Raw genomic sequence first — 132,352 nt, 5'->3', positions numbered from 1 at the left:
AAAGCGGATATACATTCGTTTTTGAATGTTTTTTGTTTTCTAATGCATTTAGTATAGCCATGATGTGATGTGAGCATTTGTAGGCCTAGCCTACACTTTGAGTTAAATCAACACTGGCTTTTGGCCATGTAGACTGCGGTCCCCCAGGAGGAAGTCACTAATGTTGCTCTGGAGAGGGAAGTCTGGAACACTCTGGTGGAGCTGTTGCCCCCGCGACCCGACTACGGATAAGCGGTTGAAGATGGATGGATGGATGAATGGAGACTGGGGTCCCAGTCCAGAGATGAAAATCATAATAAAATGGCCTAGGCTACTTTCTATCAATTTAATTTGGGGGTCCTTGAAATTAAAATAGCTGAGAAGCAATGGGTTAAACTGTAGACTATAGTTAATTGAAATTCACAAAATACAATAATGGCACATAAGCATTTTTGGAAACAGGGCTTGGTTTAGAAAAGCCTATATTTTGCGCTTAAGTAATTATTGAATAACATATAAATGTAGGTTTTAAGGCTAGAATAGCATTGTAGTGGACTGTAGTGAGAGGCGAGATTGTCTCTCCTTCATTGCGGGACTGCAGGACTAGTCTGGAGATAGTTAGTCGTGAATCAGCTTCAGTCAGTGTTTTGGTTCGTACCTGGATTTGTGTATTATCTCCGCTGTGCACAGTAGCACAGGGGAACTGTCTTTAATATATCCATGGTCGTTTTCAGTTGCTTTCCATGTGCGACACAAAAGTACCATGTGTTTGTTTTGGTAATAGCCTACTGCAGGCGCAGCCATGCTGATTCACGTAATCGCGTAGGACAAAACAGCCGGACAAACATTAATGGCATTTTCAAAATGTCCACAAGTTGCGACGGACCCGAGTGATTCTTGCAGCGCGCTGATAGCTAACACTAGTAGTGTGTGTGTGTGTGTGTGTGTGTGTGTGTGTGTGTGTGTGTGTGTGTGTGTGTGTGTGTGTGTGTGTGTGTGTGCGCGCGCAGTGTAGCCTAATGGGGCTTTGCTAGGCAGACAAAGTAACGCAACAGAGTTACAGAATCAAACCACTTTGCAACCAAACTACAATACACAAGCTATCTCTCTGGTGTTGTTCAATCATGACTGTGTGCTACACAGTGACAGATTTGTTATGCTCTGGACGTTCCTGAGCCGCGCGCACGGGCGCATGTTAGGGGGAACACTAACATGCATTAATTGCGTTAAATATTTTAACGCAATTAATTAACGCAATTGATTAATGCCATTAACGCGTTATTTTTGACAGCCTTAATATTAAGACCTAATAATTAAGGCATATAAGGCTTAGTATCCTTTAAAAATATATATGGAATCGTTCAAGTAAATGCTACACTACAGTACATGAATAAATGTACTTAGTTATTTTTCCACCACTGCCTTCAACCACACGCTGTGGGGTTTTGACTCTCTCTCTCTTCATTTCCTCATTAAATCCTCCTCGCTGTGGGCTTTTGACTCCTCTCTCTTTTTGGGGGGGCCAACTCGGAGCTGACCTCTTCCACTTGCGTCAGCGTGCTAATCGCAGACTCCTCCCCCTTGACGCCGCCTACCTGATGATGATGTAATCATCAGCGGGGGCACCTGGGGTTCAGGCGGACGAGAGTCGATGATGTAACGAGCTCAAAGAGCAGGGAGACGCTGAGATTGCTCTAGAAGAATCAGTCAAAACAAAACGGCTGCAGGAGACGTGACAGAGTTGCAAAGCGTCATGACGATGCACAAAAATCGAAGATGACAATAAAAACAAACCGACAGTCACACAGAATAGAATATGCACACAGAATGGAGACCAGTGGTGGAAGGAGCACTCACATTTCTACTCGAGTAAAAGTATCAATAGGGGGTATTCAGTGGTGAGCAGTGGTACAAAGGTATTGGCGTCAAAATATACTATAAGTAGGCCACTAAAAGTAAAAGTACTCATTATGCACAATATCCCATTTCACATTCTAAATGTACTCAGTGTAATTTCGAGAATAAATAAAACTTGATTGAATGAATGTACAAAAGTCCTTTGAAAATAGCAGATCTACAAGATCTTCAGATGGGGGTCGGTGGACAAATACATATTCATTTGGATGGCCCTTGACATGAACATGTTTGCTTTTGGTTAGACATACCATTGGTCCGATGTCTCAAACCCTCACCCTAACCTCCCACGGGGCAGCACACCTAAACCTAACCTTAACCCTCTTCCAATGCTATGTCTAAGTATGCCTCCCGATAGATAGATAGATAGATAGATAGATAGATAGATAGATAGATAGATAGATAGATAGATAGATAGATAGATAGATAGATAGATAGATAGATAGATAGATAGATAGATAGATAGATAGATAGATAGATAGATAGATACCTTTGTCAAATATGACCTAAGAAAGGTAATATATTTACATGCTCTGCAGAAAATATAAACAATCTTGTACACTGCGTCAAAAATGTATCTCTCCTCTCTCTCTCTCTCTCTCTCTCTCTCTGCACACATGAACACACAAAGGCAAAATGCTAAATCATCTGCTAAGGTATTTTAAGCACTAGCCTACAGTATAAGCAGGTGAAATCTCTGACAGAGGGGTGAACGTGAATTTATATGGAGGACATGATCTTACTGACTGGCATAAATCACAGCCAGACAATGTGACCTTGAGGAAGATTACACTGACTGGATATCGTAACACACTCTCATAGAGAACACCAAACCATTTTCAAGACATCTGTGGTTTCATATAAGAGAGCCGAGCACGTTTTCGCTTATGTTTACACATTAAGACCTGAGGCCAATTCTACAAATGCCTTCTAAATCAGTAGTTCGCTCTCTCTCTCTCACACACACACACACACACACACACACACACACACACACACACACACACACACACACACACACACACACACACACACACACACACACACACACACACACACACACACACACACACACACACACACACACACACACACACACACACACACACACACACACCTTTTTGGGAAAAAAAGTTTATAGTTATAGGGGCATTTATAGTTAGAATATGGAGATAAGATGTTTCTGCCTGACAACAACAAAAAGGAACACACTTTGTATTCCCCCAGTCTCTCCAACTGCATGTCTGAAATATTCAGATTGCCTTCTAATGACACATGCACTCCACTGATTAGCCCCACAAGCCATTAGGTCTCAACTGTTCCATTTGCATTAAAGAAATTAATGAAATAACCTGGGAACGCATCAATAAGATTTGTGAATAATTTAACTGTAATTGTCGGGGAGGCAATTCCATATGCGGGTGAAACATACCATGAATACCAAATAAAGGTGATTAAAATTGCTGATAGGGGAGTGATGTTTCCATAGAAAGTGCGGAGCTATCCAAAGCATCTGCTGGCATCAAGGACACATGCATATGCATCGCTCTTCCTGTTTCAAAGCTGTGTTGTTGTAAGTGACATATACTCGATTACTATAGTTAAGTGCAATTTTCAGGTACTTTTACTTTACTGGAGTACTTCCGGTATTTGTATATACTTCTACTCCACCACATCTCAGAGGCAATTATTGTACTGTTTAACTCCATTATAGTTATTTGAAAAATGTAGTTAGGCCTACATGTTAATTTGTAGATTGTGATTATTATTACAAAACATAAATCAACCACTACAGCCCTACTGTATATAAACTTTAGCTATTTGAAAATAGCAGACACAATATACTTTTATTTCAATTATGTGTTTATGTGTTGTCAAATATATTGCTTATTGTCTTTCACATTTCTTTTACGTTAATTGTAATTTCCCCTCAGGCGTCACTAAAGTAGGCCTATTTCTATTCTATTCCATTTCTATTCTACCCAGTGAGTCAACAAAGTGCAATAGCAGTACCCTGTCCCTGACTCTGGCCCAAGTAGAACACAATCTTATTAACACATTCTGATTTGAGATCAGATTCTAAAAATAGCAGACCTACAAGCTCATAGTGCGCCACTCGGTGAGCTTGTAGATCTGATATTTTTCAATAGCTAAAGCATAACGTAATGCTAACACCAAAACTGGGTTAACCGTTTCCGTCCGTAGGACGTGGACACCAGAGCATGTGAGCGGAGCGGAGCGGCCGATAATTCCGCTCTTCGCTCTCGACGGCTTTTGTTACGCTCGCTCCGCGCTCACGTTCATCTCCCCCCACGCCGCTCCTCGCTCGCTCAGCGCTCACCTTCATTTACGCATGGAGCGCTCCCCGCTCCGTGCTCGCTCCGAGGATACACTCAGATGCCCGCTCCGCTCAGCAGAAAGAAATGACGGGGGAAAAATAAAATGCTGTTTTCCTGAAATTGGCTAATTAAACCTGAAGGCCTTCGTGTTGCAGCAACATGCAGTCTTTTTTGGAGCATGATGTAAATTAGCCGTGCCGTGTGCATTGAGCGGCTCGGAGCGGAGGACAGTTCTCGCTCCGGAAGTCAATCTGACACATTTAAAAACCTGCTCCGCGCTCACGTCAAAATCCCTCCGCTCCACTCCTCGCTCGCTCCGTGCTCCGCTCACATGCTCTGGTGGCCACACGTCCTAGGGAATCCAATCGAGGGATGCATTGGACATGTGTACACGTCCTAGCACATCCTCAATGATATCAGGCGAGGGGAGAATATTCAGATTATTTTTTTTCAGTCCGACACGCGGGCACCGTCCTTCACGCTCTGCGGCCATATTAGCTTCCCGTTGACTTAGCTGTTAGCGCGGCAGAAAGAATGCCTCGTCTCTCCTAATCCAGGGCGCTCTCCGTGGTTTTGATCGGATGAATATACTAGCGCTTCATTTCTGCTCCTCATCCGCCTCTCGTTCAAAATATGAACGCTTTTTGGATCATATATCGTATTAATTAAAACGATAGCAATGTAAGCTAGGAAAGTAAAGCAAACTATTTATCTTTTTTTTTTACGGATTGTGTGGGTTTCAGAGTAAAACGGACATGTCTTTCCGGCACCCCAGAGCTCCTATTTTGAAGGAATCCCAGCGCTGATTGTGTCATTAACACCTGTATTAACCATTTCATGTCAAACATGGCTATAATACAATGATTACAAATTCCTTCTAAATCAGTAGTTACTTCTCACACACACACTACATTTTTTGAACAAAAATGTTTATAGTTATAACATGGAGATAAGAGGTTTCTGCCTGACAACGACAAAAAGGAACAGTTTGCATTCCCCCAGTCTCCAACTGGTGAGTCAACAAAGTACAATAGCAGTACCTGTCCCTGACTCTGGCCCAAGTGGAACACAATCTTATTAATATTAATCAGTGTCATTGTCTCCACCAGGCCGAAGGCATGTGGGGAGAGTATGTTTTGCACTCCGTCCGTCCGTGTGTCCGTCCGTCCGTGTGTGTGTCCGTCCGTGCGTCCGTGTGTCCGTGAGCAGCTAATCTCGGCCACCGTTAATCCGGTCGATGCCAAATTTTGCACACACACTCCCTGGATGCCAACGATGAACCTCTGCCCCAAACTTTCCAGAACTGCCTGTTATAGCGCCACCAGGAGGCCGCTTTGTGCAAAAAAAGTTTTTGCACAGTACACCTACAGATTTTGTCCAAACATCACGCAAATTGGTACACAGTCTCTCTAGAGCCATTCAACGAAACCGGTCTTTCAGATTTCTCAGACTCCATCCTGATTGGTTAAGATTGGCTTCCAAAGTTCACAGGAGTGCTCAGTTTCAAACAAAATGCTGCAAATCATGAACACATCGCGTGATTTCCGTGAAATTGTGCACCCACATTCCCACTAGGCCGAGGACAAAATTCCACATGAACAATTACAACTCAGACTCAAGGTGGCGCTATAACTGGCCGAAAAGTGTTTTTACCTCTAACTGCACGGATCTGTGGATAACTTTGTATGCCAACTCCCTAGAGGCCAAGGAAAAACCTTTGCCTGGAATTGCTCTTTATAGCGCCAGGAGGCCGACATATGTAAAACACATTTTCTATTATTACTCCTTCAGATTTTATCCAAATTTCACGCAAATCGGTATACACTATCTCCATAGTCATGTGATCAACACGGAGCGGCACCATTTCCCATCTTCCATCCTGATTGGCTAAGATTGGCTTCCAAAGCTCACACGATTCGTCCATTTCGAAAAAAGCCCACAAATCACAAACACAGTGTGCAATTTCCCTTAAATTATACACGCACATTTTCACTAGGCCGAGGACGACATGCCACAATTTATTCCTCAAAATCAGCCTCACGGTGTATAACAGGCCAATTCCTGTTTTTAGCTATAACTGCATCGATCTGTATACAACTTATGTATGCACACATGGAAAAACATTGTACCTGCATCCCTCCAACACGAACCTCCGGCCCAAATCTTCCTCAACAGCCTGTTATAGCGCCACCATGAGGCCACAACCTGACCTGCCCTGGTGGAGACCTGTGCCGATTGGCACTTTGTCTAGTTAATACCTGTGTTAAAAAACCATTTCATGTCAAACATGGCTATAATACAATTACAAGTTGTAACAGTGGAACACCCATATCATCTCCAGTGAGCAGAGTGCGGCGTGGAGCCGGGGAGTGGCCAGATGAATGAATAGTAAGGGGGCCGTGTTTTTTCATTTACTGATTTCATTTTTTTATCCATTTTTTTTGTCTACTCTGCCCTCCTCCTGGAGGAGGACAGAGTAGACTACATATTAGAAGGACAATATCAGTCACCACTCACCAGAAAAAAGTATGGGTGTTTACGATGAATCTATAATGGTTAAAATGGCGTTGGGTTTGTATAGGAAGGGGGCTGGAGAGCAAAAATGTATCAAATAACAAAATAAAAACTAACCATCCACTTATTGTATCGACTTCCATCTTACAACCCCAGAATACACACACACACACACACACACACACACACACACACACACACACACACACACACACACACACACACACACACACACACACACACACACACACACACACACACACACACACACACACACACACACACACACACACACACACACACACACACACGGGGCTGATAGCCGCCCACCACCTCCAGCTGCCTGAGAAATGAAGCAATTTAAAAAGTACTCTCTCTCCCTCTCTCGGAATGTGATATTCATGATTCAGGATTCCAACAGCGACGACCAGGGGTCGAACCGGTGCTCTAGTCACGAAGACGTCCGGGCGGGACGTGATTTACCTTCACACTGAGGGAGTGGAGGACACGAGTGGTGGAAAAACTACACACATTAATATTACTTCAATAAAAGTATCAATACTGCAATGTAGTAATAATCCGCTAATCGAAATTAGGAAAAATAAATAAATATAAATTGAGCAAAAGTACTGGTATGTAAAGCACTATAGGCATTTCACAACATTTCAAAAACCACTAGTAACTAAAGTTCTCAAATAATTGTAGTGGAGTAAAACTACAATATTTTCCTCTGAGATGTATAGTGAAGTAGAAGTAGAATGATTGAAAATTAGAAATACTCCAGACAGTAAGTAAAAGCTACCTCAAAATGTAACTTACGTAGGCTGCAGCACTTGAGTAAAAGTACTTAGTTACTTCTAAGGACAAGAAGATGGTATAGTCTAGACTCTAGTCAAGATTACCTTCTCTGGAGCTAAAAGGATAAGAATCTTGAGAGAGAGAGAGAGAGAGAGAGAGAGAGAGAGAGAGAGAGAGAGAGAGAGAGCAAAGTCATGAGATTGATGAACAGTGAAAGTGAAAGAGACAGAGCAGAGGTGCTTCTAGGACTTGACAGGGTCTGGGGTTTAAAGCCCAGAGCATTTGGGACTGCGGCCCTAAACCTATTTCTTTATATACCTCACAGCAAAAGGAAATAGCCCTGGATGGATGGTCTACAAAAGAAAAAGAATGTTACGAAGGGCACTAGGCTAGGTGTCAAATGGAACAGACCACATCAGAAACTTGGTCTTCTACTACGGGGACCTACCGTGGGTGACAGACAAGGTGAGGGAGAGGAGGCAGGGCAGGGCACTGTGGCAGGGCAATGTGTCACAGGCACCCGGAACTGGTGGCAAGCAAACCGACACCATGGGAGCCAATCCAGGGCATAGCCAGGAAAGGCAAGAAGTGCAGCACCTACGTAGATGCACTGCGGTGCGACAGCTTATAGCTTACATCACTGGAGAGAAGACACTGATGCTACAGGGTAGGAGAGTGTGGAGAGCAGCGATTCAGGACTCCCGAGTTGGTGCAGGCTAGACTCGCATCGCATTTGATTTCTTTCTTTATTTTTTATTTTTTGGGGGGCGGATGTCTTGTGTGTGCCGGAATTTATTTTGGGTGGTCCCTGCTGTTCTAGCCTGGAACACTAGGACCTACATTTGATATGTTTTTTTTTTATTATACATGCATAGATTTGTATGACTAATTAAATATAACACTGCCTCTACTTACATGTGAGGAGTTGAAGTTCCACTCTTAATAAAATAAATTCACTCAGCAGTTGTGTTGAAATCATTGATATGAAGTAGTCCTTCTATGATCAAGAAAACATTAGACCCAGGCCAATATATACCATATTATTGGTTTGGCTCGGCCATTATTCCTTTTTGGAAATACTGGTTTCGGCAGTTGTGCTAGCCTACCAGTGTGTAGTTTTTAAAAATGATGTTAGTACATGTAACTGTCAAATAAATTACTAAGAGCAGCTATAGAGAAAGGCTAGCGTTGTTAGATTAGCATACTGTAGAGTTAACTTTAAGCATAGAGTCAAGTTTAGAATAGCTGTAAAATACTATACATTGTGGGATTGATTGTACATTGAATGTACATAGGCCTACTCATTCAATTTGACAACAATAGGGTATTTGGATACAGGTTAGCAGTAGCACATTTAGTTACTTTTCAGGATTTTTTTGTTTTGTTCTTGCAAAAGCAGCAGATCCACAAGCTCAAACGTGTCGCTTCTACTTTTGATGCTTTTATTGTGGCGCTGTAGTATTAGTGGGCAGTTAATTTACGAAAACAAAATACACAAAAAGTTAAAATATGAAGATGAGAGGTTTCTGCCCGACAACAACGATATGTTTACAACAGTGCCACACTGCTGTGAGTTCAAGGCTAGCGTAGCAGGGCTATAGGGTTAGCAATGCTGGGGCTGATGGCAGAGCTCCAAGCCCATTGATCTGAGCGCTTCAGAGAAACGCTAGGCAAGCAGACACTGCAGCATCCTGTGTGTGTGTGTGTGTGTGTGTGTGTGTGTGTGTGTGTGTGTGTGTGTGTGTGTGTGTGTGTGTGTGTGTGTGTGTGGAGGGGGGTCTCTCTGAGGACTGTCCTCAAATCCCACTTTATTCTGAGGGAGGTTGGCGCCGGCTTAAAGATGCCATACAAGATGGCATCCGTTCAGCCCCCCAGGTTGGTGCGAGGCCAACAGTCGGAGAATGAGGGCACTGAGGGTGGTGGGGGGCAAGAGAGAAAGACAGAGAGAGAGAGAGAGAGAGAGAGAGAGGAGTTAAAGCCAATGCAAAAAAAACATGTTGGCTGCCAGGTGGCGTGTGTGCGGACTGTGCGCGTGTTAATAAGCAGAAGCACCAGGGGCGATATGAGGCACCCTGTAGTTTTCTCTGCAGGCAATATCAAAACAAAACACGCACACGCACACGAACATGCACACACATACACACGCACACACACACACAGGGCTATGGGCAGAGGGCTATGGGCAGTTCAGAAACTCATCGTTAGGCAGGTTTTTATTTCAACAAGATTAATTGATTTGTAGTAATGTAATAATGGCTTCCATTATAGCATGCCAATTTATCAGGAATAGAATTAGAAAGCCTGTCGTTTCTATTAGCTTGCCTTGGATCCCCAGCGATGAGTGACACAGAGTGATTAGACAACGATTTTGCCATATTATCATGGGCATTAGTGAGGACCAATTAAGATAGGTTGAAAATGGGAGTCACTGTCTGATGTATCAGCATGATCTGACAGAAATATGTACATGTACGGAATTGTATTTCCGTACATACCCAACTAGAAAACTAAAAAATCCGTACATATGACACTACTACTGTTTTGACCACGACGGAGGAGTGGCTTTCACTAGTATGGAAGTGCTATTTCACCGTGGCTGGTTCGGGCTGGGTGAGTTCGGGTTTGACATTATTTACTATTCTGTCCATATCGGGTTACAACTCAGACAGGGCTGAGTCGGCTCTAACGAACTTCGCAACGCTCGACACAGCAGTATGTCATACAGTATGTACGGATTTTGGGGTTTTCTAGTCGAGTATGTACGGAATTACAATTCCGTACATATCTCACTATTTCTGTGAGATCAAGTTGGACGTATTTACTAAGTCACTCACTCACTAGCTCAATGACCTTCCCGCAAAACATAAACACAAATACAGTATATATATACACAATTACACACAAAGTCCACAGACACGGTAGCTATTAATTAAATGTGTCGAATAGAAAATGCATCAGGAGTCCTGCAGCACTGCAGGATATACTATAGTCTTATTTGACCAGAATCATTGCACTAAGTGGAAATTAACATGCAGCGTGTCCTCTGCCTTTGTCATTCAAGGAGAGATGGCTAAAAGCCCAATACGTACTTTGTTGTAAGATAGTCGTAGTGTACAAGCTCACAACATGCTGCGGATGTGACGCATCGTACAAATTAGGCAATACCGTTCCACTTAAAGGACCACTTTTCATCCTCTCTTTATATACCGAATATGTTAAAATAGCAGCCGGGCGTTTAATATGCAAAATCGATTTGGACCCTGGCTATTTGATGTAAGGCTACTATTTGGAAATAATGGTTTTTCTACTCTGCGTCTGCGTTTCAGAGGAGGGTCAGAAAGCCTCCTACCAGTGACATCATCGATGGGAAATCAATATAGAAAGTGCAAGGTTTTGGACATATGAGGTTTCCACCCGACAGATACTAGTCGTATGTTTCTTTTCCAGAAATCTTAGGTTGGGATTTAGAAGGCATTTTTTAAATTGGCCTCAGGTCTAAATGGGTTCAATCGTACTCCATCGCACAGTGATGTGATGCGTTGTTAACTTGTGGCTCAGATGTCACCAAGCGACACGTCGTGCTGCACAGATTAGTCTTTACTGTCTTGTTGGAATGCATGTTCCTGTCTCTCTCAATGCTGATTAATATTCTGCATTTCAACAAAAGCTGTTAACAGAGTTATCATCAACTCACTGAACGTCCCGACATTTATCAGTGTCCTCTTCGTAATCAGCGATTACACAATACACACCATACTTGAATACCGTAAGTGCATTTACTGAAGTACTGTACTTAGTACCATTTTGATGTATTTTTACTATACTGGAGTATGTCCAATTGTCAATACTTTTATTTCTACTCCACTGCATCTCAGAGGCAAATATTGTACTTTTACTCCACTACAATTCTTTGAAAATGTTGATTACTAGTTAGTTACATACACTACACTAGCCCTATATGCTTTGGCTATTTGAAAATAGCACACAGAGCATTGTGAGCTTGTAGATCTGCCATTTTCAAAGGATGTTATACATTTGGAAACTTGTGAAATGGGACATTCTGCCCAATGAGTACTTTTACTTTTGGTATACTGCCCCCCCCAACCCCCCCAATCTCTCTCTCTCCCCATTTCCTGTCAGCCTACCGTTTCATCTTCTCTAAATTTTCATCCCACGGTTTTGTAACCCATTTTCAATGATCTAATCCTGGGCGCTTCTGCCAACCTGTGGAGAGCAACGGACTGACCTCATGCTTGCTTCAATGCATGAGGAGTTAAGCTGATTCTTTTCTCCTGACACAGAGGGAGTTTCCCTGGTTGGACGTAGCGCGTGGAAGGAACACGTTATTCCAGCCAGTTCCTTTCCCCTCCATCAGGCTGGCCACGGGGAGGCAATTTAGAGACCAGGATTTCTGCAGGATACCTACCCAAGGAGACACGGGGAAACTCCACACAGAAAGGCCCTTTCGCCAACCCCCGCCTCTGGTATGTGCACTGATGACGCGGGGGTGAGAACACGCCTCCAGCGCTCACAGCGTCCCCAGTGGGAATCGAACCCAGGACCTTCTAGGCGACAGCACTACCGACTGTGCTAACCGTGCCTCTCCTACTGTTTTATCAATAAAGGCACTGGGTGTGTGTGTTTGTGTCCGTGTGTGGTTGCGCGAGTTTGAAACGTTGGCTTTTTTCTGCATGAAATACGCAACCCGTGCTCTTTAGAAATTAGGTTTTAATGGCACGGTAAATCAATCTGGATTTGTGGACAGTCACAGTACACAATGCAAATGCAGCCGAACAGATGTGGCGCACAGCGCTGTGTGTGTGTGTGTGTGTGTGTGTGTGTGTGTGTGTGTGTGTGTGTGTGTGTGTGTGTGTGTGTGTGTGTGTGTGTGTGTGTGTGTGTGTGTGTGTGTGTGTGTGTACGTGCGTGTGCGTGTGCGTTCATGCATCCGTGTATTGCTCTAACTGAAGCCCTTCATATGACCTTGATATGGTGACCAGCAAAAGGACATAATCGCGCACCACGGAGCAATTCCCACATATTATTTTAAGATTAACACCATTACCGAAGCTCCACTTTACCCTGAAAAACTGTTGCACTATTATTTGCTTTTCCCTTTCATTTAATATGTTAGGAATTAATTTTAAAGACGGGGCAGGAGATACTGTTCCAATAAGTGCACTGTGGGCTTTAATACCAAAGTGTGGTTTCAGCACAAAGACCCTTTCTGGAATCCACTCGATGACCCAAAACGCTCTGGACAGATACACAACAGCTATGTGTGTACGAATACATGACATGTGCAGATCAGAGTATAGGCCTACTGTATACTATATTGCAGTGGTATAGGAAACCTTAAGACATGGGTGCCTGCATTGCCACAGGGGAGGGAGGGAGATCACTGACACACTGGCATACGTACGTGTGAGACAGAGGATTGTTTTTGTTTTAAATAAAATATTTAAAATGTTGTAAATTAAATTAAGTCCCCTCACATCTGTGTGCAAATTCCGTCCTGCACATAATTCTACATTCATTCAAACTCTCTGGGGAGTGGGGAGGGAGTCAGGGAGATATGTAGGCTATTGCTATGAGTCTAATGATCATTCGTTTAAAAACAGGTGGCTAGCGCACATCCAGTCCCCTCGCTGGTGCTGGACAAAACATAGAGAAGAAAAAGAAGTCCGCGCACAGCCTCAGCTCCACAGTGTTTATTATATTAAAACACCGACATTCTGAGACACAACATTTCGGCCATAGCTGGCCTTCATCAGGTGACAAAGAATAAACATGGCACCGAACCCTAGTACAGTATATTATGATATGAGAGAACCAACTGAAGGTCACATGGGACAGCTAGGCAAATTAATAATCAGGCCTCAAACAATACAATCACCACACCTGCTGCTGCACCACCGGTATGGGTGGTGAGTTGAGTGACCAAAATGACGACAAAAGACTCCCATATCTACTGGGAGAACACAACAATGAGCGAACACAGCCGCAAGATTTGTGAAATGCTGTGATAAAAGAAGGTTAGCCAATGGAATACAACCACCCTAAGGACTACTAACCATTGAGTGTGTGTATGTGACATAGCTCTGCTTAACATAATGCTGTAGCACCTCCAACTGTACATAATTTCCCCTATTGTTTCTTAATTATTGTTTATATTGTGTTTTGACACTTGCTTTAAAGTAAACATATGTTTTATCACGCCAGTAAAGCTCCTTTGAATTGAATTGAGTGACAAAAACATACTGTAGATACCTTCTTTTTAGTTATCAGAGCATTTATTCATCTCTGATTTGAAACATTATTTATCTCTCTCTCATTTATTTATCTATAATTAAAATTACATGAATCTCTATCTGTCTTACAGCATTTATCCTCCACTTCAAATCTGCTCTTCCTTTTATATAGTTTCTATGATCTTGCTCATAAAATAGCACGTACAAAAAAAAAGATTGTCTCAACACCTAGAATAGCTATGACCTTTAATGGATGAAATTAGAGCAGGGGTCTTCAATGTTTTTCAGCCCAAGAACCCCAGAGAAGGATGAAGCATGGACCTCTAGGCCCAGGCCGTAGCGTAACGGTCTGGGCACCGGACTGGTAATCCAGTCGCAGTGTGCCGCGGGTTCGACTCCCGGACCCGACACGGCCTTTACTGCATGTCATCCCCCCATCTCTCTCCCGTTTCCTGTCAGCCTACTGTCTGTCCCTTCAAAAATCAATAAAAGGCGTAAGCCGCAAAAAAAATATCTTAAAAAAAAAAAAAAAAGCATGGACCTCTACTACATATTTTATACAGTTTATATTGCAGATTAAACTTTTTTTAAATTTCTATAGCTTCAGACTTGCACTGTCATCATCAGTATGTTGGATTCATGTAAACCGACACTACATGGTCGGCTCTTTTATTCCTCTACCCCAAACCCCTTTGCCGAAAATAGCCGATCAAGCTCACGCTTGTAATGCTCCACTCAGATGCTAGGGTTCAATTGCTTAGTGTAGAAACAATAAAACACAAAGATGGGTCTCTGACCCCCTGTTGAAGACCACTGAATTAGAGGCTACATGTCCATCCATAACCATTTCCACAATGTTACCAGAATTATTTCAGCCCAGAATGAAGCCTTTATTTCAAATGTTTACACCCATCATCCAAGAGTAAAAGTAACTAACAATAACAAGTAAGACGGCCTGAAGGCGAGAAGCGACCTCGCCCTGAAGGGTGAGGTCACGTGCACACATCCGCCTCATTGACGGCAGACTGCTGGGCGAGCGCTGGCGCTTTGGCATGGGGGGTCAGATCAACATGGAATGAATTCTGTACTTCCCATATAAGGAGCATGTCTTGAGTGTACAGGGTTTGATGAGGTCAGATCAACAGTATATGGAAATCTAAGGGTTTGATGAGGGCCCAGGTAGGGCCGGGCCTGTTGAGAACTGGTTTTCGCCGGCTGCCGGGTGCGACTGCACTAATAACTTTGGGGCTGGCCTGTCTAGAGTTTGAATGGACAGGAATAAGTCAAAAGGGAGACACCGAAGAGGAATGATGGATGGGGAAGGATCAACATATGGAATGTCAGAACAGGTTCTGACATATGGAGATCTAAGGGTTTGAGGTCAGATGAGTTGCTGGCCAATATTGATGACATCAGGGATCTCCATATATGGGCTTAACTGTGACAGCAGGTCGCATTTACAGTACTATATACCATCTCTGATGATGTCACATGATGTCACAATGACCTGGGCACGTAGGAGCTTGCCTGGAGTGACCAGGGGGCTGATGTCACAATGACCTGGGGGCTTGCTGGGGTGAGTGAATTGACACACACGCACGCACGCACGCACACATGCACACACACACTTCACAAGTGTAAATAATGTATTTCTTGTTGTTTTTGTTTTTGTTATTTTACATACCTATGTTTGATTACTTTGTCTTACTATTTGTATATTATATTATGTTGTATTATATTATATAATATTATATTATGTTATATTGTATTATATTATATATTTAATATTGTTAAATTGTATATTAACTTTGGTGAGAACCTCATATAAGCCCTCCCTGGGTTTCTTTTCTCACCTGCACACACCTCACATTTCTATTGATGTTACCTTTTTGTACTGTTTTTATTGTGCAAATAAACTAAACTAAAACTAAAACTAAACTAAGTGACGGGGAGTTAGGTGTCGTGACAGAGTGACATGCAGGGATTGTGGGTCAGGTGTCAAATATTCACCAAAAACAATCATAGTTTCATAGTTAACTGCGACCTTCTGTGAAGTTCGGTCGCAAAAAAAAACAGGAAGAAAAAGAAACAAGCTACCAAGCATGGCATCCATGCTACGCTCAATTGATTCAAACTGCAACAAAATTTGCATTGGGAGTATACTGGCCTAAAAGGCCCTTTCCACAGCAGCCATTTTGATATGAAACAGCAGGCTAAACACAGGTGTTATTACCAACGATAGGCTACTAATTAAGGCTGTGTTCCATTCCAGGTCAGACAGTGTCAGGTGCTGCTGTTTGAGCAACATTGGGGTCACTGTGCTGAAAGACAAGCTGCTAATTGAACAGAGGCTTAATTAGTATAATTGCTAACACCTGTGTTTTTGTACCCTATTATTTCACGCCAATATGGTCTATTTATCAGATTACAGGAAAATAAATACATGGTTGCAGCAGATGGTGAATGTAAAGGAAAATATAAAGCGTGAATGAGGCATGAGCCTCATGCACTGAGCTTTCCAATCCAGTCAGGTCGCCAAGCTTATGTGAAGCAAACACTTCATCACACAATTTACTAGCCCCTCTCGGAACCCTCCATAAAGCTTTTCTGAAATGTTGATGTCGCTTTGTGTAGGGTCACTGTTCATATTTATATTTTCGTATGGGAATTTTGGAACGCGGACATAAATATGCTCACTAACATCGTATCTGCGCCGTTTGACGGCCTGTTTTCCTTTGAGGGCTTCTGAAATCGTGACCTATAAGTACCTATACAAACCGCTTTGTTTGTTTGACCGATTTGGTCGCTTTATTTCTTCTTGTTTGTTTACCGTTTATTGTACCGCCTCCCGGTGTGCGGTTGGCTTGTGCGGCTACGTCCCTGCCTCTGATCTGCTCTGTCATAGCTATAGCGCCACTAGCTAGCCAGATAGGCGGTACAATGAGGTGTCAATAAACAAGGAAGGAAGCGAAGAATCAAAGCGACCAAATCGGTCAAACAAAGATTAAAAATACTTAACGGCTTCCGCGCCACAGGAGATATTCGCAGCGGCATGTATAGGTACTTATAGTTCACAGATTCAGAAGCCCTCACACGAAAAAAAGTCGTCAAAGAGCGCATACAGGCCGTAAACACGGTGTTTATGTTTTATTATGTCCGCGTACCAGGTGGCAGGATACTGCTGGAACAGGACCCCATGGTCTGTGTCGTCAAAAATGTCAGAAACTTCAGTAGCCTACCATTGGGTTCTGCTTGGAGGGCTAACAATTTACATACATACGTCATCATAACAAGCATGATACAATAGCTAAGCATTAAAGGCATATCTGACGACATGACAAGGCCTATTGTGGGACATGTGCAGCTATCACAAGCTCACACACAGCTAAAGCTATATTCTTTTAACTCCCAAGTGTAGGCTACAAACACACATTGCTATGCTACACTCTTCTATCAAGGCTACCTTGGATGTAATTTGATCGAGTCGAGAAAAAAATAATATCTATCTGATAGCCTTTCTTGATCCTAGAGTAAAAGGTCAAAGTAAAATGAAAGGTATAGCCTAGCCTACTCACTCTGTCTTCCTGGCCAGTCCCACGGAGCGGCAGAGGGTCGTGGTGGGGGTCTGCTGCTGTGGGACCAGGGACTTGCAGCCCTGGCCGGGGCTGGCGACGATCCTCTTGTCCTCGGCGGCAATAGAAGAGAAGGAGTCGTCGTTGGGGGGGCTGACGACGAGGGACTTGGCTTTGGGAGTCGGAGACTGCGGGGAGGAGGACGAAGAGGACGAGGAGGTGGTGGTTGTCGCGGCGGCGGCGGGGACAAGCTGCAGCTGCTGCGGGTGATGCTGATGAGCTGCTGCTGCTGCTGCCACCGGAGGAGGAGGATTGGTGGTCGGGGTCAGTTGCTGCTGCTGCTGAGAGGTTGCCGAGAGAGCGATGCTCTGCTGGCCGACGGAGGGGTGATGAGGAGCTGCCGCGGGTTTGGGAGGCTGCTGCTGCTGGTGGTGTTGTTGGTGGAGGTGGAGGTGGGTTGGCGGCGCTGCCGGCTGATGAGTGCTCTGGTGGTGGGTGGTGGTGGTGGTGGTGGGAGCACTAGCAGCAGGAGGGAGGTGGTGGTGGTGCTGTTGTTGTTGTTGTTGCTGTTGGTGGTGGTGGAGGTGTTGGTGGTGGTGCGCCGGGATGACGGAGTGATGCTGTCCGTGCACGACGCTGTACTGGTGGTGGTGGTCCTGCTGCTGATGGACGACGCTGGTGTACTGGTGGGGGTCCCGCAGCGTGCGGTTCTCGCCGATCAGGTCCTCCACCTTGCGCTCGAGCTCGTCGATGCGCTGCCGCTGCGTCTGGATGAGCGACTGTTGGTTCTGCACGATGCTGGTGAGCTCCTTCAGGTAGAGAACCGCTTTCATGGGGTTGTCCAGCAGGCTCTCCATAGCACTCGCTGTCTCCGCTGACACTGTCTGGGACTATATATAGGGATACGAGCGAAGGCGTTATTCGTTGTTGTTGGTGGTGTTTCGTCGTTCGGTCCGTTTTATTTGTTCCCTATACGGATGTGTCGACGCTCCTTTCGGCCGGTTTGTGTGTGTGGGGGAGATGCGGGCCTCGACCAATAAACAGCGCCGTGTGTGTGTGCGGTAAGGATGCTCTCTTCTGGCGGCCGAATGACGCGTCTGTGTGTGCACGGAACCTCCGGCGGAAGGAGGCTCTCTCTCTCTCTCTCTCTCTCTCTCTCTCTCTCTCTCTCTCTCTCTCTCAGAGGGTGTGTGCAGTGAGGATGCTTAGCCTATACTCTATCTCTCTCTCAGAGAGGATGCTGATAGAGAGCAGTGGTGCTGATGCAGGGGATCACAGCATAGGGGGAAGGAGGAGGCTGTGCATGCCGTAGTGGATGATGTAAACACGCACAAAGCCAGCATCCAGCAAAGCCACGGTCCACGTAAATGACTCCCATTAGCCTATATCGCAGCACGGCTGTTGATCAGTCAAGTTCAAGCAATATCCTGCAGTAATATTAAAATGCTGGATTTCAACCAATTTCAGCCTATATATATAGAGTCCCTATTTTGATATAACTGTAACCATTATGATCTCACTGCCCATAGCACAACATATTCATTGATTTGAGTTTGTTTATTGTCCGGGTATAGCTCAGTCGGTATAGAGCCCTCGCCTTTGGACCACAACGTCATGGGTTCGATCCCAGGCACCGCCAACTCAGCGTATGAGTAGCACAGCTTTATGCGGCAAGTCGTGCGGGAAGTACTGGGAGCTGATGGTAGGTATGCTGCTCAGCAATCCATCTCCCAGGGGTCTATAGCGCATTTGAACAGGGACAGACTCCTGCATGTTACCGGCCGATACAGACAATAAGCCACTCCCGACCTATACTTGTTGTCACTGCATAAAACACAACATATGTCTCTCTCACTGTCAATATACAGCACATCTCTGACTGCAATGCGTTCCAGCTCCTATAGGCACTTCATAAATACAGCTGTTATCACATCTGGTTATATATAGAAGTCATCCCTGGAATAATGGTGGTGCTACTGTGTGTGTGTGTGTGTGTGTGTGTGTGTGTGTGTGTGTGTGTGTGTGTGTGTGTGTGTGTGTGTGTGTGTGTGTGTGTGTGTGTGTGGTGTGTGTGTTTGTGTGTTTGTTCGTGTGTGTGTGTGTGTGTGTGTGTGTGTGTGTGTGTGTGTGTGTGTGTGTGTGTGTGTGATCATATAGCCATAATAGTCATTACAAAGTGACTGAAGATTAGGCGGTTGGGTGGCGCAGTTGTAAAGTACCTGCCCACCACGCAGAGGTTGTATATGTTCAAATCCACAATGGTGCAACCGGCTTCGTTGAGCGTCTACAACACAAACACATCAGCCCATGTTCGAGAGAGGGAAGCCGAGCGGGAGGATGATAATTGCCAGCACCTATGGGGTTATTGGGGTGGGAGGGCACCTGGCAGCAGACCAGTGTTGGACGGAGGATCTATGTCCTCACCGTGAGGGCTCCTCAATGGCAGGTGAGTCAGTATAGGATCCAACAGCAGTGACAACACAGAAATGTGTGGCAAGGAATTAATTAAAAGTAAAAACCGAGTGAAGTTTTGCACCCAGGTGCCCTCCAAAGGGGCAGGCAAATTAGACGAGCCAACACTTTTCACAGGGATCAATATCTTATAAGGTATATAAGGTGCCTTTTTAAGTTGACTTTGTGTGAATTAAAGAAGCTATGTTCTTTAAAAAACAGTGCATTAGGTGCATCAGTTTTGGTCTCTGAGTCTATAGGCTGGGGGGCTAAGAAATCACACTAGCCCTCCTTGTGTGGTGATTGTGCAAATTATTATACTGTATGATCAATTCCTGATTGTATAAGAATTATTTCTTTGAGGATAATATGTTCTGAAGAGCATCAGGAGGATACATTGGAGTTTAGGCATTTCGATTTGCTGGAGGCTTTATAACAGGTTCGGTCTTTGTGTGCGTGCGTGCACGTGTGTGTGTGTGTGTGTGTGTATGTGTGTGTGTGTGTGTGTGTGTGTGTGTGTGTGTTCACGTGCATGCATGCGTGCGGCGGTACGTTAGTGCGGGTGTCCAGAGCTAATCCCTAAAACTGCTGGACGAATCAGTGCTAAATCTCCTGTGCACACTACAGTATATGTCCAAAGGAGTACCTCCTCTCACAAGAGTGAACTGCCTTATGTGCTTTCAGATCCATGACGTATTGAAGTGAATGGATGCTGGATTGACTGGAGGCTCTCTCTCTACGCAGAACTGAACTGAACTGAACTGTTTAACCTAATGCACTTTGCACACTTTTGTATGGACGATTTTAAGGATTTATTGGTTGTTTTGTTATTGTTTCTTTTGTAGTTTAGTTTAGATTTTAGGAGTATTTTAGATTAGTAATTGTATTTTTACGGCCATTTTAGAGTGCCATGTATAGGATAATAAACATATGTTATATTTTTCATCCATTATTCAGTGTCTCTCTCCGCCTTTTTATGGTTTTTGCTCTCTTACCTGATAAAACGTGAACCTGTGTGTGTCCTTGAACAAACTGAAGCTAAGAATAACCTAGCTGATGCATCCCCCCACATGGAAATATAAATTGCATAGAGACATAATTTCCTTTTTATCCTTTTTATTCCTTTTTATTTATGCATATGAACCTGAATATGGCATAATATGCATAGGCTATATTCTGCATTACTTGCCATATATTGGCATAATATGTTAATATATTTCAAATTAAACCATAGCACCACCATTAGTCTTTTCATGTCGCGCACCCCCTAGAAGGCGCTCGCGCACCACAAGGGGTGCACGCACCACAGTTTGGGAACCACTGGGCTAACGCTATAGTCAGTCTGGCCAGCAAACTGGTGAGTGACTGGGTCCTGGACCTAGTATACCCAACCACAGATGGCCATGGTGGGCAGTAAAAGCTCATTCATAGTCTGGATTTTCGGTGGTGAGGTGACCACCGGAGCTGAAATAACGTTGAAACAGAGAGAAGGGCTGGGGCGGTGGTTTGCTCTTCACCGCGGCTCGTGACGTCATGTTGTAGTTCGGTGGTCACCTCACCACCGAAAATCCAGACTATGAATGAGCCTTAACACCTTTGCCACCCTCACCATAAATATTGGAGCCCTCGAGCGTTGCGTACTGAGTCCCCTGCCGTTTGACTTCACTGTGACAGGGTAGGGGAATGCAATGTTGATGTTCCCCCTGGCACCAAGCTGAATGCAGAATGTACCAGACTAGAATGTAATAGCTTCACCCGCAGAATGAAAAATACAATACTCAAATTGCAGGAAATATGGTTTTGTTTTCTTTTGTTTAGTCTGATAGCTCTCTGGAGCACACCAAGAAAGATTCACAATTCGCCATCTTCACAAACTTTGTTTTGGATTGAAATCAAATCACAAAGTTTAAGAAAGTGGAAGATAGATTTTCATTTTCCAGCGGCTGTGTTCCGTGTGAGATCAAGATCCCCCATTTACAGAATATCAACAAATATAATGCTGATACAGTCTGTGACCCTGTATGAGTGTATCTCACTGAAGGGAAAGAAACAAATCAACCGGACAGATTGCAGACAGGCGGAGCAAGGAGAGGAAATGGGTTTTGGGGGCGGTTGTGAACTTGTGATGCTCCGGTCCTGATGCAGGGAAAAGGGATACCACAATGAGAACAGTTCCTTTAATGTACTCTACTGTAGTTCTCCACAAAACAGACTACTACAGATTACTATACAGACTGGCAGTCGAATGAAGTTAGGAGATGAGTCGGTGTTGGAAGGTGTGAAAAAAGGTTTCTGAATGCACCTGAGACTGAGAGCCGACACCAACAGACGTGCTAAAATAGCCTATGGCTTGATACATTTTTCAACAACAAACCTGTTGCTACAAGTTCTACAACTTATGACCCAACACAAGATATGCTATTTTTGAATAGCCAACATGTAAATGGATAAAGTGGTTGAAATGATTATGATGCTGTCGTAACTACTTTTGTTGGGGACCCCCTGGAAACCCCCAAGAACCCCTGGGGTTCCCGGGTCACCGGACCCCACCTTGAGAAGCAAAGGTTTCAATGGAAGTGCAACCACTGCAGATGTATACAGTTCTAGTTACAGTATATTGCATTAATAGATTGATTACAATAACGTTTGATTCATTCAAATATAAGGTCCAGATTGTAGCTTTCACAATAAACTGTCTTCCTCACCAGAATGAAGAGAAAAATGGTTCTGGAGGATAGCTTTATGGTTTGGGTTTTTTGTCTTCTCTTTTCTTTTCGTTTCCCAGAGGCCTCTCAAAACACCCATGGTGAATTCTAAATATCGTCTGACCTTGAAAGAGTCAGTGACTTATGAGGAAGGTGGTGGTGAGCCAATGAGAACGCAGCCAGCCAGGTTCAGAATAGGCCTCCATATGGCCGCCTTTCCTCTCTCTCTGCTTCACGAGGTGAGAAATGGCTCCCACACCCGACTGCTGACACCGGTCGTGAAGCAACGCCGTGCCAGGCAGGCAGCGGTGACTCTGGTAGACTGGGTGGGACAAAAACTAAAGTTGTCAAATAATTATAGTGGCGTAAAAGTACAATATTTGCGTGTGTGCATGTTTGCATGCATGTGCGTGTCGTGTGGGGGATGATAAGAGCAGATTAAAAGATAAATCAATGAATAGCAGGTGATTACTTAGTGTGCAGCGCCAGTGTGCCACGCTCCATTAGTTGGAAGCACAATGTTAAGTCATTAATGACGCCAGCGTCAGAGAACATCTCTTTGTTTTTATATGTTCAGCTATTCGTAGATTAAGCCTTCATAAGACTAGTAAATTACCTTCACCAGTATAAATGACCTTCACCAGTATAGATGACCTTGACCAGTAAAAATGACCTCCAAAATGGTGAAAAACTACATACTATAGTATGCCCTCCAAGATACTTTCCGTGATTTTCACCTTTCTTTCAAATGCTCAACAATGATGAAGAACCGCGCACTAAAGTGCGCCGCTAAATAACCTTGACCAGTAAAAATGACCTTCATAAGACAAGTACAAATGACCTTGACCAGTAAAAATGACCTTCATAAGACTAGTAAATGACCTTGACCAATATAGATGACCTTCATAAGACTAGTAACTGACCTTGACCAGTAAAGATGACCTTCATAAAACTCGTAAATGACCTTCACCAGTATAAATTTCCTCCAAAATGGTGAAAAACGACATACTATAGTATGCCCTCCAAGAGACTTTCCTCTCCTTTTTCATTTCTAGCTCATCTGGTTCAGAAGTTAGAGCCAATATCATGGCGGCCATATTGTGGTGGCCAAATTGGATTTCGTGGAAACTTGCAATACAAACAATGTTCGTATATATAATTGATAATATTATTACTATTATTATTATTATTATTATTATTATTATTATTATTATTATTATTATTATTATTATTATTATTATTATTATCAATTGTATAAGTTATATTGTCTTAACAAAATCTGGATCAACATCGGAACCAAAAAAATCCGACATTGGTCTACAGAACAGTCTAAACCAAGTTTTGCCAAACCAGAGAACACAGCTTAATTTGTCTAGAAGTCTTGGACACGGTTTCCATAGAGATTATAATGTGTTGGTTGTGTAGGGCTCCCTTGGAGGCCTAATTTCTTGCATTTCATAACCTTGGAGGTAGTTAAATTCCAACAGCCTTTATTAATAATTTATCCAGACAGGTTCTTCACACGACCGCTCCAGGGAGACCGGAGGCATGGCGAGCTCAGCTGAGCACGCTCCTCTCTTTGGCTGTGATGGAGTGGCTCTTTAATTCCAATGGCTAAAACATCAGCACTATGGCCGACTTGTTCCACAGACTTCCATTAGTCTTATATATTGTGTCGTCATTGGACTTCACGCTGTATTATCCTGGAGGAAGACATACATGTTTTGTCATTGATAAAATGCCACATTGATGGTGGTAGAAGAAGTACTCGGATATTTCACTTAATTAAATGTAGCAATAACACAATTTGAAAACATTCTGTTACAAGTAAAAGGCGTGTGTTAAAAAGCATATGTACAAAAAAGATCTACAAGCTCACAATGCTGCCAAAAAATTAAAAAAATTGTCAAATCAAGCCTCATGCACAATTGCACATTAACAAATCAATGAAGCCAACCTCCAAAGCGATGTCTCCATGAATTAACCTACAAATACTGTTGACTTGTGTCTCTGAACGGTTGAATACACCATGGACGGTTTTGTGGTCTACAAAACTCTCTTTATCCTGCCTTGGTGAATGGCTCCACCTGATTAAAGCCAGCACAATATTTAATTCAATGTCATTGACGTTGTCCAGAACCAATAGCCTACCCATCAGCATGCCTCCCCACTGGCAGTGGTGGAAAGTAACTAAGTACATTTACTCATTTACTGTAGCCTACTTAAGTACGTTGAGGTTTATTTTTTCACTATTAATAATGTATTTACATTTGTTTTTGTATTTACAATTTACATTTACTTCTCTGATCCATACATAATTATGATACCTTGTGAAACGGGACATTCTGCACGAGTACTTTTACTTGATACTTGATGCCATTACTTTTGTACTTTTACTCAAGCATATTTTGAGTGTTTATATATTGTAGTATTGATACTTTTACTTAAGTAGTTGTTCCACTACTATACCACTGGCTAACGGCAGGTCAATGATGAGTGCCAACCAGAGACTATACCATATTGTCAGCGATGGATAAAGGGAAACAGGAACAGTGGGCACTAAGGAAGAGCGGTTGTAAAAATATATTTTTGGTCCAGGATAAAATATTTTTAAAACTGTGAAGTGTAATATGAAGTATACATGAATCTAACATGATTGAGCATTTCACAATTGTCTACAATTTGCTACAAAACCTGTATCCAATCATTTTGGGCATAAACAAGAAGTTGTTTTAAGTCTAATAATGATGCACTATTCATGTTCACATCATGTAAACTTTATATGTCTTAAGACCACTTTTTCAAACATTTAATCTTTTAGCATCAATGTGCCCAATCTTCCTTAGTGCCCACACTTCCCAAACTGCCCATGCACTCTTCTTGTATCCAGACAAATACTAAACCCCAGTACTAGAATCAAAGTACTCATATTACCCGACTACAAGTGAACGTTGCTCTGTCAGGTTTGTATTTCAGTTAACCACCTTTCAACCCCTGAATTTACCATAATCCACTAATTATTTCATTGACAATTTTTATATAATGTAAATTATTTGGATCATAAAAAACCTTGAACCTATTGCAATTTGTTGTGGTTCAAACCTTAGATTGACTGGCCTATACTAGCCTAAAGTAGTTTGAGACTCATGTTTTTTCCCCTTTGTGACTCTCTGCTCTCTCCAAAACAACTCACACAGACTCTAGGCCTATACTTCTCACAATGTGGATGGACTTGTGCAGTTGCAGTGTGAACAACAATATAACATAATGCTGTTCAATTAAAGTGGTGTTAATGAAGTCTACTAAATAGCCTAATTAGACAGTGTTTTTCTCAGGGGCCGGGGCAGCGGGTGCCATGGAAATCCTGCAGGGTTTTCACTCCAACCCCACAACAGCTGAATTAGCTAATTGGAGCACCTTCAATCACATTACACAAGCTGAATTCACTAAGAACACCTGAAACTTTGCGAACAATGATCAGACCATGAATTATTGTGTCGGAACGCAGAACACAAACCTGAATACAATACAGTGTGTTTTTCCGTAAATAAATAAGGCCTTATTACTTGATCATACTATACAGCGTCACCAAATAGTGTCAAAAGTAGCAGATCCACAAGTTCGAAACGCGGTTCAAAGCGTGTAGATCTGCTACTTTTGCTGTTTTTGAATTTGAATGCTGAAAAGTAACAGTTTTGGACCTGAGGTTTTCAACGACATTATGAACATTATGCAAAATGGATAAATTAACACTGAAGATTTTACTGTGTATATGGCGACAATGTCCTTCGCCTTATATTGCATGGTCAGTAGGTTTAAATTGTATTGAAGTGAGCTGATATTGATTAACCCCTTGACCTGTGAATTGTGGAACAAATGGATTAGGCATGATCATCAGTATTTAATTTATTATTTGTATCCATTCATTTCCAGGGCACTGGTGATGAATGCTTCATTGACGTCTACATGACATCCTCCTCACCTGCACACTATTCACTACAGTAGCACTCAATGCGTGTTTTGTAGTGGTAGTTGATAGTCTAGCTCTTGGCTGCCATCAAGTGGCATTGAAAATGCACTGCATGCTATTGGACTACTGGTAGTTGGCCTAGGAAGTTGGCATCTCTCAATTCATCTCCATCATTGTCTTTGTAGGGTAGGTGATGGCTGATTTAAACCAGTGTATCTGAAACTTTTTCATGTCAATGACGCCCAAATTGATACGTATTTGGCCGCGGACCCCCATCAGAACATTTTGCTGCGCCTGGGACCCCCAGAAGAGAAGATAATGTGTGAAAAGATGTAAAATATGTATCATGTTTTTGCCACATTTTTTGTGTAAAATGGGGTTACTGATTTTGATGCTATATTATTATCTAATTTTACTGGGGACTCCCCGGAACCTCCTCAAGGCCCCTATATGTTTTGCCAATACTGTATCAGCTCTTCACGACTAGGTACAATTTTGTACCTGCTGACTGTAGCCCCCTGGGTGCCACATGGCTATACTGATGGCAGATCCCTGACCAGTGTGTCAAGTTTGGTGCAGGTCGGAGAAACGCAGGTCCCCATGTTACGTTTGTGACGCCCACAGTCCACTGTCGACTCACCCTCTAGACCAGTCAGTGGTTCTCAAAGTGGGGTCAAGGGACCCTCAGGGTTCCTCGAGAGGGTGTGTGTGTGTGTGTGTGTGTGTGTGTGTGTGTGTGTGTGTGTGTCAGTGTGTGTGTGTGCGTTTCCTCTTCTTTTGTTCTAGAATGAGCCAGCTTCTAAAAACCTATCAACGCAACAAGAGTTATTTTCTACTTAAATTACAGGAACCCCAAAAGGCAGGTTTTGTTCATAAGAGTCAAGATGTTTCTATACATTATGTCATGAACTGTACACCTTGTTAAAACACCTTGTTAAATATAGGACAGATTCATTGTTCATTTATGTAGAAGTGACTGGGAAAAGGAACAGACCCAGATAGACTCAAATTCAAATACACAGATCCACAAGCTTGAAACGCGTCGTTTTGTTGATTGCATGCTGCTTTTGATGCTTTTGTCTGACATTGTAGTGTGATCAACTAGAGCGTTAATTTACGGGGGGGAAAAAGGTAGAATATGGTAGCTGTTTCTGCCCAACACCGACCTCTCCTGTCTGCATCATTTATTTTAATGTCATGAATTAGAAGTTCTGTGCAAGCAGCATCTGCATCGGCTTAGTTTCATCGATCAAAACCCAAGATGTTTTTTCATCCGTCAGACTCATTGTGCATTCCTCTCATACATAAATGATAAAGACCACGACGACCAAAATGAACAACTGTCCATTTATTTCTCGTCTAAATTCTACACATGTCATCATAACAAAACAGAACAGAACATTTCTTTCTTAATAAAAATCAACAATGAGCTTTACACTCACTGTCATTTTGTGGTTCCACATATACAGTAGAAAGCCCATCCATTTTCCCCATAGAGATATTTATTATATAAGTTATTTTAAGCCCGGAACCAAGCTGTGCAGGATCCTGATGGTGAATTGTGACCATAAAACCTTTTTTTTTACACAGAATCAAATGTCTTATGGTAATGATTCACCAGGACCCTGGATGGCTTGGGTCCAGGCTTAAAATAATTAATATAAATATTTTTGGCAATCTCTATGGGAAAACAATAATGGACTTTCAATCGGTGGAGTTCAGAAGCACAACATGGCTGCCACTGCTATGCTCCATAGCAGACCTATAACAAAGACATTGCGCGTGTGCAGCTGACCCATGACGACGCAACCTTCATCTTCATCACTGGCCGTAGGCATCATCAAACATCACGCATCAAACATCTTCTTACGACCTTCCATTCCTGACATGGCCTCCACGTTCTTACGCCAGTCGCCCACCTCAGGATCCTGGGAGAGAGTTCAGAGTTTACAGTTATTTTTTTTACAATTCCGGTTCCTTACCGATTCCCTCTTAATGATGTCTGATTCCTTGGCGGTTCCCTTTCTATATTTCTTTCATGTGTGTGTGTTTATTTTTTATTTTTATCTACATCATTCTGGCTCAAATATCTATCAAATTAGCCATTGTTTACCTTGTCTTGTTTGACATCTTCCTTCTTCACAGACTTGAGGTTGGATCGGAGGTCCATGGAGCCTTTGTGTTTGGACCCTAGCAGAGCTCTCATCATCTCATCTGCAGACACCCTCACCTTTCGCAGGGCGGGCTTCTTGAACTTGCCTCCCAGGTCCTGTATCTTTAGCTTCAGTTCGTGGATCTGGCAAATAGATGCAAGTGTGACAATTGTGAGAAGACACAATTATTAATGCCTTCAACAGTTTCATGAAAAACGTATGTTGCTACAGTATATCAGTGGATACCTATTCCGCATCTCAACAGTGGGTGCAGGGCCAATAAGGCAATCATGGAAAAAGGTATAGGGCCCGGCCTGCACACCATTCTTAGGGAAAGGAATTACTTTATTATCTAAAGACCTAACTAACTATATTAAAGTAATTCCTTTGCCTAAGAATGGTGTGCCTCTTTCCACTATATCAGTGGTGCTCAAACATTTTCATGTCAAGGACCCCCAAAATGATGTATTTGGCCGCAGACCTCCAACTCAAAATATTGTGTTCCAGGGACCCCCAGAAGAAAAGATTTTTGTTAAAAAATGTTCGCTTAAAACACAAATCTTGTATGGGGGTCCCTAGGTGGCACAACATGTTTTCATGGCCAAATATAATTTGGGGGTACGCGGTATACGAAAAAGTTGGGAACCATTGCTCTATTGAACCACATTTGTGTCAACAAAAATCAGAACCACAAATGGTCTGATTTCGACTAACTAACCAAGCATTCTGTGAGTCGGAGTCCACATGGGCAGTTAATATCCCATCAGATCCAGGTTGGCTGTTTAGTGACGTTTAAAAGCTATAAACGTTCATGTTTTGAAGCTTACAAAGAAAGTTAAGTTGACTGATCTGATCGGTGTGAGATCAGATATAAATACACATCAGGCCTTCATGGTTCTTACATCTTTGTTGTGTTTAGTGACTTTGTGTTCACAGTCGTATCTCTCTTCATCCACCGTGTCGATCTTAGCATGAAGCTCCTTGCAAAGAGTCTGTTGGGAGAAACACGGTGAGTGTTTGTTGACATCGTACAAAGTTTCCCAAAACGGTTGTTTCATTCACTTATCTTATTTTCTATTGCTTAGAATACATGGAAATTAATATTATATGCAATTTTAAAAGCGGAATTATGTGATTTTCTTTAGTTAAAATAAGTGTTAAAAGGCTATTGTGATAGTACTCGTTGCTATATAGTGTTTGTTGCAGTGCCAGTAACAGGAGTCTCTCCAGCTCTTTATTAAACAGAAAATGCCTTTTCATTAACTGAAACTGGATAAAGTCCGGATACAGATTAAAGAAGTGGAATTGCTTGTGATAACTCAAAGACATAGGCAGACAAACACTATAAACATTAAGCTCATAAATAGCTCTCTCCTGATTGATTTTTTTTCTTCTGTTTATTTAAGAGCAACACTAGGCTATAGCTATAGCAATTATTACAAATAAGAACATCGTGGTTTAACCTTTTTACAAAAAATCTTTTTTGTTTCAACCAAAAAATATCACTTACACTACCTTTAATGAATGGTAGTAGGCCTATAGTACGTTAATACAATATAATTTATACATTTGGGGGTGGCTGTATTTAGTCTCCCTGCTCTTCTATTGAAACATTTAGATTGTGTCAAAGGTCATGTCTCAACTAGACACATGGAATTTTGACCTGATGGTCAAGATGTATCCCCTGCTGAGGAACTTAACAACTTAGGAAGAAACCTGCGGTATTCTATAAGATATGGGAGAAGTTCTTGGACTTCATTAAGCGAGGTGATATTGAAGAGGCTTTGGATGTATAGTGGTTAATTGGAGTAGTCAGCTGTGGGGTGGGGGTAGGGAACTGTGCATTTGTTTGTTTAACTGTATGTAATGTGTTTTGTTTAACTGTATGTAATGTGTTTTATTTTCGTTTTATTTTTCGTTTTGTCATTATTTCTGTTCTGTATTTATTGTCAAATCATTTTGTGATAAGATTTTGTTTGTATTTGTGCTGCCATGGGGATGTGGGGGGGGGGAAATATATGTAAATTGTTTTGAAAATACTTTAAAGAAAATCAATAAACATATGTTTAAAAAAAAAAGATGTATCCCCTGAGCAATGGTAAAATGTCAGTAGGCCTACTTAAGCAGGAAACCGGGTTCAAATCCATGTAGAAGAGGAAAGGTACATAGTTCAGCTTTAATGGGCAACATTGTTTGCTCACTAAACAGTAAACAAACCAACATATGCCTATGTGTACACAGGGTATATACTCCAAGTGCTTGTCAGGTTGGGGGGTCCCCAGTTAAACTTTGATTAATAATTTGGGGGTCACGGCTTGAAAAGTTTGGGAACCCTTGACCTATAGTGTACCATCAGCTCATCATGGGACAGTCCAGACATCTGTAGGGCTGGTAGCTTCTCTCCCAGGTATTGGACCTTCTCATCGTCCCTCTCCTGCTTCTCTTGTTCCAGATCCTCACATGCTTTGGTGAGGAGTAGGATCTGGTGGGAATGAAAAAACATGGAATCTTTCAGCTCAACTTCACTAACACTTTCCGCCTTTTCCATATCTTTTCAATGAGGTAAAGGGTATGGTACTTTCTTTGATATCACCTTATACCAATACAGTGGTTATCCAAGTGATTCCTCCCCTTTAGTAAAGCCCTATACTGACTATGAACACAGATGTGACTGTACTGGCTTTTGACTTGCCCCTTGGTGTGGTCTGGGGGACAAAACTAGGGCTGCACGATATGGTCAAAATGTCATATCTCGGTATCTCAAATATTGCGATATCAATACGATATTTCCGTTAAAACACACACACACACGGCCTGGGCCGTGGCTCAGAGTTGGCTGGTAATCCAGTCTGGGGGTTCGACTTCCAATCAGAACGGCCTTTACTGCATGTCACCCCCCCATCTCTCTCCCCATTTCCTGTCAGCCTACTGTCTATCCCTCTATAAAACATATAAAATAAAGGCGAAAGCCACAAAAAAAAAACCATTTAAAACACACACTCATCTGTACCAGATACACATTCAGGTCAATATCAATCCCTATAATTAAATGTGTTACGCCCCTTTCAAATCAATTCATAGATATATTTCAACCTCAAATAGATGGAATTGAATCAGCATAGCGCTGAGTGTCTCACACACACACACACACACATACACATACACACACACACACACGATACTGATATTGCACATGTTCATACCTCGATAACGATGTATATATCGATAACGATATATTGTGCAGCCTTAAACAAAACATTTGAAAACTACTGTTCTCCAGACCAATGGTTCTGTAGGGCCTTCACAGGCGGTTATTAGATATTATTAGAAATACCCACAAGTTACAGATAAATGCACTGCAGAATACAGAATGTCAGTCCTAGAATTCATGAGAACGTACTGTACGTGACTCACTTTGAGGGAGAGCTTGCGTGAAGCTGAGATCTTTGACTTTGGCTGTGGGGGGGAAAAAAGTGGATTAAATAGATTATAATTATACTGTATTATATTCAGCAATACTTTAGTACTTTATCATCTAAATGGCTGCATGCCAGTTGCCAGCTGTGCATGTTTTCTTATGGTGTGGTGTAGCTCCTCAGAGGTGAGCTGTCTAGAAGGCCTGTCTCTGTCTGTCTGTCTCACAAACTTTAATTATGTAAGATACATAGTACATAGTTTATGGTATACATGACCGATATCATAGATCAGTCCCCCATTATGTTTTGGGGGGTCCCCAGATGACAGTGAAGTGACAATTTAAGGAATTTTAAGACCTTTTTAATTCCTCAGAAAGACAGAAAGAAAGAAAGACCCGAGCACCAAAGTTTATTGACTCAGTATAGTATGAACATGTATGGAGAACTATGCGAGAAAACTCTCGAGTGGTTCAAGCCATATATGCTCTAGCTCTTTCTCCCAGGCCAGCAAAACTAGAGATAAGGTTTTATTAATAGGATGAAGTCAAAAGGGAACCACTCCATGGCACAGGCCCTCCAGTTGATAACATCCCCGGTCTGATAAGCAACAAGTGGCAGTCAGTCAGCTCAGCATGCCAGGCGCTCAGCGCACACTGATGCCATGATGTGTGTGAGGGATTATCCCTGGAACATAGTTGGCTCACCTTGTCATTTCCCTTGGTATTCATTGGTCTGGATGGGGATGTCACTCACCTACAATAATAGCAAATGAGGAGAAATTAGGATGCCTGATGCAAACAATGATGGTGTTTTTTTAATACGAAGAAAACCAGACAGAGACGTTTCATGTAAATAACCTATAGGCTACTTCTAAGTGGTCAAATAAATCACACATCTCCTATCTAGCATCAGGGTCTTTAGCTCTACAGTGTTGTTAGCACCTCTTGCATTTCCTGGCTGTTTCCTGGATTGGCTCCCACAGTGTCAGTTTGCTTGCCACTAGTTTACGGCCGTTTTACACAGTGCCATGCAGGCCTCATCCTTCTCTGTCTGACTTTGTCTGTGACCCGTGGTAGGTCCCTGTAGAGAAGACTTTGTCTGTGACCCGTGGTAGGTCCCTGTAGAGAAGACTTTGTCTGTGACCCGTGGTAGGTCCCTGTAGAGAAGACTTTGTCTGTGACCCGTGGTAGGTCCCTGTAGAGAAGCACGTTTCTGATGTGGTCCGTCCATGTGACACCTATAGCCTAGGTCCAATCACACAAATACTACATTGCAATTTGCAAACCCCAATTTTATACTCCATCACAGTCGTATGCATTTCCCTCCTTTTTCCCCAAAAACATTTTGAATGCTCAATGGGACAGCAGGTTGAAAATGATAAGTGGCAAGATATAAATGCTCATCTCATGTAATCAATAGCACTCAAACACTAAATCAAATCAAACTGTATTTATAGAGCACCTGATTAAGCACCACCATGAGGCTAATTTGAAAATGTTTAAGTGGCATTTCTTCCTCTGCCTAGTGGGAATTTGTGTGCATAATTGCACGGAAATCCCACGCTGTGTATTTTGTTCAAAACGGACCAATTCTGCCAACTTTGGAAGGCAATCTTAGCCAATGGGGATGGAATATGGGGAAGCGGACAGATCTGTGTTGATCACATGACTATAGAGATTGTGTATACCGATTTGCGTGATGTATGGATAAAATGTGTAGTAATCTACAGAAATGTGTTTTGCAAAAGTCTGCCTCATGGTGGCGGCGGCGCTATAACAGCCCGTTTTGGGGCAGAGGTTCGTCGTTGACATCCAGGGAGTGTGTGTAAAGTTTGGCATCGGCCCGGCCAACGGTACCGGAGATTAGCTGTACACGGATGGACGGACACGCACATGGAAGGACGGACGGACTACGGAGTGCAAAACATACTCTCTCCCCATGCCCTTCGGCCTGGTGGAGACAATAAACTTTACCGTACATTCATAAATATGTAAATCTTCCCCCCTAAGATAGAGTAATAAGTCACAAGGAAAATGTGAAAAAATCAGTTACCATTAGGACATAATTGAGAATTGGCATTTAACCACTTGCATTCCTATTCTGGGGGAATTGGATTTGCAGAAAATGACCTAATATATCTATAAAATAAATTTCCAAGGAACTCGTTTTACTACAGGGTTTAAGTGGATAAACTGAATGTACAGTATGATATTGATGAATTCAAAATATTATCCAAGTATTTTGCAGCAACCCTCCACTGCACCCACTTTGAGAAAGACCGGGCCAAAAGGCAGCATGTGTGCAGTATGTTACAACACAAAGGTGAACAACATGAAAGAGGCTTTGTTTGGGTCCTCTTTAACATGACTTCTACTGAGGTCTACTGTAATGTGATCCATCCATCCACACAGGAGCCTGGGCTGCTGTGTGTAGCCTGCCCTTCACCATCCTCTGACACCCAGGGATTAATACAGGGATGACTCCACTACATTTCTAGGAATGGACCCCCATGACCTGTCCTAGACATACAGAAACATATTTATTAACATAAATTGTATATTTATGTTATATATAATTCATATATTTATTTATAATTTATGTATGTATCATTTATAATTGTAATTTTTAAATATTAGTGAAAGTAGCTGTTCCCTTGAATTATAAGAATGACGTTTTCTAATGAAACTTGAACTTGACGTATTATACAAGCGAAAGAGAGGTCAGCCAGGTGCACACTCACAGTGGAGATACAAGTTGAGTTAAAAACATGGGTTGGTGCTTCTATCTAGGATCAACGGGAACCAAAACTTGCAAATTTAGATTTTAGTTTTCATTTAGTTTGTCACATTTTATTCACCTGAAAAGTTTTAGCATTATAGTTTTAGTCGACTAAATCAACTGTAGAAATTGGTTTGGCAGGCCATGATTCCATGCGTCATAATGACTGATTTTACAGCCACACTTGCTTGTATCTGCTATTTTCAGCATGCAACCACGTGTAAAATGTCTTGTCCACAGTCCACTAGTCCCTTCCTAACATTTTAGTCTAGTTTTTATTTGTTGATGAAATTGTCAATATATTTAGTCTTAGTTTTAGTCATCATAGCTTAGTTTTCATTTAGTTTCCATTTAGTTTTCGCCAGTGAAAAAAGGTAGTCGACGAACATTTTTTTGTCATAGTATTAGTCGATTAAATCAACACTGGTATTGTTGCCATCATTTAGACCAGTTGCTTGTCGAAGCATGTCGGCTTTTTAAACTTTTTGTCGGCTGTCTCCTCCGTCATTTGTCAAGTGCTCGGATTGCTCTTTTATATTTGACCATGCATGCAGTGGTGGAAAGAGTATTCACTTTTACTTCACTAAAAGTATCAATACTGCAATATGCAGTAATGCAAATGCTCTGTTACAAGTAAAAGTCCGGAAATAAGTATTGGTATGGTAATCAAAATATACTTAAAGTATCAAAAGTAAAAGTACTCAGTGTGCAGAATGTCCCATTTCTCATGCAGGTTATGCAAAATGCATACAAAATCTTTTGATTTACAAGCTCACATCGCAACACATTGTGAGTTTGTAGGTCTGCAATTTTCAAATGGCCGAATATAGGGCCGATTGTAATTGTAATTATTTGAAATTGGATTTACTCAAGCAAAGTACAAATACCTCAACATTTTAATTAAGTAGGCTACAGTAAAAGAGTAAATGTATTCAGTTACTTTCCACCATTGCCAACAGTGTCTATACTTTGACTCAACTGGGGTTGAGCGCTTCTTCTGCCACTGCCGTTAGCTCAGAATGACTAATGAAAACCCTCAACTGCTAGCAGACCGCCACCATCCTGAAAACGTGACTAATGATTAATGAACACCCTCAACTGCTAGCAGACCGCCACCATCCTGACAACGTGACTAATGAACACCCTCAACTGCTAGCAGACCGCCAACATCCTGACAACGTGTGTCAGCCCCGAAGAATGAACAATGTCTAAATATAACACCAGTTGTTGTATACTTGCTTGCTTGACATCACAATAAAGCAGTGGTTCTCAACCAGTGGTCCGGAGACCACCAGTGGTCCTTGAGGTGGTTCCAGGTGGTCCCCAGCTAAATGATGGGAGAGTTGGTAACCAAATGGACCCTTATAGAGCGTCGCAGTCCCGCCCACGACGACTAGCCCAGGAAATAATTCCCCATTCATTTTTCTCATTTCAAAAGTATTTATTAAAGACCTTTAAAGCCGCAAACAAAGCCAACTCGGATCGTGAAAACACAATTAATAATTACAAAGAAGAAAAACAACAAAAAAAGTGTGTTTCTTTCTTCTTTCTAATTAATTGTTCGGCCAAAATATTGTGTTGTCATGATTTGTCACGATCCGAATTGGCTTTGTTCGAGGCTTACAGATCTTTAAATAAATACTTTTAAAAATATCTATGGGAAAAATGCATGGAGAATTATTTCCTGGGCCAGTCGTCGTCATGAAAGGGGGCGGGACTGTGACGCTCTATAGATCTTAAACTCTTGACTTGAGTGTAAAATTAAACCAAATGGACCCTTAAAAATATTTAACTCTTGAGAGTGTTAATGAAACCAAATGGACCCTTATGGGACCCTTATGGGTCCATTTAGTTTACTTTTATGCTCCCAAGAGTTAAACATCGGCATTAGAGAATGTAGAAGAATTACCTGACGAAGGCTTAATGGCCGAAGCGTTGGTTTCCTGTACTCTGCGTCCTAATTCAAATATTTGCACTTATATATATGGCTATCAGTGTGTGCGGCTACTTTTTTGTTCCTCCAATAATTCTATTCAATACAGCATGAAATTGTGGACAAAATCCTATCCTAGGCTACGACAACAAAATGTCTTGGGTCTGAGAGGCTAAATCTCATCAAATCTGTCGCTCAAATGCAGAATTAATAATGGACCTCGATAGGAAAAGGTTTGAAAACCACTGCAATAAAGAAATAAATATGACCTTTCATTATTATACTGAAACATTTTAGAATAATTTACACACACACACACACACACACACACACACACACACACACACACACACACACAGTCTTTAATCAAACTATTAAATTGATATGCAAATGTATAGTGAAGTAGCACAGCCATTGGCTCTGATTAATTACAGTAATGAATTAATCATCACACTAATTTCAAACCTTAATTGACAGAGACATTTGTCAGGATTTGTAGTAGATCTGTCCCTAGAAATAAGCTAAGTCTCCACATACTTTGACATACAACACTGTTGCAACAGTGTTTAAATATTAATATACATTTTCAAACAAAATATAAAAAATACATGAAAAAAATCAAATTGAAAAAGCACGGGCCCCTCACATATTAGAAGGATAATATCAGTCACCAGAACCAAGGATGGGTGTTTTAGATGAATCTATCATGGTTTAAATGGTTTGAAGTTGTATAGGAATAGGGCATGTCTGATAAAATGAATAACAAATATCTAAATACTGAATCAAGCAACTTAAAAAATGTCGGTGGTGCTCACAGAAGCCAGAGTAGACGTTAAAATTACCCCATAACATGTTAGTGAAATATGCCTTTAAGCCTATGTGTGTTTGAACACACTGGCTAATCCAACTTAAAATCATTCAAATACAACAAAAAGTACAACAAAAGAAGATAAATAATGGATTGATTAGTGAAACTGACAAAGCTAAAGGTCTCATTGTGTTACCTGGTTCCTGGGGTGTGTGCAGAGCGAGTCAAACGAGGCAGGCCGGACACGGAGAGGGGTTTATATAAGGAGTGGTACTGGACAGCAGATAGTGTCAGGGCCCCAAGAATGTGCTGGCAGGAGGCCAAGCACCAAATACCACCTCCTCTGCTGTCTTTGTGATAACACACTGTGTAGAAAGAAACAGTGGTGGAAAGTCAAACATTTTCCCAAGTCACTTTTGTACTTGATTTTGTCCTCAAGTACAAAATCTCAGTCAGTCCCATCCGAAAATTAGGAATAGTTGCAACTTTAGAATGGTTGGTGCGGTGAGTGTGGTACTATAAATAAAAGGTAATTATGGTTCAACCATATCTTCATGTCACTATGTGTAATGAGCAAGTTTGTGTGTCCAAAACGTTTATGTCACACTGTAGGCCTACATCGACTAAGCATCCACATATTCGACTGTGGAACATTGCCTGTACAGAGTTTTAGATTTTCCTTTCTGTTTCTGACAGGCATATTTCAAACGGAGTGGAGGAAAGCAGACAGGTGGTGAGGAGGATGAGATGGAAGAACCAATTCCACAAAGTACAGTATAGGCACTTCTGCAGGAAAACACCACTAAGGATTCATTCCCAAAACGACACAAGGCCGATTCTACAAATGCCTTCTAAATCACGAGTTCTCACACTTCCAAGATTCCAAGGACTGCTGGGCGGTAGGAGCAGGAGGAAGGCTCTACATCCTCGCGGTGGGCGCTCCTCACTGGTAGGTGAGTCAGGATACAACAGCAGTGACAACGCAGTAAAGTTCTTCTCAGAATAGGGATGCTTCAAGAGGTTAATGTAATGTAAAGAAAATATCCTATCACACAAAGATTCCCCTGCCCCGCCGCCCCCTGTAGTAACTCTGAGGACCCCTGTTAAGGGACAATTGCTTGTGAAAGACATTGGAGACACATTAAATGTCCTGTTGTTGTGCTTTCTTCACTGCATGATCCTTAGCAGGTGGGTGTCTATTTCTGCTGCAACCCAGCCTCCGAACGCAAGCTGATGGTATCTGAGACCTGCTCGTTATGCACTTTCTGCTGTCATTTACATTGGCCGACAGCTCAATCCTTTAATGCCATAGGCACCTTGACAGGATGGTCAGTGTTGCCATGTCTACTCATTATAACTTATAAGCGATTTGGGGCTTGTTTTCCTGTAAAGTGACTTGTTGATTGGTTGGTGTAAAGGTTGCAGGTTTTTGGTCATTTCTGTGGCTTGTTTCCAAATGCTGTTTATAAACCAATGGTTCTCAAACATGTTTATGTCCAGGACCCCACAATGTATATGTAGGCCTATGTGACCCCATAAAAAAATATTTGTGTTAAAATGTTTAAAATGAAATAAAATACATTAATTCAAAATAAAATAAAAAATGTTTAAAGTGCTCGTGGCCTGGCTTATTTTGGGCTTAATTGTTTTCATAGTGTTGCTCTCACTAAATCTGGCAACACTGGTGCTTGTCAACCGGAGCAATTGTACACGCCCTGGGATGGAATTAAGGAGAGAGAGAGAGAGGGCAACGTCAGTCATCGTGCACAAGTCGAAGTTGGTTCACACCTGGCCTGGGTCAATCATCTGGGGCCATAGGGCTTGGTTTTAAGGTGGTGACCCTACAATCCAAGCCATTGGAGGTGTTCACACTTTCAGACATACAGTAAGTAAGTATAGGTCAGGGAGGTGTATACAGCCGAGAACGCGGGAGTCTGTCCCCGTTACAATGTGTTAGACCTCTGGGAGATGGAATGCTGGGCTGAAGTGCAACACCTACCATCAGCTCCCAGTACTTAGCCTATACCACACGGCATGCCACACAAAATCCTTGGCACAACATATTTTCAGATGGGTGTCCGCGGCCAAATAGACATACATTTTGGGGTTCTTGACGTGAAAACATGAGAACCACTGGTCAACAAATGACAGGGAAATGGTCACTTAACCACTTTTTTTTCCCAATAATATTTGTATTGATTTTTACATTGTATGACAATGACAAAGACACAAACAAACAAACAAAAACAGACAGCTCAGCTCAGACACGTTGTGGAACAAAGGACACAGTTATACACATATACCCATTACCTACATTGAACCAAAAAAGAAAATAAAAAAATTATATACAAATATGGACACATTCAGTTTGGTGTCACTTAACCACTTAAACCCTCTACAAACTATATACTGAGTTGATCTGGGGTCCCTCAGGGTTGCCTGTGTATGTCATGCAAATATGGAGTGCAATGTAACACAACTGCAACAGAGTAACTGGGACACAGGTTAACATGACACCTAGCAGCATCTAGCTGTCTAAACATTTGTGGTCGAGCAACTATATGCAACAAGAAGTCTATAAGGAAAGCGTATGCCTCTATAGGGGTTGAGGTACAAAAATGGCCAAATAATCACATTTGACTAGCTCTTGGACTTGTAGGAGTTGAGGCATAAGGCATTTATAAGGCATTATATCTAGAAATATAAGAATACACCAACTTGTTCAGACAAGATACTGTAGTAAACGTATTGTCTCTCGCAACATATAGCCATATACTGTATGTTATATCACCACCTCATATCTTTCCGCAAATGAAGTGTCACTCACTGCCGTCGTCTTTCCTTTTTCTCCTTTGTACATATGTCAGTGATTTGCATTTGTCGATGACATGTATTATTTTGATGAATTGAACGAATACATATAGGACCACAATGGAAACAAGTCCCAATGCAGGACTTTTTTCTAGCCCCTCCTACATCCAGCTTTTGGTTACCGTCCATAACTTCATCTTAAACAAACATCAAATTCCCATTGACAATGAATGGAGAATTTTACATCATAGTGTCTGAGCAAATAGGCATTTTTTATGTCATGATGATGTACGATGATAAGAGCCATCACTTCACACAGGGGTGATTTTTTTGTTATCATTTTAGCCATATAGGCCTACTGTCTGACTGTACCACATATTTATTTAATCAATCAATCAATGCACTTTTCTACTAACTTTACACCCCATAAACAAACCACAACACTCCCCTCCTACAAATGTTGGCTTAGATATAGATTTTCACACATGCAGGCACCTCTCTGTGTGTATTGTTGATGGTTCTCATATGCACACAGAGCAGCTGGCGTTTGTCTTCAGTCCTCCTGTGGGGGACACTGTTACTGTCTGTCTATGTTTTGACCTTGACCCCTTCTAAGCTGGACCCAAGAGAATGACATGCACATACCATGTGCTCATGACCTTCTACATACCGCAGTCACTCAACACATTCCTAACCACAACCATTTGCATCATGTCCAACTGTAACACTAATTCTTTAAAATAGCTCATTGGAGAGGGGATTGGCCATGTCCCCATGTTGTCCCCAGTTGCCTTTTAAACGGAATACAATTTAATTAAACACTTGAGTCATATAGGTTTTGTTGTAGCCCACAACAAATATCAAAAACATGCTCACAATGTCGCAATGTTCCTTAAAGTTTACGTTTGTAGCAGAATGGAAATGTCCTAGCGGATTTGAATGAATGTACAGTGATTGTTGACAGACAGACAGACAGACAGACAGACAGACAGACAGACAGACAGACAGACAGACAGACCTCTTCCAAACTCAGCCTACAGTGAGGTGGCTCTACAAATCAACTATCCAATCACGACTCACAACCCGACCATGATCCCTACAGACCATGGGATCCACACTCTTAATTGAAATGTAGGCATACCACCACCAGAGGGTAGCAGAGCGATGACTTTGTGGCAAATTCCGAGCTAATCTATCTGATTTATCTGCTGGTCTAGACACTGTAGACAGCAGACAATATTTCCTGTTTCTGAGTGGAGACAGACAGACAGCACCTGGCCTTGAGTTCACCTCCATTCAGTGTACAAAACTACAAACACACACACACACACACACACACACACACGCGCACGCACACATGCACGCACGCTCGTGCACACATGCACGCACGCACTCTCTAGTGATGGATTCCAGAACTGTATATAGGCTATAGTGGCCAGGCCGTACTGGTCTGGGTTTTGATTTAGGGATGTTAATTCACTCCATTCACGACCATTTAAATATTCACATCAACCTAAAACTCAACAGATTCTCAATACAAGTTTGACAATAAATGGACTGCGACAATAACTCCCCCCAAGATTACAATGTTCTATTCAACAACTGAATAGTCAATTAAAACAACACTGAATGTATGTAATAAATGTATTATTAGACAGTGCCCCCCCCCCCCCCCCCCCCCTGACAGTGTCCCCCCAGACAGTGTCCCCCCTTTGAAGGCCCTTAAATAAATACTTTTTGAAACGTCTATGGGAAACAGGAATGGGGAATTATTTGCTGGTGCCTTCATCGTTCTGAAAGGGGGTGGTACTGCAATGCTCTATTATTACACGGCTTGGTTGGATGCTTGATTCTGATTGGTCAATCACTGAATTCAGCAGTGTGTTATTTATTTCTGAATAGTGACCCCTGAACTCAATAGCAGACCGCTGTCTAATCAAAGACCCTGCTCGCACACAATGTCATTTACAATTACAAGTTACTAAACATTGCTCTCAAGAATGTTTGTGAAAACATTTGAAGTGAGAAATAGACAATGCAGTAACAGAACATCAACTCTATTTCATCAACATTCCTGTTGTTTTTATAGGAGACACATTGCACTCGACACACCGTGGCCTGCCATAAAGTAATGGAATAGCGGCCTATACTTTACTTACGGTAAGCAAGGAAATCATTCGTTTTGTTACTTTTGGGTCAATTTATTAATTTCTTAATTTAAGTAGCTGTGAAATGAGCAGGCTACTTAATCTAATCTAATCATCCTGTAAGGGTTCATTCATTTTCTCAATACTTGCCCCAAAACACAATCGCCCGGGCGCAAATCCGGCGATCTCGGAGCGGTCTCTACCGGGTATTCCTAAAAGGCAAACTATGCCTAACCCTAACCTTATTCCTAAACTTAACCTCAGTAAACTATCACTTAACCTAACCTTATTCCTATCCTTAAACATCAGTAAAATAGATATACCAGAATACAAGAACCGCCCCAGTGTGTGGTACAGATTCTGAAAGTCCCAACAAAATCCCTCTGAGAACAGAACCATTTACAAAGAACAATATGGGGACTTGTTATAAGAAGAACCGTATGGTGGAATTGACTGTAGCTACATATTGATACGGCAAGAGTAATAACAATATACACAAGTAATAGTATCTATTCTACAAGGACACTTGCAGGTATTGTGTAATTTAAGATTATATGTGCGTGTGTGTGTGTGTGTGTGTGTGTGTGTGTGTGAGAGTGAGAGTGAGAGAGAGCTATAATCATGGGAGCTGGGCACAGTTCAAGTTTCCTCTGCAGTGCAGTGGCTCTGCAGAGAGAGGGAAGAGAGAGAGAGAGAGCTCAGCATGACCAGCTGTAAGTCATGTCCCAGTCCAGCCACACACACAAACATACATACACGCTGCCTCAAGCACACACACACACACACACACACACACACAGACAAACATACATACACGCTCAAGCACACACACACACACACACACACACACACACACACACACAGTCAGTGAAATCAGTCGCCCAGAGGCGGCACAGCAGTTAAGGTTACAAGTTACAACATACACATAAGAACAATAAAAAGTACTGTAGCCTACAGTAGAAACAAGGCAAGGTGCATCAAGAAACAACAATTATAATAATACAAATATTAATAATAAAATACTGCAGGGCAAACAAAGGTAAAGAAATTAGGTGTCTACAATACAGTCAATCAATCAGTGCGTCATCATAAAGTGTATCACTATACCCTCATAAACCTCAATTTCTGGGTTGCCAAATGACCACGGACAGGTCTGATCGCCCAAGTGACACACGCCCAGGTCTGATCAGCCTGTTGTGGGCCAACCTCAGTACAGCAGCAGAGGATGTCTTGTGATAAATGGCCGAAGCATCCAATGAGGTTGGGGCAGTGTGGGGCACACAACTGAATGTGTCCATGGTGGCACGAAATCCCACCCCATCCAAGAGGACTTCTCCAACCCCATTTTTCTGTTTTGCTGAATCAACAACCAATCATATTAAGCAAATGCTGCCTAATTGCCTTCTCATAAATATACGGGTATATGTTGTTGTGTGGAGGCGTTGTTGTGCGGACAACGCCCTGGTGTGCGGACTACGAAAACTGCAACATGCAAAAGGTCAATTTCTGTTTTCAGGCAATGCAAGTTGCTTTTACCAAAATGTGTCCTGTGAACTTGCCAAATGCAACGAGGAGAAAAAAAAAGAAAGACTTGTTACAATGTTATCATGATAGGATGGTGTTCTGTTGCAAGGTGGATAATGTCCTCATGCAAATCCTGTGCTTTGCAATGCAAATGTGCTGCAACCTGTGTGTGTGTGTGTGTGTGTGTGTGTGTGTGTGTGTGTGTGTGTGTGTGTGTGTGCGTGTTATTCTTTAGATAGGAGACAGGAAGCCAAGGGCAGAGAGGAGAGACATACGAGACAACATGGGGGTCGGATTCAGGAGTAATTGTCGCTGTCAGGAGGCAGCCTTGTATGTCCAAAACATTTACAGGAAGTGTTAAAGTCGACATGTTTCCAATGGATAAAATGTCGTTATTTACTTTTCGTTGGTTAAATATTACCACAGACAGACATAACCACTTTCAAAGTAGAATCCCTATTTTGGTCTGTCATTAAAACATTTAAAATATAAAAAAATAGGCGATCTACACGATCACAAAGAGCCGTATGGTGACGCCTTGCTTAACTTGTACACCAACCGTATATTGTTGTTGCTTTTGCGCAACACTGATATAGTGAAGCTATAATTTACAAAGAAAAGGAAAACATAAAATGATTAAATACCTTATGGAGATACACATTATTTTGTCCGGGTGACCATGTCACTGACGTGAGCGTTTGGCTTGTGTGCATAATGCATATAGTTTGCACATCCAAGCATAGGTGTGTGTTTATGTGTGTCATGTACTGTAGGCCTGGTGTGTGTGTGTGTGTGTGTGTGTGTGTGTGTGTGTGTGTGTGTGTGTGTGTGTGTGTGTGTGTAACTGCGTATGTGTGTGTGTCCCTGGTCTCATGAGCCGGTTGGTTCCAGGATATTTATAGTTCCCATTAGACACGACCTGCTAGAGCCAGGTCACACACACACACACACACACACACACACACACACACACACACACACACACACACACACACACACACACACACACACACACACACACACACACACACACACACGATATGTGTGGTTGTCACAGGGCCCGGATCTACCATATGGGCACGTGCCCAGGGGCCCTGGGCACCAGGGGGAACCTTCGTGCTTCGGTGCCCAGGGGCCCTCAGAGGTGTTAATCCGGCCCTGTGCACGCTATCTTGATTTTCCATCCGCCTGTTTAAAAACCCGGAAGATACGCCTGGAGGACGCGTTTTGTGCGGCAAAGGTGTGCTCACGCCCAGACACACCTTCCTTGGCCTTGGCCCATTTTGGGCCAAGGACCCGCTTTCCTGGGTTTTTCCCTTTCATTTTTCTTTCTCCCAAATCATTAAAATCTTTTTTCGTTTACTAGCCAATCCGCATCGGGGCCCTGAGCACCGCAGACACATAATGTGAATTCACACGGCCCAGGAGCCAGGATGGTTTCAGCAGGCTATACTTCTAGCAGCCCCATCAGCACCACTCCCTGCTCTTTGTGAGGTGATGGAGTGGATGTGGAGTGTTGGTGGTTAGGTCCCTCAGCCTGCAGTTTGCCAATCCTGATAATACTATACAGTCACCATGGCAACAGCAACTGAAACTTGATAGAGAACTTGATCGAGTGCTTGTTCGTGTACTAACTCTTCATCTTAGGCTCTGCTTCAGGGGGAGTTTAGTGATCTCAGATTCTGCCGTGCCAGTGCCGATAACCTGTAGCATTGCGTGAGCAGAGCCCTGCATGCAGCCAAATTGGATGTAGTATTGTTGCAATAATTGCTTTATCTTGACATAAGTGTCTGACTAAATTATAATTGTGAAATGGGGAAATTACAAATCTTCTCTGAAGTATAATTATTTTGGATTCTTTTGGAGGAAGGCCAATGAGTCGATGTACTCCCTCCATCTGCGCCTTGGTCTGCCCAGAGGTCTCCTCCCAGTGGAACGTGCCTCAAGGACATCCCTAGGGAGACGCTCGAGAGGTATCCTAACCAGATGCCCGAACCACCTAAGCTGGCTCCTTTCCAGGCGAAGAAGCAGCGGCTCTACTCTTAAGGCTCATACATAGTCTGTATTTACGGTGGTCAAGTGACCACCGAACTACAACATGACGTCACGAGCCACGGTGAAGAGCAAACCACCGCCACCGCTCCAGCCCATCTCTCTGTTTTTACTCACCACCGCTCAACGTTATTTCAGCTCCGGTGGTCAGCTCACCACCGGAGCGGTGGTCACCTTACCACCGAAAATCCAGACTATGAATAGGCCTTTAGTCTCCCCCGCGGCCCGCGTGACTGAACTTCTCACTCTATCTCTAAGGGAGATGCCAGCCAGGAGAAAACTCATTTCGGCCGCTTGTATTCGTGACCTTATTCTTTCGATAGGTGAGAGTAGGAATGAAGATTGCTCGGTAGACAGAGAGCTTTGCCTTCTGGTTCAACTCCCTTTTCGTCACAACAGTGCGGTACAGTGACTGCAATACCGCCCCTGCCGCCCCGATTCTCCAGCTGATCTCCTTCTCCGTCCTCCCTTCACTGGTGAACAAAACCCCAAGACTGGGTTAATGGCTCATTCCCTACCCGGACTGCACAATCCACCTCTTGCTGAGAACCATGGCCTCAGATTTGGAGACGCTGAACCTCATCCCAGCCGCTGCGAACCGGTTCAGTGAGAGCTGAAGGTCTTGGACCGATGGTGCCATCAGGACCACATCATCTGCAAAAAGCAGTGATGCAACCCTTAGCTCACGAGTCTTCAAGTTTGCAAGGGATTGAATCCATGCGTAACATTGGATTATATAAAGTGAAAGCTTCTATATAACGTAGCTTGCAGTACATTTCAAAAGTATGAGTGTATGTGTGTGTGTGTGTGTGTGTGGGGGGGGGGTGGTCGCCTGGTCGGGTATTCAGATTCAGTCTGTCACGCTCTGTTGCGTTTCCATGTCGCCGGGCAGTTTGCGGTAATTCAGCCGTAGGCTACATCTCTGCCCGACGCGTGTCGGTGAATGTATCACTCTCTGCCTCACCATTACACGCCTCAACCATTACATGTTCTTCATTAAACAGTGCTGCATGGTCAAGAAGTGACCCATGCACAGGGCTGACTGGTGACTCAGCCAATTACTGCACAGACCATATGCTCCTTGTGAACTGCATAGACCCATATTTGAGCACGCACACACGCTCGCACTATGCATCATGCGGGAAATGCACACACACACACACACACACACACACACACACACACACACACACACACACACACACAATTTCTTAGATTATTACAGAAATAGGAGAGAAAAACGAATTATGTCAGCTGCTCTCTCTCTCTCTCTCTCTCTCTCTCTAGTCTCGAAAAAGTTGATTGACTTATTTTTTACCCAGAGGTGGTTTCCATCCAATGATGACTGGGGGGACCTCCACCCCAGGCAGGTAACGTGCTGTCGACTATGAAGGTTTAGGTCTGTAATGCCAAGGAATCAGAGGTACCTATTCACACCGCTGCCACCAATGTAGCCACCTGGGACCTATATTCCTTATGGCACGTATGTTACCAGTCGGCTAAAGAGCCATGGCCCAATGGGCGAGTAGCAACGCAGCACTGTATAGCCTACACTATGTGTAAATGTATTTGTGGTAAATAAGATAAGAGAAACCCAACAGCTGCACTGTTTGTGAAACAAGCTTCTAAATGATCTGAGGCCCTTTACTTGTACTTTTAGTGGTATAAAAGCGCTCAAACCTTTTTCTTTCCTGCCTTATCTTCTTCCCTTTCTGTATTTCTTGGAAAAAATGACACGATGGGAACTATGCACAAGAACTTCACCCACTTTTTTACTTGTAAAACTGTGATGTCACAATAAAGATAAAGATACAGATTCTGATTCTCTTATAACGTGTTTCCTTTCCACCTCTCTGGCGCTGCGTTCATATTACGTGTTATATTTAGGTCCAAGTTCAACCTCCCAATAGGGCGTATTATAGGCCTAGTTTGATTCTCAATATCGCCTCACTTAAAAGATGAAATTCCTCGTGATGATTGCACAATGTCTGGCAATGTAACACGACTCGTCCAAATGACAGAGTCCCGTTCTAACTAGTGATCCGTTTCAAAACCACACTTTGTGTCGCTGTCCTACAATTGGACCTTATAATCAAAGTCAAACTGCTCTTTGTTGATTCTAGCTGACCATTGTCCATTGGCTACTCCCTTCACACACATACAGTATGTGGGACTGTGACCCTTGCTTAATGCTTGTCGTTGCGTGTGTGTCGCGTTGCATCTAATCAGTGTTTCATGTCAGACAGTGCTCCCCCTGCAGGTGAGTGCATCTCTTTTTCTGTTCCAACCAGGTGGCATTAGCATTCACGTTGGAAGATGACCAGCGCTGCATTTTGATGACCGTACATTAATCTTGCGTCCTTTCTCTGGAAAGTGCTCTGCATTGATTTTAACAGTGGATACCATACTCATGTTACATTGTTGGCTGTGCATTACTCTATAGATTACTAGCTCCATCTATTCTCTCTCTCTCTCTCTCTCTCTCTCTCGCTCTCTCTCTCTCTCTCGCTCTCTCTCTCTCTCACATCGTGAATGAATGGCCTCTTCCTGCAGTGAAACTGAGATATACATTGTGTACTTTTATCAGTACACTGCCATAATAAAAAGTCCCACTTTTTCTTGCATGCTTCGCTTGCTATCCCGAGCCATTAAGGGTGTGGGAGCTGTACCAGATACACATTCAGGTCAACATCAATCCCTATAATTAAATGCGTTACGTCCCTTTCAAATCAATTCATAGATATATTTCCACACACACACACACACACACACACACACACAGTCTCATCTCTGTTCAATCCGTCCAAATGGACACTAGCTGCTGCAGGCCATCTCCAAATTGCCCTTCACTTCTTGGAACGCGTGCCAGGGGTATTCATCAGGCTCCCCGCCCCCTTTAGATTTGTTCCACATAATGGATTGGATGCAGAGAATGGCATCAGGGAGAAAAGCCCAGCAAAGAGAGACACACAGAGCCAGTGGAGTTACGTAACCAAGTACATTTACTCAAGTACTGTACTTGTCCTTGTGAAATACCTCAAAATTGTAACATTTTGAGGTATTTCGTTACTGGAGTATTGGTAAAGCATTTTGTAACTAACGTAGTAATTTTAGTGGAGTAAAACGTACAATATTTGCCTCTCTATAGAAGGCCATAGGCACTCTTACAATTGTGATGACTCATCATTTTGTGACGATTGCTATGGCCGTTTTTCGTGTTTTTCGTGCAAAACAAATACTTGCAGTGGAATCGGAATCATGACAAACCCCTAATTTGACTTGCATATACTGGTATAATAATGGGTTTATGGTAGGCCTACCCTAACTTTCAGCAGCTAGCTGTCCCAAAGTTTCCCAAGGGAGTTGGGTTACTTGGAACAAATTGAGAGGTGATAGTGGACACCTTTTATGGACACATTTGTAAAGAAAGCTATTGTTAAGCATTTTTCTTTGCAGATTGATCAGAAATCTTCCTTTCCCTAACATTATTTATAATCACATCTGAGCAGTGTTGTTTTTGGCAGCAAATTTTGATTTATAGTTTTTAGTCACATTATAGGTACCTGGAATGTTTTAGTGCTATTTTATGATTTATATGATTTTAGTAGACTAAATCTACAGTTGATTTAATAGACTAAAAATGTATTTATGCAGCCCTTGATGCTGTCGTAATGACTGATTTTACACCTGCTAAAAATAGCCGATCTACAAGCTGAAATGCGGGCTTGTAGATCTGCAAAAAAAGTGTAAAATTACTTATACTGGATCTCTTGTCCACTAGTCCCTTCCTAACATTTTAGTCTAGTTTTTATTTGTTGACGAAATTGTCAATATATTTATTCTTAGTTTCGTAGCTTAGTTTTCATTTAATTTCCATTTGGTTTTTGTCAGTGAAAAAAAGGTAGTCGACGAACATTTTTCATCATAGTTTCAGTCGACGAAATCAACAAAGTGCAATTGCATTCTGAGCCTTGGTTATTATATCCAATAACAACAAGTGGTACAGGTGAAAAATGACATACTCCATCCAGAGCAGCATGCGAGCTGGGTTTTACGCTTTTACGCCTTTTGCGGCAGCCCCATTTGGGACAAAACACTGTGGAGCATGATGTCTGGTCATTACGAAGGACAGATGTGTATAAAACGTATTGTTCAACGTAGTGTTGACCTAGCAAAATTAGCAGTTTAGCGTAAGACCCAGCACGGGATATTTCTCCATATAAATAATGGATCGTTTCAGTAGCAAAACCTTCAAAATGTCTTCTAAATCTAGTCAACCAAGGCCTGCAGTAGGTTATATGCACTGGGCAAATATATTTCAATAAACTGGAAATACGAGGTGACAGGAGAAACAGTATCCAACAATCAACTTTAACGACCGTCCGATGGGAGTTTTCATGTTGCACAGTAAGACTATGGTCATTAGTATTATTGCCATCACCTGGGTAGCTCAGTCGTGTAACTTTCCCGATGTTAAGCTGTGTATGTGTTCAACAACACAGCCATCCAAAATATAATTGAGAGGTGACGAAAGCTTGCCCTACATAGCAATGGTTGCTAAACTATTTGGAGTGGAGTTTATCGAAGGAAAATTCTCCTTTAAATGCTATTTTCACCCTGGTTTAAAACCAGAATAATGTCTCCTCCAGAAAAGTGAAAGGTTCCGGTGTGCTGCTCACCTCCCACCGACCTCTCTTATTATCCCTCCTTCATGTCAGCAGCAGGGGAGGGGCAGCACAGGAACGGGCAATCACTGGCTGTGCAAGAGTACAGCCTCCCTGCCCTAATTGGCCCAGGGGTCCCCACGCTGCTAGATGTAATGGGAGCTGACATTGGGCGCCAGTGGAGAAGCTTGTTTGTGTTCGCCTCTCCCAAAAGCCCCTTGCCTGGACACCCCGGCCGCCACTCCCCTCCCCCCTGTGCTTTTTCAGTCAACCGGCAGTGTGAGAGAGGGACGCAGAGAGCCAGGGGGGTGCCTGGGAGAAGCCTGAAGGACTGTGTTGATTTTGACAGCAAGTTTTGATTTTAGTTTTAGTCACATTTCAGCCACCTGTGTCAGTCTATTGTTTTAGTCGACAAAATACCATAATATTTTAGTCGACTAAATCTACAGTTGATTTAGTTGCCGATCTATTTTGTCAGTGAGAAAAGGTAGTCGATGAACATTTTTTTGTCAAAGTATTAGTCGACGAAATCAACACTCGCCTGAAGGACATGTGGAGGTGGACTATTAGTATTAGGTCAACAACCAAGAAGAGAACAATAAACAGTATGCCGTGGAGCACAAAGCGATGCGATGTGAGCTTGTAGATCTATTTTTGCATAGCCAACACTAAAATCTAAAATGACACAGATGCCAAAGGAAACAAATATATATACAGTATATCATGTAACTTTTGTCATCGCGCAAGAAATAACAGACTTCACATTGGAGTGGGCTACTACATGACACACACACACACACACACACATATCTTCTATCGCCATATTCAAACTTCTTGGGTTTCTTTTTTTTAAACATAAATGAATGCCCTACTTGGTCATACTAGTGTCACACAAAAGCATCAGAATTTAGCAGATCTACAAGCTCGAAGCATGATGCAAATTGAATTTGAATCCTGAAAAGTAATAGTTTTGGACATGCTGTACAGTGTGAGGTTCTACCCGACAGATGATAATTCACGCCTATGGCATAAGACACGATTACAGCTCTTGACAAAGCTGGTTTACCTCATACTTTAGTACTTTGGTGTCCCTTTTCACAAGGAAATGACATTTGAGAAATCCCAGTGGCCACGAGGGGAAACAGTAAACTCGGAAACAGGAACACTCATTTAATTTTCGGGATTACATCACCTCTCTCATCCTCCATAAATATCCCCATGTTATAGTGTGTGTGTGTGTGTGTGTGTGTGTGTGTGTGCGCGCCTGCTATTGTGTCATAATTATACACAATATGAACCCTCAGGCTGCCCGGACATTAATACCAGGCCTGATCTATTGCGCAAATGCAATACAGATGAAATATAATCCAGTGAAGTGAAACATAATTTAATTCGAATACAAGAACGCTCACCCCAAAACATGTTCGCCCTGGGTCAAATCGGGCACCCGGCAACCTAACCTTATTCCTAAACCTATAACCTTAGTCCTAAACGTAACCTCAGTAAAACTATATCTAACCCTAAACTAATTCCTAAACGTAAGCTCAGAACTATGTCTGAACCTAACCTTATGCCTAAACTATATACCTAACCTACTTCCTAAATATAACCTCAGTAAAACAAAATAAATGCAAAGACTGGTCATAAGTACAATGACGTTTATTTTCAATTAAAAATAACACATCATCCATCTGTATTTTCAGTGCAAACAACAAAATACTGAGAGAGACACTATTACCCAACTAAAATCCTACACAAACAAAAGAAGAAGTTTGGATGGCCAAACTCAAAAGACAGACAACACACACGCACTATTTGCCCATCGCACTCACCAGACTCCCATAAACTACCAAAACAACAGAAAAAACTAAACTAAACAAAAAAAGAAAATACACCAATTATTAAGCCCATCATACAAAAACGTAACTAAGGAATTACATCATCAAGGTGTTCTCTTCTGGGATGCTGGGGAGATAATGAGAGCCGGCAAAAGCCTCTCTTTATAGTCTTGGCCCCAATCATGAATGTAACCTTGCGTCACTAGGCTTTCCACCTCGGAGGAAAGCCTGGTCTGTGTTACTAAATCGCAGTGTGATTCAGTCGGGAGCGGATGGTAACTAGTCTCAGTGATTTGTAGTCATCAGGCAGGAAACCACAACCGGAATAAGAGCTACTAAAAAAAAATCCCTGCGATCATAATCTTTTTTTTTTAATGGTTTTTGTTGCTGTGTTGTGAATTATCTCATGCTGTCTGACTGGCAGCCTCTGGTGGACATTACCCATCCCTTGCATCCACAATGACACACGAGTCTGCCATCACACCACTCAACTCAATGACCAATCACAGTTTAGGTGTGCCCTATATAACCAGCAACTCACCCCACACTCCTCACTCAGTCTCCAGCCTTCACACAGGCAACATGCAGCACCTGCAGATCTCATAGTCTACCCACTACTCCAGCCATGAGTACTTGACCAAAGTAAGCCTTGTTCCCCTGTAGGCCTACTGTATTGACTTCAAATGTATTCTGTTGACTTTGCCTAATACAACTGTGTATGCTTTGGTGCCTAAAGTTATACCGCTCATTTGCTACTATGTTGATGAAAGCTACATAATTGCCTGCAGCCTAATCGTCATTCATTGTTGTTCACTTTATTTTTTGCATACTAGTTCCCAATGCATTCCATTTGTTCTGTTTGTAGAAACCATGGTGAACGGAGAATAAACACATTGTTGATAAGCTTCTTTGGTGTCACAATCTCTCTGACCGGGGATACTTGGGTGGTCAGCTCATAGCCCACAAACACAACCAGCAGAATATTTATTAGCTGCTTTTGCCTTTTTTATATTTTTATAGAGAAACAGACAGTAGGCTGACAGGAAATGGGGGGGGGGGGGTGGTAACCTGACTCTGCCAGATGGGGGCGGTATTGAGTAACCATGTTCCCCAAGACAGCATCCATCTGAGATCGCTCAGGGGGTTGAGCTAACACCGAACCGCTCCCGGTTCGAACCAATCAGCGTGAGCTAAGGGCGGGATATGTGCGAAACCGGACCATACGTCACATAGACACGTGACGTCAATATGATTGGTTGTGTTTGCACGCCCACACGGTGATAGACAGACGGTCCCATCCAATCATATACCAAGTATCTTGAAAAAAAGGAACAGCCCCGTCATCGAATTGGCTCCCGAGATCCCAGATCCCAATAAGCTGTGAAACCAATGTGTGTAGCAAGCTTCTTGGATCTGGCAGCGTCAGGTTAGAGAGATGAGGGAGTGACATGCAATAAAGGCCGTCGGGATCGGGAGTCGAGCCCACGGCACACTGCCAGTCTCGGGCAGCCGGCCAGGGTGCCTGGACCGCTGAGCCACGGCCCAGGCCCCTGCGATCATAATTGTAGGGCCTACCCAATAAAATTGAATTTCCCCATGGGATAAGATGCTCACTAGTCTCTGGAAAGTACACTTACGTTTATTTTGTATTTTTTTAGATCAGTGAAACTACGCCGCAAAATCAAGGATTTTATTGGATAGGCCCTAAAATTATGATCGTGGGGAATTATTTTGGGTAGTTCTTATTTTGTGTGTGTGTGTGTGTGTGTGTGTGTGTGTGTGTGTCAATGTAACTAAACTGTCCTACCAATTGACTTCCTGGGGAGAGGCCATAATCTAATGATGTCACACTATATTATGCATCACAGAGAGATAGATGCCCTTTAAATGGCCCCAGCTGGAGATCTGACCAGATCCATAATATGGGACGGAATGAACAGGCTTGGTGTGTGTGTGTGTGTGTGTGTGTGTGTGTGTGTGCATGCTTGCATGCGTGCGTGACACTCTCCCCAGGTCTCCCGTAAATTATGTCCATTCCATTGCTTCTTTCCTTTGTATTTCTCTTTTTGCTAAGTATTCTGTAAAACCCCTCTCATTGTTGTCGCTGCAGTTATATATACACTTCACTAGTCAAAAAAACTTTTATTTCCATGTGTCTTGGTTTATATTTGCATTTCTGCTTTGTTGTTTAAAACGTAGTAAACGGCTGACAAATGTAAAAAAACAGTTACAATATCCAATAATGTATTTTTTGTTTAAGTTGACAAAACTGAAAATAGGAACGCCTGGCTGAAAGTGACTAAAAGATCATGCATGTACAGTAGCAGTAAATAAGGACATTACAAATCTATAAGAAGGACCCATATATATATATATAACTTAATGGGAAATTCAGTTTCAGCCTCACCAGTTGATGGCTGCTCCATGGTCATAATGAGCACACGGCTGATAAGGGTTAAGTGTCTTGCTCAGGGACATGTGTGCTGGGCGGGTCGACGGCTGAACCGGCAACCTTTCCAGATGGTCCCTCTCCACGCAGCTACAGAGGGGGTTTTATTGGCATAAGTAAACCAAGAAGAGGTGCGCTGGGACACTGAATAAACAGCTAGTTTCATCCTCAACATTCATGCTCACGAAATCAATCCATGCACCTCATTTTGCTCCACTATCAATTCAATGACATTTTATTATAGTGCCAAATCACAACAAGTTGTCTATGCTTAGCAGAGACCTAACGATGATTATAAAATGTACATTAAATATCATATATAAAATGTGTGTGTGTGTGTGTGTGTGTGTGTGTGTGTGTGTGTGTGTGCCATACCAGGCCATTGTGTGGCACTTCTATGCATGAAATGTCTATGTTCACAGGCTTCTGTGTGCGGCCTATGAGGGCATCTGAGCTTGTGCGGCACTACAAGTCTTACACCATATGCGTTTGGGAAACCCAGCCAATAAGGGCTTCTTGCCCCCCCCCCCCCCCCCCCCCCCTTTCTCCCCAATTTAGTTGTTATGGCAATTATGTCCTCCCCATACACATTGCTGTGTTGTCACTGCTGTCGTATCCTACTGACTAACCTCCCAGTGAGGATCCCCCACCGGGAGAGGGTAGAGCCTTCGTCCTACTCATCCCACCCAGCACTCCTTGCTGCACGAGGAGTGACCGCGGTGACAAAATAATGTCACCCTCCATGCCCGGCTTCCCTCCCCCCAAACACGGCCAATTGTGTTCATAATAATGACACTCAACAAAGCCGGATGCACCATAGTGGGTTGGCAGGCACATTACCACTGCACCACCCGAGCACCTGGAGTCTTAATCCATCAACCGTGTCCCCACACACCTCATTATTATGCCAAATCCAACTATCAAGTCCACGGCACGTGCATGTAAATTGTCCCAGTTGTCTTCTGTCTCTATCCACCAAGACAGACAAACTGGGGCCATGTTCCTAAACAGAACCCAGAGGATTCTGAGCGATGCAGTAGTACTGTACAGTACAGTACGCAGCCTGGCAGGCAGCTGTGTTCCTTTTTGCTGACAAGAGTTTTAAAAGATTCATGGCCCAGAAAAACAGTTCCAGCTAGACATGGCTGTGCTCAACCCTTAGGAGTGAAAGATATCCAAACAACCAGACAAAAATACAGGCTAAAAAATTATAAAAGTTGTGCCGAAAATAGACGAAATAAGCTCTAAATGTGTTAACTTGTGAGCTTGTAGATCTGCCATTTTTGGGTGCATTACACCCATTGGTGTAAATTAGGCATTACTTTCACACAATGTTTTCATACAACGATGTACTGTAGTCCTGAAAGCCAGTGTTTTTGTCCGTTCAGGTTTTGTATACTTCTATATTCTTTCGGAATTCCATTGAGTCAACCTGAATGTCTGCTCTTTAATTGTCTTTGGGAAATAAGATAGATGAGCAGGTGCTTCTCAAACAGAAAGCTGGCTCAGTGGAACTACCTGTGCAACAGCTACCTGGGTTCCATCTCCACAATGCACAACAGTTGCATTGTGCAACAGTTGGACAATGCAACAGTTGACAGACCGTTGCCGCACAGAAATCCCAAAGCCACAGAATCTGCTTCTATGTGCATGAGGTTTGGTGCGCTGATGTTACAGAGGCTAATTAAATCCTGCTGCTCAGATCTGTCAACATTATCCACGAACTGCAAATTGTTTTATTCTCAGCAGGAGTTAATTCCTCCACCATTCTGGTCAGTGTTTACATTCCAGTGTGCGTGTGGGAGAAGCAATAACACTTGGCTGACCACATTATCAGCATGGAGCAAAATACCCAGACTGTTCATTAGATCCCCCCCATCGGGGACAATAACATTCTAGTCCACTGTTATCGTACAGTAAAGTACAGTGTCTAACAAACGTAGCAGATCCACAAGCTCGAGTATGTGACTTATTAGTACCAGTAGGGGGCGCCAGAAACAGAGGGATAATGAGGTGGGGGGGGGGGGGGGATTGCACCACTCAGTTCACACAGGTGTGATTTTTTTTATTTGAATCTTGAAAAGTATCCTGAGGTTTACACTCTGAACCTCGGGACCACAAAGCCCTCGAGGGCTTTTTGTGCCAACCTTTTTCACTGCCAATAGCTACAGCAGGGGTGCCCAAAAGCAATAGATCACAATTAAAGGCTGTGCAGGTAGACCACATGATGACTTCACAAAAATGGTTATCTGCCAATTAAGGTGATTTGATTGATTGACATAAAAAAGGGCCTGCCAGCTCAAACCCACAATGCAGTTGTGTTTTCAAGTAGGCTTTGTATTACAATGTCAGTAGCTTAACAAAGTTACAAGAAAACCCTACCAATTAAAAATAAATCCCCTGCATTTCCCTTTCCAAGTTTGTTTGTCTTATGTAACATTGCCACTATTCCAAAGCCCCCTCAGGACTCAGGTACATCAGTTAAACGATTTTCAGCAATGTTTTGTTTGTGGTGGGTAGATCTTGTTGAGCTTGTTATTTTGAAAGTAGCTCTCAAGTTAAAAAAAATTATAATAATGGAGGATGCTCCTAGAGCTCATTGTGTAGGCTACCTCTCAGTTCCACCTCAGACTAGCTGCTGCCTCCAGTGTTGTGACATTTTGCACCATGTGGACTTTGACATTCACTTGATCTGACTTGGTTTCCACTAAACCGTTTATTCACAATCCAGCTCTGCCCATTTCTTTTGCATTTGGGTCCTACTTTTGCTGATCAACATCGTGACAACAAGCCTATAAGCTAAGACCCTAACAGTGGAATATCTATATAATAAAACTATGCATATATTACACACACACACACACACACACACACACCATGTCTACATAAAATGCGATCTAAGTTAGATAAGTTGAGCCTATGCGCCTGTAAGGTCGTCTGTGCTAGGGCAAGTGCTACGGGGTACGATGGAGTCTAAAGAGGTGGGTTTTCAGACTAAAGCCACTGATCTGGATGAGCTAAGAGCCTAAGACTGACATTGAAACATCTTAAAATCGGTTTCTGCAAGGACAAGCAAGTTTAATAACCATAAACCCTGGTTCAACAATCACCACGATGCAATGTCAAACTGGTCATAGTAAGAGGCCTACAGGATATAGTCCATTTACAATAGATTTGGCTAGACTGCACTTAAGACCCATTTCCATATAAGGATTTGTTTAGTGACCATCTGTTGTTACCGTTGTGAACATTGCCTGTCAATATAAGGGTGTGTGGGACATTGATGGGGGAGACTGGGAGGCAGGTAGGCTGTCATTCTGTTGTACTGAGAAACTATGAAATAAAAGAATGAAGTTTGAATCCTGACCATGGAGTCCTGCAATTTCCTGATTTGTTTATCCTTCATCTATCGGAATCAAATAATTCTACAACACCACACAAGGAGGAACACACTGAAAAAGGAAATCAATTGTCAGCCAAAAGAGAGGTTAATCTGAAAGACGGCTAACAAAATAGGTTTTTGGCCATGAACAACGCTGTGTCACTGGAAGACAAAGACTGTATTGCCAAATGGCTGACCATGTCTCAACATCAAGTTGTTTTTCCACTCTCTCCGACAGCTTGTTTTGCTCACTTTCCTGCAGAGACGTTTCCTCTAGTGTCCGTGTCAATAAAGTCAACCCTCTACAGTGTCAACCAACCTCCCACACAGTAAGGCCTATATACTCTAGTCTATATGCTTGCAGGCTAGATATAAAAAATATATATAATGTGATGACAATCAACCCCGCTCCAATGCACATGTGGAGCCAGTTGCACCACCTCACACTAAAGTTCAAACTTAGCATAGCTTGTCATTTAAGCTGTAACTACGCTTAAGTTTGAACTTAGTGTGAGACTAGCACTAGCTCCTGACACTTACTGTACTGTTACTGTACACTCAGCATTATGCTACCCAGATAAACATCGTCTCCGTCACACACACACACACACACACACACACACACACACACACACACACACACACACACACACACAACACACAGCAGAGGATGTACTTCCTGTGCCAGCTGAGCTGAGGAAGTTGAACTTACCACAGAGACTGTGTGGGTGGAGTTCACACACACACACACACACACACACACACTTGAGCTTGTATCTGCTTTCAAATGATTTTTATACATGAACTGAAATGGGATTGTATACTGCATAATGAGTAGGCTACTTTTACTTTATACGCAAGTACATTTTGAACACCAGACTTTTACTTGAAGCATTAGTAGGCCTACAGTATTTCTACATACTTAACCCATTTACTGTAGCACTGATATTGTTGATTCTAAAAATGCCTTCTAAATCCTCTAAAAGATTTCTGAAAAACTGCAAATATTCATTAAAAAAAAAACACAAAAAGGGGTTCCCGTCCTGAATGGGTAAAACAATGTCAGTACTTGAATCAATACTACTGAATGTACTATATCATGAGTTTTCAACTGGTGGTCCAGTATTGACGACAAGTTGAGAAACGATGCAGTAAATTACCTGGTGACATTATGATGACGCGTCAATGTTATGGGAAATTGGACGTCAATCAAGAAAAAAGTGAGTTAGAAGCTCAAGGGGAAACTACCGGATTGCCTGGTTGAGTCACCTCACCATTATAAGGAAAGGTAATTTTTTCCCCCCCACGCCACGCCCATATCCCCCCCACGCCACGCCCATATCCCCCCTCCCAACACAACAGTGGTCCCCAGGTTGATTCTCAGTCAGGGTGGTGGTCCCTGGTTCATAATCAGTTGAAAACCTGAAAGCCACAGTGCACACGTACACATATACCACACTCTCACTCACAGACACCATTTCACTAGTAAGAGACCACACCTACCTTGACAATTTCTTGAAACGAAATGAGATGAATGCGGAATTGGGATGAGGAACCCAAGGTTAGGACTCAGGGTTGGGGTGAAGTCTCGGGAGCTGACGGCCATCGTTGGTCTACTCCTAGCAGAAACAGCCAATCTACAAGCGTAGCACTCACGACCCATGATTGGTCTGTTGTGAAGCAGATCAAACAAGTCGGTCACAAGTGTATTTATACTGGTGGTAATTGAAACAAGAATTGGCTGTGGTGAGTGGAGGCAGGTGTAGTGGATACAGTGATTGTGAATGAGGAAGGGCTAATGAGAATGGGGAGTGGCGGCAGAGTAGAGGGTGCACTGTGCAGGTCTCCAGACTCCACTCCTCAACCTAAATTGAACAAAACTACATTTAAAAATCACAAAACAGTCACAATGTGTTTGGCGTTTCACCATCTTTCCTTTATTGGAATGTTTGCCTTGTATATGGATGTGATTCTTCTTCATTGTTTTCACATTAATCATAGTTTTTTTCCCACATAGAGTATGTTCAGTCCTTGAATATGTTTTTCTTTTTATATATACTTTTTAACTTCCCGGTATTTTTTTCTTTTTTTTTTACATGCTCAGGCAGGGTCACTCCTCAGACAACTTGCACTAAACAAAACAAGTGATTGACAAAATTGGTGCACACAAACAAATTAAAAATGTTTTTCTTTATATGATTTCTTTTTTTATAAACAAAGTCATTAAGTCAAGGCAAATAAAACACATTTGTCACATTTTCCAAAAAGTAACCAGGCATGGCATTACATCATCAAACACATCCTACTGCAATTCAGTTAAAAACATACCCAAGAAACAAAGGACTACGGACTACTTTTAGTAGAACCGTCAAGTAACTTCTGTAAATAATTCTAGTTTGTGTGTGAAACACTAGTCATTTGCCATTTTGATATTCAGGCATCTTAAAAGAAAGAATAATTTGCAATTAACTACCATTGTCTGGTCTGATATTATTTTTTATTCTACAATCCACAGCAATTGCTCAGATGGTGCAGCCAGGATAAGAGATGTCACGTAACATCTTGGCTGTATTTCAAGCCCTTGCATTTCCTGAGCCTGTAAAGCGAGACCAGCTTTGGTTTTGAACACTGTCTACACGCATCTGCACAAGACATCATCATCAACAGCAGAAAGGTCCTTGCATGCTACTGAACAGTACAGTACTCCACAGGGCGACATCATCACATAACATGATGTTATATTTCACTGTTTACTTAACGAAAGTATAAAGTTAGCATTTTTTGTTTACGTTTGCAAGCGAGAGGAATGAACAACAATCCACTGTTCAATTTAACCCCTGCCACTTGTTTCTCATGTTTATTGAAAAAAAGTAGGCAAAGAACATGGAATATCAAAATAACCCAAGTACAATGGAGTATTTACACTGTTGGTACGATATATGCCAACATGGTTTCAGTTCTTGACACCCTCACTGAGCCTGCAGGAGAGGGATTTTCTACTGACATTTTCTTTCTAAAACAAAAGCCAAGAAGTCATACATTATTGGTGTCACTTGAGAGAGAGTGATTTCTAAAATCAGTTGTACCAGAAAGAAGAGATTTTGCGAGTCCCAGCTAACAATAGGTCAGGGAGAGAGATGGGAGTGTGTGTGTGAAGTTTGTTAGTTTTGTTTGACTCAAGTTAATGTGGTATTATCCCTGTTCCCAAACGTTTTAGCTCGAGACCCAAACCTCTTAAACGTGTATTTTCTAATTTTGGTAATTTCTTGTAGGTAACAAAAAATAGAGGGATGTTTACTCGCGACCCGTGAATGGATTGGTGACCCATGTTTTGGGAAACAGACTGTGGGATGAAAGCAGTGCAGTGTGTCAGAGAGAGAGAGAGGGGGGGGGGGGGGGGGGCTGCTGGAATCTGTAGGCCTACCTACAAGACTACTTTTGTTGTCCACCAGCCTGAGTCATTCTTGTAAATTGTAAGACGTGTACCTTTTGTAACGTAGAAAAGAAAATGAATAAATGAATCCCTGTTCGGCTATATAATGCTGCTTTCTCCAGGGTTTATACCTGTCCTGTAACGGTTCTTCACCAGTTCACCACCATGTCAACACAGGACCAGAAACATATTGTTTCGATTCTTAACATTCGCACGGAGCAACGTGTGCCGTGAGTGCAGGCCACAACGATAATATTGTCTCTGCTGATGTTTTAAAAACACATATTTATGACAATTTGGTCACTTGGCTCAATAATAGAGAGAGAGGGAGAGAGAGATTGTACCAGAAATAAGGAGAGGTATATCTATCTGGCACACTGCGACTGACTCGCTCACTTACAGAGTGGGTTGGCAGAACAACAGTGCCAAGGACAATGTGATCCAGAGACATATCTGATGAGAACATTTCACTGTCAAGTTAAACAGACTGCCTTAGAAGATGTGTCTTCGATATGGCTGGGATTTAAGTTCTAGTCTTGTCTGTTTCAAGTAACTAAATATACACAAACTAAAACAAAAATATGACAGATATTAGCACGCATCGAGATGTAACTACACAGTATGTCACACGTTCACAATTAGACTGCAGAATAAATAAGGGGTCGTTGTTAATTCAATCTAATTTGGTTTTAAAGTAAACTTTAGGTTCAAATCCAAGTCTGAAGGAAGGATCCATATTATGTGCATTTGGACTGTAAACGACAGTAAAACTTTACCAAAAATATACAGTATAGCTGGAGATTAAGACTTGATGTTTACGCTCATTACAGCCCAGTCTGTTGTTTAACCACACAAACCCTATAGGGCATAGCAGTGGCAGGAATGTTGTGGTGCCACAGATGGAAAACCCATTCATTTTTCAAACATTTCCAAACTTATTTATATAAATTATATTTGAAGATGGGAACCAAAAGGCATCCAGACTCCTGGTGAATCAAGATCATAAAACATTTGATGTGTAAAATACATACATACATACATACATACATGTATACATACATACATACATACATACATACATACATACATACATACATACATACATACATACATACATACATACATACATACATACATACGTATATACGTACATACGTACGTACGTATCATTCTGGGGTGAACATTCAGCGAAGATAGCCGATCTACAAGCTCACAACGAGTCGCAACACAGCTAATACATTTGGTGTTGAGAGGGAAAAATGGACCATAGAAGAACAAATTTAAATAAAGATAGCCTATGAAGGCTAAAGTTTGGAGGAGAGAGGCTGTCGGGCAGGGGGGGGGGGGGTATTTTAGCATCAAATGCAGAGGGTATATGTATGGGTGACAAATAAACCCCTCTCTTCTTATGTCATGTAACAGATAACATGTGGCAACACGTTGATATGGCTGGGATTGAATGGAGCACATATCTCAATGTTAATTCACAATATACCGTGTGGGGGAAAAAAAAAAGAAATCTAAGCTGCAGTTACAGTAAAAGGCAACAGGATAATGTGGAACTATAGGTTTTTTTTAATTACTTATTTTTGCAATGCTTCCTTTTACCTTTGTTGCATCCTAAAAGGCACTCAACCTTCCATTCTGATAAGAGACAAGGCATGGATGAAAACTATTAAAGAAAAACAAGGGTTCTTTTAATCTGTTTCATTGGTGTCACGCATTGGAAAATTGCAGATCTGCAAGCTCACAACACTGTCCACATTGTGATTCGACACATTTGGAGCTTGTAGATCTTCAGGCTGCTTAAGCTTATGTTTTGACAGTATGGCACAGACTTTAGAACGAAGTTAAACAAATGCAGAACAAAACAACATCTCCACCCAACGTCATTGTGTTCAATATGCAAAGGAAAAGGAACCCTGATGCAAATATGGCAGGTTAACACATGGCAAACTACAGTACATAACTACTTCACCAAGTTATTTGTTTTCCCTTGTGTGCAAAGGAGGTAAAAAATAAAAGACATCGTATAAAATGAACATTTAGGACATGGCTCGTTCAGCGTCCCTGCATTTACACTCAAAATGAGAGCGATGAAAGGTAGAAAATTATCTGAGGCGTCCAGCACCAGAAGAAAACTGTTCTTAAGTACACACCCCATGAAGCCTTGTATTTATGGAGATTTAGGCCTATTTAGTTTTTGTCAGAGTACTGACCCTGAGCCAATAATTCGATGACCGGGTAGCTGGTGCTGTTCATCGACCACCAGGAAGAAATCTCCATGAATTCAAGGCTGCATGGGGGGGGTCATATTTTTGGCCTTTAAAGCTCAACATTGTGATAGTAATCATTACTACAGAGTGTGTGTTCAGTAACAGTGTTACATAGCTCAACATTCTGAGAGTAATCATTACATCATCATTACAGAGTTTTTGTTCAGTATTAACCCCCAGTGTCCTCACCTGAAAATGAAATTTGTCTCAAATGAGCTGGAGAGACGGGGAGACCTGTTACTCTCGGAACATAGAGCTATTTTCCGCTTACTTTTAACAAAAGCATAAAAAACTAAAAAAAACTCACTTACATCTCCTATAACTTTCTAAATGTCTAACAGATAGCAAGTGTGTTCTTGTTAATCCCTCTCTTCATATCTATGTCAGGCCACTTGAGAACCCAAAGAATGCATCAAAGAGGCCAGTGTTCTCTTCACTTGGTCCTTGGCAGATAGCAGATATACTGCAGCTCAATTAGCAACCTATTCACCCCTCTGGAAAAGTCATACATGGTACCTCCCCCCCAGAGGAGCCGTACATGGTACCTTCCACATTTCTTCGTTCAGATAAAGAGTGTGTCTCTGTTTGTGTGTGTGTGTGTGTGTGTGTGTGTGTGTGTGTGTGTGTGTGTGTGTGTGTGTCTGTGTGTGTGTGTGTGTGTGTGTGTGTGTGTGAGAGAGAGATAAATGGTTGTTTTAGGCTTATGGTTTTAAACGTTTTGCAGATCTACAAGCTCACAATCTATCACACTTTGACAACAATGTATCACACTTTGACACGTACTCTGTGAGCTGGCTATTACGGGCTTTAGGGTTAAAGATGGCAAAATGTATGTCCTTACAAGTATAGTACCACAAACGTGTGTGTGTGTGTGTGTGTGTGTGTGTGTGTGTGTGTGTGAAGGGAGGGGGGGGGGGGGCTATGGCGAGGATGCATGAAGATGAGTTAGTTGTCCTCAATGTATTTGACATTATTGTATGCAAGTTATGTTTTGCTCCCTTATCCACATGGTCACATATGGTCGGCAATGATCGCAGGCTCAAATAACAACATATCTAAGACATCACAGTTGACAACTTAAGCAAAACCTAAATGAACATTAGACCACTGTTGAGTGTTCTTCTGTTCGGTACACAGTATGCATCCTTCTTGGTTGGGTCCGACGTCTCCGAACCTCAACAGTATTTGGCAACAAGTCATGCCGATTCCGTTTACAAAACGAAATAAGAATTCCTTTCACACATGTCACACACATGACGATGCCTTCTCCCAGTGCCATTTAATTCCTTGATAAATTTCAGCACTATTCAAGCCTAAAACCAGGATACCGTTTCACCCTTCGTTTTTGTTTTGTCTTCTTGTCTTTCAGTGCATTATTTTAGTTCTTTTTCCTCCAGGCCTCTCCACTCCTCCCGTCTCTGCGCTGGGACAAAGACCCAGAGGGCGTTGCCTAGTCTAGCAGCTGTCCCAGCTGTCAGTCAGATACGCCCCCCACCCCCATTTCACTCTTAATAGCCTTAGAGACACACATGCACGCATGCACACACGGCGGGGGGGGGGCAGAGATATGGTGGGTGGGTGGCTTTTCGGGGGGAATGTACAGATTGTGTCGTGTTATTGTGTGTGTTTTGTGTACCTTGTCATAAGAGACGTTCTTATGACAAGTGAACTACCAGCAGGGGGTGCTGTGTGTGCGTGTGTACAGCACACAGTGGTGATGTATAGGCGAGTATCAGGGGAATATTATGCATGTTTGTGCATTGTGCATGCGTGTCAATCACGGCACTATGACTCCTCCTTCGCCACCCCCCCTGCCTTGACCCCCATCCCCCCTGCCTTGACCCCAACCCAAACAAATCCTCTTCATTCTGAATTCAGTGGTTCTCGAACGTTTTCTAAAAATGTCAAGGATTACCCATAACGGGTGTGCACTCCGGGAGTGCACAAATGGACCGATCCATTTTGTTCCATGTGCACGCTCCCAGAGTTAATACAGACCTGTAAAGGGTCCATTTGGAACGCCCCTCATGGAACCGCCCCCTCCCCCCCCCCCGAGGGTCCCCGGACCCCACTTTGAGAACCAGCGTTCAATAATCATCATCTCATCCTCCTTCTTCTTCTTCCTATCCGAACAGCCTTCCCCCCATTTCGCTCTAGCTCCGCCCGTCCCGTGATGGTGGGCACTGGCCCACGCGCATGCGCAGCGTGCCGCTCTTGTGCAGCTGCCAGAGCTGCACGAACTCCTCGGGCATGGCGTGGAACCACTTGTACGGCAGGATGTTGTCGTAGTAGTGGTGGCTGACCGGCGCGCCGTCCGGCCCGGCAGCGAACGGCCAGAAGCCGTACGCCGTCACCTCCTCGCACAGGCCCAGCGCCAGGCTCACCAGGAAGAGGCCCGTGGAGAGGCGGCGCGCGTGCACGCCACGCCCCTTCCAGAACTTGCCCACGGCGCGCAGGAAGTCGGGGTTGGCGAAGAGCACGGTGAGGTCGGAGGAGGCGTCGGCGAGTGCGTGGTACGCCCGCACCGACGGCTCGGTGCCCGGCTTCATGGAGAACGCCGGCATGTAGACGAAGCCGGAGCCGTAGGCCCGCATGCCGTCCACAAAGGACTTCCTGGACCACAGGAGATTCTGGAACCTAGAGAGAGAGAGAGAGAGAGAGAGAGAGAGAGGGCATTTGTTGTTTTTAGTAGTTTTAGGGTTTCAACTAGAGATACCATTTTTTCCTTCCTGGTACCGATTCCGATACCCATACCTTGGTCGATACAGAGTGCCGTCTATCCGATACCAGCGCGTCATTTAAAAAACATATTTTACAACAGTGGTTCGCAAAGTCTCTCCCCCCAAAGTGTCTTTGGGGGGGGGGGGGGGTTACCAGATGGACCCTTAGAGGTCTGTAACTCTGAGAGTGTACAAATGGAACCAAACACGTAGGGTCCATTTGGTTCCATTTGTACACTGTCAAGAGTTGAAATAAGTCCTTGAAATAAAACAGTTTGACTTATCTAGGAATGAATACAAAATCTACTAAAAAAAGTTAGTAAAACAATAATGTAAATTGTACAGTAAGAATATAAAACACAAGTGAAACATCAATTCAAAATATTACTGTAAATGAAATGTCATCGTGTGATAAATTACATGGGATCAGAATGGCACAGACTGACTGATACTCCATACAAGTATCGGCAGCTTTTCCGATACTGGTATTGGTATAACTCTAGTTTCAAGGGTTGAAATAAGAACGTCTGCTGACTAGCTGACTAATCAGTATTCTGGTCTGGTCACTCTGTATGCTGTGCTTCTACAAATAGGAATTAGTTTCCGTTGTTTCACACAGATGTTACACAGTACAAAGACAGGTCAGTGTTATTCATATACATGCACACACACACACACACACACACACACACACACACACACACACACACACACAGGCGTGTACGTTGTACGCTAGCAAGCATAAATGTACTCGATCACTCACTCACTGACTCGCACGCACAGAACACACACACACACACACACACACACACACACACACACACACACACACACACACACACACGCACACACACACACACACACACACACACACACACACACACACACATTCCAAGCATTAGTTTTGCACGAAAAAGCACTCCTTGGCCTAAATTCGTCCATAGCCACTTGCTTGATGACCTCATCACATTTGTGATGACGGCTATGGCCGTTTTTAGTCCAAAGAGTGTTTTTCGTGCAAAACCACCTTGTAAGCAGTACCAATTGAGGATAATATCAGTGTTGGCCAGTGTTTGGCCACTGCACTGAAGGAGAAATGAAAGCCATATGAGGGTCCAACAGTGTGGTCTCAGTGCCGTACCTTTTCTCTATGATGCTGGGGTTGGCGGTGACCAGATGGGTTCTGGTTCCTACGTCCTCAACGTAGTCTTTAGAAAGCGGAGGAAGATTACATCTAGATGAGGTGAGACAGTAAACAAACATAACTTTTCAGGATTAAAACTCAAAAAGCAGAAAAAGTTGCATGTAGATCGGCAAACTCGACTTGTGGATCAGCATATGTTGATTCTTTTGAGTTTTCAAACATGTTTGAAACTAAGTGAAATATCCCTTTAACGGTTTGGCTAATTCAAATACTCATTAATCTATCCTAATATAAAAGTGTCTATTATTAGTGCAGGGCTTGGTTTTACCAGCCCCATGGTGCAGAGCAGCAGTGGGGGTTAAAAATGGATGAAAGCAAAATGAAATCTCCTGAATGAAAATGTTTGTATGACCAAGTCCAAATGTGCAATTTGTGAAACAGGAGTGTGAGAAAAAAACAGTCACACTGTCTTCACTTAGTTTATTTCAGCTGAGTGACAACGTTTCGGTCTAAACGACCTTCATCAGGTATGAAGTTCAGTCATGACTGGCACGACAGAGAGCACTTTAATCCATGTGTTAAGGTTACAAGCTAAGAGAAAGACACACTGACCTCTCTGTGGAATCCAAATGAGTGAAATCAGTCATGACTGAGAACTCTCATCCATGAACACAGCTGTGATTCGGTCACAGCTGTGTTCATGGATGAGAGTTGATATACAGTAAAACAGCACGAGACCTCAGGCGTGATATCGCTTTTTTATTTTGCAACCATTTTTGGTGTGGTTGACCTTTAAACTGTTTTGTTGCAATAGTTGCGACTAGTTGTAGTTACTTTGGGCTATAGGTGACATGGTGTTAAGAATATGCAATATAATTCCCGTTTTTGGAGAAGAGCAAGTGCTACGTATCACGATATGAGCTTCACGATACGATTTTTCACAATATTTTAAACACTAATTTATTTTACAGACAAAAATATTTGTTTATGATTCATCTCCCCCCCCCCCCCCCCCGGGCTTTTTTCACAATTCTTATTTAAACTACATTGCAAAAGTAGGATTACTTTTCATGTAAATAACTGTAAACATTTCTTGTTTAGATCCTAGCTCGAGTTAACATGTAAAACAAAAAAGCTTTCTTTGATGGCATCTTAGGATAGATGTAGAGTTTGTAGACCTATTTGAGAGTGCAAAAACACAATTGTCTTCCTTGATGTATTAATGAGCATCAACGACGATCACCTGGACACAGTCACAGACACACAGCTCGACCCCTCTGCAGGCTTCTACTACGGTCTCTCATTTCTCTCCAAAATAACTTGAATATGATAGAATATGATTAAAGCTCACACGTCATATCACACACACTAGCCCCCCTAAAAGAAAAATGAAAATCGATTTATATTTTTTATTAAATCGATATATATCGTCGGGATTAATATCGATATATCGTTACATGCCTAGTCTTACCGCATGATGAAGTCAGCCTGGTCGATGTCACGTCCACAGCTGCTGTGTCTGAGGACACCGCCGTTGCCCACCACGGCACACCTCTTCAGGGGGGTCGGCAGAGGGTTGTCCTGGTCAGAGGAGGAGACACGTCCAGTTAACGTCACGTTTATCCATGCACTGTACAGCACGATGGTTATAAAAGAGGGACCCCCGTGAAAATATTTATTTCAGAAAACTGGAGAATTTAGAATAATATTTTAAAATTTTGAGGTCAGGCCTAATAGATATTTTAGATTTTAGCAGTGAGCCCAGTGCCTCTGATGTCATTGACACTGGGCTCACTTCCTTCATGGACTACAATTCCCACAATGCTTTGGTGCAATGCTCCTCCTTGTGGTTAGGGGGAGGGCTGTCTTACCCCAGGGAAGTGTTCTAAATCTTCTAAACGTCATTAACATGTATTTTTTAAGCAAACTAAAAGACTTATCGCAGCGTAGTCAAGTCATGTCAATTGTATTTCTAGAGCACATTTAAAACAACCAAGTTTGCCCAAGTGCTGGACAGCATAAAACAAGCGTATACAGTCGGCAAAATGCACAAAAAGATACAGTAAAAACATTTTTCACGAGTAAAATAAAAGAAGTACAGAACAAGACAAGAGATGGGAGAGCACAGCGACACATGATTAAAAAGTGGGGAGGGGCATGTGGTGTTAAAAGGCCAGGGAGAACATGTGTGTTTTTAGACGAGATTTAAAAATGTCCATATAAGGTGCAGCTTTCACAACCAGTGGCAGGGCGTTCCAAAGTCTGGGTGCAGCGACTGAGAACGCTCGGTCGCCTTTTGTTTTCAGGTTAGACTCGTTATTAGGTGTCGTACCGTTCTGAACATAGTTCACGTGCGACTCTGACATACATACAAGATACAAATCGTAGATACAAACATAGATACAAATGCACATACACATGTCACTACGACAACATGCACTGTCAAAGGCACGGCAGATTGCAAACAAACATACTATAGAACGAACACACACACACACACACACACACACACACGCACACACAGTATTAAGTTGACAATTTCAGTAGTAGTTCATTGTTTTCTTTGCACTCTATTTACATTACCATTTACATTTACCCGCTGGTTTCGTTTGTTGACTAAAGCTCATGTTATTGACTAGCCTGCACTTTGTAGGTCTGGATGAAGAGCGGCTGCTAAATGGCTGCATTGTAAAGTAACTAGATGGTATAATACTGTAGTGTTTTGTTATGAGCACAGTGCAGCGACCAGAGCATTCTTTTAATATCCTGTCTCAGTGCGGTGTGCTGACAGACCAGCGTGGAAACCCCAGGGGCACTGGAAAGACAGTCACAGCATACAGAGGTCAAACAGATAGTGGATAATTATTGTGGACTAAGAACACAGTTTGCCGGTCACTGCTACAGTACAGAGCTGATCATGAGGTTATTTCTTCCCTTCTCTGGAATTCTGCCTCAAAGCAGACCAGAGGTAGGACAACTGTCCTTCTCTGATGTCATCGCTAGGGACACATGTATCGGTAAGCAAGGACCGTGGAGTCTTGCGTGCCATTGTGAAATCCATGATCTCAAAAACGATGATGATGTCTAACTGTTTCAAGTCAAGGACTCACCAAGTTGCATCTTTCTTTCTTTCTTGCACATCACATGCTTTGTCTCACCCCCCCCCCCCCCCCCACAAACACATACATACACGCCCCAAACATCCAAATTCATTCAAATCCCAAAGGAAGTCAATTCCCGCAAACACCCACACACTTGTCTGCATTGATTTATTGAAAGAGATCAATGGTCAGCAGCTGTGTATGGAGGTCTGTCCATGGTCGCGCACACAGTCGCACGCAGTCATGCACACACACACACACACACACACACACACACACACACACACACACACACACACACACACACACACACACACACACACACACACACACACACACACCATTGAAGATTTCCTCAACTATCAAGTCATACAATAGTGTTGTACACATGATACATCATTTTATATTATTAACAGATGATCTGCATGAGTCAGAGACACAGATGGACACAAACTGATGGAAACAATTGTGCTCATTATTCCTGCCTACTCACTTTTCACCCCCTCTTGTGTGTGTGTGTGTGTGTGTGTGTGTGTGTGTGTGTGTGTGTGTGTGTGTGTGTGTGTGTGTGTGTGTGTGTGTGTGTGTGTGTGCGCTTGCGCGTGCGTGCGTGTGTTTACTTGAAACTCTTGAGCTCTCCATGGTTTTGAGTGATGTTCTGAGGTCTTTTCTGATTGTCCGGTGATCCCGATTGGAACATTGGTGTTTTCTAGAGCAAGGATGGCCTCATTGCTCGCTAGCATTGACACTAAATATTTAGCATCTAAAATTAATATGCCATTATATAATTATTAATGATTTTTTTTGAGGAGCGCTAGCCCCTCCTCTGCACAGCTTTGTATGTTTGTGTGTATGGGCACGGAATGTGCACAGCTGATTGGCCTAGCACGGAATGTGATGTATGATGATAAGTAGGGATACACGATAATTATCGGCCAGATAGCATTATGTTATCGGCCCGATAATATATTGTATATATATTCTTTAATTTACATATTTCTATATAGCTCGCCGGAATCGGCCCGGCCCCCTCGGCGCGTTTCTGGGGGTCTGGATGTTCCGGGGACCCCCCCGGGCACTCGCCGGGGACCCCCAAAGACCCCCAAAACTCTCTCATTTCTCTACCGTTTCGGACGTGGGGCAGCTCGCCGGGACCGGGCCGGCACCCTGGCTGTGGTCCTGTGGGTCTGAACCCTGGCTGTGGTCCTGTGGGTCTGGAACTTCCGGGGACCCCCACACGGAGTTGCACCACTCACTTCACACGGGTGTGGTTTTTTATTATCGGTTATTAGTTTATTACAAAAAATCTATATTGTGCATCCCTAATGATAAGAGCACTCCTCACTTCACAGTGTGATTTTTATTAAATTACACACTGTATCGAATAGGTACTAGGTAGGTATCGCGATGGAAAAAATCTTTAATTCCAAGCCAAGGACCCCCAATTTGATATGAATTGCTGTTATGTGGAGTTGTGGACCTGCCTACCAATGGCACCATTCAGCAGGCTGAGAAAGGTTGCAGTTTCTTATAGCTTGTAATCTCAATCGATGATGTCACCTTCGAAGATTAGCTTGAAAATGACAGAGGTGCTCCATAAGCCTATACTTCATAGCATGATGCCCAGCTCAGTGGTCTTGTGGTTAGTGTCCACCCTGAAGCTGGAAGGTCGGGGTTCGATCCCAGGCCGAGTCATACCAAAGACCCGGTGCCTCCCTGCTTGGCACTCAGCACCAAGGGTTGGATTGGGGTAAATCCCTGCGACATATTAGGGTGTACTTGACAATTGTTTTTTGGGAATATGTTTTGTGTGCTACAGTATGCCCAAAATTAGGATGTCAGGTTTAAAGTGGTTAATTTGGGAAAGTTTGTTGTTGTTTATTTCATTAGCCTACTGAAAATGCACTTTCTTTGATTCAGTAGCATAGATCATAGAAAGATCTGTGTAAATCACTATTACCTTTTCAAGTCACACCGTGTGCTGCTTTCTCATAATAATCCCTGTAGTCTTTGAATTTGAACCAATCCAAACTCAAACCACTTTGACTCTCAAAACACTCCGCCAGCTCATTAAAAGTATGAAAAATAAAGCTGGAATAATAACAAGCATCGGGGGAATCTAACGTAGGGCTACTGTACAGTACAGTGAACAACAAAGACTAACCCGCACATTAACGAGCACATCCCTAATTGGCACATTTCTTGGCAGCTGCTATCAGTGTTGCCAGATTTTGTAAGAGAAATAAGCAAACCATGTCTATGAAAACATAGCCTGGGCAGCATTCCTTTTCGGGTTTATGATCCGGTCGGGAGCGGATGATATCGTTACGTCATGTTGTAGTCATTGTTTTGTAGTCATCAGGCCGGAACCCTCAATCTGGAACTTCCTTAAATTCCCTCAAACCGATTTTTCCCAATAAAAGCTGCAGGCTACGAGAGAACAAGGCACGCTATTATTGTTATCTTCCGGTTTGAGGGAAAGGAAGTTCCAGATTGATGGTTCCGGCCTGATGACTACAAAACAATGACTACAACATGACATAACGATATCATCCGCTCCAGACCGGTTCACACCGCAATTTTGTAACACAGACCAGGCTTTCCTCCGATGTGGAAAGCCTAGTGACGCGAGGTTAATGAAAACAAGCCCCAAAAGAAGCAACTAGGCCACATTTAAACCGATATACATTGGCTACTTGAAAATACGTAGCCGAGTTACAAGCTCACAACGCGTTGTGCCGGTGTGCACTTGTAGATCTGTTGTTTTCAAAAGATTCTGGGAAGACAAATTAGTCAAATACTGTACATTATTTATTTTGGAGGGTACTTGACATGAACATGTTTGAGAACCACTGGTTTAAACAACATAAATAAGCAACAACAAACACTACAGATATTGACAAGCATCTCTACAGAAAAACAAGCCCAAAGTCACTTATAATAAGCAGACATGGCAACACTGGCTGCGATCGCAGCACTGCTACGAGGGAAGAGGATGTGTGTGTATGAGTGTGTGTGTGTGTGTGTGTGTGTGTGTGTGTGTGTGTGTGTGTGTGTGTGTGTGTGTGTGTGTGTGCGCGTGCGCCCTTATATCCTGCCATGGCTTATTTTTGGTACTCGGTGGTTACACTTTCTCGGCAAGCTCTCCCTTATTGTGTGTGTGTGTGTGTGTGTGTGTGTGTGTGTGTGTGTGCGCGCACGCATGCAATAGAGAGCTACAGCAGAGAGAACAACAGAAGCAAAGAGAGAGGACTACTACTAGTTGAGATGTTTCACAACCACTTCACATTAAAAAAGACTATTATTATCATTCAACCAGGCTTGGTCTGCTGTATTACAGTATAATTACAGTATATAAGAGGGTATTTATAAACCCTCGAGATGAGGCACAAATATAAAAAAATATATATTATGAATAAGCGTAAGAAAGCATTAAAAAGGTGTCACTGGGAATAATAATCCTTTGTTATTCCCAGTGACGCCCAGGCCAAAGGCATGGGGAGAGTATGTTTTGCACGTCCATGTGTCTGTCTGTGGACAGCTAATCTCTGGCACCGTTGGCTTGTTTTTTATATTTATCTTCTCTCAGCTTTAACCTGTACCTTCTTTTTGTGACGCATTTTTAACTAACCTTGCTGTATGCTAGTATGATCAATCAATTGATCAATCAATCAATCAATCAATCAAACCTACAGTATCCATCAATCTTCAATACCGTCAAAAATACAGATTTATCTAAAGAAAAAAGAGATGTGTATGGTGACCTGACTGAGGCAGATTCTACAAATGGCTTCTAACACTCACACTTCAGAGATTTTGCAAAAATATTTAAAAATAGCAGATGTACATGTGCAGATGGCATGAAGTGACACGTTGTGAGCTTGTGTATCTGCTATTTGTAATAGCCAAAGCAAAAATCTAAAATCAAAGAAAGAAAAAAGAAAGAAATCCTGGTTTTAATGGGTTGATGCAATGGTTCTCAGCTGGGTCTGGGGACCCCCAGGGGTCCTTTAGGGGGTTTCAGGGGGGTCTGGGGACCCCCAGGGGTCCTTGAGGGGGTTTCAGGGGGGTCCCCAGTAACATTAGTTAGTATGATATAGCATATAAATCACTTCTTTAACCATAAATAAATTGACTATTTGACAATTGCCTTATTTAAAAATTTCCTAATGGATCCAAAATGGTCCAAAATAAACAAAATATGACAGCCTTATATCCAGCCTTCATCAGTGTTGGTTGGTTACATTTCCAACACTGAAGAGTATTCCGTGCTCAAATAAGCCCCCCCAAAAAAGTCTTATATTCAGGCCAATATGGTACATAGGAATCGTTAATTTAAAGGGAACCTCTTAAAACCCTGCAGGACCCAAGTTGTGTGAATTTCTGGGTTGAGGGTATATGCAAATATCCTGGCCAATGGCATTGAAAGACTAAACAATGAACATCAATGATGATGTTTAGGAGAAAAAAGAAACGGAAAAAGAAAATAGATAAACTTTTTCTTTTTATATATTTTGATTTTTGTGTGTGTTGAAAGTAGAAATAAATCTGGGTCTTGCAGGGTTTGGAATCGGAACGTTAAGAGGGAATCGTTAAGGAACCAAAATCGTTCTAAAAATCCTAAAGGATCCCAAGTAACCCTAGTGGAAATACACACAACCCTCACATTAACAACACCTAATCTATGTGCGCGCGCACACACACACACACACACACACACACACACACACACACACACACACACACACACACACACACACACACACACACACACACACACACACACACACACCCTCACACACACACACACACACACACACACACACACACACACACAGAGTCCTTGATCTCCATCCAACCTCTGGGGCCTTTAGCAGAGTTGGATGGAGATGTGGCTTTCACATGCATTCTTCCATCCTTCTCCCTGGGACCATTTTAGCATCTCCTCCTCTAGATCAGGGGTTCTCAAAATGGGGGGGTCCCCAAATGATTTTGGGATGGTCCCCGGATTATTTGCTTAATGTGCAACATTGTTTTCTCACTCAAACAGTAAACAATGGCCAATTGTCAAATATTAAATTAACACTTTGACTGACAAGAACATCTATAGAGCGTCGCAGGGCACCGGAAGGGAATTTCCCATTAATTTTTCCATAGACGTTTCAGAAAGTATTTATTTAAAGACCTTTAGCCTCAGACAAAGTCAAATCGGCTCCTGGCAATGAACACGTTTTTTAGGCGGAAACAATTCATTAGAAAGAAGAAAAAAGGGCAGGGTACAACACCTTTTTTTACAGTTTTTATTCTTTCCAATTATTTGTTCGTCCCAAAATAATTGTGTTTATTGTCATGATTTGTCAGGAGCTGAGTTGGCTTTGTCCGAGAAAAATGAATGGGAAATTCTCTTCTGGTGCCCTCGTTGTTCTGAAAATTAGATTTATCTCGATTCTTTTCCCAGATTGCGATTTTGGTCAAAACAAGAAGAAACACCACAGACTAGATGATGATCACAATATAATATTTGTAATTTCAGCTCTTCCGCAGAGGAGCAGAGCTTCTTTATGATTCATGTATTCATCAGCCACTGTAACCAGATTAAGTCAGCCAGGAAATTCATTCGCTGCAATAAAAGGGGCCACTAATGCCCTGTGGGTTCAAGCAAAGACATGCAACTGCCTTTAAGTTCTTCTGGTCGCCCAGTAAAGGAATGCAAAGAATGACGCAAATGATTTATTAGGTTAAAACACCACGATGAACCCTACTAGCTCATAGTGTCACTATCCTGGTGGGGGAGAAGAACATTCGCCGGGATATTAGCCGATGTACAAGCTCGCATACGTGTCGCATTATGAGCTTGTGGATCTGTTCGGATCTATTTTGGTAAGATATTTACTGTAGAGCGGAAAAAAGGGATCCATGTCGGCCCGGAACACAATCGATGAACTGATCATTCAAATTGATTATGATAATGCCCGCAGCCCGCCCATTTGACCCATCTTACCATTTATAAATCAGGCTTCAAGCCTGGCTTTAGGCCTGATTTCAGATTTTCGAGTGGGCCCTGCCCCTGATCCAGAATAGGTTGAGAATACAGCTGGGTATAGCTACAGTACAACCTGCTAAAACCGGGAAAGCATGTGTCATTTTAAGATTTTAGCGTCTACAAGATCTACAAGCTCACAGTGTGTCACTTTGTGCCACACCGTGAGCTTGTCTTTGGAGGATGTGTGCGTGCGTGTGTGTGCGTTTGTGCACATATAATATATGTCAAGCGTGCGTACATAATTAATTTCGTAGGTCCTTGGGCATGAACAAAAGATTGAGAACTACATGGTCTAACTTAAAAAAACACATAGGCTTGATGATCCTCTTGCGAATAATTACAACTGAACATGGGCCGACAACATATCACTAGCCTACTGTCTGAAATGTGAGCTTGTTTCGAATGGGGAAAAACTAAAAGTGAAATTCCAGGACTGGGCCAGTCTGGAGTGCTCTGCTGGAACTCTCCCAAACCTGCAACCCAACTCCGGATAAGTGGCTGAAGTTGGATGGATCGATGGAGTTCTGCATTTGTGTTCCCATAGACTATATGGTCACGCCTTGTGACATCACACCTCCATGTATGGTCACGCCTCGTGACATCACACCTCCATATATGGTCCCACGTCCATATATGGTCACACCTTGTGACATCACGCCTCTTGACACGTCACACCACCATATATGGCCATCTTGACAAGTTGATATATGAAGATCATGCAACTGACCTCATCTAACCCTGGATAACCATACATGGAGAAGACTGGATCATCACCTAGATCTGCATATATGGATCCGGCCAGCAACTCTACATCTGACCTCAAAGCTCAAACCTTTAGATCTCCATATGGAGCTGACCTGTTTTGACATTTCAAGAAGAATTTTAGAAGCCCAATGTACAAGCCCAAAACACGCCCTGTGCCAGCGTGCATCTTTTGATTATGAAGCCTAAAACCCAAACAGAAATGTAATGTTAATTCATAATGTTCCAATGTCCAGTGATGACACAATAAAATCGTTAACCGCAATTATTTGAGCAACAACCCTGAAGCAGGACGTCTAATCTCTGAGCCCCTCTGAAACAGTGTCCTGTTACACCGCCGCTGCTGCCGCTGTAGTGCTGACAGGGAGAAAATCATTCACAACCATCTGGTCTTACTTTCAATCCGCCTGTCTGTGTGACTGCGAGAGATGTAGGCTACGTTGGGGGAGGGGGCACTCTCTCTCTCTCTCTCTCTCTCTCTCTCTGTGGGGCGTGGGGGGTTTGGGGGGAAGACAGTAGCTTGTGTAGAAAAGCAATTTGAGGAAAATATAAGTGGACGTTACTGAGGGGGGACGGGGGGGGGGACGGGGGACGGGGACGGGGGGAGGGGGGAGGCCGTTCAAATGGTTATTATGCGCTGTAACCATGGCAACGTTCAATAAAAAGGTGTCATGACTCATCTAGCATCACGTCGCTGTCAGGCAGAGACCTCTTATCTCCATATTCTATAAACCTGTTTGTGTGTCCTTTTAAAAAAATCCCGTAAATTAACGGCGTACCTCATCATACCTCAGTGACACAAAAAGCATAGCTGCTAGCTGGAAAGACGGAAGAGCTCGTCGATCTGCTACTTTTGCCATTTTTTTATTGACTCGTGAAAAGTCACAGTTTTGGACATATGAGGTTTCCACCCGACAGAGGCAGTTAGCAAAGTACTACTACAGCTTAGATATGTCAATACGCCCTGTGTGCATGTGCACTGTACAACTCTATTCTTAACACTGCCACAAAACCTTTTACCGATATGTATATATATAGTGCTACTCTCGTAATTACCCACACCACGCCTCCTCGTATGTAGTCTTGTTGTGTGATGTCTGTGTATACACTCCATCCCAGATCTACACTTACCCAAATGTCAGATTCTTTGTTATGTTTTGTCAAATTCCTGTGCAAATAATATGATGATCGGGTCGATGACCACAACATACTGTAATGGTATTAAAGGGTATATTCATGCATTGATGTGATCGACCTATTCAGTCCAAAACGCTAGTGTCCTTCTGGCAATGCCTTCACACACGCACGCACGCACACAGTGTTGTTAGACTCACCGGCACAAAGAGAGGGTAGGTGTCATTGTTGACGGTGTGTGAGTGGTAGAACTCTCCGTCGTACCAGAGGACCTTGCCGAGGGGGGAGTTCTCCTTGGTCACCGCAAACATCTTCTGCGGGTCGCAACATTCTGTCAGCAACTTTCTGTGGAGACAGGAAACGCGACATAACAGTATTACCACTATAGGTTTGATGATGGTTTAAAGGAGTAGTTCACCCAAAAATGTGTTACTGATGAACAACTCCCTAGCCACCATCGAATTATTGGCTCAGGAATGCCGACAAAAACAAAAACATCTCCATGAATTCAAGCTATCATGGGGTGTGTAATTGAAAGAAAATAAGTACTTTTTTGGGGTGAACTACTAAACTGCAATTGTCTGGAAGCTACAGGAGTCAGTGGTCTGTATCTTTCAAACTTAAAGGAGTACCGGTATCTTGTTTTTTGTAATGTTCTGTTCTTCTCAAATAACACAGTAGATTTACAGGCCTGGGAGACAGGGTCTGTCTGTCCTTTGCATATCTCAAGAGCAGTTCATCCAATGATCGACATCATACTTGGGATGGTTTATTGCTGAGGACCCACGGTAGTGCACGGTCGAGTGTAAAGTTGATTGGATGAGCAGTTTTACCAGAACCAGCCTGCTCTTGAAGGAGCCATGCTGATCTGGCAAACTGCTCAACCGATTGACTTCACACTTGGCAGGTATATTGCGGAGGACTCTGGGAAGTGCTATCTCGAGTGTGAAGTGGAACGGATGAGCGGTTCTCCAGAACTGGCCCTCTCCAAACCGGCATGCATTCTGAACAGCAGCCATCGCGTATCTCAAGAACTGGTCATCCAATGAACTTCAAGCTTGACGGGTGTACTGCTGAGGACCTATAGGAGTGCAGTGTCAACTGTCAAGCCGATCGGATGAGCAGTTCTTCAAGAATCTGCCTGCTGCCCAGGCCGTGGCGTAACGGTCTGGGCACCTGACTGGTAATCCAGTCGCAGTGTGCCGCGGGTTCGACTCCCGAGCCCGACACGGCCTTTACTGCATGTCATCCCCCCATCTCTCTCCCGTTTCCTGTCAGCCTACTGTCTGTCCCTTCAAAAAATCAATAAAAGGCGTAAGCCGCAAAAAAATATCTTAAATAAAAAAAAAAAAAAAAAAGAATCTGCCTGCTCCGAACGGCCATGTGTTGTGAAAGGCTTGTGCGCTAGCACAATTAAACAGGCAGATCCCAGACGCAATTTGGACTTTTTCGGGTTTCCATCCGACCGAGACAATATACATGTAGGCATCTAAATGTATGTATGTATGTATGTATTGTGAGTGGCACAAATATGCACGGCTACCAAAAGCACCTCAATACTCTCATACACTGGCTATAGCTGACGCTGAAGTGTTCAGCATCACTCCTCTGATTCCGGAAAGCCGGAAAGAAAGCTGGCATGATATGTAGAAGCACACAGGGGGTCGGCATTTTGCCTGCTTTGTTCTTTTCTATGTAAAACAGGAGCAAAGCCAGCGCAATGACAGATCTTTAGGGCAATATTGCAGTGTCTTGTCCGTCCCTTAAAATGGGCAACTGTAAGTGTAACAAACCTGTTCTGGAGATGGTTATAGTGTCATCATCACCCAAGGCCTGTAACAATAATATAGGACTAATACTAGCACATGATTTGGGGCCCAATTTAATGCTTTAACTTATTTACCACGGGTTAACTGATTGATTGATTGAATACTGGTACTTAATTAACCTGCAAATAGTACATTTGGAAAGTTATACAGTTATACAATGATGCTAAAGGGATAACACAAAAAGCCCTATAGGCCTTAGCTATATAAGCCCTAGGGTCTTGTTTACATTGTGGGTTGTATGTGTATTCAATTAATCAAGCCCTTTAAAGACATCCAATAATATAGCTTACAGTAATGTAAGACATAGACTAAGACATCATCAACATTAGTAGCAATAAACGTATAAAAGTTACCATTATGATCCCAATGCCTTGTATGAATCCAATGTAGGCCTATACACACGAGCCTGGGTTACAGACAGTGTGAGAGCGTGAGGAGTCGGACAATGCTGTTTACACGCATGCCCCCTCAAAGCTGGACATAGGAGGGGCGCAAGCCCCTCAAACATGCGAGTGCATGATCCACCACTACCCACCTGTACAAATCAATGCCAGTCTGGTTCCTCTGCCACGCGGGACCCTGCCTCAGCACCTCGTCCACGATCTCCTTGTCGCTGGGGATCCTGTACCCTGGGAACACGTAGAACCAGCACAGCACCAGGACGCACAGCGCGGCCCACACAGAGAGCTTGTTCCTGCAGCATCGCACCAACATGTTTCCTGTCTGCGTGTGTGGCAGTGTGTCTCCAAAATACACACAACTCACGACAAGAACAAGCTCATTCAAAGTCAAACTGATGGTGGCATTAAAGGCGTCGTCTTCTTCTGTCTGAGCGTCTATTAGCCTCGGTACCCCAGCGTCTATTAATCGGCATCCTCTCTCATCCCAGATGGAGTGGATGTTGATGAATTTTCAAGCATCGAATCCCCCCGCTCCCCCTAGACCCCTATTCATGTGGAATGTCCCGTTCTGTTGCAGAAAAAGGGGGAACGGGTTCAGCCTGTCCTGTCCTTTTTGCAGCAGCGACGCGCTAGATCAGATCAGTGGGACAGACTGGATTCAGGGCTGCTGCAATCCGCGCCTCTCTGCTCGTCTCCTCGGTGCATCGGTGCGACGTTTCGCCGTTAACAACACGCAGCACAGCCTCGTCGCCGCCGTTATTATTGTGAGAGATGATGATGATGATGATGATGATGATGTGCTGGGCCCGGTCCCTCTCTGCAGCGGCATCCCCATTTAATTCGCTTCCGAAAAAAAACTGTCTCGACGGCCTGTGTCTGTCTGTCTGTCTGACTGACTGTCTGTACCCCGTCAGGTCCGACTGTCCTCCTCCTCTGTCCCCTGTCCTCTGAGTCCCCTCTGTCTGTCTCTGCTTGTCCTGCAGGCTCCACGGGGGCTGTGAGTATGCAAGTGCGCCCGGGTCCAATCCATTCAAACCAGTGTTGCCAGATTTGTCCAAAAGAAGCGACTATAATAGGCCACACGAGCACTATAACATGTCTATAACCAAATATGCATCTGTTTTTTTGTTTTTGTTTTTACTTGGTGAGAAAGGCGAAATAAGTAGGCTAAATACTTTTGAAACATTCTAACAACGCAAATCTGGTACCTGCCTTCTGGGCCCTGGCACAACATATTTTCAGATAGGGATCGTTGTAGGCCCTAATTATGCTGACAATTATGAACAAATTTGGGGGTCCTTGACATGAAAGTGTTTGAGAACCACTGGTTTAAACAACATTCAGGAATAAAGCCCAAAATAAACACACTTCACTTCAGAAATAAGCCCAAAAAAATCGGGAGAAAAACAAGCCCCGTCGCTTATACAAATCGGGTCATGGCAACGTCGGGACCAACCCATTGAATCCAAATAGCTGTTCTCCTCCCCCTCCACCAGCGCCCCCCCCCCCCTCACAGAGACAAAGTGCTTCTTGTCCTAGTAGTGAACACACCACGGCGCAACCATGGCGCGCTGCTCCCCTCTACTGGACTGTTTTGGTATTTTGTTATTAATTATACATTATTTGGAAAAGTATTTCAATTACAGTTTTGAATGCAGGAAAAACTGTGAGAAATATAGCTTTTGTCCTACACAAACATTAAATTCCCATTGACAATGCGTCGTGACATATGGGCGTGTTCGGAAATAGCGCACTGAGCGCACTGTGCAATGCAAACTAATAGGCGAGTGCGCTCCGGTGCGGTATTTTCGAACGTGTCCTTAATATTAGTCTAATTACTATAAATGTAAAAGGTATACTTGGCACAATCAGTCAGAATTTCAGAATGATATCACATTTAGGAATAATAGGTCATTTCTGGCTACCATTTTGGATTTTTCCCTAAAAAAAGCCTTTCATGTGTCTGAAAATTTGGGCACCCCTTCTGAGATGGTGTCGGTGAGATACACCCTAAAGAGTGTGTGTACCACACAATGTGGTGCTTTTTTCCACCGCGTAACGATTTTAACCATGTTATGACGATAATACCCCCTACTATTACAGGCTGGCGTTTGGGTGATTCTTTTGTGAAAAATAAATCCCATACTCCCACAGGGCCTTTCTCAGCCCCACCCCTCTCCAATTGTTTATATTGTGTTTAGTTTCCAAGATGGCCGCAGCACCAGCAGGGGGTGGGGCGGAGGTGAGCGGGTGCGTCAACATATGCCCTTACTGGGTTGCGTTCACACATTCAAGACACCCGTCTTGTGTCTGCCTTGCATGTGTCTGTGTTTAATGGCCGCTCCAATGCATTTCCAATGGAAGCCCATATGGTTTGACGAAAAATGTTGTTTGATGGGTGGAGGGGGCATTCACACACTGTATATGTGACGTCCAGGGTTGGGAAGTAACGGATTACATGTAATCCGTTACTGTAATCAGAGTAAAAAAAAAAACGTAACTGTAACGTCTTAGAGTACATTTTAAAATGTGTAATCTGGATTACAGTAACGGGGGTTACATGAGGATTACATTCTCCCCTTCCCCTCATTAATTTGACAAACAAGTTATAAATTATTATAACACCAAACGGAATGGATTGGAGTTGAGCGCAGCGCGCACCTCTCTGACTCTCTGAGCAACCAGGTCTATGAAAAGAAGCCCAAAAGAAGTGACTATAAAAGGCCACACGAGCACTTCAAAGCTATATATATCGTCCATTAGACAAAGTGCATATTTATATATGTTGGCTATTTGAAAATAGACGATCTAAGCTCACAACCGTTCTACCATTATTTACAAGCAACTTCAGAAAAATAAGCCCAATGTGGCTTATAATAATCAGACCAGGCAACACTGCAGAGATACTAGATAGGAGAGCATATATTGTCACCTTATTAAACAAATTGCCTAAGTCATTTCTTCAAGGTTTTCAGGAAACACAAAAAACTGTGCCAAATGTAGAATATATTATATTTCTTAATTATTTAAATTCCAAAGAATATGAAAAAATATGATTATTGACATACAAATAATGGTGTATGTCAATCATGTAACATGTAAGGATAGAATGACTTAGGCCAATATCTGAACATGCCATTTTAACTTAGGCAATTATAAACCTTATTTAGGCCAAATTACTTCTGCCCTTTTATGTCCAATGTATTTGCATCTAAGTTCATATAAATGTATTTGAAATTAAATAATAACGTTCATTTTCAGGATTCTAATTCAGAAATAGCTAAACAATTATTCAGGATTCCAATAAAAAAGAATTGCAATAATTGCAGATCTACGAGCTCATTGTGGCCCCAAACCTGCCTTATCCAAAAACTAGAGTTATTATTTTAATATGCAATAAAATTAAGATCTCACAACAGATACAACAGAATAATGTGATAATATGCCACATGCAGTTGAATGCAAGTTGCAAATCGTTAGCCTCATAGGATAAATGCCTAAGTCATTTTTTGGCGAAATTGAGATTTCTGCATACAGGTGATCTCCTGGGGCTGCTGCATCGTTCTGGATCATCGCCTATGTCCTCAGCCAATCACAAAGCTCACAATCTTCAAAAATGATGATCTGCCTAAGTCACTTGTGTGATTTGAGCATTTTTACGTTGCCGCCTAACTCACTTTGTGTGACTTGGGCATTTTTACATTGCATACACAGCAAACAACAGTTACTCTAATAGACCCCCAGGTGTTTAGTATGGAGTTAACATTACTCTAACAGACCCCCAGGTGTTTAGTATGGAGTTAACATTACTCTAATAGACCCCCAGGTGTTTAGTATGGAGTTAACATTACTCTAATAGACCCCCAGGTGTTCTGTATGGAGTTAACATTACTCTAATAGACCCCAGGTGTTTAGTATGGAGTTAACATCACTCTAATAGACCCCCAGGTGTTTAGTATGTAGTTAACATTACTCTAACAGACCCCCAGGTGTTTAGTATGGAGTTAACATTACTCTAACAGACCCCCAGGTGTTTAGTATGGAGTTAACATCACTCTAATAGACCCCCAGGTGTTTAGTATGGAGTTAACATTACTCTAATAGACCCCCAGGTGTTTAGTATGGAGTTAACATTACTCTAATAGACCCCCAGGTGTTTAGTATGGAGTTAACATCACTCTAATAGACCCCCAGGTGTTTAGTATGGAGTTAACATCACTCTAATAGACCCCCAGGTGTTTAGTATGGAGTTAACATCACTCTAATAGACCCCCAGGTGTTCTGTATGGAGTTAACATTACTCTAACAGACCCCCAGGTGTTTAGTATGGAGTTAACATTACTCTAACAGACCCCCAGGTGTTTAGTATGGAGTTAACATTACTCTAATAGACCCCCAGGTGTTCTGTATGGAGTTAACATTACTCTAACAGACCCCCAGGTGTTTAGTATGGAGTTAACATCACTCTAATAGACCCCCAGGTGTTTAGTATGGAGTTAACATCACTCTAATAGACCCCCAGGTGTTCTGTATGGAGTTAACATTACTCTAACAGACCCCCAGGTGTTTAGTATGGAGTTAACATTACTCTAACAGACCCCCAGGTGTTTAGTATGGAGTTAACATCACTCTAATAGACCCCCAGGTGTTCTGTATGGAGTTAACATTACTCTAACAGACCCCAAGGTGTTTAGTATGGAGTTAACATTACTCTAATAGACCCCCAGGTGTTTAGTATGGAGTTAACATCACTCTAATAGACCCCCAGGTGTTCTGTATGGAGTTAACATTACTCTAACAGACCCCCAGGTGTTTAGTATGGAGTTAACATTACTCTAATAGACCCCCAGGTGTTTAGTATGGAGTTAACATCACTCTAATAGACCCCCAGGTGTTCTGTATGGAGTTAACATTACTCTAATAGACCCCCAGGTGTTCTGTATGGAGTTAACATTACTCTAACAGACCCCCAGGTGTTTAGTATGGAGTTAACATCACTCTAATATACCCCCAGGTGTTCTGTATGGAGTTAACATTACTCTAACAGACCCCCAGGTGTTTAGTATGGAGTTAACATCACTCTAATAGACCCCCAGGTGTTCTGTATGGAGTTAACATTACTCTAACAGACCCCCAGGTGTTTAGTATGGAGTTAACATTACTCTAATAGACCCCCAGGTGTTTAGTATGGAGTTAACATTACTCTAATAGACCCCCAGGTGTTTAGTATGGAGTTAACATCACTCTAATAGACCCCCAGGTGTTCTGTATGGAGTTAACATTACTCTAACAGACCCCCAGGTGTTTAGTATGGAGTTAACATTACTCTAATAGACCCCCAGGTGTTTAGTATGGAGTTAACATCACTCTAATAGACCCCCAGGTGTTCTGTATGGAGTTAACATTACTCTAACAGACCCCCAGGTGTTTAGTATGGAGTTAACATTACTCTAATAGACCCCCAGGTGTTTAGTATGGAGTTAACATCACTCTAATAGACCCCCAGGTGTTTAGTATGGAGTTAACATCACTCTAATAGACCCCCAGGTGTTTAGTATGGAGTTAACATCACTCTAATAGACCCCCAGGTGTTTAGTATGGAGTTAACATCACTCTAATAGACCCCCAGGTGTTTAGTATGGAGTTAACATTACTCTAATAGACCCCCAGGTGTTTAGTATGGAGTTAACATTACTCTAATAGACCCCCAGGTGTTTAGTATGGTAACATCACTCTAATAGACCCCCAGGTGTTTAGTATGGAGTTAACATCACTCTAATAGACCCCCAGGTGTTTAGTATGGAGTTAACATCACTCTAATAGACCCCCAGGTGTTTAGTATGGAGTTAACATTACTCTAATAGACCCCCAGGTGTTTAGTATGGAGTTAACATCACTCTAATAGACCCCCAGGTGTTTAGTAGACATGTATTAAAAAATGCCTAAGTCACAGATTATGTTCTTGAAAATGGCCTAAGTCACTTTTTTTTGTTATGGAATGACTCTCATGTTTATCCTTTTGTAAAAAACATTTTGTTAACCCCTCAGGAAACCATTGTAAAAATCTGCATTAAAAACTCTTACATACTTGCGAGAAAATGTGTTTTTCCTTATTATCCGAAAATCATAAAAAATGACTTATGCATTTATCCTATTAGGCTAACGAAATTGTACACTGCCCACAGGTGAAGTGGTTTGCCATTGATTGCAGTTGGTAATAAATAGGCTAGCACTGTAAAGATGATCATAATCTAATATGATGTATGTAGTTCTTTAGAGATATAGGGCTCCATTTTTGTCACCGCTAAACCCCTTATCCCTAAACTTCTTTGCCTTTTTTTTAACTATTTTGCATAACATTTTTTAATAGTTAAAATTAATGGCCAGCCTACAAGCTCACAACGTGTCAATGTAGATTGGCTAGTTGAACTATTCAAAAATGTTTTTCAAAATAGTAAAAAAGGCAAAGGGGTTGAGGGATAAGGGGTTTAGGGATAAGGGGTTTAGCGGTGACGGAAATGGAGCCCCTAGTCTCTTAACTTTGACCTCAAAGTGCACATCAATCACAACCTCAGCCTCAACATTATTATTATAATCAGTCTCCTGACCAGGGGTCATCAACATGTCTGTACACAGCCACATGTGTCTGTAGCCTATTATGTATTATTTACAGTGGAAAATGGTGCAGCAAAAACACTTCTATTCAGAAGGATGTATTTGCTACAAAAGCAAATGAGGGCAGTACTGAGCAAATACATTTGCTGAAAAACGATTTAACCGTTGAGAGAAAGTGTTTCCTTCTTATTTCTTAAGTTTAGGCAGATACAGGCTTTGAGAAAAACAGCAAAGACCCAGAACCTCCATCTGCTCACTGAGCCTAAAGACCCAGAACCTCCATCTGCTCACTGAGCTTACAGACCCAGAACCTCCATCTGCTCACTGAGCTTAAAGACCCAGAACCTCCATCTGCTCACTGAGCTTACAGACCCAGAACCTCCATCTGCTCACTGAGCTTACAGACCCAGAACCTCCATCTGCTCACTGAGCTTACAGACCCAGAACCTCCATCTGCTCACTGAGCTTAAAGACCCAGAACCTCCATCTGCTCACTGAGCTTAAAGACCCAGAACCTCCATCTGCTCACTGAGCTTAAAGACCCAGAACCTCCATCTGCTCACTGAGCTTAAAGACCCAGAACCTCCATCTGCTCACTGAGCTTACAGACCCAGAACCTCCATCTGCTCACTGAGTTTACAGACCCAGAACCTCCATCTGCTCACTGAGCTTAAAGACCCAGAACCTCCATCTGCTCACTGAGCTTACAGACCCAGAACCTCCATCTGCTCACTGAGCTTACAGACCCAGAACCTCCATCTGCTCACTGAGCTTAAAGACACAGAACCTCCATCTGCTCACTGAGCTTAAAGACACAGAACCTCCATCTGCTCACTGAGTTTACAGACCCAGAACCTCCATCTGCTCACTGAGCTTGATCTTGGTGGTGTAACAATACATAACTATAATAACTCTCCACAATCCTAATCCGTGGAGACCAGTGATCCGCAGCCTGGGCGTCCACAATATCCACTTAGAAGCTTGTTCACCTCTGATCAAAGTTAGTAGCCCTAGCATGGAACTAGGTGTGACGGTGCATTTCTTTAAATCCTGGCATGCTCTTTTTATCGTTATCTAATCACCCATCATGTACGTACATGCACATGATGGTTTTCACTCTTATCTTTCTGTTTCCATTGTCAATTCTCATGCATGACATCACAACTATGCAAGGTCTAAGACTGTCTCTAGGATGTCTCATCAAGATGTCACAAACTATCGAAGCTACCGTACCAAACCAAATAGTTTGGGTTTGATAAGGTAGAACTGGTAGAACTTGATCTCCTCCTGACCTCAAGTAACCCTGTCCTCTGAAAAGCAAGCAACCTCTAATAACCGTATGACACGCACCCACTCACCTCTGCACCTAAATGGCCCTTTTCTCATGTTATGTAACGTGTGATGGAAGCACTAACTGTACTGATAAGACCCAATTATTGAAACCACAAATATGGAATCTTTAAAGGAGCATTCAGTGATTTGGGTCATTGGGAAAACCCCCCGGTCCGCCCCGGTAACAAGATGTGCACATGCACGCACTACAGTGGGGGGACACGTGACAGGCCAACATAGCAAAAAAATTACTTAGGCCATTAGTTTAATAAGGTGACGATATGATATATTGGATTGGGGATAAATAATGGGTTGCGCAGTCTTCTCTTTTAGGTCAAATACAATGAGGCTTTTTATTTAAAGAGTAGCCTACGGGGTATAAATATAATTGTATAGGGCTGAGTTCTTTGTAGACTATATAAATGAGTCTTTACAATGTTTTAAACTCATGCCATGTCTATCTAAATGAGTGTCAGCCAGGAATGTCAAAAATAGTTTTTATTTGCCACTTTGACCACACATGGATGGAGTTGTTGGTTGTCAAAGTTGTTGGTTGTCAAAGTTGTTGGTTGTTGTCAATCAATCAAAATGGTTCTGTAGGTCAAGATGCATTTTTCTTATGATCTGTTATAAGTTGACACAATGACTCTACAGTAATGTAACTGTTCAGAGAGGTCAAATTCTTAATTAAATGACCTTAACCATATTTCAGTTGTCCTTATCTTAATTTCATAGGCTCAACATTCTTGTCTATCAATGGTAAAACTTGTATTATCTAATTAAATTGAGTTTTACTTAAAAGTAATCCAAAAGTAACTGAAAGTAACTTGTAGTTACTTTTTAAATTGAGTAATCGGGATTACGTTACTGACTACATGTTTTAGCAAGTAACTTGTAACTGTAGGGGATAACCCTCCCAACCCTGGTGACGTCACCTGTGTTATATCATGGATACTATCACTATAACATCTTCATTAGGTTATAGCCTAACAGTGTTTCCAACAGAATGGCAACATCTTCCAGGACTATAAGAATTTGGATGGATTTGAAAAAAACATCATCGACGGTGAGCAGCAACACCTGACGGCTCCACTGGTGCTGCTGCACTCAACACCTGACCACAAACTGATGCCCATCGCCATCCAGGTGAGAACACTCAACACCTGACCACAAACTGATGCACCTCGCCATCCAGGTGAGAACACTCAACACCTGACCACAAACTGATGCCCCTCGCCATCCAGGTGAGAACACTCAACACCTGACCACAAACTGATGCCCATCGCCATCCAGGTGAGAACACTCAACACCTGACCACAAACTGATGCCCATCGCCATCCAGGTGAGAACACTCAACACCTGACCACAAACTGATGCCCATCGCCATCCAGGTGAGAACACTCAACACCTGACCACAAACTGATGCACCTCGCCATCCAGGTGAGAACACTCAACACCTGACCACAAACTGATGCCCATCGCCATCCAGGTGAGAACACTCAACACCTGACCACAAACTGATGCCCATCGCCATCCAGGTGAGAACACTCAACACCTGACCACAAACTGATGCACCTCGCCATCCAGGTGAGAACAAGCTTCCACACTGGAAAATTGAACCAATAGGCTCTATGCACAGCAGCCGTACTGAAAGTTAGTTAGTTACTGCAAGAGTGCAGGTCTAGCCAACACCAACTCGTGATTCCTGGATTGCTGCCCTCCACAAATTCCAATCTAACATCAGGTTCTTGAACTCTGCAGTGTTGTTACAGTAGCATCCCGCTCGTTTCTTCCTCAATCTCAAAATGACATTCATCAGAACTGTCACGCCGCAGTGCGTCTACCTAGGTGGTACACTACTTTCCCCTACTGGCTTTGCCCTGGGTTTGCTCCCAGAGTCAATTTACTTGCCTCAAGTTCTGTGTGCCTGACACAGTGCCCTGCCAGCCTCCTTCTCTCTCTGACTTTGTCAAAGAAAGAAAGAAAGGGCCAAATCTAATTTAATTGAATTCAATATAATCCAATCTAATTTAATTTAATAGTACATTGTTGTTCCTTACAGTTGAAGCAGAAGGAATCAAAGGACAATCCAATCTTCTTGCCTATACTGACTCCCACTATGACTGGCTGCTGGCCAAGATCTATGTGAGAAGTGCCGATTTCACTGAACACCAGCTCAACGTTCACCTGCTGCGCACTCACCTGCTGGCAGAGGTCTTTGCAGTGTCACTGCTAAAGAATGTCCCCATGGTTCACCCCCTGTACAAGGTAACTGTTCACTGCTATGGTTCACCCCTTGTACAAGTTAACTGTCACTGCTATGGTTCACCCCCTGTACTGTACATTGTACAAGGTAGGCCTACAGCTATCGTAATTTGATCAAATATCGTTCTTGTGCAGCAGCTCAACCGATCCAAATTCAGTTGAGATTATTAACATATCATATTCACCTATCATAATTATTCACATACTGTATTAGCAACACAATTATAGGTATAACATTGGCTAGAGGATTCAGTTATCATCATGGCTTTTAAGAACTAATTTTCAATACTGTCATTCAATCTCTCTTTTTCCCGCCTCAGCTCCTGATTCCTCACACCCGCTACACTCTGCAGATCAACAACCTGGCCCGAGGATTCCTGATTTCACTGCGACAGTGCTAACAAAACCCTCGAGAAACTTCAAGCAGAACGTGCTCTAGGGTGGGCGCGCCCTAGAGCATCTTCCTTCATTTGTATGCTGACAATACCCAGCTATATCTCTCTGTAGCTCAACCCCTCTATGCTGACGATACCCAGCTATATCTCTCTGTAGCTCAACCCCTCTATGCTGACGATACCCAGCTCTTTCTCTCTGTAGCTCAACCCCTCTGCTCTTGACCCGTCGTTGTCTATCCAGCATTAAATGCTGGATGAGTGGGAACTTTCTCAAGCTAAATCCTCGAGGATAAGACAGAAGTTCTCATAATTGGTTCTAGTAAGCATGCAGAAATAATCAATATGAAATAGACTCTCTAAACTGACGTTATAAGTAACTCTACCGTGAGAACCTGTGGGTCATTATTGATTCTGAATTGAATTTCAATATGCACATTAATCAGGCTACCAAAACTGTCTTCTTTCATCTTAGAAGCATTGCATGAATTAGAGCCTATCTGTCAGACGATACAAAAACGTTTACTTTTTAGTTTTCTCTCGACTCACTTACTGTAATGCACCTTTTTATGGCCTGTCAAAGAAAACAACGGACAGACTAGAACTTGTTCAAAATGTTGCAGCTGGAGTTTTAACTAAAACTAAGAAGAGAACATATTACTCCACTCTTGCTTTAAGTTGAGTTTTTTTTCCTGTGCTCCCTGTTCTGCCCGATTTGCTGCTTTACGCAATCTAACATTTCTCTATTTAATGTTAACCTGTCGTCCTATGTTTTCTTCCAGAATGTATCTTCAGGCGGACAGGCTTTGGGGCCAGTCCTGCGGAAGTCCGTGGACTCATTGACCTACAGCTCTCTGTGTCCTCCTGATGACATCAAGGAGCGTGGCGTGGACTCTTTACCAGGATACTACTACAGGGACGATGCACTCCAACTGTGGCCCATCATTCACAGGTAGGAACGTCTGCTGTTAAATCTTAAAGGTAGAGTATAGGATTTCTATTTGTTACAAGGGTTAAATAGCTCTATATTCGAATATAGGCTACATTACTCACTCAGTGTTTGATAAGTGACAGGAGTCTCCATTAGGGATGTACCGATCAGTTTTTTTTGCTCCCGATCTGATTCCGATCATTTGATATTGAGTATTTGCCAATAACGATTTTTCTCGATCTGATATTTACTTATGCCATATCACAGTACAATATCAAAAATCATAGACAATATCCAGTCTAATATCATGATATGGATATAATATTGATACTAGGGATGTCCCAATCATGTTTTTTTGCCCCTGATCCGATAACGATCATTTAAAAATGCCGTGAACGTCCCCGATTTCCGATCACGTGATCAAATCGGGACAACACTCCATCTCCATCTCTCTCCAGCTCTTTAGTAAGCAGAATAACGCTAATCCGTTAAACTATCTTCACTTGTATTTGGTAAGCCATCCTTAAGGTTAGTTTTGAGTTTTGGCAGAGAATCAAGAACTGTGACTTTTGGCAGGGTCAAATTTGTAAGGTTGTTGTTGTGTTGTGTTGTTTTGTTGTTGTTGTGTTGATGTTGTGTTGATGTTGTGTCGTGTCGTGTCGTGTTTGTGTTTGTGTTGAAGTTGTGTTGATGTCGTCTTGTGTTGTGTTGTGCAGGTATGTTGAGGGAACCGTCCGCTACTATTACAAGACTGATGCTGAGGTCCAAAAAGACAATGAGCTGCAGAAGTGGATCAAGGACATCTTTGAGCATGGGTTCTACTCCAAAGCAAGCTCAGGTACGCTTAGGGTTTTTTTTGCGCCCTGGTCAATGCTCTTTTGATCCTCCTGGTTGTTGTGTCTGACAAGCCGACGTTGAATCTGTATCATAACCATGCCAAGTCCATGTTTACGTAGTTTCAGCTGAGGTATTAGTACGATGACGCGACCTTCGAGCACGGCAACGGCAACACAAAAAAACCTGCCTATACACAGCATACCCAATGCCGTTACCCAAAAAGTAATTACTTGATTTTCTCTGTCCAACAACCGTTTTCTCTCATGTTTTCTGTCCACACTCAGGAGTGCCTCAAAGTCTAAGCTCAGTGGATGAGTTGGTGAAGTTTGCCACCATGGTGATCTTCACTGGCTCCGCCCAGCATGCTTCCGTCAACTCTGGACAGGTGTGTCCTTTTAGATTCCACTGTCATAGAACCACTGACTGACTGTCTGTGATAGAACCACTGACTGACTGTAATAGAACCACTGACTGACTGTCATAGAACCACTGACTGACTGTGATATAACTACTGACTGACTGTCATATAACCACTGACTGTCATAGAACCACAGACTGGTTTAATGTTTGTCTTTAGTTCAATGTTTGTTTTGTAAACACCATTGACAATGAAGGGAAAATGTACGGCATAATGTACCTCATTACGTCATATTGTCTCTTTATTGTTAATGGCGTTTAATGTTTGTGTTTGCACCGTTTGTTTTACATCACCATTACATCACCTAATCAACCTGATTTAGACTTTAATATATTAGCGACACAGGTGTGGTTTTTTGGTTCCAGTTCTGAAGGAACATATAATACTGTACATACTGTGTAATATGTTATTCTATTTCTATCATTACAGTTTGAATATAGTGGTTTGATGCCCAACGCTCCCAGCACCTTTCGACGTCCTCCTCCCACCACCAAGGGGAGCTCTAGTGAGAGCACCATGTTGGAAACCCTCCCTAATGTCGGCACTACGGCCCAGGGCATGGCCGTCACGTGGTCCCTCAGCAGAAAGCCCATTGACTTTGTAAGTGTAACTCTCTTTAACCCATTTAGACCTGAGGACGATTCTACAAATGTCTTCTAAATCAAAACAGTTTTCTGAAAAACCTAATGTTAGTGGTGCTCAAAATAATTATTTAATGTCAAGGAGCCGACCCCCCCATCTCAAAATATGTAGTTCCACGGACCCTCCCAGACGCAAATATTTTAGTTAGTTAGCAGATCTATAAGCTCGTAGCGCTATGAGCTTGTAGATCTGCTATTCTTCAACAGCTCAAGTATAACACAATGCTTAAAACACCAAAAGGGGTTCCCGTCCTGAATGGGTTTGAATATGCTAGGGTATAGGATATACACAGTATATTATGACATTGCAGTCAAGATACCCTGCCAATGCAGTTCATAAGTTCTAATTCTGACTACATTGTTTATATTGTGTTTAGTGAGTGGGTGGGGTCGACATATGCCCTTACTGGGCTGCGTTCACAAATTCAAGACACCTGTCTTGCGTTTGGCTTGTGTCCGCTCCAATGCATTTCCAATGAAAGCCCATATAGTCTGACGAAACATTTTGTTTGATGGGGGAGGGGGGGGGGGGCAGAACACATCCATCAAAGCTGTGTTCAGACACAAGTCAGGTGTCAGACACAAGGCAAGTGTCTTGAATGCAGCCCAGTGAGGGCATAATTATGTCGACCTCGCCCACTCACCTCCGCTCCACCCCCTCCTGGTGCTGCGGCCATCTTGGAAACTAAACACATTATAAACAATGGGAGAAGGGTGGGGCCGAGAAAGGCCCTTATTGTCTTTATTCAGACCACAGCCATCTTGACAGCAAGGTGCTACCTAGGTGCTACTTCCCATAGACAGCCCATTCATCCAAACAGAAAAGTCCTATCTAATTATATTAAACAACATCAAACGTCAAACATTGTAGCTGTATAGGGAAAGCTTGAATTATCCTCTTTCAATTTGTAAAGTGTTTCTTTCATAAAAATCCACTGTAGACATGTTATGAGCTACTTACTGTCATGAAATTCCTTGCAGATGATTATTTTCTAAGTATCAGAGTATGGAAGTGCTCGTTAACCGTAAAGCAACCTCCTGCATGTGCTAATTCAAAACAGGTGGTATGGGCCGTTGAGTGATATTCAACAAGCGCTTCCAAACTCCAACAAAAAAACACATGCAAGGAATTTCTTGACAGGAAGTAGCTCATAAAATGTCTCCGGTGGATTTTCATGAAACAAACACTTTGCAGATAATGATAAGAGGATAATGCAAGCTTTCCCTGCAGCTGCAATGTTGGTTATTTTGACGTTGTAGAGAGGACTTTTCTGTTTGGATGAATGGGCTGTCTATGGGAAGTAGCACCTATGTAGCACCTTGCTGGCAAGCTGGCTGTGGTTTGAATAAAGACAATGGTGAATACACAGACTGAACATGTGTTGCAGTTAGACCTGTATTATAATATATGTTTCTATGTCCTCAGGTTCAGCTTGGCCATCACAGAGAAGAGCATTTCAACGAGGAGATCCCACGCAAGCTCATTGAAAAATTCCAAGCAGAGCTGGCAAAGTTCAGTGTAGCTGTCCATGACAGAAACCAGTCTCTGGAAGTCCCGTACACATACATTGACCCAAATCTGGTGGAGAATAGTGTTGCCATTTGACATGGTTGTGTTTGACGTTATTCTCAGGAAGTCAGTTCACTGTTGAATAACTACATTTCAATTCAATTCAACTCACAACATTTTTCATATCATTCCAGGGACCCCCACATAGATGGGCATTAGGCCATAGACCCCCAGATCCTCAAATGTTACCCTTTTTCATGTTTGGGACCCAAATCTACACCATGTAGTGTACAAATGGGTCCATTTGCTTCCATGGCGTCTTTGGCATTATATTGTTTTTGAGGGGCGCTAGCCCCTCCTATAGACGAATCCAGAAACGGGTCTCATGGTCGCAGCTTACGTATTTCCTGTAGGCGGAGCTGACGTAGCTGCGGGGTAAACCTGCACGTCTTCTACTACATTGAATGGTAGAGTGACTGATGTTAGTCTGCTCAAACATTACTCCTTTACCTACTTTTTAATAACACTTGTAGCGACATTACAAAGATGCCCAGAACATCTGGATGAACCTGTGTTGTTTTTGGCTGCTCCAACAGTAGTGGCAACATTAAAAAAGAAAAGAAAACGGAATGTCAAAATATTCACCTCAGTGGCTGAGACCAGAGCCATACAGTAATTGTTATGGTCTGGCTCCCTGCCTGTCCATCTTTCCACTTTGGCCACTCCCCCCTCCCTTTGTTTCTACACACACCTGTCTCCAACTGCCTCATCAGCCCAATTGTTCCCCTCTCACTACTCACCTGTGCCAACTTCCCCTATGAAGCCTCCACCTATAAGACTGGACTCATTCTGCTCATTCTTTGCTAGAGTATAACATAGGGCGCGTTCGGAAATGCGCCCTGAACGCACTGGTGTGCTCTCTTGTCGTTCGTTTATTCAGTGCACTCAGTGCGTTGTCGTTCGAAAATCCAGTGCGCTGCGCACCGGGTGTGCCGAGTGCACGCACCTACCCTACCCTACCCTCAGGGTAGGGTTGCTCAGTGTGAATGGTGTGTTGTAACTGGTCGTTCGTAAATAAGGCACACTGAACGCACTCTGTGACGTCACCGCCCACCACACTCAACAAACTGACCACATTCCCGGTGCGCATAGCCGAACGCGCCCCTAATGTTGGTGTGTTTTCCGGACTCCTGCTTTTTCAGATCTTTCCTCAGTGTTCCTCAGGTTTGATCTTCTGCTTGATTTTTGGACTTTGTTATGACTTGCCCCTTTTTTTTGCCTTTTGGATGGATATTATGGATATTATGGTTTTTGATCTGCTTATGGATGTTATGGTTTTTGACCTGCCTGCTTCAGATTATGTAAGCCTTCCCCTTAAGTTCTGTCACTATTAAACTCTTGAAAAGTACTCTGCCTGTGTTGCCTGCTTTTGGGTTCTACTTTGACACGCACCGTAACAGTAATGGTTGAGACAAAGCAGTGAAAGGTCCTGAAAGATACATAACGTCAGTCTTACCCAATACCCAATCTTTCTGTTTTATGAACACAAGGCTGCTGTACTTTATACCTCATACTTTAAATGCTTAGTAGGAGGTATAAAATACAGGAGTCTTGTGTTCATAAAACAGAAAGATTGGGTATTGCGTAAGACTGTGGCTCAAGAGGTAGAGCAGGTCGTCCAATGATCCATGGGACGGCGGTTCAAATCCCGGCTCCTCCTGTCTACATGTCGAAGTGTCCTTGGGCAAGACACTGAACCCCACATTGCTCCCGATGTGCTGGTTGGTACCTTGCATGGCTTCCGCTGCAATCGGTGTATGAATGTGTGTGTGAATGGGTGGGGGTCCACCCATAATTCCGACGGGCCGGTGTTTCCGACGGTCCATTTTTCCGACGGTCCATTGTTCCGACGGTCCATTGTTCCGACGGTCCATTGTTCCGACGGTCCATTGTTCCGACGGGCCAGTGTTCCGACGGCACACACTTTGACGGAGATAGTGGTATGGGTTTTGGGCTTGTTTACTAGTGTTGTTTTCTGTACTATGGACCCCATCTTGTTTTACAAGATTCTATATTTGAAAATAGCAGATCTACAAGCTCACAATGCATCACATTGAGACGCATTGTGAGCTTGTAAATTGTATATTTTCAGATGGCATATGAAGTCCCTCACATTTGTATGTAAATTACATCCTTCACAGCATTGCCTACATTAATTTAAGTATTCAATATAACAATGTGAAAGAATAATACACACAAAGTATAGGCTATTCAATGTGAAACACGTTATATATTCATTAGGAAAAAAAGCCCCCCCCCCCTCCTGAAAAGAGGCGGCGGTCTATCCATTTTAAAATGGATAAAAATCACACCCCTGTGAAGTGAGCAGTGCAACGTTGCACTGCTCACTTCACAGGGGTGTGATTTTTATTATTATTACAGTATTAGTTTTTTTCTTATGAAAGCAGAGAGTCTTCTGTCTCATACAGTATATAGTATGTACATGTCGCTATAGGCCTTATTTTGTGAATAATAGTTGTTCAGGTCCATGCCTTCTCTAAAGTTCTCTCTGGTGGGCGCAAGCTGCATTCAATAGCCAATTACTGATAAACTGTACATGGGATCAATGTGTATTGTTTTCCTCCTAAAAGTAGACATTCAGGGCTTTCATTCAGTGTGTAGTATGTATGTGATATTATTTGTGTTAATTTTTATATATGTCTGTCAATGTCTGTCAACTTCAACCTTCCATATCTCTGCTGTTTGTTCAAGCGAGCAGAGTTCAGGCAATAGCAGGTGTTAGAAAAAGGTCAATATCTCCAGAATGGAAGATGGTAAAATAAATTAAAATAAATGAAATTGAAGTGGACAAGTTAGGCTTTCTTTTGATGTATGCGGTGTGATTCTCGCTATAAGAGAACATTTTGCTGTGGGCCCCGAAATCTTTTTTTCCTTCAATGTAAAGTCCCTAGCATCACCAAGCTCAGCCTCACAGAATTCCCCAGCACACAATGTGTTAACATTTCTTTACCTTCCTTGCAATGACAGAGAGGATATTTATTTTGGCTGCCATCATCATGTTGGGCAATTGTGGCCACCATGTTGATCTCCTCCTGTTTAGGAGCCAACCAAGATAATTCAACGACTCTCTCTGCAAGGTCATAGAGCCACTGCAGTTTGTCAGCAGCCAGGTTAAATCCTGGGACATCATCATCTGATAGTATTTTCTATATATCTGCTAAAAATTTACCCCCCCCCCCCCCCCGCCTTAGAACCAGCCCTCAAATCAAGTGATAATAATGCACCATCCATGTTCACATGTATAGTTTTAAGACAAATATATATATATATATATATATATATATATATATATATATATATATATATATATATATATATGATATAAACATTTTAACACTTATAACTCCTTGCCTCCTGCCTTTATACCCTAAAATAATCACACTCACAGAGAGCAGCTAGCTCTTCATTACTTTAATGTAAGGACGATGATATCATTGTTTTGTCCAGCTGAATTATCTAACACTAGGGGGAGACAGAGCATTACAATGTCTACAGGTTGAGTCTCCTGTCCTAGTTTAACCACACACATTAAACATTAAAATGTCTACTGGTTGAGTCCCCTATCCTATCTTAGGCCTCTTTTCCACTATGGGGTGGAACAAGAACCAGAACTAGAACTTTCCAGATCCCAGAACTACCAGGAACCTGTGAAGTTCCAGAACCAAGTTCTGCTTCTGTTTCCATATAACCAGAACCCAGAACTTTCAAGAACCTGTTAAGTCTGCCACCCCCCCCCCCCACCCCCATTCCCCCACTGCTGAGTAGCTCGGCCGGCAGCCCCCCCCCCCCCCCCTTGGCACGGCCGGGGGGGTCCCGGAATACAGAGATATTCATGTTTAAATAATGACTGGTTATTATTCAACAGTGGTGGAAAGTAGCTGTATATAGTATTGTACTTGAATACATTTCGGTCATTTGAAAATAGACAAACTACAAGCTCGATGAGACACGTGAGCTTGTAGATTGTCTATTTTCACATTTATTTGCTTTATTGTACTTTTTTAAACCAATAATATGAACATATTTTTATATGCCAGGGTATGGCAGCACCCTGGGTCCTAAGGCCTTCAGGAGGCTGAAACCCTGTACTGACATAAGCCAGTTGGATGGCCTCCTGCACAATACATCGGGAAAGCCATACTATCAGCGACGTAGAGTCTGTGGGGGCCACGGGGCCATGGCCCCCATGAAGAATCCTAGGGCCCCTTTCGGCCCCCATGAAGATTTTCGTGGACATTTTACATTTACATTACATATTTTCTGGGAATTCCGAACATTTTGGACCTCTCCGCCGGCAATCTGAGAATCCCATCGTCAAATATTCGGGAAAACAGCGCCTCCCCTGTTGTTCCTCAGGCAACAGTCTGTCTTGAGAGACACCGGCCGTCCAAGAGGTGTTAAAAAGTGCTAATCGGATTTCTTTTGTAGTTGTTCTTGAGGCTTGACATAAAGGGCGCGTTCGGAAATACCACACCGGAGCACACTCGCCTATTAGTTTGCATTGCACAGTGGGCTCAGTGCGCTATTTCCGAACGCGCCCATTAATAACACTGATCAAGAATTCACCAAAGAGACCTAACCACAGACTAGTGAGACTACACACTGACTCGAGAAAAGACCCATATCGTCCAAAATAGGCTGATCAGTCGCTGTCTGTGTATAGGCTAATTCATTGGTAAAAGTATGCTAAATAACTCATTTTTAGACCATTTGGGAAATAAATAAATAAATAAATCCGCGGTGGCGGCCTCGCAATTCTGTAGCCTACCCAAAGGTAAAACGCACCCGCCGCCTATGATCTCTCTCTCTCTCTCTCTCCCTCCGTATCTCTCTATATCTCCCTCTCTCTCTCTCCCCCTCTCTCTCTCCCCCTCTCTCTCTCCCCCTCTCTCTCTCCCTCTCTCTCTCTCTCTCTCTCTCTCTCTCTCTCTCTCATAATAATAATAATATAGTCCTGAAAGTCCTCACCTTGGCTTGGACATTGGCCTATAGAAGCTGCTTTAAAAGTACCAGCGAAAACAACTTATCTTTTTCCGCGCTGCGGCGGGGGGGGGGGGGGGGGTGCGGGGAGGCGGGGCTGCGGGGGGGGGGGGGGGGGGGGGGGGACGGGGGGGGGGACCCCTTGAGGATTGATCAAACTCTTCGGCTCTGCATACTATTACTACTAGCCACTACTATTAGGGTTTCCTTTAGCTCTGGTACCCCATGTCACAAATACCCATACCCTTCCTGAAGGGAGATGTCTTGGTCATGTACAGTCTGAATATTTCATATCTTTTGTCAGGTGTGCGCTGTGAACAACAAGTGTGACTCAGCCTTTTTACACATTACCACATTTAACCAGACAAGGAAGGTAATATATATATATACAAGGAACAAGGAACTGAAAAATTATACTCTGGGAAATCGAAACAATAAAGTTCCTTTAAGGACAGTTCCGTGAGTGCTGGTATTCTCTTGTTTAACAGGTTCTTCCCAGACTGCCTGCTTCCTTGATGCGTGGTGAGACGAGAAAAAAGGACGAGACGAGAAAAAAAATGCGATGAGAAATAAAAGACGAGATGAGAGAAAAAAGACGAGACGAAACGAGACGAGAAAAATAAGACGAGACGGGAAAAAAGATGAGGAGAAAAAAAGACGAGAGGAGCTGTTTTGGGGGGAAATAGTATACCATCTAATGGCAATTTCATTGGAAAAAAATGCTGTCTGTATTACTCTTATTACACTATTACACTATTATACTTATTACACTAATATACTTATTACACGATTACATTTATTACACTTGCACGGATTGAGGGAACATAGGGCTGAGGGAACATAGGGTCTGTTTTGAAATGGGAGAACATACTAGGGCTGAGGGAACATAGGGCTGAGGGAACATAGGCATGACCCCGAATTTAATTCTTCCAATGTGTAGTATTGTGTACAGCACATTTCTAGTAGCCTAATGATATGCCTAATGCCTTGCCCTGAAAAAGAAAGAAAATTCTGTTCTGGCAATTTAGAATAGATCATATGGCGCTCTCGCGCGCGAGCACACACACGCAAACACATACACACACGACACAGGCACGCACACACACACCCACACACACACACACGCACACACGCCCCTATCTGCAGTTAGCCTAGCTGCTGTAGTGTAGAACAACAACTGCAAGCAAACAACTCCCTCACGCACACACAAGCTCTGTCTCTCCCTCTCTCGTGGCCATAGTGTTTCTGTGTGCTTTTCCAGGTTATTTTTCTGTTTGTCCGCTGTCGCTGTGTCGCACTTAGGAGTTTAAAATGTGCGCTGTTGTGTTGTGTGCGCTTCTCCTCGCTCCGGTCTCCTCAGTGCTCAGGGTGCTGTCACCTCAGCTCGACCAATCGAGAGCAGCAGCGCTGCTGGCCCCGCCCATAGGTTCCCAGAACTCAGTGTTAGTACTACCTCAAAAGCAGGGCCGAAAAAAGGTTCTGAGAACCTGGTCTGAAACCGTGCCGTACCGCGCTGTGCGCTGTGGAAACAAACCCAGAACTAAAAAAATAGGTTCAGGTTCTGGAAAGTTCTGGTTCCACCTTGCTAGTGGAAAAGGGGCCTTAGTTTAACACCACACACACACACACGCACACACACACAGGAAATGGCACTTCGACTGAACCCTAGATTTTTGAGTGGTGCAACCACTCCTACAACCAGCATTTCCACCACTGGGATTTCTTGGGAATTTTGATATGCTGATTACAAACATATTTATGAAACAAAAACAGTTGAAAGCGTTTCTGTTGCAATTTGTCCGAGGTATAGTTTCTTTCAACATGCCTGCACTAGCTTCCCACTCTGGAATCTCTTTTGTGTGGCCTCCATGGCGAGATAGAGCCTCTGTGGTTAGTTGGAGGCCAGCTAATCCTGGCATCTAACTGATTGTTATGCAATTTGGGCAATTTTCCAAATTACTCAACCAGGTAATCTCTTCTTGAGAACTCACTTTTCTGTGGAATTTCTCAACCGCCGACCTCCCAGGAACTGGCAACATTGTTCCTGGTTCTGTAAGGATGGTAGAGGTTCTTCGTCACAGGAGCGGAAAGTGCTGTCCGCCGGTATAATTGGGAGTTAGGTCTTTGGCGATATCTTTGGCTAAATGGGCAAGTTAAGGAAGCTTAAGTTGCAAGGCTTAGTTTTAGATTCTCAAACAGACTATTTATGAAATGATAATCGGACAGAGAACTTGTGCTGGCGAAATGCCTTATAAAAGGATGGGATGACGTCACCACTAGGTAGGCGTGACATCAGCCCTGACAGGTTCCTCCCGGAGCACTGTATAAAAGGAACAGATTGAAGTGTGTCCGTGACATCTGGGAAACCCTCCCTGAGTGCTTCATACCAAGGTAAGACTGCTGCACTATCATCAGTGTTTTGCACATTAAACTTTACTGATAATATGTTTCACTCATGTTAATGTGTATAAGACATTGGTAAATGTGTCATCTCCCCTGTATAATTCTCTCTGAGGACGCCCTCCTAAGGGTCCCGGGCCACCCTGTAGAAGACCCCTGGTGGTTTGATGTAATTATAGTGACATTAGATATGTCTTTCTAACGCTCTCCTTCTCCTCCCCAGAGTGAACATGGTGACATACACAGTGACTGTGCCCGGTGCTTGGCTCACTCTGGTCTACTTCAAGCTGGTGGGAAAGAATGGCGAGAGCAAACGCACCTTGCTCTTCAGTTTCTGGGGATTTGTCAACTTCTTCCTAGGCAGGGCCAATGTAAGTCTGACTTATGTCTGAACTAAGCAAGGGAGAATCATTTCTGCCATTTTTGAGAAACGCACACACATGTAAACTAATCATTGTGTGTATCCCTGCACTATCTGCATTGAGTGATCTTGGTACATAGACATTGATTTACTGGAGATTCTGACTTTCAATTGTACATAGCGTACATTTTGATTGATTGTATTGTTCCACTTTTTGCTTTGGCAATGATGTAAACGTATGTTTTGTCATGCCAAGAAAGCCTTTTGAATTGAATTGAACTGAATTGTGTGTTTTATCCCACAGACCACTACTTTCTCTGTGAAACATCCCGTGAGTCTTGGTGAGCTGAGAGTGATCGAGCTGGAAAAGAGGTCACTCTTCTTCGGCTTGCATGCCTGGTTCGTCTCCAAGATTGAAATCACGTCTCCAGAAGGAGACGTTTACCACTTCCCCATCTACCGCTGGATCGCTGATGCACAGCCACACCTGTTCAGAGAGGCTAAAGGTTAGTGGAGGCTATACTGTTGTGAATGATGTATTCATTTGTTTAACTTCAACTTGAACTGTATTGTCACATCACAGACAATTTATATGTGTGAATCAGCGGGTGAAATTATTGTTTGTACAAACTCCACCATTTATGGTTTTCAGGAAACAGGGAGAATAGAAATGAAAAATATATATATTTTGGTTAATATGGTACCGCAACTTTCAGAGGGAGGGCAGAATCCATTTCTTGCGACCGACGGTCCGTCGCGACGCACCGTCCGTCGGTCCTATTTTAGGTCGGCCGGTCGGTCCGTCGGTCCGTCGGTCGGTCGGTCGGTCGGTCCGTCGGTCCGTCGCTCCGTCGCTCCGTCGCTCCGTCGCTCCGTCGCTCCGTCGGTCGGTCCGTTTTTAGGTCGGCCGCTCCGTATTTACGCCGGCCGGCCGGTAACTCTGTCATTTCTGTACCGTTTTGGACGTGGGTGGTCTCATTTGAATCGTGTGGCCCCCCCGGGGGCGTCTATGGGGGTCTCGAGGTTCGGGGACCCCTGGGGACCCCCACGGACCCCCAAATGGTAACTCTGTCATTTCTCTACCGTTTTGGACGTGGGTGGGCTCATTTGAATCGTGTCGCCCCCCTGGAGGTTTCTATGGGGGTCTCGAGGTTCGGGGACCCCTGGGGACCCCCAGGGACCCCCAAATGGTAACTCTGTCATTTCTCTACCGTTTTGGACGGGGGTGGGCTCTTTGGAATCGTGTGGCCCCCCTGGAGGTTTCTATGGGGGTCTCGAGGTTCGGGGACCCCTGGGGACCCCCACGGACCCCCAAATGGTAACTCTGTCATTTCTCTACCGTTTTGGACGTGGGTGGGCTCATTTGAATCGTGTCGCCCCCCTGGAGGTTTCTATGGGGGTCTCGAGGTTCGGGGACCCCTGGGGACCCCCAGGGACCCCCAAATGGTAACTCTGTCATTTCTCTACCGTTTTGGACGGGGGTGGGCTCTTTGGAATCGTGTGGCCCCCCCGGGGGCGTCTATGGGGGTCTCGAGGTTCGGGGACCCCTGGGGACCCCCAGGGACCCCCAAATGGTAACTCTGTCATTTCTCTACCGTTTTGGACGGGGGTGGGCTCTTTGGAATCGTGTGGCCCCCCCGGGGGCGTCTATGGGGGTCTCGAGGTTCGGGGACCCCTGGGGACCCCCAGGGACCCCCAAATGGTAACTCTGTCATTTCTCTACCTCCCGTTTTGAGGGAGGTCAGAATCCATTTCTTGCGACCGCGCGATTCGAACCAGCGGCCCCAACACAAAAAAATTGAGAGGCGAGAGATTAGACCGCTACACTACAGCGGCCATACGTTACAAAGAAGTGTTTCATTGGACTTATAAAGACAATAGCACCCAGCTGCAGTTTCGCAAGGGGAGGGACCGGAAGTGCTTTTTCACACACACACCATGTCCAGACCATAGACCACAGACACACGACCATATGCATTTAATTTACTATGAAAACCTGCATTTCCCGTCAGTCAGTCAGTCAGTCAGTAAGTGTGTCATGTCACGCCTCGTGTCATGCCTCCATATATGGTCACGCCTCGTGACACGTCACACCACCATATATGGCCGTTTCCATATATGATATAAGATCCCGACACTGACCTCATCAAACCCTGGATAGCCATACATTGAAAAGACTGGATCATCACCTAGATCTCCATATATGGAGCTGAGGCGGCCAGCAACTCTACATCTGACCTCATAATGTAGTAATCAGCTCATAATATAATTAAAAGACGAGCACATAACGTAATAGATATAATGAAAGACCTAATCACTTGATTTGACACATTTAGCCCCTCGGAGGGGAGGTGCGTGCGTGCGTGAGGGAGGTATGTCTAACGTCCTGCGCTATCAAAGCCTGGAGGAGCGCTTATTGCGATCCAAATAATTAGACGTACGAATATACACAACTATGTAGTCAAAACAGGAAATCATCCTTGGGTTTGGTGAAAAGTGAAAATAAAAATATACAGTGAGGCCCCGGAAAAAGGTGTGGGGGGGGCAGTTATTAATTGCAAAGTGTTTTTCAACTTGTGCCAACACACTCCTTCCGTTATGATGTGACTTCACAAACGATTTTTTCCAACAGCAAATAACACATGTGTTTTATTATTATTAATATAATGCAAAACACTTTTATTTTTATGTTTTAAGACAATTAATGCATGCATGCTAGAAGCCTGCTTAAAATTAACTTTGTTCTCATGCATTTTGAAACTGTAAAACATCTAGGCCTACACATTTCCAGAAATCATACTTAATCAACAATTTTTTTCTTTTTTTAATATTTTATTTCATTATTAAAAACATAACAATTATGCACGAGTTAAAAGAAAGTATTTCATACATTCGTTAGCAAATAAATTGGCGAATCAATTTATATCAAATTCACATAATAATACAAAGACAATGACTATTTCTTGAACACAATGTAATTAAAAACATGTCACATTAAATTTAATTTCAAAAACATTTTACATAATGTAGCACTCAGCACAATATAAAAATTTTGTCATATTTGTAACACGATTGACACGATTCAAATGAGCCCACCCACGTCCAAAACGGTAGAGAAATGACAGAGTTACCATTTGGGGGTCCCTGGGGGTCCCCAGGGGTCCCCGAACCTCGAGACCCCCAAAGAAACCTCCAGGGGGGCGACACGATTCAAATGAGCCCACCCACGTCCAAAACGGTAGAGAAATGACAGAGTTACCATTTGGGGGTCCCTGGGGGTCCCCAGGGGTCCCCGAACCTCGAGACCCCCAAAGAAACCTCCAGGGGGGCGACACGATTCCAATGAGCCCACCCCCGTCCAAAATGGTAGAGAAATGACAGAGTTACCATTTGGGGGTCCCCAGGGGTCCCCGAACCTCGAGACCCCCATAGAAACCTCCAGGGGGGCGACACGATTCAAATGAGCCCACCCACGTCCAAAACGGTAGAGAAATGACAGAGTTACCATTTGGGGGTCCCTGGGGGTCCCCGAACCTCGAGACCCCCAAAGAAACCTCCAGGGGGGCGACACGATTCAAATGAGCCCACCCACGTCCAAAACGGTAGAGAAATGACAGAGTTACCATTTGGGGGTCCCTGGGGGTCCCCAGGGGTCCCCGAACCTCGAGACCCCCATAGAAACCTCCAGGGGGGCGACACGATTCAAATGAGCCCACCCACGTCCAAAACGGTACAGAAATGACAGAGTTACCGGCCGGCCGGCGTAAATACGGAGCGGCCGACCTAAAAACGGACCGACCGACGGAGCGACGGAGCGACGGACCGACCGACCGACGGACCGACGGACCGACGGACCGACCGGCCGACCTAAAATAGGACCGACGCACCGTCGGTCGCAAGAAATGGATTCTGCCCTTGCTGGACTTTCAACAGCTGCCACAAGTTCCCCAAGGGAGTTGGGTTGGAACTAATTCACAAGGGATAGTAGACACCTTTATGAACCCCTTTTTTGAAGAAAGGTATTAGTAAGCATTTAATTATTTTCCAGATTGGTCCAACATTAAGGCTAACTTAATTAAACAGTTTATGTGAAACTTGTTTTTATGTGTGGAGTCACATTGCCCTATACTGACAACACTCTGTACTTCTGCTGGTGCACAAACAACCCTATTTTCCTATTACTAGTTACTAGTGTGCGTGTGTCTGTTATTATTAATTGGGTTGTCCCGATCGTATTGGGTGATCGGAAATTGGCTCCGATCTCATGACTTTCAAAAGATCAGAATCGGGGAGAAAATATCAGATTTTTTATTGTCTAACGTAAATCTCAAAGAAAGATAAGCAATGAGAATTTGTAAAAACTGTTGTGTATAATTATGCTAGTTGTTTTCCTTCTGGTCCCAGTCAGAGATCATCAAACAAAGACTAATCACACTCACAGGCGTGAAAGACAAATATGATGAAAACAAGGAAATGTAACCCCCGCTATGCATGATGTGATAGGTGTATGTACAGTAGTACTCTCTCTGAATGAGAGATACTCTTTTTAACTTGACTTCACTTGAGAGTTTTAATTTCTACTTCAGTTCTATAAGCTGTAGAACTGTATTCACTCTAAATAACCAATACATAATTATTTTTGCTATGATTCCATGCTTTCATAGAAAGAAAAAAACACAATGATTAATAGAAGTATAGTCGCATTTGCCTTTCACTAATTTAAAGGCAACACAACAGACTACACTAGAGTGACATACATTAGGATATTTGCTGTTGTGATATGGCATAAGTGTTCTATAAAAAATATAAAGATTGCATCGGGAAAAATCGCTATGTCTCAAAATCAAATTATTATTTATAGTCATTTTACACTTGGTTGCATGCTGAAAATAGCTGATCGTATACGCGTTGTGAGCTTGTAGATCGGCTAGTGTAAAAACACTCATTACGATGGCATCAAGACCCGCCAAAATACATTTTAGTCGACTAAATCAACTGTAAATTTAGTCGACTAAAACTAGACTAACACTAAGACATTCCAGGTGACTAAAATGTGACTAAAACTAAATTATGTTTCAGTCTAAAGACTATGACTAAACTAAAATAGAGATTTGCTGCCAAAAACAACACTGTTCTAAACCTACGTGTTGTCAACATTATACTAAATATCTGATTTTAATCTCTCCTTAACTTTGTTTTAATTTTCTTGCAGCTTGGAGACACTTTGAGGAAGAAGCCGATGCACTATTGCTGTCCAAATACGGCAGAAAAACGGAACTGAAGGAGAGAGAGACGAACTACAAGTGAGTCTGATGTCTTATTGTTGGCTCTGTGCAGTGTTAATGTTGTCCACTCAAACTATGACGAAACATGTCCGTCTGACACCTTTTTTCACTGATGTATCAGGCTTTACTAACATAATTATATTCCATTATAAAACTACAGTGGCTTATTATTAAAAAGTACGGTAGGCCTAAACCTACAGAAATTTATTTGACGACTGAAGCAATAAAAGAGCCATCTTTAATAATAACCAATTACTTAAAAGTGATGATTTTTATAATTGCATTAAATTACAATTTAGATACATGACCATTACAGTATGTGTACACTGTAAGTATGTAATATAGCAACATAAAGTGACAGTAAAGGAGTAACATTCCCACCCTCTCATTGATGAGAGAGGTTCTTGACCACCCAAAAAGGGTGAAAACCCCCAAAATGCAGGAGAAACGCTGGCACAGGAGCAGCGCAGGACAAATAGTCAAATAAAAGGAGGTTAGTGCGTATGCAAATTGAGATGACCCAAGTTCTTGACTGTTCTCCTCTTCCTCCATAGGTGGAATGACTATAAAGCAGGCGTTCCTCACATCATACACAGTGCCGGTTCTCTAGATCTGCCTGCAGAAGTCCGATTCTCCTACACCAAGTACATCCAGATCGGCTACACCCTAGCTAAAAGGTGAATCCTTTACTATTGTATCAGGGGACATTGTTGACGTTGCAGCATATTTCAATGTTAAAATTATATTTCACTTTTCACCCATTGGAAACGTCACGACTTGACACTTATAGGCCTATAGCCAGTGGAAACAGAAGTAGGCTAGTTATCACATTAAGTTAAGTTGAATCATGCATTTGTTATGTTTTTATTTTATGTTCTAGTTTTCTCTATTTTAAACTATTTTAAACTCCCCAGTCTGGTGGATCTGAACCTGCAGGGTGTGTCAAACTCCAAGGCCACCTGGAAGAACATTGAAGAGATTGCCAAGGTCTGCGACCGGTTCACGACCGGTGGCTTTTGGCTGTTCCAGTTGCTATACCGGTTTCTAATCTGGCTGTTCCCGTGCTTCGCAACGAAGGTGAAGGCCCATCGGGATGGAGCGCGTTGGTCGGTCAGAGGTAAATAAACCATGTGAAAATGACATCTCTTGTGTGCTAGCTATTTCTTCACTTCATTCCAATTTGTGCTTTGGAGCCTTGAACCTATGAGACCATTCATCTAATTTGGAGTGTGGCATGGGTTTTCTGCTTCTGCAGATGTATTTCTATTACAATGGTAAGGGCTGGGCAGGGCTGTTGCCAGCCGGGTCTTGGCTGGGTGCTACAGCCTACACATGATTTAAATTAATTTAAGTTTATAGGTAAACTGGTAAAAATGGAATAGATGTTAAACATTGATGCAGCTTGCCCTAGCCCCGACGACCTTACAGGCGTTTGTAAAGGCTCAATTTATGTCACTTATAGCATTTTATGTAGACTTAGATAGCATGTTATGTAGACATAGCACTACATAGTATATATGCATAGTTTCATTATTCCACTGTAATGTTCTTAGCTTACGTATGATTCACAATAACTACTTTTTTATGTACAGTATAATGTATTGCCATGTTTTTTGTGTAAATCGCTTTGGATTAAGAGTGTCGGCTAAATGCCTGAATTGTAAATTGTTGTGAAGAAAACAAAAACAAGAAACTCAACTTTGTTCTGAACAATTCAAAATGGATGCTGCTTGACTGACACTGCGTGAAAAGAGGAGTTAACGGGCAATTATGGGCACTAGATTTGCCCGTAAACCTCAAGTTTAGCATGCATATACAGTAATATATGGTATATTACTGTAATATACACATCTGTATTCCATGCTTTTTGTGCAGTGTGAACAGTGACGTAACCAGAAAGCAGAGTAAGCTAAGCTCCATCTTGTCTTCCAGAATACGTGCAGGCACACTGGACAGATGATGCTTTCTTCGGCTACCAATACCTGAACGGCATCAACCCCATCCTGATCCGCCGCTGCATCGCCCTGCCGGACAACTTCCCTGTGACCAATGACATGCTGAGCCTCCCCTATGGGCGGAGCTTAGAAGAGGAAATGGAGGTGCTTTGTTTGTATCTTTTTTTTACAAAAGAAAACCAAGGCATAGTGCATGTTGGTGGTCAAGGGTTAAATCAGCCCACATCCCTGTTTTTTCCTTATAGTAGGGGGTATTAGTAGGGGGTCCCTTGGGTCATCCTAAAGCTAAATTCCAATACCGCAACTTTCACACTCGCTCACTCTCCTCGCGTCCTCCACTCGCTCCTCGGCTCCGCCCCCAGCGAGGAGGAGAGGAGGAGGAGAGGATTCTATGCGAGGACAGAGTGGTGGTCGAATTTTCCTCTAGAATCGGAATGTACTACGCTGTCATTTTAAAGCGACGGCACATTCCGCGATCACTAATGACGTGTATCAATTCAATTAAATTCAAAGGGCTTTATTGGCATGGGAAAACATACGTTAACATTGCCAAAGCAAAAGTGGTGGAACAATACAGTGTCACACAGCTGGATCACTGGAACTCCGAACAGAGCCGTACAGTCTACAGAATAGACAATTCATCATTTTGTACATGTAACCGAGGGTCCGAGGCCAATGTGTATGTATTGGTAACATGTGCAAGGCAAGGCTATTTATTCCTGAAATAGTGAATAAGCGCCAGGATGCGCACACGTATAAATCACCCCCCCCCCCTCCTCCGACAGTCAGTCCTCCTCCGCGGTCTTTGCAAATAACGGACACTATAACAGGAATTAGGTATAGTCTCTCTGACTTACATATATATTCAGTTCAGTCCACATATAAATAAATACATTTTTGTCACCGTCATTCATAGCAGTCTGTGCATTCAGGCATGCACAGAGATAAATTAACTATAGCTTTTGAGGTGCGCACAATATAGCCGGCCTAATTTATATATCCTACTTTTATTATGCTTATATAACACAACGCAATAAAGCCAGTGGCTTGTTGTGGTCCTTTCACTTTCACATATGTAGGCTAGATAGGCTACTTTATCATTCTGAAGCTCTATTCATTCAGCGAAAATGTGTCTCTTCAACAAACAGTTGAACAGTGTCTGTTGGCCGTTGGGTCAGCGACTTCAGCCAGTCAGCGGCCGGCAGCTAGTGGATGGGGTGGGGGGGGTGCATAGTGTCGGGTTTCAAGCAGTGTTTTTGTGCCACATGTGGAGGAGGCGGACTTATGTCACTGGAGAAGGAAAAAAACAAATACACGTGATGTGGAAATCCGCTGCGAGGAGACAAAATACCCCACCGAGCCTGCACCTGATGTACACTCGCTCTATGTGGTCTCGGAGAGCCCACTCGGCTCCTCCACTCGACTCCACTCTCCTCCTCGATGGAGAACTTTAACAAATGGAACGTTAACCATTTCCGGGTCACGCTGGAATGACCCCGAGTGACTGAGTGGGAGTGAGCGAGTGTCCGATATTTTGGGTATTGGAATTTAGCTTAAAACATCCCAGAAGGGGTGCCCAAAAAAATCTTAAACAGGAAGTGAGTTATTGACAAAATTCAAAATGGCTGCCTAAACTGTTGACAGTTGACTCAAAAGACACCAAAATAATCTCCAAAAAACATAAAATTTGGTACACACGTCCCTTGGGTCATCCTAAGTCATCCTAGAAGGGGTGCTCAAGAAAACCTTAAACAGGAAGTGAATTATTGACAAAATTGAAAATGGCCTACAGTGTTGGTGATTGACTGAAAAGCCTATAGAATCTCATAGAAGCATACAATTTGCAATTAAATGTCCATTGGGTCATCCTGAGACATCCCAGAAGGGGTGCCCAAAAAAAATCTTAAACCAGAAGTGAATTATTGACAAAATTGAAAATGGACGCCCACAGTGTTGTCGATTGACTCAAAAGACGCAAAAAGAATCTCATAAAAGCACAAAAATTGGCACACATGTCCTTTGGCTCATCCTAAGACATCCTAGAAGGGGTGCCCACAATAATCAGAAACAGGAAGTGCGTTATTGACTAAATTGAAAATGGTCACCTACAGTTGACAGGTGATGCAAAAGACATGACATGTGGTACAAATGTCAATTGGGTGATCTTAACGTATCCTACAAGGGATGCCCAAAATGTTTTAAACAGGAAGTGAGTTTTTGTAAATGACCACCTAAGCAGGTGATACAAAAGAAAAGTGACGGTTAATCCTTTTGAAGTGCTTAGGCAGGAATAATCAGTTTTGCAGTGCTTGAAATATACACCTGTGTTCTGTATGGCAAGACAACTGACATTGAAAACGTCAATGATCCACGGAAGGACCTGTTTGCTCAAAAATGTCTCTCAATGGAAAACATTCTTCCCATTAGGCTGCACTGCTACAACATTCAAATTGAGTAGTTTACCAATCTGTCTTTTGGTCCAGGAGCCTGAAAGCTATGCAATCTCTACCATCTCCTGAAAAATATGGACGCTTTTATAGACACTCAAGCCAGAGCCTTCCAAAGTTTGTAAAGAATTCCTCAAGTGTTGCTGTAAAGCTAAGCCCCTCTGTTCGTTGAAAGTGTAGGTGCTGGGATTCTGGGTTACCTTGCACAGCATTATGTCAATGTTCTGGTAATTGTGAAATGGCGCACAGTTACTAGAATAAAATAAAGAAGATAGTAAAAAATAAGCAAGTAGAGTGAGTGCAAAATAAATGAGATGCAGAGAGTAAAATAACAATATGCAGAGTAAAATAAATATAAGGATTTGCAGAGTTAGATGAATAAAGATTCAAAGAGTAAAGAAAAGGAAATAAATATGATGTAGTGCAAATGTAAAAATAATATGCCAAGTTATGCAGACGGAAGTTGTCAACAGTTTAAACAGCCATTTAGAATTGATTCAACATGGTCCCTTCCTAAAACGTTAAATAAACAAACACAAACAAACAAATAATCCCTTTTAGGTAGGAGCACTATACGCTTTTCTGAGCTCTTCTTTTTTTTTAGGTGGTTATTTTGAATTCAGAAAAAAACAAACTTCCTGTTTAAAAGAAATGTGGACACCCCTTTTTGGACGACCCAAAGGACATTTGTACCAGATTCCATGCTTTTAATGAGATCCTTCGTTTTTTTCATCATCTGTCAACACTGTAGGGTAGGCGGTCATTTTAAATGTAGTCAATAACTCACTTGCTGTTTCAGATTATTTTGGGCATCCCTTCTAGGATGTTATAGGTTAACCCAAGGGACATGTGTGCCACATTGTATGCTTATGGAGATTCTTTAGTTGTCTTTTGAGACAATCGACAACACTTTTTTCAATTTCAATTTAGTCAATAACTCACTTCCTGTTTTGGATTCCTTTGGGCACCCCTTCTAGGATGTCTTAAGATGACCCAAGGGACATATGTGCCCAATTGTATGCTTCTATTAGATTCTATACGCTTTTGAATCAATAACCAACACTGAATCGGCCATTTTCAATTTTCTCAATAATTCACTTCCTGTTCAAGATTGTTTTTGACACCCCTTCTATGATGTCTTAGGGTGACCCAAGGGACATGTGTGCCAAATCTCATGCATTCTTTAGATTATTTTGGTGTCAACAGTTTTGGTGGCCATTTTGAATTTTGTCCATAACTCACTTCCTGTTAAAGATTGTTTTGGGCACCCCATCTAGGATGATTTAGGATGACCCAAGGAACATCTGTACCAAATGTCATGCTTGTATCGATTGTATAGATTGTCATGCTTGAATCGATTGTGATAGGAATTGTGCCCCAATAGAGGGCTTGATCTCTGGTCATATGAAGAATTATACAATATATTATCTATTGGTAATCATTCATAGGGTCTTTTAAAAGTGTTTTAAAACAATTATGTATTTTTGGCATTGACAATATATCACTCAGAAAGGGATTAATGTGGAAGGTCATCTCATTCCGAATGGTTTTTAAGTACATTTTTGGCATTTAAAGTTGTTTAAAATGGGTTATTTTTGCCAAATCATTTAATATTAGTCTAATTACTATAAATGTAAAAGTTATACTTGGCACAATCAGTCAGAATTTCAGCATATAACATTTAGGAATAATAGGTAATTTCTGGCGGCCATTTTGGATTTGTCTGAAATTTTGGGCACTAAAGAGTGTGTGTACCACACAATTTGGTGCTTTTTTCCACCGCGTAACGATTTTAACCATGTTATGACAATAATACCCCCTACTATTACAGGCTGGCGTTCGGGTGATTCTTTTGTGAAAAATAAATCCCATACTCCCACAATAAGGGCCTTTATCAGCCCCACCCCTCTCCAATTGTTTATATTGTGTTTAGTTTCCAAGATGGCCGCAGCACCAGCAGGGGGTGGGGCGGAGGTGAGTGGGTGGGTGGGGTCAACATATGCCCTTACTGGGTTGCGTTCACACATTCAAGACACCCGTCTTGTGTCTGCCTTGCATGTGTCTGTGTTTAATGGCCGCTCCAATGCATTTCCAATGGAAGCCCATATGGTTTGACGAAACATGTTGTTTGATGGGTGGGAGGGGGCATTCACACACTGTATATGTGACGTCACCTGTGTTATATCATGGATACTATCACAAGTAGGACGCGCAAACGCGGGAAGCGAACGCAGCTCGTTTGTGTGTGTGTGTGTGTGTGTGTGTGTGTGTGTGTGTGTGTGTGTGTGTGTGTGTGTGTGTGTGTGTGTGTGTGTGTGTGTGCGTGCTACAGCTGCGCCCTCTGGTGGCGGGCGGGTGGTGTCACAGCGGGACAGACACACAGACACACACACACACAGACAGACACGTTCTGCAGGGTCTCATAGTTAGTGCTCATTGCGTTCGCAACTATAACATCTGGTCATAGCCTAACAGTGTTAATGTTTCCAACAGAATGGCAACATCTTCCTGTTGGACTATAAGAATTTGGATGGATTTGAAAAAAACATCATCGACGGTGAGCAGCAATACCTGACGGCTCCACTGGTGCTGCTGCACTCAACTGACCACAAACTGATGCCCATCGCCATCCAGGTGAGAACACTCAACACCTGACCACAAACTGATGCCCCTCGCCATCCAGGTGAGAACAATCTTCCACACTGGAAAATTGAACCAATAGGCTCTATGCACAGCAGCCGTACTGAAAGTTAGTTAGTTACTGCAAGAGTGCAGGTCTAGCCAACACCAACTCGTGATTCCTGGATTGCTGCCCTCCACAAATTCCTATCTAACATCAGGTTCTTGAACTCTGCAGTGTTGTTACAGTGGCATCCCACTAGTTTCTTCCTCAATCTCAAAATGACATTCATCAGAACTGTCACGCCGCAGTGCGTCTACATAGGTGGTAGAAACGGGTCTCATGGTCGCAGCTGAGCTTACGTATTTCCTGTAGGCAGACTCGACATCTAGCCATGGGCGGAGCTTGGGGGGGTGCAGGGGTTGCATTGCACCCCCTGGTGGCCGGGGGTGAAATTGCTTCTTTTTTTAAAAGTTAAAGCGCAAATAACATGCATTTTAAAATTGCTTTTAATATTTAATATCATATTGTCTATGTCCCTCAAACTTATTTCTAATGGTTTGAGCATCAATCACTACTCTGATATAACCAGTCCTTGTCAATTCTTTCTGGACTTTGAAAGCAGTTTTAGCTGCAGTACCACAATGTCCTGAGGTGGTGGGGTGCTGATATGCAGATTATTTAATATTTGAGTCATTATAATACTGATGCTAGATAAACCCAGGCTTGTTTCCATTCCATGCCAGCTTGGAAAATCAACAATAGTGGACATTGTAAACAAAGTGGAAATGCAAATTTGGAACTGAAGACTGAAGAAGAGGAGAAATTATATAAGTAGGGTGACATTGATGACATCACGATGAGGCCAAAATCAGTTGAGCTGTTCCTGAGAGCAATTTACATTAAAACACCCATATGATATGAAAGCCTGATTGTTCAAAATTGGTTATTTGTGGGGATAGAAAACACATATGGGAGCCCCAAAAACACAAAATAAATTGAAAAAGTAGAATTGTATGTTATAGATTATTTATCAAGATTATTTTTATTTTAATCAAATTATAATAATTGTGAGAAACAAATCTGAATTATATTATGTTTTGTTTTACAATACATTCATTTTATAGTAGTCATCATGTCACATTATTTTATCAACCCCGCCTGCCCCAGCAGAGCAAGAACCACCGTGTCCGGGCAGTTTGGACACAACAAACCCGCCGCCCCCCACCTCCACCACCTCCATCAGTGGAGGTGGTGGAAGGTGGTCTTGGGGAAAAACACGGCTGTCCTACAGCAATTCCCCACAACGTTAATAGGAAAAAAACAAACGTTCATTTTCCACCTTCTATTACGAGAAGCATGCGTGGATGGAATATTCCGTTTTAAAGGATGCAGTGTTTTGTTTTGCCTGCCGACACTTCCAGAATGACAGCAACATGGACTAATTTCGTAATACCGGCGTGAGTGCCTGGAGTAGACTGGGCTCGAAACTGGACAAACATGCCATATCCGAGTTGCATGATTAAATGGGATCACTTTAAAAAGAGTGCATCTTCACTCTTCAGGCTCTATTGCAGCTAAACTTTCAGAAAGTCACAAAGCTACTGTAGAGAAGAACAGGTTGTATCTGTCCAAATTTGTTGATATTATTAGGCTATTGTCTAAACTTGGATTGACTTTCCGTGGACACAGGGAGGGGATAGATTCAGAAACACGGGGCAATTTTCTTGAGATTCTTCTCTAAATATGATACTGGATTTGAAAGCATGCAGTCAAATCATTTTAATTCAACATCCCCAAATTTCCAGAACGAAATAATTGATATCTGTGCAAACTTGGTTTATGCAGATATTGCAGAATCCCTACAGGGGGTCATGCCTATGTTCCTCAGCCCTATGTTCCCTCAGCCCTAGTATGTTCTCCCATTTAAAAACAGACCCTATATGTTCCCTCAATCCGATAAGTGCAAGTGTAATAAATGTAATAGTGTAATAAGTATATTAGTGTAATAGTGTAATAAGTATAATAGTGTAATAAGAGTAATATAGACAGCATTGTTTTTCCCAATGAAATTGCCATTAGATGGTATTATTTCCCCCCAAAACAGCTCGTCTCGTCTTTTTTTCTCATCTTTTTTCTCGCCTCGTCTTATTTTTCTCGTCTCGTTTCGTCTCGTCTTTTTTCTCTCATCTCGTCTTTTATTTATCATCGACTGCAATTCATCTTAATGTCTTTTATCGGGTGCACAGTCTGGGAAGAACCTGTTAAACAAGACAATACCAGCACTCACGGAACTGTCCTTAAAGGAACTTTATTGTTTTGATTTCCCAGAGTATAATTTTTCAGTTCCTTGTTCCTTGTATATATATATTTTTTTTACCTTCCTTGTCTGGTTAAATGTGGTAATGTGTAAAAAGGCTGAGTCAGACTTGTTGTTCACAGCGCACACCTGACAAAAGATATGAAATATTCAGACTGTACATGACCAAGACATCTCCCTTCAGGAACGGTATGGGTATTTGTGACATGGGGTACCAGAGCTAAAGGAAACCCATATTACTAAAGTATGGCTTTCCCGGTGTATTGTGCAGGAGGCCATCCAGCTGGCTTATGCCAGTACAGGGTTTCAGCCTCCTGAATGCCTTAGAACCCAGGATGCTGCCATACCCTGCATAGAGCAGGGTATGCTCTACTGTGGGCCTCTGCTGGTAGAATCTAAAGCAGCAGCATCAAATATTTGCGAGGAAAACAAAATAGGTCAAAATGGGCATATTGTTTTACAGCCCAATAAATCGTCTTCCATTGGCCTTCATTGAGTTGATTGATTGACAGCTGACATGACAAGCCTCTGTTACGGGTCTCAGGGCTGCTGAGTACCTCATTAATAAAACTGAACCTGAATAAACAGGGATAAAGACGGAGCAATGAGTGTTGCTTTTCTTTCCACAATGTAACTGAGGGGAACCGGAAGCTGCGCTCCTTATATTGGGACCCCAGAGAACCTGGGCTAGAACAAACGTTCCGTCCTCACTGCATGTTACACTTTGCTAGTGCAATTAATTCACAGTATTAATTGTAAACCTTCATAAAACGAAATTATTAAATAATTAAACAGACTCTTAAAACCCATTAAGTTGGGTCACACTCTCCTGGTGCTGCAACACCTTTGTTGATTTACTCAACATTGGGGCTAATATTTGTCAGCCCCAGAGCCTATAGTTCAATCACATTGGAAGTGGCTCGGGAGGCATCCTTTGGTTAGACATAAGGTTGGTGTGGGGTACCTTAAGACGACCGGATTAAGGTTGGTGAGGGGTGCGTTAAGGGTTAGGTTAGGTTTAGGTGTGCTGTCCCGTGGGAGGTTAGGTTAGGGTGAGGGTTTGAGATGGTTAACATCGGTAGACAACTTGACTGCGTGTGCGTGCGTTTATCTTGATTTGTGAGTTCTCTTGGCACAGTACCATGGGTGTGTACGCAAAACAAAACCATGCTGCTTCTATGCAACGATTGGTATGTGGTAATGTGGTTGACACTCACTGTAGGAGGAGAAGATGAGTTCAGATATGTACCAGTGCCACTGTCTGCTATTTTGTTTAAAGCGGCATTACACCTCAAGCAGACTGTAATTATGAAACCTTTTAATTAATTGTCTGGTTTGGGTGTTATTTTGTTCATAAAGTGCATGCTATTCTTGTGTGATCCTCAACACAGGATTTGATATATCCAGAATAACATTATTAGTATTGCCTTCACCACCAATAACCATGATAGTACAGCAGCTATCTGCACCCGGGGGCATCACTATGCCAGCTTGTGCATGTGATCGACATTTGCATTAATGTTTTATTTTTGCCACGGACATGCAAAACAAGTGATCAATGATATTACCAGAACACAAATGTATAGCCTACAGTACTAATAGACTCTTGACGTGTCATATATTGTCTACTCTATTCCACTGCGCTACACATTTTAAAACTAGAAAAAGTGCCCTTCTGGGCACAGGTCTCCACCAGGTTATCCACAGATCCGTGCAGTTAGAGGTAAAAACACTTTTGGGCCAGTTATAGCGCCACCTTGAGGCTGAGTTGAAATTGTTCATGTGGCATTTCGTCCTCGGCCTAGTGGGAATGTGCGTGCACAATTTCAGGGAAATCACGCGATGTGTTCATGATTTGCAGCATTTTGTTTGAAACTGAGCACTCCTGTGAACTTTGGAAGCCAATCTTAACCAATCAGGATGGAGTCTGAGAAATCTGAAAGACCCGTTTCGTTGAATGGCTCTAGAGAGACTGTCTACTAATTTGCGTGATGTTTGGACAAAATCTGTAGGTGTACTGTGAAAAAACTTGTTTTGCACAAAGCGGCCTCCTGGTGGCGCTATAACAGGCCGTTCTGGAAAGTTTGGGGCAGAGGTTCATGGTTGGCATCCAGGGAGTGTGTGTGCAAAATTTGGCATCGACCGGGTTAACGGTGGCTGAGATTAGCTGGTCACGGACGGACGGACACACAGACACACGGACACACGGACGGACGGACGGAGTGCAAAACATACTCTCCCCATGCCTTCGGCTGGTGGAGACAATAAGTCACTTATTTTTGGGGAAAAGCTACAACACATTACGGCATGTTGTGACCTTGTAGATCAGCAATTGTCCTTTCTTCTTAGCCTATAATGACATGCCCAAAATCAGGATGTCAGGGTTAAAGTAGTTAGATATATAGTTACCCAACTAACTTACCCAGCAAGACTGGGAAGTTATCCACTGTATACTGGCAGGTGGCCGTCCTGAGACAGGCATTATATGTGGCATAATGCATGGTCCAAGTATATTCCATGTTTGGGATTTCAATAAATGGGTCTTATACAGTAAGTACAGTTGCAGTCCGAGAAAGGGACCCTTAGCTGCAAAGGTGAATGGTGAATTATTGCAGATGGCCTTTCAGAGGACAGTGTTACTTGGGGACATGAGGAGACAGGAAGTTCTACAGGCTAAACTAGTTTTGTTTGTCAACGTAGCTTAAATAGTTGGTGTCAGTTCATTAAGGTGTGTACTCTAGGTTGATGAGACAACTATGCAACGGAAACATACCTGAGATTCAAAACAGATAATTAAGTACATGAGTGATTCATGAAGGCCATGCATGTCAGGATTTAAAAGGAATGTTTCACTGTTCACCGTTTCACTGTGTTGTTGTGGAGCATTTGCTATAACAAAGTAGATAGACTAGACCCCATGCAGTAGTGTCATTGCTGTAACTTGGTATCTGTAATGTGTTCTGTTGCTGCAGGGTGAACTACTGTATGGGTAGCATTATAGTATAATTGATGCCTTACAGCCCCCCCCCCCCCCCCCCCTGTCTGTTTTGGAATGAGGGACCATAGGGCTGAGGGAACATATAGGGCTGAGGGAACATAGGCCTGAGGGAACATAGGGCTGAGGGAATATAGGCCTGAGGGAACATAGGGCTGAGGGAACATAGGGCTGAGGGAACATGGGTACGGTCCCCATTACAGGATACTGGTTTCTTCAGTATTATGGCAGACGAGGCCAGGTCCTCTAAAACGGAAAACAATTGTCAATTTGTTTAAGATACGTTGAGCAGCTTGAAATCAAGGAGCGTTTTCTGTGTTTTATTGATTGCTCAGCATCTCGTGGTGCAGCTGCTATAGTGGACGCTATAAACACAGGACTGGAGATGGGTGGTTTAAAAAACATCCCAATTGTTGCGTGCAGCAAAAAAAATGAAACCCCGTGCTGTGAGTGTGTGTGTGACTACGGGGTTTCATTAGTACAGCAGGTAGTAGTGTGCTGCTGTACTACCTAAATAACTATTTTTTTACCAAGCTGTCGCACCCCCTGGCGTCTAGTTCAAGCTCCGCCTATGGTGGTACACTACTTTCCCCTCCTGGCTTTGCCCTGGGTTTGCTCCCAGAGTCAATTTACTTGCCTCAAGTTCTGTGTGCCTGACGCAGTGCCCTGTCAGCCTCCTTCTCTCTCTGACTTTGTCAAAGAAAGAAAGAAAGGGCCAAATCTAATTTCATTTAATTCAATATAATCCAATCTAATTTAATTTAATAGTACATTGTTGTTCCTTACAGTTGAAGCAGAAGGAATCAAAGGACAATCCAATCTTCTTACCCACTGACTCCCACTATGACTGGCTTCTGGCCAAGATCTATGTGAGAAGTGCCGATTTCACTGAACACGAGCTCAACGTTCACCTGCTGCGCACTCACCTGCTGGCAGAGGTCTTTGCAGTGTCACTGCTAAAGAATGTCCCCATGGTTCACCCCCTGTACAAGGTAACTGTTCACTGCTATGGTTCACCCCCTGTACAAGTTAACTGTCACTGCTATGGTTCACCCCCTGTACTGTACATTGTACAAGGTAGGCCTACAGCTATCGTAATTTGATCAAATATCTTTCTTGTGCAGCAGCTCAACCGATCCAAATTCAGTTGAGATTATTAACATATCATATTCACCTATCATATTCACATACTGTATTAGCAACACAATTATAGGTATAACATTGGCTAGAGGATTCAGTTATCATCATGGCTTTTAAGAACTCATTTCCAATACTGTCATTCAATCTCTATTTTTCCCTCCTCAGCTCCTGTTTCCTCACACCCGCTACACTCTGCAGATCAACAACCTGGCCCGAGCACTCCTGATTTCTGAGAATGGATTTTTTAATGACGTAGGAAACAATGATTAACAGTTTGTCAAACACTGAAATCGAGTATAATTAATTAAGTATAATAAATAGAGCTGGGACTCGATTAAAAAAAAATCTAATTAATCAGAGACTTTGCAATGAATTAATCTTGATTAATCGCATTTTAATCGCATATCAATATTCAACCCGAGAACAGTGATAAACCTTTTTTTTTCAATGTTTTTTGGTATCGCAGTGAATAGTGACTGCGGGATTCCACTCATTTTCAACATTTTACTGTCATTAATATACCTTAGAGTTGTGTGGATATAATAAGAAAGTCCTCCCTATTCTGTGTTGCCTACAACTGGAGGTCTGAAAAAAAATCAGTAACATTATGAAGTGCATCTCAGTGACATCACAAAAATGTACTTCATAATGTTACTGATTTTTTTTCAGACCAGTAACATTATGAAGTGCATCTCAGTGACATCACAAAAATGTACTTCATAATGTTACTGTTTTTTTTAGACCTCCAGTTCTAGGCAACACAGAATGGGGGACTTTAAGCAATACAACTTTTTTATCCCAACAAGTGCAGCAAGTGCCTATATAAAGTGTCTTCAGTGTGTATATGAATACTCAAATGTGCTTTACATGGCGGGGAATGAGAAAACAATTAGGGGGGAAACATTAGGGGGGGAACATTTCACATGAGGTTGGGGCAGACCATTGTCTGACCACGGAATTCCCACGCTTGCTACTTCAGTATGTTTCGCATCGAGGACAGCTTCGTGCTGTGGTGAAATCACTGCACGTCTCTGGTGTACTCCACTCTTGCTTTAAGTTGAGTTTTTTTTCCTGTGCTCCCTGTTCTGCCCGATTTGCTGCTTTACGCAATCTAACATTTCTCTATTTAATGTTAACCTGTCGTCCTATGTTTTCTTCCAGAATGCAGCTTCAGGCGGACAGGCTTTGGGGCCAGTCCTGCGGAAGTCCATGGACTCATTGACCTACAGCTCTCTGTGTCCTCCTGATGACATCAAGGAGCGTGGCGTGGACTCTTTACCAGGATACTACTACAGGGACGATGCACTCCAACTGTGGCCCATCATTCACAGGTAGGAACGTCTGCTGTTAAATCTTAAAGGTAGAGTATAGGATTTCTATTTGTTACAAGGGTTAAATAGCTCTATATTCGGATATAGGCTACAGTACACATTCTACAGAGTGTTTGATCAGTGACAGGAGTCTCCATTAGGGATGTACCGATCAGGTTTTTTTGCTCCCGATCTGATTCCGATCATTTGATTTTGAGTATTTGCCGATAACGACTTTTCCCGATCTGATATTTACTTATGCCATATCACAGTACAATATCAAAAATCATAGACAATATCCAGTCTAATATCATGATATGGATATAATATTGATACTAGGGATGTCCCAATCATGTTTTTTTGCCCCTGATCCGATAACGATCATTTAAAAATGCCGTGAACGGCCCCGATTTCCGATCACGTGATCAAATCGGGACAACACTCCATCTCCATCTCTCTCCAGCTCTTTAGTAAGCAGAATAACGCTAATCCGTTAAACTATCTTCACTTGTATTTGGTAAGCCATCCTTAAGGTTAGTTTTGAGTTTTGGCAGAGAGTCAAGAACTGTGATGTCTTTTGGCAGGGTCAAATTTGTAAGGTTGTTGTGTTGAAGTTGTGTTGATGTCGTCTTGTGTTGTGTTGTGCAGGTATGTTGAGGGAACCGTCCGCTACTATTACAAGACTGATGCTGAGGTCCAAAAAGACAATGAGCTGCAGAAGTGGATCAAGGACATCTTTGAGCATGGGTTCTACTCCAAAGCAAGCTCAGGTACGCTTAGGGGTTTTTTTGCGCCCTGGTCGCTGCTCTTTTGATCCTCCTGGTTGTTGTGTCTGACAAGCCGACGTTGAATCTGTATCATAACCATGCCAAGTCCATGTTTACATAGTTTCAGCTGAGGTATTAGTACGATGACACGACCTTCGAGCACGGCAACACAAAATAAACCTGCCTATACACGGCATATCCAATGCAGTTACCCAAAAAGTAATTACTTGATTTTCTCTGTCCAACAACCGTTTTCTCTCATGTTTTCTGTCCACACTCAGGAGTGCCTCAAAGTCTAAGCTCAGTGGATGAGTTGGTGAAGTTTGCCACCATGGTGATCTTCACTGGCTCCGCCCAGCATGCTTCCGTCAACTCTGGACAGGTGTGTCCTTTTAGATTCCACTGTCATAGAACCACTGACTGACTGTCTGTGATAGAACCACTGACTGACTGTCATAGAACCACTGACTGACTGTCATAGAACCACTGACTGACTGTGATATAACTACTGACTGACTGTCATATAACCACTGACTGTCATAGAACCACAGACTGGTTTAATGTTTGTCTTTAGTTCAATGTTTGTTTTGTAAACACCATTGACAATGAAGGGAAAATGTACGGCATAATGTACCTCATTATGTCATATTGTCTCTTTATTGTTAATGGCGTTTAATGTTTGTGTTTGCACCGTTTGTTTTACATCACCATTACATCACCTAATCAACCTAATTTAGACTTTAATATATTAGCGCCCCTCACTTCATACAGGTGTGGTTTTTTGGTTCCAGTTCTGAAGGAACATATAATACTGTACATACTGTGTAATATGTTATTCTATTTCTATCATTACAGTTTGACTATAGTGGTTGGATGCCCAACGCTCCCAGCACCTTGCGACGTCCTCCTCCCACCACCAAGGGGAGCTCTAGTGAGAGCACCATGTTGGAAACCCTCCCTAATGTCGGCACTACGGCCCAGGGCATGGCCGTCACGTTTACACTCAGCAGAAAGCCCATTGACTTTGTAAGTGTAACTGTCTTTAACCCATTTAGACCCGAGGACAATTCTACAAATGTCTTCTAAATCAAAACAGTTTTCTGAAAAACCTAATGTTTCTATGTCAGTGGTGCTCAAAATAATTATTTCATGTCAAGGAGCCGACCCCCATCTCAAAATATGTAGTTCCAGGGATCTGCTATTCTTCAACAGCTAAAGTATAACACAATGCTTAAAACACCAAAAGGGGTTCCCGTCCTGAATGGGTTTGAATATGCTAGGGTATAGGATATAATTCATGACATTGCAGTCAAGATACCCTGCCAATGCAGTTCATAAGTTATAATTCTGACTACATTGTTTATATTGTGTTTAGTGAGTGGGGTCGACATATGCCCTTACTGGGCTGCGTTCACAAATTCAAGACACCTGTCTTGCGTTTGGCTTGTGTCCGCTCCAATGCATTTCCAATGAAAGCCCATAATAGTCTGACGAAACATTTTGTTTGATGGGGGAGGGGGGGGGGCAGAACACATCCATCAAAGCTGTGTTCAGACACAAGTCAGGTGTCAGACACAAGGCAAGTGTCTTGAATGCAGCCCAGTGAGGGCATAATTATGTCGACCTCGCCCACTCACCTCCGCTCCACCCCCTCCTGGTGCTGCGGCCATCTTGGAAACTAAACACATTATAAACAATGGGAGAAGGGTGGGGCAGAGAAAGGCCCTTATTGTCTTTATTCAGACCACAGCCATCTTTTTATGTGATGTATTCCCATGCTTTTGTTCTTGCTTAAATGTAAGTCGCTCTGGATTAAGAGCGTCTGCTAAATGCCTAAATTGTAAATTGTAAATTGTAATCTTGACAGCAAGGTGCTACCTAGGTGCTACTTCCCATAGACAGCCCATTCATCCAAACAGAAAAGTCCTATCTAATTATATTAATCAACGTCAAACGTCAGACATTGCAGCTGTATAGGGAAAGCTTGAATTATCCTCTTTCAAACTGTAAAGTGTTTATTTAATAAAAATCCACTGTAGACATGTTATGAGCTACTTACTGTCATGAAATTCCTTGCAGATGATTATTTTCTAAGTATCAGAGTATGGAAGTGCTCGTTAACCGTAAAGCAACCTCCTGCTGCCTGCTGCACTATGTGCAAATTCAAAACAGGTGGTATGGGCCGTTGAGTGATATTCAACAAGCGCTTCCAAACTCCAACAAAAAAACACATGCAAGGATCCGGTGGATTTTCATGAAACAAACACTTTGCAGATAGCAAGAGGATAATGCAAGCTTTCCCTGCAGCTGCAATGTTGGTTACAATTTACAATTTAGGCATTTAGCAGACGCTCTTAATCCAGAGCGACTTACATTAAGCAAGAACAAAAAGCATGGGAATACATCACAAAAAAGCATTTATCATAAAACATGCGTAAGCTAAGAAAGTAACAGTGGAATATCTATATATATATTATTTTGATGTTGTAGAGAGGACTTTTCTGTTTGGATGAATGGGCTGTCTATGGGAAGTAGCACCTAGGTAGCACCTTGCTGGCAAGCTGGCTGTGGTCTGAATAAAGACAATGGTGAATACACAGACTGAACATGTGTTGCAGTTAGACCTGTATTATAATATATGTTTCTATGTCCTCAGGTTCAGCTTGGCCATCACAGAGAAGAGCATTTCAACGAGGAGATCCCACGCAAGCTCATAAAAAAATTCCAAGCAGAGCTGGACAAGTTCAGTGTAGCTGTCCATGACAGAAACCAGTCTCTGGAAGTCCCGTACACATACATGGACCCAAAGCTGGTGGAGAATAGTGTTGCCATTTGACATGGTTGTGTTTGACGTTATTCTCAGGAAGTCAGTTCACTGTTGAATAACTACATTTCAATTCAATTCAACTCGAAACATTTTTCATTCCAGGGACCCCCACATAGATGGGCATTAGGCCATAGACCCCCAGATCCTCAAATGTTACCCTTTTTCATGTTTGGGACCCAAATCTACACCATGTAACTTTGAGAGTGTACAAATGGGTCCATTTGCTTCCATGGCGTCTTTGGCATTTTATTGTTTTTGAGGAGCCCCTCCTATAGACGAATCCAGAAACGGGTCTCATGGTTGCAGCTTACGTATTTCCTGTAGGCGGAGCTGACGTAGCTGCGGGGTAAACCTGCACGTCTTCTACTACATTGAATGGTAGAGTGACTGATGTTAGTCTGCTCAAACATTACTCCTTTACCTACGTTTTACTAACACTTGTAGCGACATTACAAAGATGCCCAGAACATCTGGATGAACCTGTGTTGTTTTTGGCTGCTCCAACAGTAGTGGCAAATATAGAATGTCAAAATATTCACCTCGGTGGCTGAGACCAGAGCCATACAGTAATTGTTATGGTCTGGCTCCCTGCCTGTCCATCTTTCCACTTTGGCCACTCCCCCCTCCCTTTGTTTCTACACACACCTGTCTCCAACTGCCTCATCAGCCCAATTGTTCCCCTCTCACTACTCACCTGTGCCAACTTCCCCTATGAAGCCTCCACCTATAAGACTGGACACAAAGTAGGCTATTCAATGTGAAACACGTTATATATTCATTAGGAAAAAAAAGCCCCCCCCCCCCCCCCCCCCTCCTGAAAAGAGGCGGCGGACTATGCCGGGCAGGCCGCTTCCATTACGTGCAGATGTCAGGGGATCTAAAATGGATAAAAATGGATTAAAATCACACCCCTGTGAAGTGAGCAGTGCAACGTTGCACTGCTCACTTCACAGGGGTGTGATTTTTATTATTACAGTATTAGTTTTTTTCTTATGAAAGCAGAGAGTCTTCTGTTTCATACGGTATATAGTATGTACATGTCGCTATAGGCCTTATTTTGTGAATAATAGTTGTTCAGGTCCATGCCTTCTCTAAAGTTCTCTCTGGTGGGGGCAAGCTGCATTCAATAGCCAATTACTGATAAAGTGTACATGGGATCAATGTGTATTGTTTTCCTCCTAAAGGTAGACATTCAGGGCTTTCATTCAGTGTGTAGTATGTATATGATATTATTTGTGTTAATTTTTATATCTGTCTGTCAATGTCTGTCAACTTCAACCTTCCATATCTCTGCTGTTTGTTCAAGCGAGCAGAGTTCAGGCAATAGCAGGTGTTAGAAAAAGGTCAATATCTCCAGAATGGAAGATGGTAAAATAAATTAAAATAAATGAAATTGAAGTGGACAAGTTAGGCTTTCTTTTGATGTATGCTATAAGAGAACATTTTGCTGTGGGCCCCGAAATCTTTTTTTCCTTCAATGTAAAGTCCCTAGCATCACCAAGCTCAGCCTCACAGAAATCCCCAGCACACAATGTGTTAACATTTCTTTACCTTCCTTGCAATGACAGAGAGGATATTTATTTTGGCTGCCATCATCATGTTGGGCAATTGTGGCCACCATGTTGATCTCCTCCTGTTTAGGAGCCAACCAAGATAATTCAACGACTCTCTCTGCAAGGTCATAGAGCCACTGCAGTTTGTCAGCAGCCAGGTTAAATCCTGGGACATCATCATCTGATAGTATTTTCTATATCTGCTAAAAATGTACCCCCCCCCGCCTTAGAACCGGCCCTCAAATCAAGTGATAATAATGCACCATCCATGTTCACATGTATAGTTTTAAGACAAAGATATATATATATATATATATATATATATATATATATATATATATATATGATATAAACATTTTAACACTTATAACTCCTTGCCTCCTGCCTTTATACCCTAAAATAATCACACTCACAGAGAGCAGCTAGCTCTTCATTACTTTAATGTAAGGACGATGATATCATTGTTTTGTCCAGCGGCCATCAGGTGGTGGTGTGGTTCCAAAGATCAATAGTTACTGATACCAGACAGTTGAATTATCTAACACTAGGGGGAGACAGAGCATTACAATTCAATTCAATTCAATTCAATTTAAATTCAAAGGGCTTTATTGGCATGAGAAAACATACGTTTACATTGCCAAAGCAGAAAGAACAGTACAACAATACAGCAATACAATCAAAACAAAAACAAAAATTATGTACTTTGTCAGATTCTTCAATAGATCAACTTCTATGTACCAAGATCACTCGATGCAGGTATAGTGCAGGCATATACACAATGATTAGTCTTTACGGTGGTTGTGTTCCATTTGATATCCTTCTCCTATCACAGCAACTCACAAATCTTGCTGCTGTGTTTGCACATTGTTGTACTTCGCCCAGCAGATATGGGAGTTTTTTGTCATTGGTCATGTTTTCAAAATCTCCGTGTGTGGTTGTAATCTGTGGGAAGTATGTGTCTCTGATGTCTTGGTACAATGGACAGATGGTTAGGAAGTGTAGCTCGGTTTCCACTTCATTTAGTGTGCAGTGGGTGCATAGTCTGTCTTCCCTCGGGATACAGGTCTGCCTATGACGGCCTTTCTCGATCGCGAGACTGTGCTCACTGAGTCTGTACCTAGTTAAGATTTTTCTTTGTTTTGGGTCGGTCACAGTGCTCAGGTATTACAATGTCTACTGGTTGAGTCTCCCGTCCTAGTTTAACCACACACATTAAACATTAAAATGTCTACTGGTTGAGTCCCCTATCCTATCCTAGTTTAACACCACACACACACACGCGCACACACGTGCACACACAGTACACACACAGGAAATGGCACTTCGACTGAACCCTAGATTTTTGAGTGGTGCAACCACTCCTACAACCAGCAATGTCCGTGTACCTGTGTACCTGTGTGTAGTCAAGAGCACGAGTGGTGTGCGCATGCGTGAAATTGGAACGGAAGAAATTGGTGTGTGTAGTGCCGTGCATGAAAGCATGAGTGGTGTGCGCATGTGTGAAATTGGAACGGAAGAAATTGATGTGTGTAGTGCCGTGCATGAACGCGGTATCGCACGTGCGGTGCGTGTGTGCGTGCACGTGTGTGCATAAATAAACGCGGTATGTGTGCGCGTGCGTGCATGAGTCCCGCCCCCTACCAGGGCCCAGGAAATCATTTTCCTCATAGACATTTCAAAAAGTATTAATTTAAAGACCTTTTAAGCCTCGTACAAAGCCAACTCGAGTTGTGACAAATCATGACGACAAACAAAAGATTTCGGACCGAACAAATAATTCGAAAGAAGAAGAAAACGGCAGGTTACAAAAATGTTGTTGTTTTTCTTATTTGTAATTATTTGTTCGGTCCAAAATATTGTGTGCAGCATCTCAACTCCCATCTGCATGAGACTTCAGTTCAAGCACAGTATCAGTAGGTCAGGGGGTGTCCAAAGGGCGGCCCGCGGGCCAAATGTGGCCCTGGGACGAATGTTATACGGCCCGCAGCTTCATACCTGCATTGTATTATGAACGACATTTTTACATTACAGTTTCTTTTTTTACCTTGCTCGTCTGGTTACATTTGTGACCAGATTTGACTGAGAGCCTGCCATTACGCAAATTCCAGAGGAGAAAAACATATTCATAATTTATTTTATCCAAAATGAGTTAATGGCACAGGCATGTACCTGTGCTATTGTGCAATGCAAATAGGCCAGTGTGCTCCACTGCTCCGGTGCGGTATTCCCGAAGGTAACAAGATAACTCACCTATTTTACCCTTTTTGGTGACCAAAAAGTGCAGACAACTCACCAAAAAGTGCAGACAACTCACCCCGGGGTGAGATGTCTGGACTTTCGGGGTGAGATGTCTTCACTTTCCAGGGTGAGTTGTCTCAACTTTCGGGGTGAGTTGTCTGACTGAATATGTACTTTTGGAGCTCTTTTATATACTTTACTAAATATTTCACCAGAATACTTTACTGAATATTTCACAAGAATATAACACAAGAGTCAAATGTACGGTCAAATGTAATGTATTTTATTTAAATATAGAAACAACAGTTTTTACAAAAAATATAGAAAAAAGGTAAACATACGTTTTTTCAAAAAACATCAGTTTAGAAAGTTTTTACAAAAAATATAGAAAAAAGGTAAACATAAGTTTTTTTCAAAAAACATCAGTTTGTACAAAAACTATAGAAATAAGTTGTCGTATCTAAAAACATCAGTTTGTACAAAAACACTGTTTCATTGAAAAAGTTTAAAGTGAAAAAGTTATAGAAAAAAGTTGTCATATGTACAAAAACATTGTTTCAGTGAAAAAGTTGAAAGTGAAAAAGTTGTCATAGCTGCAGTGTGCTGTCTCATTTTGGTTAGCAATTTTGGTTAGGAATTATTTCGGGTACCCCCTGGCTCAGAGATGGGCAGTATTTGAAATACATGTATTTGAAATACGTATTTGAAGATGAGATGGAAGAAATGAGATGTATTTTGTATTTAAATACATTTTTTGACCCAGTATTTGTATTTTGTATCAAAATACATTTTCAATATATTTTGCCCATCAGAGATGGGCAGTATTTGAAATACATGTATT

At 42.7% G+C, this 132,352-nt stretch overlaps 4 protein-coding genes across 4 annotated transcripts; 2 read left to right on the top strand and 2 right to left on the bottom strand.

The window, feature by feature from the left end:
- Nucleotides 1-27,853: 27,853 nt before the first annotated feature.
- Nucleotides 27,854-60,066, bottom strand: LOC310853418 (troponin I, slow skeletal muscle-like). The gene is made up of 8 exons (XM_083757750.1): nt 59,952-60,066; nt 37,778-37,946; nt 32,767-32,815; nt 32,061-32,102; nt 30,997-31,128; nt 29,549-29,638; nt 28,607-28,789; nt 27,854-28,421 (listed from the first exon to the last, which is right to left on the bottom strand). The coding sequence occupies exons 3-8, from the start codon at nt 32,788-32,790 to the stop codon at nt 28,341-28,343; spliced, it is 552 nt and encodes a 183-aa protein (XP_083613876.1). The 5' UTR covers nt 32,791-32,815; nt 37,778-37,946; nt 59,952-60,066; the 3' UTR covers nt 27,854-28,340.
- Nucleotides 60,067-66,255: 6,189 nt separating this feature from the next.
- Nucleotides 66,256-82,273, bottom strand: st8sia1 (ST8 alpha-N-acetyl-neuraminide alpha-2,8-sialyltransferase 1). Its single transcript, XM_083757533.1, has 5 exons — nt 81,426-82,273; nt 79,262-79,406; nt 69,493-69,602; nt 68,019-68,111; nt 66,256-66,794 (listed from the first exon to the last, which is right to left on the bottom strand). Exons 1-5 carry the CDS (start codon nt 81,602-81,604, stop codon nt 66,311-66,313), a joined length of 1,011 nt encoding a protein of 336 aa, XP_083613659.1. The 5' UTR covers nt 81,605-82,273; the 3' UTR covers nt 66,256-66,310.
- Nucleotides 82,274-83,280: 1,007 nt separating this feature from the next.
- Nucleotides 83,281-96,328, top strand: LOC310853605 (arachidonate 12-lipoxygenase, 12R-type-like; the record flags this gene model as incomplete). The annotated part of the gene is given in 11 exon segments (XM_083757998.1): nt 83,281-83,289; nt 90,244-90,384; nt 91,301-91,342; nt 91,345-91,506; nt 91,824-91,897; nt 92,273-92,282; nt 92,678-92,847; nt 93,543-93,664; nt 93,948-94,048; nt 94,511-94,681; nt 96,149-96,328. Coding segments are annotated over 11 exon segments (1,182 nt in total).
- Nucleotides 96,329-103,351: 7,023 nt separating this feature from the next.
- On the top strand, nt 103,352-127,729 carry LOC310853604 (arachidonate 12-lipoxygenase, 12R-type-like; the record flags this gene model as incomplete). The annotated part of the gene is made up of 15 exons (XM_083757997.1): nt 103,352-103,383; nt 103,917-104,064; nt 104,359-104,560; nt 109,267-109,357; nt 109,894-110,016; nt 110,254-110,456; nt 111,272-111,438; nt 116,235-116,375; nt 122,465-122,668; nt 122,982-123,068; nt 123,978-124,147; nt 124,775-124,896; nt 125,175-125,275; nt 125,749-125,919; nt 127,550-127,729. 15 exons carry the CDS (start codon nt 103,352-103,354, stop codon nt 127,727-127,729), a joined length of 2,142 nt encoding a protein of 713 aa, XP_083614123.1.
- Between the last annotated feature and the right edge of the window lie 4,623 nt (nt 127,730-132,352).

Source organism: Protomyctophum parallelum (assembly GCF_964188405.1).
Source record: "Protomyctophum parallelum genome assembly, chromosome: 22".
Lineage (NCBI taxonomy): Eukaryota > Metazoa > Chordata > Actinopteri > Myctophiformes > Myctophidae > Protomyctophum > Protomyctophum parallelum.
This window is presented reverse-complemented; position numbering and strand designations above follow the sequence as displayed.

Excerpts from the sequence above, each read along its gene's own strand:
- st8sia1 (XM_083757533.1), bottom strand. The coding sequence starts at position 81,604 with ATGTTGGTGCGATGCTGCAGGAACAAGCTCTCTGTGTGGGCCGCGCTG. Across the intron at positions 69,603-79,261 it reads CCTACCCTCTCTTTGTGCCG|GACAACCCTCTGCCGACCCC; the intron begins GTGAGTCTAACA and ends TCCTCTGACCAG. Across the intron at positions 66,795-68,018 it reads CCCAGCATCATAGAGAAAAG|GTTCCAGAATCTCCTGTGGT; the intron begins GTACGGCACTGA and ends CTCTCTCTCTAG.
- LOC310853418 (XM_083757750.1), bottom strand. The coding sequence starts at position 32,790 with ATGAATACCAAGGGAAATGACAAG. Across the intron at positions 31,129-32,060 it reads CACGCAAGCTCTCCCTCAAA|ATCCTACTCCTCACCAAAGC; the intron begins GTGAGTCACGTA and ends CATTCCCACCAG. Across the intron at positions 28,422-28,606 it reads AAGATGTCAAACAAGACAAG|GATCCTGAGGTGGGCGACTG; the intron begins GTAAACAATGGC and ends ACTCTCTCCCAG.